Raw genomic sequence first — 138,998 nt, forward strand, 5'->3', positions numbered from 1 at the left:
GTTATATCTACTTAAAAATCACATTCAAAAGATCTTATTCAAGAAGAGGATAGATGGTGGATTTGAAGTGGAAAAGTCATTGTTTAGTCTCTTTTTCATCTGGTACATTGAAAGAGTAATAGGCTGTGTGAGCGGAAATTAAACCAAGTTGTGTCACCAAGAGCTGACCAATCAAAACACATCAGACTGGCTGTGAAGGCAAACACATTTGTTAAACTTCACCTTCTGTCTTATTGTCATAGTATATTATTTTTGCTTCAAACATGATAACAACTTTAAACACACATCCCATTTAAAGGGGCATTAATCCTATTCCAACTGTCAAAAAAATGTGCCTAATCTCACAAGGTATGGCAACATGTGAACTTTACATGTAAACATGTACACCGTCTGTCAAAAGTTCGGAAACACCTAGTCTTTTGTCATTGATGGGCAACACATGCACCTCCTGTTTTTAATTGTTTTTAATGCATGAATTCAATCACTCAACCAGGGACTGTAGGGCAATTAACCTACATGTATTTAGGCCTAATGAGTTAGCATGTTCTCCAGATATTGCCTAAGGTGACAGGTTTATGAAAATTAAGCTTTTGCATCAATATATGTATTTTTTTGTCAAAATAAATCTTCATACCATTAAATAACCTATTTTGTTGCATATAAACAACAGAAACATGCATGTCTTTCTCAAAAACGATAAAAGACTAGGTGTTTCCAAATGCTACATGTAAACATGTACAGTAGACTAAAACACAGTCCCCAGGGTTCGTAATGACTAAGGACTCATTTCTTACAGACACTTAGACTCTCTTGGGGATGCGCTACAGTTCGTGTTTTACATGTGGACCACACATACACAATTATAAATTATTTGAGTTCCACAATCATGAGCCTTTTCTGCTTGGAAAGCAATTGACATACTGCCTTTAGAGACTGTGAATTAACAATATCAGGACATTGTTAGGCAAGCAGCTGTTGTGAACGCCATAATGCTCAAAAGTCTTCAGACACAAGGTGGTGGTGCGGTTGATGGTGTCTCGAAAGAAGCCAATTTGCCAGTGAATAGTTTAGTTTCAGTGAAGGGATATTTGATAGAATCATGCGGGAAGTTAAAAACCTCTTGACACAACATATTGGCTGTTATTTGAAATAGTTGTTGAGAAACACGTGGTCGATTTACATCTCGCAACAAACAGAATTACAACTCTGTAAAGAATGCTTTTAAAACGCGTTTTTAAAAGTCAGAACATAGTGACAATTCTTACTGGTGGATGAAACCTACGTCCGAAAGCACAAATGCTAACTTCATTTTATGTGTTTTTTATCATGTTAAACTGATAGGCCCTTGAGGTCTGACTGTCAACTGACTTTAACACTACAATTATTGCAAATGTTCGGGGAAATACTTGGGGTTTTGCTGAAACATCACAGGGCTTCTAGATTATTTTGTCAAAGTAGGTGCTTTGGTCTTTAGTTTATTAGGCCTACTTTGTCCTCAATATCATCAGTTGTACATTTTATTAATGTAGAACTCACTTGTACAGAATGAAAACATAGTTTGAGTGTACCAGTGCCTCCTGGGGGAGGAGCAGAGAATGAACTGTAACTCGAGAAACAGTGTTACATGTTTCACATTGGGTACTGTACTGTGAGGAGTCATGGCTGGAATATCCTTATTTAGTCAGCAAGGAGGGAATGACCCAACCCTGTAAGAGATGGGATTTGGGAGGAGGGCAGGAAAAGATTGCCTGAACCTCACAGTGGCTCTCTCCGAGGGACTTTGAGACAGACTCATCATTCTGTCACATCAAGTAGTTCTGAGGCAATCTTCTTTTTAGAAACTTTAATGTATCAGCAATAGACTTCTTTTTCATCTTTGGTGGATTAGATAGGTATCTTAGATCAGCAGAACATAACACAGCATGTGAATTAGTTGGACTTTTTCTGAGCTAAAGATGACCCCTCAACAAAGTGTTGGCCCCCATTCCAAAGCAAACAGCAATGAGTCAAGTATTCAAGACAAAGAGAAGGCAAGTTGCAATTTATTACAATTTTTTATTGGTTTGATAAAATCTCTGTCAAACCATGATTTAATTTCCATTAGACATTATTTTGTATGTTGTCATGACTGTGATAGGACCAGGTACTATATATTACATCCACATTGTTACCAGTGCCAGCCAGTGCCAGGTAAAAGTACATTTTACAGTGCTTTACAGAGATTTTCACATTAGCTGACACTTTTATCATCCAAATCAACAGCGACGACATATCTCATAAGAAGGTCAATGTTATTACCACAAGAAATAGTAAACAATGCAGTTCTGCACATGGTGGCTTTAGGGTAGGTGATTGTCTGCAGGGCACCTGTCAGCAAGATGGCAGACTGAGAGGTCTAGAGAAATCATTTTCCTCTGTGTGAGACACTGAGGATGCTACAGCAATGCATAGTTTCCCACAATGCTTTAAAGTGCCAGTCATTTGCTTTGACAGGCGTCTCCCCATACCTTGCATTCAGGAAATGAAACATGCGTTGCTCATGACAGTCGTGTCAAATAGATGGGTTTGTAATGTCTGCAATTGCAAGGTTTTTTCCCATCTTGTTTATGGCATCTGCTTGTTTATTCAGTTTTCTCTATTGAATCTCTAAGCTTATTCAATGTTGTGAAAATGTCCCCAAAACACTGGCTTTGTTTGGCTTAATCACTATAATTCTTACAAGAAAAACATTTTAAATAAAATCAGCAGTTGTCGGTGTGTTCTGTCTTTTGTTAGAAAACAGGTGTAATATAGAAAAGACATACAGACACAATGTTAAAAGAGCTTAAAGCTTAATGTGACTTAAACTCCCGAACTATTGTGTCAGACATCCAGATTGTATTCAAAATGTGTGTAGTCCTAATCAACAACTACTGTGTGATGGAAACGTGTGAGAGAAACCAGCACTATTGTCAAATATATCTCAATATATTTAGTTGTGAGAGAATAAACACGTCAAACGATATTTACAACTTCATCTGTTCTGAAGGATTCCAGTGATCCAAGAGCTTGTGTTTCCAGGAAAGTTCTTGTTCATCTGTTCTCTCACAGAAAATGAAAACGACGCTCCAGAGAAGACAGACTGGCCAGTCAGCCATCGCTAAGGCGTTTGGGAAACCACGGGGCCACAACAGGTCAGACATGAACCTCTCTGCTTCCTCATCTATCCGTCTTCACACGCCGCTTCCAGCTTGTTCTGTTTGTGTTAGCAGCTTCATCGCTCTCATCTCAGAGATCAAGTGTTTTTCCTGCATTTCGCCATGACTACCTCATCTGACAAGAAAAACAATCAAGTCAACCATGTCAGCTAACTGTTATTGAAAAACAAGTGATACTGTTTGTTTTAAAGTCAACTTTGTGCAGGCCACTGAACATTACTGCATCTGTCATCAATTAGGCCGTCATCTCTCTGCAGAGCAAGATTGGTACTGGACATATTTGTTCACAGCGTAGTTTCATAAGCCTATGGATACACCTCAGCCTGAGGAGACTGTCTGTGCTCACAGATAATCATAGTGTGACAATTCTACTGTCTTTGGGCTACAGTGTTGACTAACATTTGAATGTTTTTCCATCAAATCACATATCTGTTACTTTTTACTTTTATATTCAACTGTCCTTGGGCTGGAGTGGGCTGACATTTTTGACTGCTTGACCCTCCTCCCCTTTCTGTCAAGTCCTGCTCATGCTCTCTGTCTCAGTGACGCATTATACTGCACACAGCCGTGGTAAGGATTGCTGTGCTGCCATGTCTGATGAATTCCTGCCTTTATTTGGCCTCAGTGCTGCTCTATCATGGTAACAGCAGATAAATAGTGAGGGGTAAAATAAACAACTCTGGTAACATACCGTCTGTGGGGCTTTTGCCATCTGGGTTAAGTCCAAGTAAAAAAAAAAAAAAAGGATAATTTAGACTCTCTTCACCTTAATGTGTGTGTAGTTTGTTGATCTACGTTTTAGGCTACATGTCTGGATTGCTCTTTGGCCTTACTCTCCTCCAAACGGTGGACAGACTGTAAAACCCTGAAGTGTGTTTTATGCAAGGTGGTGATTGGCTGTCTGTTCGTCACAGCGTGGTTGCAGCCAATTGAAAGGAAAAGCCTTCACAGCAGGACCAGTATGAATCATCGTCTAATTCATTTTTTCTTTCAGCTTTTGAGCTGAAAATCACTGACAACTAATCGGAGACTTCAATTGAAAATTACCCATAGTTGGACACGTGTAGTATGAAATAAAACAGTCTGTCAATCCCCATTTATATATAATTGGTTGTTCTGCCATGCAGTGTACTTGACATTGTGAGGACTTGACACTTCTTGATAAACGAAAATCCAGCTTTAAGTACTGCAACCTCTACGGAGACATGCCCATGTGTGTGTGACTACAGACCCTTCTGCTGAATCAGCACACTCATATTATATTCGTCCCAGCAACGCAACATGTGTGAGGTCCTGACAATGGGTGTTGGTCCTCGACAGGGAGGCTGCCCAGGCCTCGACACCCAGAGCAGGGCAGGTCAAAAGCCTGAGGTCCCAGATGTCAGAGCTTGTCATGGAGGAGCGCGTGCAGCTAAGCACAGGCCTGCAGACTCAGGAGAGACACCTGTTCCTCTTCAACGACACCCTCATCATCGCTAAATCAAAGTGGGTTCCCGTCTTATTTAAAACCTTTGTACTTTATCACAGCTATACTTAAATCCCAAACACAATCGTGTTTGTCGGTTAAGTATTGTGGATGTGTGTTTCCCTTGGGACCCAGGTTGTCATCAAGCTTGAAGCTGAAAGTGAGAGTGAGTCTGTGTGAAATGTGGCTGTCGTCGTGCACGGAGGAGGTTGCGGAGAGGAAACTGAGCAACAAGCAGTCCTTTGTCATTGGCTGGCCCGTCACTAATTACGTGGTGACCTTCAGGTACGAGACACCTTCTCTTTGTCATCTTTTGTGCTGAAATCAGTTTTCCTTTCCGGGCTCTTACTTGCTCCTGTGTTCAGAATACAACAGGCTTCAGTCAGAGAACTGAACACACTTCAGCTGCACCTACTCTTCCTCCTGGACTCTCGTGCCCTTTTGAGGAGGATGATGTGTTCTCTCCTACTATACTGTACATGAATAGAAGCACCAGAAAGAACCACAAAGAGCTTTTATATCTTCTCTCTTTCAGCTCATCTGAGATAAAGGAGAAGTGGCTGTTAGCTTTACAATGGTGAGAAAATCCTACAATATAGATGAAGCGTTGGACAATGAACATGTATGAAGCATTTGTGTATAAATGTCAGCGATTAGAGACATGCGATAGTTGGGACCTTTTTCACACCCTATGTGTGTCTAACTGTGCTGTGTGCTGTAGGCAAATCAACAAATCCAAAGAAGGGGAATATCCGAATAATGTCAACATGAAAATTGTTCTCATGGACACTGGAAAGAGTGCAATGGTATGAAGCTTATCTTGGTGTCAGGGGGGTGTTTTATCTAGTGTCGGTGACTTCCTGTCGTGCTCTGGGAAATCTGGCAGACATAATCAATTTCAAATTATATCTTTCTCACTCTAAACCAGGTGGCCGTGAATGTGGACAACAAAGATGATGTAAATAAAATCATTAAGATTGTCACCCAACAGTTGGGTCTCTCAGTAAGTGACTTTCACAGTATTTTCAATCCCAAAGTGGTTTTTATTGAAGGAAAAGAAGGATAAATATTTTGAAAAGACATGTTGAGCTAAAAATAAAGAACAAATATAAAGGTAATTTGATCTACAAAATTATGTTTATCTTTGATTCACACTAGTGGAGCCATAGATCCTTTTGGATGTGTTCTGTTTTGGTTGTGGTCTCCCCAGGTGTTTTCAGTGTCTAATGCCTGGAGTCTTAAGTGTTCTCTCTCCCCGTCTCACTCAGGGCCAGCCGGCTGACTACCGTCTCTGGGTCATCCTGGGGAAAGATGAAGCTCCACACCAACTCATCGGTGAGCACTCAGGGTCAAGTCGTCCTAGAAAACACATCTCAAAAAATGAACAGGACAGAGGCACAAACTGATTTAGTTTTGATGTCTTGCTCTCTCCATCTCTCTCTCTCGCTCTCTGAATCTAATTTCACATGTCTTTAGATCACATTATTCCAGAGTGCTTTAGATTTGTATCTATAATCAGGTGATATGGCCAGGGAATACTACACAAGCCCTGGGAGGATTCCAAGGATTCATGTGTGACCTTGGTTGTCTTTTAATAAATGCTGAAGACTGCAAGTTGTTTTGTCATGGCCATGATCCTCAGGTCAACATGGAAATGTTTTTATAAATGCATATAAAGGAGAATTTACATATAAATTCGGACGAATAATAATTTGTATTGATGTGAATCCACCCAAGTGGAAATTTCCGTCTAAACGTATTCACGCAAATCATGATTTGCATTTAAATTAATGTATAAAAATCCCAATTTGCGAACAAATCTAGATATCACAAAATTGGACACATAGGCCATGATAAACAGAACCGTTATAAAACCAAGCAGTCAGAAACAGTCTTTCCTGACACATGCTCCTACTACCTGGGTTCCAAACAGAGAAGACATTTCGGAATCTCCATGTGGCTGAACGTGATTGGTCTGTTGGCAGGTCATGAGCTTCCCTACAGCATCATCCTTCACTGCCTGAAGGAAACTGTCGGGCTGCGATCAACCATCTCTACCAACCTGCCAACTGTGGATGGCCGACTCTTCCTTGATCAGCTGCTGAAAGAAGCATCTGGTCAACGCTTCATCCTGAGGGCCAAGTCTGTCAGTGGAGGTCAGGGAGGAACAGGTGAATCTACGATATCATGTATATTCCTTATCTACTAACCATTATATTCCTGCAGACCAACATGACAGATTACGCTGAGCTATGCAGGGCTACAATCTTGCAGGTTTAGAAAATGTAATTTCCTTGTCCTCCCAAATCGAGCTTTGGATATGACGTACCGTACCCTCTTTATGGGAGCGGTTTATTTAGAGTGCAGATAGTAAATAGCTTCCTGTCACGCCAGCACATGTAGTTTAACAGACGTTATCACAGTCTCCTTCCTGTAATTTAGTAAATTATGGCATTTACAATGTTCCATGACAGTATAGGCAACATAAGCTGTATATAAATTTGTGAAATCTCCTTTACATTACTGGATTGATAAATTCACCACAATGCATACAAAGTTAACCTACAAGATTCCTCATTAATAATACATTTCTCAATTTAACGGCAATCTGAAAATGGTGTGTTCAATCTATCTTCCACTTAAAGGACTTCAGAATTTCGTACAACATTTATCTGGTGATGCTGTGCATTACATTTTTTTGGTGCTGATAATAATAATATTTTGCTTTCAGCACATTCCTCTCAAAGACACGTGAAGAGGAGGAAGTCTCTGATAGACTGGGCTCTGAGACGCGGGACTCCCAGCCCCTCACAAGCACTTCCTCATTCCTCAGCTTCTTCTCAGAAGCTCTTCGGACAGTCGCTGTCCTCCATCTGTCACCATGGAAACCTCCCCAGACCAATCATGGTGAGAGGAAGTGAATGGCATTACTAACTCTCGTTACGGATGCATAACCAGAGCCAATCATAAAGACATTTCTTGCAATGAGGACGATCCTGGTCAAATTTAGAGTCAGGGGAGGTTCAACCAAATGTAATTTTTTTCGTAAATCCAACTATGCATAATGGCAGCTGAGATGAATTATTTATGAAATCAGAAGATCATTACAATGAACAAAATGAAATAAACATCAGAAAACTAAATACTGTCGTTTAGGTTCACATTTCACATACAGTATAATGCTATACAGTGTAGAGCAGTCCATAAACGTAGCTGTATCTTGTGCACAAATAAACGTTATAGAAATTTAAATCTACATTTCTGTCTGACTTGACTCTGTTTTGCTTTCCTGGTAAAGGACATGCTGTATCTGCTGTACCACGAGGGAGCAAACACGACAGGGATCTTCCGTCGCTCAGCCAACGCTAAAACATGCCGTGAGCTGAAGGAGAAACTGAACTCGGGAGGCACAGTTCAGTTGGAGGGGGAGTCTGTGTTTGTGGCTGCAGCCGTCCTAACTGTGAGTGCCCCATAATGCCGATTTTGGTTTGGTACGGTGGATGAGTACAGTCAGGGTTACAGCAATCGAATCAAATCAGACTTTATATAAATACCGCCATTTGCGCAAAACTGCAACACCTATGGTGCTTCACAACACAATAAAAATTGAATAATACAATTAAAATACAGAGACGCAGGTAAATAAAACAAAAGTACCGACTCTAATCAGCTGGTTGCTTGTCTTAGATCAGCAGGTAGGACTGATCAGGGAACAGTGTGGAGTTGATTAGTGCAGACAAGCGCAGAAGTTCTTATCCTCATGTTCCTCATGCTGCTCTTTAGACACTAACCGAGACGGATTTTCAACAGGACTTTCTTCGTAACCTCCCTGGCAGTGTGCTTAGTTCTGGTCTCTACGGACAGTGGATGGAGGCCTTGGAGGGTGTGGATAAGATTGAGATGATACAAAGGTAAAGGCTTCTTGATAAACTATCTAGCTGGAAATCTCTACAGAGTCTGAAGAATTTCAGTTCTTGAAAGTTGGAATAGTTTCTACTCTGTGGAGATTTCTGCATCCCATAGTTAGGACAAGCAACCGCAATACTGTCTTAAAGCTCGAAATCCAAATCATATTGGTGTATGTTTAGAGTTCATGTCATAATTGGAACTTAATTAATGCCTTCAACACACCTGTGGACTCAGCCATTATGTGAGTTGTTCAGTTGGAGATACAATCCAGGTGCATGAAAACAAAGGGGTTTACAGATGTTCCCACACACGCGTGTTCCTTCGTAAGGTCTGAATGTCAGCTGCAGGCTCAGATTGAAGCAGTTCTTGTGGGAATATTAGGACTTGTCTTGTGACTCATCTCAGGAAATGAGTTGGCCCCCGGCCCACACAGATTTGTTGTGAACTGACATTTGACACATCGCATCTGAGCTCCCTCGAATTCGACACCTTCCTAATTAAGATTCAGTTTGGCAATAATTTGTGTTTTCTCATTTGGCCCGGAGCACAATACGTATGATGGGGTACGAAAGGTTTGAATGAAAACCAAGCTCGTCTTCTTCCTCACAGAGGCACATCTCACCAACCTATTCACATATTCTGTTGTTTTTTCCCACTGCCAGTGTCTTGACATCTCCTTCACCTCCCCACAGTCTGCTGAGGAAGCTGCCGGCTGATAACATCACCCTGCTGCGCTACCTGTTTGGCCTTCTCTACCACATTCAGGAACACTCACAAAACAACCAGATGAACGCCTTCAACCTAGCCCTGTGCATTGCCCCCAACATGCTGTGGCCCCCAGGACCCACTGAGCCAGAAGAAGAGAGCCAGTCCACCAAGAAGGTAGAGACACTTCATCATGATACCACACCCTCCAATCAGAGTAAACTGACTTCAAACACACAGTTATTCTGCTCCTCTGAAAACGTGACACCTCCTCAACTTCCACCAGAGTAAAAGATTAGGTTGAAAGTCTCTTGCTCTTGTGTCCATAGGAAATATACTTAATGCAACCAGCTGTTCATTGTGGTATCTGTCAGTCTCAGTTATGTTATGATTATGGCAAACCCAGTGTCCTCCGTACATAACAATTTTGGACGTAATTATGTATTATAGTTAATTATGTTTTATAGTTAATTATGTATCATAGTTAATTATGTATTATAGTTCATTATGTATTGCAATACATAATGAATTGCAATACATATACAAATGTATGTATTGCAATTGCAATACATATACAAATGTATGTATTGCAATACATTATGTATTGCAATACATACATTTAATGCAGTGTTGTAATACTTCTCGCCATCAATTGTAAGTTCTAAGTGCGTCAACACCACAGACTTTTTTGGCAACGTTCCTGTATGAGCTGTGTCACTCCCCACGTGGGCATGTTCTGGTGAGAACATGTTATATCTCGACTGTTTAGGAACACTCGTCTTCTGTTTTGAATTCTCTCAAGGTTGCAGCTCTCATCCAACTCCTCATAGAAAATACTCCAACTATATTTGGAGATGATGTTCAGAGAATTTTTACTGAACCAAAGATTGAATCTGAAACATCGAAAGGTGAGGCCTTAGACAGAAAATAAGTTTATCCTTCAATTTAAGAAATACTGTTAAAACGGTATATATATAAATATAGATGTATAGATGCCCTTTCTAAATACTGTATACATATGTGTGTGTGTGTGTGTGTGAACATTTACTCCTGGTCTTATCATCTCTCTTTACCCTTTTCATATTAAAGTGGAGTCTTGCCAGCAGCTCTATAGTCTAGATGACTGGGACACAGAGAGGCCAGACATTTCTCCCTCCTCAGAGAGAAAAGCAGATCTCGTGCCTGTAAGAAAACTGGTCTTGAAGAAGGATAAAGAGCTCTTCGACTTCCTGGACGGAACTGACTTTTTGAAAAGGCAACACATCAACGAGGACGGCGCGTGTAGCTGGGAGAATATAAAGGAGATGTCTGCCTGTTCCAGCAGCTCCTCCCTGGTGACCCCCTGGGGCCTCACCTCAGCCAGAGACCGTTGTGCCTCTGAGCCCAGCGTGTGTCTTGGCTCCCCCCAGCTCCCCGCAAGGATCCACATCCCCGTGGCCCGCCAGTCCAGCTGTGATGCTGCTATGATGTGTGGTCAGCACCCTCCCGTCTCCCCTGGCGAGGAGCTGAGGAGGGCCAACGGTTCGAGGCTTGTCAGTGGCCGGTCTACCTTCCTGCGGTCTCCACAGGCTGCCTCCAGGGGCTGGCACCACGCCCAGCGGTTACTGACCTCCAGTAGGTCGAGTGTCTCCAGCCTCTCGTCCACAGCCACCTCCCCCTCTGGCTCGTCTCTGAGCTCCATAGACAGTGCTTTCTGCTCCGACTCGCTGTCCTTTCCCAGCGAAGGCAGCTCCCTCCCCTTCCTTTTTGGCTCCTCAGCACGCCTACGCCCCCTGACACCTGACACTCCCAAGAAGTTCCCGAAAGACTGGAGCGTTGCGTTCCCCATGCCGGAGGATTTGGAGTGGTGCAACGAGGATGATGAAGAGGAGGAAGAAGGTGTAGGTGAGACAGAGTTTTACCAGTCCACATGCACTCAGAATAGTAAGGAGCCTAATCTTCTATCGCCTAGTCTCTTCAAACTAAAAGGGAGACAAAAGCCTGACTTTCATCTGATGAGTAGAGAGAGAGAGGACTCTCTCAGGAGGGGAGAAGAGCAGGTGCACTGGAAGGAGAAGAACGAAGCCCCTGTGACCTCAGAGAAAACATCAATCGCTCACATTCAACTGAAAAAAACTGCCAATGTGGAGGTTGATGGAAAAAACAACAGAGAGGAAGTGAATAGGACCAAAATAACATTCCTCTCAGCTTCAAATGCAGCACTGGTGAGAAGCCAGTCCGACCACTTTGAAGGTGTCTGTGGAGTGTCTCTGGTGACCGACACAAGGGGAGAACGGCAAGAGGATGTTGAGCTGCTGAGCAAAACAGTCAAGCTCCACATTCCCCAAACTGTGTTCTACAGCCAGAACAGTTCCCTGGTTCTACAATCTGTTTCAACCAGACAGCCTCCCAATGCCAGAGATGACAAAGTAGCATTGTTACAAACCAGTTTGACCCACGGACATGTAATGTTAGGACAGCTGGGTAGAGGCAATCCCCCTCCACAGTTGTCCTCCAAAACTGTCACCAAGGCTACAAGCTCCATCAGTCACACAATTAGAATTAAACTGCCGGCAACAGTCAGAAACACAGTCAGGGAGTACTTCAGTTATAGCGATAGCAAGAGCTGTAACACTGACGCAAAAGCGATTGAAAAAGAACTGCTGCTGAGCAAACAGCAGCGGCAAAGTAAAATGTTTGATCAAAAAGAGAAACCTTCGAAGCTGTCGCAGGGAGAGGACTCATTTGTGTAGAGGGTGAAATGAGTGTTGTTAGGTGTGGCATGGTTACGAGAAGGTAAATAGAAAAAAGGGGAGAAGAAAAAATTAACATTCCAGGTATGAACATAGAACTAGAGGAGTCCAGAAGGTTCTTCTATGTAAAATAAACCATTTAAGTTTATGACACTACAAATCCAAGATGATTTGGCTCCCTGTGGTTCCAATTCACGTTCCAAACATATATTTTGTGATGACAGGTCATGTAAATGGCATGTGAAGTCAGTCAGATTTAGCATATTTCAACAACACATCTTTACAGATGAAGATGAGAAAATGACAACCATTCTCTAGCATTCACTACTGACACTGAAAGTCTTTCTGCAAGGGGAAGACGGAACGCACAATCAAACACTATTATGAACACAGACCCAAATTAATCACATTCACTGGAAATAGTAGGGGACTGAATAGGCAGATAATACATGACTTGTGTACAGGAAATGTTCATACTAATAGTTCTCTGTAAAGGAAATTTTCAAATAAAACAAGGTTTTTATTACCTTATTTATAAACTCTGTGAATACATGTATGTGACTTCCAAAATTTCAATGTTATTTAATTGTAAATGATGAATCAATCTATTTACTATAAGTAGGCTAAGATGTTTGTTAACCCCAGCAGTAAAGTGTTGTCCTCCTGTATACAAGCAAACTGTTATAGCACTGCTTGAAGAGTAAATCATTCTGAACTTATTTGTCTTTCCAATCTTTTCATTTTTAGTCAACATATTATTTGTATGTTCAGTCTTCATCATCAAAAAACTGATTGATTTATACAATGTAATTAGGCCTAAAACTATTTGCATAATTTCTATATAATGAACATGAGGAAGCCATATCGTTGAGTCATACATGAGAATCACAATAAAAAAGATATATGCCAATGTTTTGATTAGTGAGGCAATACTGGCTGCAATCCATATTTCCCAAAGTTAGCATTTGTTAAACCACCAATATTGCAAGATGAGCATGACAAATTCACATTGAAAGCATTACAGGCCCTGTGCAGCCTTTGTTGATGGTGTCATAAACGGGTGATTTAATTGCGGTGTTCAAGTCTCCAGCTTTCATGGATTTAAATATGACTTGCTATATAATACATGTCAAGCACACTGCAATTTGAAGAGAAAATACTCTCCAATATCTGTCTAGATTTTTATAACGCTTGCCACAAAGCCCAACTACGACACATGCACAGAGGACTTTGCAAACGTCAGAGCTGCTCTGTTGCCTTGGTGATCATCAGCTGTGTCTTTAACATTTCCTGTATGATGAAAATTAAGATCTCAGCTGACCACTTAACTTCGAATTTGCCACACTTGACAGCTTTGAAGTCTGTGCAGTAAAATCGCTTCTATCGTCAAAAAAAACGGACATCAGGCACAGTGACAAGAACGGTTTATTAAAATTAGATCAAGAAAAAAGAAGAAAAACTACATCAAAAGAAAACAGTTCACGGTACTTCACGAGCTGTCCTTGGATCCCAGAGCGTTCCTCATCTCTCGAGGCACATACACCGTCATCCCGTCCATCCACCGCTGAACCGTCACCTGACACCCGAGACGAGACCTGCCAATCACAGGCTCGTGCGTGAAACTCAAGCGCGTAGATTCTACAACATACCATCTTACGTTAGAGGCCCAACTAAACCGTTTCCTCATGACTATTTGTGGAAGTTCAAGCAATAACACACATACAAAACGTTTCCTGTTTCTGTAGGGGATGTTTCATGGACAAAAACAAAGCACCAGTCATAGAAATATCGATTTTGTGCTTTTCTAAAAAAGATAACAGATATTTTTTGTTTTTCACAACTCAGGCACAATGTGTGCACACCATGACAATAATTCACCAAGAGCCAGGAGTGTTAAGAACTCTGAAGCACGTACCCAGCCTGAGGAAAACTGTATTTAATAAAATCAAACTGTCAGTAAACATACGTTTTGGTGAGACCATAGGCTAAATCTAGCATGTCCATCTCCTCATCCACCATCGGCTCCATCTTCTCGTGAATCTTCTTTTCAAAAACGAGGTGGCAGGTGGAGCACGCGAGCGTGCCCTCACACGCGCCTACGATCACAAGATCACATGATCTCATTCAGAGGATTCTGCTTCAGAAAATCACAAATCTACCACATCTACAGGTACTGTCTCCTAATCTAAACACAGAATAGACCCCAGATCTGCAGCAAAATATAATATTAGTGCACAGCGGTACAATCTAGTATTAAGTTATGTGCATATCATCCAGTCCATTCCTTCCTGTCATCCCCCAGCCACACCGACACACATAGGCTACATGCAGCCATATGGAAATTCCACTGGACAACACCATTGCTTCTGCACTGAAACACATCCATTCATTTTCTATCAGGCCACACCTGTTTATCTAAAAGGGCATTAAAGGTAGAACATGCTTGAATTTACCTACCAAACCCACTAATATCCACGTTTTTGTTGACAACGACATCCAACAGAGATTGCCCTTCGTTTACCGCTGTGGTTGTTTTGATGCCATCTTGGTTAACAAAGTGAATCGTGACTTTGTCTACTGGCAAACTGTAAAAACAGATCATATTTAGCTGACGCTCTTATCCAGAGCTAGAAATAAAGTGAAAATGTCAGCATGAAGTTTAAACGACCTGGCTAGCCCACATAAATCACCTCAAATATGTTGTATTTTATCACCAAATGGTTTTAATGCCATTGTTTTTAAATAGAAATATAATACTGATGCAGATTCCTACAGGGCGTTGCATTTCATACAGTTCATCCACCAACCTGTTGATTTTAGAGTCAGAGCATGAAACTGATTGAGAGTGGAGGATTCTGGCCTGACTGTTCCAGATGCGGGCATGGATGCAGCCGCCCTGAATCCCAGAGATCCACAGCAAACCAGGCATTCTTCTGAGGAGGGCCGAGCGAAGGTGGAAGCACTTTGCCATGGCGACGAGCAGTGTGTCTGAGGACTGCGCCTGATAACTGGCCTTCTGCTGCAGACGGGTATCCTTGGGTTACTCAGCCTCCATACGGGGTCAAGGCACCACAGTCAACCCCAGCAGATGGCTGGGAAATGTTCACCTACAAACACATCATTTGACCAGTACAGATGGTTGGGCCAACTCCAGTGTCAACATCTTTGCGCTGTTGCGTGTCAGCCAGATAGAAATAAATGGTCACCTTGTTACACTAGTGAGGAACAATCTGGGAATAGATTGATTGGTGTGTAAGGGGGAGCGAGGGAGGAATGGGGGGATGGATGGAGAGGCAGGGGTGGGTAGAGAGGGAGACAGGGAGGGGTGGGTATAGAGGGAGAGAGGGAGGGGTGGGTAGAGAGGGAGAGAGGGAGGGGTGGGTAGAGAGGGAGACAGGGAGGGGTGGGTAGAGAGGGAGAGAGGGAGGGGTGGGGAGAGAGGGAGAGAGGGAGGGGTGGAGAGAGAGGGAGAGAGGGAGGGGTGGGTAGAGAGGGAGAGAGGGAGGGGTGGGTAGAGAGGGAGACAGGGAGGGGTGGGGAGAGAGGGAGAGAGGGAGGGGTGGGGAGAGAGGGAGAGAGGGAGGGGTGGAGAGAGAGGGAGGGTAGAAGCGTTCCTGTCTGGAAGGCCTTAATCTGGAGCTTCTCAGGGCTCTTAGGAAGGACTTAGATGTGAGATGAGATTCTGCCCTCCCCCTTACAAACTGCTTATTCTGTAGCTGCTATTTAATAGCAAAATACATTCTACCTGGTATTGTCAACAGTTTTAAAGTAAATTATGTTTAAGAAGGTAAGTGCCTTCGAGTGAATGAATAACATTTTCACAGCTGTTCTTTGGATGTCTTTTGTTCTTTTGATGAAACAGGATGACGATTCACTTGCCATCCTATGTAACATTTACGTTTGTTCATACTGTATGCTAAAACAAAGGACAGATATATCGAGACATGTCAGCTATCAAAAACATGATGAAAAAAATCTCACTTTGTTAGCCAAACAGTTTTTTCATTGGTGCACTGGTTGCTATGCAACAGTCTGTCCTTCCAAATCAAGGCCAGAGGAGGGTTCTGTGACACAACATCCACTCGACTAGGGGGCTTTTCACAGCCCCTAATAAAGATTGTTTTGTCTAGAACTTAAATGTTCTGTCAATAAAAATGTGCCGCCTCTGTGTAATTAAAGTGTTTTGTGCTATCGGTTGAAATGAGAAAGGATTCAAAGGAATCACTATTTACAAAGTAAATGTCATTGAAAAAGAGAACAGCCTGCATTAATAAAGGTTAATGAAAGACAATTAGATTTGCCTCCATTGGTATGTCTGTATGTGGTTGTCAATATGAATATAGGACAATCAAGACATATTTAGAAAGATTAGGTGTGGATTGTGCTAAATTGTGCTGCGGAAAATAATAGTATTGGACCCTCTAGTGTCCCTGAAAGGTATTGCGGCCGTGTGGTATTAAATTGTCAACGACATTTCGAGTGCCAATACATAATATAATTTCTTAAAACAGTACAGTGACAAACAAAAAACAACACAAAAGTGTAAGAAAAGACAACTGAAGTTTCTTCTATTTTATTGACAGATGAAGACTTCAAGCAGCAAAGACCTTCTGAAAAACTGCAAAGGAAATGGAGCGTCCTGACTATATTTATCTTTTTCATTTTTGGCTGCTGACTTAACAGTCATTCATAATTTAAAATAGAAAGATAAAACACTATCTTTTACACGTGATCACAACTTGAAAAATCCAAATTACAAAACAGCCCTTAAGAGGCAGGCTTTTTAATCATAGTGCTTCAAATGCCACATACTGTGTTGTAAAAAGTTTAGCAAAAGATTTGTATAAAAAAAGAATTCCTAATTATTTGAGCTACTACTGTGCATGGCTATGCGCCATAGCAGATACACCTTCGTCTATAACCAGTCAGTGTGTGTGTTTCTGAAACGTGGGATTCCAGCGCTCGTTTAATGTGGTCTTACATAGTAAAATCATGTGTGATAATAATACTGCAAAGGTTTTCCAAAAAGATGTCCTTCTAAATACAGTTTGATGGTTTCTTTGCCCAAAAAGATTACAGTAAATGATCCAACCAAAAACAATGCTCTTCAACAATGATACCTAAATTGACAACAACATAGTACAATTTGCCTGTCCTTTCAGTTATTTGAAGAAATGATGATGAGTGCGGAATTAATTTTAAAATTGCGCCATTACAATCTATCAAACACCCTCTCTCAACTGTGGTCCCAAATTCTAAAGCATAAAAAGGGTATGATCCAATTTGTGTTCTCAACACCGTTCTTGTATTGCTAAAACATCTCCCTTAAGAACAGGTGCATCCACCAAATTCCCGCCTATGGTGACAATACTTGATTTGTGTATCAATATTACTGTACAATGTGCTGTATTGTTCTTTTTCCTCACATAATATTTACTTGTCTTGTGTAGGTGTAAGGCACTGTAGCTCGTGAAAGGCAGGTCTACAGTCTAAGATGATGGGACCCAGTCCAGGGCCGTAGCCGTGGGGAGTCATGAACAGGTTACATACACTCAAACTCATCAATACGCTGCTTGGTGTTCCCTGAGCGGATCTGCCTCAGGGTCTTGTACTTGTCTCTCCCCGCCCGCACGTTGTCGGCGTGGATGAGGTCGTTCTGGGTCTTCTTGGTCTCGTCCCGAGCGTTAGCCAGCTCTGAGCTCAGTGCCTGTGGGCAGAGACGCGACATCAGCACTGCCGTCGTCACACAGCGCAACACACCTGACCCCTGACCCCCTGACCCCCCCCAGGGAGGGACGGACACTCACCAGCAGGTGTTTCTGCACGCGCTCGTTCTTGTCTGCCTCAGTCATGCGCTCCTCTTCGCTGCGGTCCTTGTAGGTGCCGGCAGAGGCGAAGTCAGCGCTGGCCTCGGCGCTGCTCTCGTCGTTCTCGTCGTGCTCGTCCTCCGCCTGCACGGCCTCCTGGACGTGGGACGCCATCACCCTGCTCTTCAGCTCCTCCTTGGTCTTCTCCAGGTCTTCCTGCACCATGGTGGCCTGGAAGACAACACGCCGTGACGAGGTTAGAGAAGACAGGGAGCGACCAGAGGCGCCCTTACACCGTCTGCCTCCACACACATGCCGAATGTGGAACAGTAAGCCGAATCGTACTCAAGCCTATGAATAGTACAGCCGCTGAAAGGTTTGTTCTCTCGTTTGAAACAACACAATCACAGGACATTTGGGAGCTGTTGACGCTGGATTTTGATTCTTTCGAGTGCTGAAGGAGGGAGAATGTGGTGGTGGGGGATGGTGCTCTGTAGCGGCCAGCCCAGCAGGGGCTCCCTGGGGAAACAACAGAACCAGGAGAGAGAGGGGCACTTACAGCCCCCCTGAGGGAGGCAGAGCTGGAGGGAGGGAGGGATTTGCACATCAAATATGTGCTAAGGTGTTTGTGTCAGAGGGCACAGAAGCAGCAGAACAGCAAAAGAACACACCTTCTGTTGCCACTGCGTAGCCTCATCCTCCTTCTTCTGCTTGGCGTCCTCCAGCAGGGAGATCTTGGAGGTGAGCTCAGCCAGCTCTGTTGCCTGAGGGAACAAACTGGAGTCAGGGTCACTTCCTCCACGCCAAGGTGACAACCAGGGTGACAACCAGGGAGAAGAATGCAAACATAGAGAGATAGGGCCCAGATAATCTGTTTTGTTTGAGGTTGAGTAGGTGGGTTGAGGCCGAGTTAATGGAGCTAACATGTTTGTGGGACATGGTTGTGGGACTCAGGAGGGTGAGGGTGAGAGGACCCACCAGATGCTCCTGGTTCTTCATCTGGTTCTCAGACTGTTGCAGCAGGGCGCTCTTGGCCTCCTCCGCCGTCCTTCGCTCCTTCTCCAGCCGCTCAGCCTCCTCCTGAGCCCGCTTCCTCTCCAGGTCCAGCTCCAGAGCCCTGCGAGTCTGCTCCTCCAGCTCTGCTCACACACACACACACACGAGCACACACACACACACACGAGCACACACACACACAAGCACACACACACGAGCACGCAGACAGACACCCACACAGTCGTAATTACATCCAGTTTTGTCAGGTCTCCAATCACTCTGCATTGAATGGGTACACAGTACTGTGCATTAAGCAATCACTGGCAATGATTTCTCAAAATCACAAGATTATTCTGACTTGAGTTTCTACTGCTTATACGGCTAGTATTAGTTATAATACCTTGTTGGGCTTTTTTAGTTTGCTCTTCAATTTGTTTTAATCTCTCCATCAACTCCTCCTTTTCCTTCTCAATCTTTTCCTTTTCCTTCTCGGCCGCCTCTCTCTTCTTCTTCTCGTTCTCCAGCAGAGCCCTGATGGAGAACAGGGAACCATGAGGGAGGAACCACTCACCACTTCCTGACATTGTCAGCCTGTCTTTAGCACACAATACAGAGCCTGGAGCAGAGCGCTCTGACTCCTCTACTCCCCAGTCCTAACAGAACAGAAACACTCCTCTACTCCCCAGTCCTGACAGAGCAGAAACACTCCTCTACTCCCCAGTCCTAACAGAGCAGAAACACTCCTCTACTCCCCAGTCCTGACAGAGCAGAAAGTGTTTGTTAGTTGCAGATTGTGGATCTGTGAGAGTATCCTTTGTGTCTAGCTGAGAGGACACACTGAGACATTCCTGGGAGAGGCCAAAGATGTCGGTCAAGTCACAATCTTGCTGGAAATGGTGTGGATCATGGTGTTTCTGTCATGCTGTAGATCATGGTGTTTCTGTCATGCTGTGGCTCATGGTGTTTCTGTCATGCTGTGGATCATGGTGTTTCTGTCATGCTGTGGATCATGGTGTTTCTGTCATGCTGTGGATCATGGTGTTTCTGTCATGCTGTGGATCATGGTGTTTCTGTCATGCTGTGGATCATGGTGTTTCTGTCATGCTGGGGATCATGGTGTTTCTGTCATGCTGTGAATCATGGTGTTTCTGTCATGCTGTGGATCATGGTGTTTCTGTCATGCTGTGGATCATGGTGTTTCTGTCATGCTGTGGATCATGGTGTTTCTGTCCTGCTGTGGATCATGGTGTTTCTGTCATGCTGTGGATCATGGTGTTTCTGTCATGCTGTGGATCATGGTGTTTGTGGGTGTTTCTACCTCTCCATCTTCTTGTGGTTCTTCTCCTCTCGCGCCTGGGCTTTCATCTGCTGCACCTCGATGGTGTCGGGTTTGCGGCGGCGCATGTACAGCTCATGGTTACCCATGCACAGAGCCAGGATTCTCTTGTTAATGCGCAGTCTTGGAGCGTAGAACACAAAATCCTGAGAGAAAACACACAAATTACACACATCTCATTGCCAAGCTTTCGTGAAAAGCGATCGCACGTAAAATAATGATTCTGCAGAAGAAGTGCATTGAAGGCCACATACTGGTGCTTTCTTGTCGATGGGTTTAATGACGAACTTCTTGTCGTTAAAGGAAATATTTCTGATTTCGCTCCAAGGGAAGCCGATTTTAGGGGTCATTCTGAAAAAGACAAAGAAAACAACCAGAAACAACATCAGCTTGACCGCCGAGAAAATCAGTACCTGCATGAAACAGCACGTCCACTTTCATATTTCGACCTTTAGATTCTTTCCATCGTTTATTGAGCAGGCAGCTTTTAGATCCCACAGCTTTTAGCTCCCTGCTGAAGCTCATCACTCTCATGGTGAACAGAGTTAGCTCCCTGCTGAAGATCATCACTCTCATGGTGAACAGAGTTAGCTCCCTGCTGAAGATCATCACTCTCATGGTGAACAGAGTTAGCTCCCTGCTGAAGATCATCACTCTCATGGTGAACAGAGCCCACTTGCTGAGTCACTCACTTGTCGTTCTGCTCGTAGATGTTGAGGCCCAGAGCGTCCACTCCCAGCCACAGCTCAGAGCCCTTCTTGTTCTTGATGCTGAAGTAGTTGACCCCATACATCTCCAGGTCCTGGGCGATCTTCAGGTACTCCATCATGGAGTCCTCCCTGGAGACAGAGAAGGACACCGCTGGGACTCAGCTCACCTCTCGAGCACGTGCTCTCTGTGGACTCTCTCTCTGTTCAGGAGGCATGTCCTTGGCTCGACAAGTGATATTGTGTGTAATGTTTATCTCTTTAAGAAGGGTTTAAAGGTGTGTGTGTTTAACTGTGTGTGTGTGTGTTTACCTGTGTGTGTGTGTGTTTACCTGTGTGTGTGTTTACCTGTGTGTGTGTGTGTGTGTTTACCTGTGTGTGTGTGTGTTTACCTGTGTGTGTGTGTGTGTGTGTGTGTGTTTACCTGTGTTTGTGTTTACCTGTGTGTGTGTGTGTTTACCTGTGTGTGTGTGTGTGTGTGTTTTCCTGTGTGAGTGTGTGTGTTTGTGTGTGTGTGTGTGTGTGTGTTTACCTGTGTGTTTACTTGTGTGTGTGTGTGTTTACCTGTGTGTGTGTGTGTGTGTGTGTGTGTGTTTACCTGTGTGTGTGTGTATGTTTACCTGTGTGTGTGTGTTTACCTGTGTGAGTGTGTGTGTTTACCTGTGTGAGTGTGTGTGTGTTTACCTGTGTGTGTGTGTGTTTACCTGTGTGTGTGTGTGTGTGTGTGTGTGTGTGTGTTTACCTGAGCATGCCCTTGTGCTCCTCGTGCCACACCTGGATCCGTTCCTCCCACTGCTCCTTGTTCAGCTTGTGCTGGTCCAGGACTCTGCACACACACACACACACACACACACACACACACACACACACAGTGTCTCCAACAGCTAGTCTTGACAACGTGATCCTAACAGAACACAGCACCGCTACAGGGACTTCTCAACTCACTGTTGCAAAATCAATGACACAATTATGAAAAACAACAGAAGAAAATGTGGAACTGGAAAAGTTATCGATCTCACACTGACACCCTCAAAACTGTTAAAACTCCTCTGATCCGTCCTGACACCTCCGGTTCCAGCTGGTTCCAGCCAGGAGGGGGAGCAGGAGGAGGCTGGAGGTGGAGCCCTGGTTCCTCACCTCTGGGGGAGCAGCTTGTCTCCAGACAGGTACCCGGGGTTGTGGGAGTCTGGGCTGTAGTCGGCGTACTTGGCCTGCACGGCGTAGGAGGCTAGCAGCACAGCCGTCTCCGGGGGGCAGTAGATGTCGTCATTCAGGATGCCCTCCTTCACCTGGCACAGCGGGGGGGAAGTCAGACACTGTGTGTGTGTGTGTGTGTGTGAGTGTGTGTGTGAGAGTGAATGTGTGTGTGTGTGTCTGACCTGCAAAAAGAACAGTCTCTGTGTGGCCTCCTGGATGAGCTCCTCTGAAACGTCCTCGGGGAAGAACTTGGCCCGGAACTTGAAGAGCAGTGGGCTCTCCTTCCTCACGTCCTGAGCCGTCACCTGAGGTCAGGGGTCAGAGGTCAGGACTGGGTACAGGGTCACGGGTCAGGACCCGGGTCATACTGCTCTGTCACACAGAGGGGGGCGCAGTCCTTCGACACACCTGGACGTTTTTACTAGACAAAGCAGAGGTCTCACCTTCTTATTGAGCTTAAGCCACGTGGAAAAGCCCTTGGTGTCCTGGTACTGCAGCCCGAAGAACCACACCTCGCGCAGTCCAATGGTCTTCACCACCTGAGGAACACAAGAACACAACTTTGGAATCAACTTCGCTCAACTCTCCATGATAACGTTAACAATACAGTTCATATTGTATGTCCAGCAACCTATGAGAATGGAGGAGATGGAATTCTCATCTCAGCAGGGGGTAAACAACCACTCTCTGTTGGGGTAAAACGTTTAGACCCTCTGGTCTCTGAGTTTCTAAGATGTTTTACTGATCTGTCACTGCACAGCTCTTCTGTGTCAGGAGATACATACAGCATGTCATGAATAGAGCAGGCACACAGAGCATGCCCTGAAACGCTTTGTCTGACTGACCAACACTATAAATAGACCAGATAACGGTATCTGGCTCCAGGTTAGGAGATGGAGTCCTCTGACACTTCAGACTGTCCTTCACTACATGAGACAACACTGACAAGTGTTTGTGATTAGAAACCTCACATTTGAATGAGTTCTCGGCACTGAATACGACCGTTTTGTCTCATAACGTAGCTTGGTAACCAGTAATATGGCAGATAGCCATCCACCTGTACATCTCTCTTCTCCTCACTGAGAATGACTTTCTTCTGCTCTGCTGCCATGTTTACCATATGTATAACTATACTATTCTACTACATAGTGTTTTTCTATGTGTACATACTGTGTTTTTATGCCTGTCCCTACATTTGAAGTGAAGCTGCAGTCCTCATATTGTTGTTGTGTTGTGACAATGACACTGAATTGAGAAGCAGAACAGAATAGTTCCTGTTAAGATGGTGACAGATATTCAGTCATGCACTCCCTTGAATACAGGAGAGATGGGATGGCTGGTTTGGCTCTGTGAGCTGTTTAAGGTAGGTGGGGGTGTTCCCATGGTGACGGCAGCGCTGCTCTGGTTCATCATCTCTTGGACCAGCTAGCGACAGCAGAGCTGTCAGAGACTGATCCTGTTCATCCTAGCGGCACGCCTGACACTATCTGAAGAGTGCCAACTGTTGCAGGAGAGAACTTACTCTTTCCACTTGGAAGGAGAGAGCAAATGACAAGTTAGATGAACAAAGCCCGCCTTCATTGTCCTGGTAATTGAGCTCTTTGTGTGCTGCCAGTAGACTCTGTGACTAATAGTCTGTCTGCAGGACAGAGAGTGAGAGGGGAGGACATGTAGCAGTGGACCTGGGCTGGATTTAAACGGTCGTTGCGGTAGGGCTTCAGCCCTCAAGGTCAGCACACTCGTCCAGCAAGCCACAGGGGCGCACGAGACCAAATCATCCAGCACAGCTTGACTGGATCGAAAGAACCAAACTGAACAGCGAGAGTTCTCTAAAAATAAACTCACCTCCCTCTGGATCTAGATTTTCAATTCTCACTGATTGGCTTTAAAAAAGCCTTTGTGAAAAATGCCAGCGAATCAGAGAGTCCGTACCTGGTCAAACAGCTGTTTCCCCGTGGTGTTGGGCTGGATGGCAAACTCCAACTCAGCGTCCATCGTGGTGACTCTCACACTGATCTGATCAGGACAGAAACATGACAGTTAGTCTGACGTCGTGTACACAATATAAGCAGTTCATCGGTAAACTCTAAAGTAAAAAATAATGTATTTATGTTCAGCAGTATCCTTCACATCATCATTACGGAGCCACAATCCCAAGCTGAGGATCTCACGGCAGGATTCAACATCACATCATCTTCCTGACGTTCTGTTTGATTCAACGTCTTTCAGAACTGTAACTGCCATTCCTGAGAGGCTGGGAGTGGGCAGATTGCTGTTCTCATTCAAAAGGTCATCGTGGTTTGAAAACTGAGAAGAAGACAAGCGCGGGTAGAGCCCAGAAATGTGTGACGGAGCGGAAAGTCAATGAACACTTTTTTTTTTGAAGCGAGACAGAGGATGTTAGTTGTGTTTGGGTGTTTCTGGGGGCTAGGACCAGCCCTGCTCAGGAACGAGAGCAGGGGGAGAACGGGATCCCGGTCGGACAGGCGTGGAGGAGAGCAGTCTGCTGGGCCGTGCCTGGTACTGACACTAGCTCAGGGGAGTTGCACTACAGAAATGAATGATCATCCTAAAGAGTTGACCAAACACAATGGCAGGAAACGCAGAGTTTCACAACTCCTGTCCTGGGAGGTTTTTAATAACTGATCGAAAAAGGAGTAATTCTGACTTGTCAGATAATAAAGGTTTTTTAAGATCCCCCTAAGTATTTCTTTTCAAAAGATTTACTTTCCTTTGATTCTTAGGTAGAATCTTAGTTTGTTGGTAGAAAAGAGTTTTGTTCATTTCTATAATGTTACCGTGAAAACGGTAGCTTCCGCTGGTTACCATTGGAGAGAAGCCTCTGAGCTGAGGATTGCAGATCTCTAAGTGAAATTCACAGGTTTTGTATTTCGCGTTAGCTTCTGTGCTAAAGACACACGTTGTCACCCAGTGCTCTCTCTGCTAAGCTTCTCTACAGGAAGTAACCACATCCTCTGGTGACTGGGCCAAGCGAGGCAGGCAGAGGCAGGCAGGGCCTAGCGATGCAGGCAGAGGCAGGCAGGGCATAGCCAGGCAGGCAGGGCCTAGCGAGGCAGGGCCTAGCGAGGCAGGCAGGGCCTAGCAAGGCAGGCAGCCCTGCAGAGCTTGAGCTAACATCCGGCCATGCCTCACCCCAGCACTCTCCGCCCCCTCTCCCCCTCTCCCCTCTGCTGCCAGCTGCCAGCTGCAGCAGCACAGCTCTGCTTCTCTTACTGCACACACACAGGAACACGGCAGCTGCATTACAATCCCATTAGTGACTTGTTCCACAGGCTACAGTACAAGAACGAGTTAAAGACAGATACATTTTTATGTCTGGGTTTAAAACACTTCCTCTGGTCGTCCACCGGTATTTGATCACATGTTCTGAACCGTTTATAAGCGTGCCCTCTCAGAGATGACACAAACAACCAGAGGGTCTGTCTGGGGAGAAATAACAGGGCAGGGCCCACGCCCGCACCCAGCCACAAAGGCACGCATTATTTCCCAGCTGTGTGGCTGATTAGGGCTGCGTTCTTTCTCTTTTGTGTCAGCAGACCCTGTTTGCCGCTCAGGGCCCTCGTCACCCCGCCACTTCCTGTCATCGCCAGCTCCACAGGGGCTGAGGAGGCCCAGCGAGGGCCCAGCGAGGGCCCAGGGAGAAGGGCCCAGCGAGGGCCCAGGGAGGGCCCAGGGAGAAGGGCCCAGCGAGGGCCCAGGGAGGGCCCAGGGAGGACCCAGGGAGAAGGGCCCAGCGAGGGCCCAGGGAGGACCCAGGGAGAAGGGCCCAGCGAGGGCCCAGGGAGGGCCCAGGGAGGACCCAGGGAGAAGGGCCCAGCGAGGGCCCAGCGAGGGCCCAGCGAGGGCCCAGGGAGAAGGGCCCAGTGAGGGCCCAGCGAGGGCCCAGGGAGGGCCCAGGGAGAAGGGCCCAGCGAGGGCCCAGGGAGGGCCCAGGGAGAAGGGCCCAGCGAGGGCCCAGCGAGGGCCCAGGAAGGACCCAGGGAGAAGGGCCCAGCGATGGCCCAGGGAGGGCCCAGGGAGGACCCAGGGAGGGCCCAGGGAGGACCCAGGGAGAAGGGCCCAGCGAGGGCCCAGCGAGGACCCAGGGAGAAGGGCCCAGCGAGGGCCCAGGGAGGACCCAGGGAGGACCCAGGGAGGGCCCAGGGAGAAGGGCCCAGCGAGGGCCCAGGGAGGGCCCAGGGAGAAGGGCCCAGGGAGGGCCCAGGGAGGGCCCAGGGAGGACCCAGGGAGAAGGGCCCAGGGAGGGCCCAGGGAGAAGGGCCCAGGGAGAAGGGCCCAGGGAGGGCCCAGCGAGGGCCCAGCGAGGGCCCAGCGAGGGCCCAGGGAGAAGGGCCCAGCGAGGGCCCAGCGAGGGCCCAGCGAGGGCCCAGGGAGGGCCCAGGGAGAAGGGCCCAGCGAGGGCCCAGGGAGGGCCCAGGGAGAAGGGCCCAGCGAGGGCCCAGCGAGGGCCCAGGGAGGGCCCAGGGAGAAGGGCCCAGCGAGGGCCCAGCGAGGGCCCAGGAAGGACCCAGGGAGAAGGGCCCAGCGAGGGCCCAGGGAGGGCCCAGGGAGGACCCAGGGAGAAGGGCCCAGCGTGGGCCCAGCGAGGACCCAGGGAGAAGGGCCCAGCGAGGGCCCAGGGAGGGCCCAGGGAGGACCCAGGGAGAAGGGCCCAGCGAGGGCCCAGGGAGGGCCCAGGGAGAAGGGCCCAGCGAGGGCCCAGCGAGGGCCCAGGGAGAAGGGCCCAGCGAGGGCCCAGCGAGGGCCTAGCGAGGGCCCAGGGAGGGCCCAGGGAGGGCCCAGGGAGGACCCAGGGAGGGCCCAGGGAGGGCCCAGGGAGGGCCCAGGGAGGCCCTGTAGGATGTTCCACCAGCCGGGTGGAGCCAGCTCTCTCCTGGCCTCAACACCCAGCATGTCGGAGCTAGGTCGACCCACAAGGGACAAGCACTTCCAGGCAGATCACTAACAGTTTCATCATTTAGTATTTGTATGTGTTTAGTACTTCATGGTGTTCCTGTATATGACGGAGATCATGTCTGGACCAGCAGTACTACTGAGCTGAGGTACAAACAGCAGCTTTCTTTGAGTGTTAGGGAGTGGTTCCTGGACCTGTTTCATCATTTCCTCTATCCACAATGCTGTGTTCTTACAGTTTACTGCTCACTAAACCTACCAGGCAGTGTACTGGCAGACTGAAAAACCAGCCTAAGTAAGGCACGGGTTAAGGTTGTAACCAGACTGGTTGCGTAACATTACAGATTAGACAAAGTTTCAATAGCCGAATCCATCAAGCCCTTTGCCATCAGTCCAGTGCAGTTAAGAAGCTGTTTTCCAGGATAAAAATAGTTCCTCACGCATGAAGAAGGAACTAAGAATGTGAATGTTCTGACTGGTATGGGTGGGTCTCGCTTCGACAGAACTCGGAACACTTCTCTCACACTATTATTAGCCCACGCTGTGAACGCCCTCTCTGAAGGACCATGTAGATTTCCATATTTCCACTCTTCCTGTCAGGACAATCGTTAGTCTCCATTAGTAGACTCCACAAAGATGAACACTACAACACAATACATTAAATTGATCTACGAATGAATTGGATTTTATGGCAGCTAAATAAAATCAATTAAACATTTATCAGGATTCCATTTCTCTTCCTGTAAAGCTAGGCCTAAAGAATCACATTTTCAGACACATTTTCCATAGGGTTTTTATTTGTAGATGATTTACCTATACATTTATCCACGTGTGGACCAGCACCTAAACATGATAATGAGACGTTCTTAAGTAAAACTATCAGCCAATGGATATAGTTGGGGAAAAGGTGCAGCAAGCATCTACGTAATGTTTTCTGTGGCTGACATTCCTTGTGAGAAATTCTGAGAACTATGTAAGACTTTACTATCAACCAAGGTCTGATTTTGCTAAAAGACAGAATATTATATATTTTACAAGGGGAATAAACAGTGTGTGTCATATCAACCTGGATTAAATTAATAACTCACTTTTACTCGCACTCACTGCCATTGTCAAAACAAGCTTCATAATCTCACATTGCGCAAGCCACTAAAAACAAAGTTTAAATACTTCCTACCACTGTAATGTAGGCACAACCTTCATCATAAACACCACTGTAATGTAGGCACAACCTTCATCATAAACACCACTGTAATGTAGGCACAACCTTCATCATAAACACCACTGTAATGTAGGCACAACCTTCATCATAAACACTTTTACCATTCAAACCTTTGTGTTTCATACCAAATACTAATCAACGTCAATTTCCCTTAAAACCCACCAAAAAACATCAGAACTTACTGTTGGGAGCTGAGCAGAATGAGCCTTCCACAGACGAACCCCATTTACGGGCCACAACCCCCAAACGTTTGCATTATTCCTTCCTTCCACACGCTACCTACCGCCTGTAGCTCAGTTTATTACAAATTGTTAATCTGAGCTGTGCTATGTGCACTTCTGAAGCCTCTAATCCCCTGCTTACATACCACTGGCCTTTCCACCTCGCCTGCCTTCATTTGAGGTTTATTAAGAACTTGACTTCTACTGAAAGGCTTTCACTTACCGTCCCTTTCCCATATGTAAAACAATAATGACTCCTTCATATGGTCAATTGTATTTCTACAACGCAATATATAAAAGCATTATAAAGGCATTTTATATCCTTTCAGTCAATTCAGAATACTGAGTGCTGAGGTAAATAAACAACGTGTACAATATTGTTTTGCCGCCAAAGTGAATTAAGGACCAGAGCAACTACATACACATCCAGATGTTTCTACATCTTAAGATTTCATCCAAAAGATAGAAGTAAGATTTCTGATACGACCTTGTGGATATATTGTATGCTTGCACTGAGTTCACTGACCATCACCAACTGTTAAATATAAACATATATCATATTATTACAAAAATAATCACAGCCTGTCTGTGTCAAAGTCGGTATCTTTGTCATTCTGGCCCTATTAGGCAAAAATGACTTAATGGAATCAAGTTTGTTATGATAAAGTGACAACTAGAAGGGCTCCCAATCTCTATTGCGATAGCGATAGCTGAAAGCCATGCTGCAGTTATGCAGACAGAAGAAGGGGGAGTCTGTACTGCGAAACACCAAATAAGGCTTTCAGAGGCTGCGTCAAGACACTGCAGGGCAGGAAACGGCCAAAAGGAACTGACGTAATCTCAGAAACCTTGAGTCACTAGATTACTGTTCCTTGGGAAGCTGAAACAATGCCAAAACTAGCTCATTTAAGGCCTAATATAATTTTTGGGTTATTTAGGGGTACATAATAATGAAGGCTGAAAAATACACATTTTTAGATCTAATTCAAATAATTAACTCAGCAGAAAGTGTTATGTTTATTTTCACAATGCTAGTAAATTCAGAAAATCCATGAATTGTATAGTTTTTCTGAGAAATGTTGCTACTTACTTCCCCACATTCCCTCTAAAAACTATGATAATCATTGACAGACTAATTACCCAATTTATACATCTGCTGGCATGTATACATTGATTTATTATGTATATTTTGTGAATGGCAGAGGAAGCCAATTAACAATTTGAAGGCTTCATTCATTTAAATAATTCAAATCTTGACACCTTTTAAGTACAGTAGAGCAAACGTATAGGTCATGTAGACTGACAGGAACACCAACTTTTGAGTATCTCGAATTATACTGAATGAACAAATCACTACTTGACTTAACATTAATTGATATATCCTCCTTTACGTATTTTCAAAAAAGCTACGGAGATCATCAGGCTTACAACTTCGGAGGAAACTACCCATCACTATGGCAGAAAGCGTCGCATCTTCCGGTTCAGCTCTCAGAACCTGGCCCTAACTATGTATCGTTTCCAAATGAATAAAACATCTCAAATAAACATTTGGTTGATAAGAGAGGATTAAGTTCGAGGATTGCTTCTGTTGGACACTAGTAACCTGGCCTGCTCGCCTCTGAGAGTTCATTCGGAAGCCAATCACGTTTCAGCGGGGGAGGAGGGGGCATTGACACAAAATAACGGTTTGGGGGATTGCCTGGAATAGATAGCCCACAGTAAATTAAAAGCATCTAAAACCTTTTCAGAATCCGTGAGGAAGGATATAAAACATTAGGTATTAAATCTTAAAAAGTAAAATGTTCATGTTGCCGCATTGATGCGCGTTTAAAAGTTTTCTCTGCCAAATCCCTGTCCGCAGTCTACGTGTCGTAGGTTAGGCTACATTTGAAAGTGGGCAAATAAAAAAATAAATCATTCAAATAGCCTATGACTCAATAGATAATAGCTACAGTTTTAGTGCATAGAAAAATGTACGTATTAGACGTCTACCAATTTGTATCGTTTAGCCTAGCCTATTGTAAGCTAGATAGCATTTGGAGCTATATCTAGTCCTGATGAAGGGAAGAGGACTGTGAGGAAAAAATTTGATAAAAAAAAAAAAAAAAAACATCTCATAAAGAAAGATACTACTCACCGTTTTCGGCATGTTGTCTTCTGTCTTAATCACAGATTGTTGGAATTGGAAATTAATAGTCTTTCAACAATGCAGTCAGCAAAAACTTTTGTCCATTAGAGAAGGCGCGCAGCAACAAAAAAAAAACGTCTGCGCACAATAAACTTGTTCAGATTTTTACTTTCAGTCTGCGGAAATCGAGTACTTGCTTTTTCTTTGTTTCGCCTGAAACTAGTAGTTCAGCGCTTGATTTCCTGCTAACGGTAGCCTACTGTGACTGAAAACCACACCCAGGCCAATGAAGACTTTAGGGTAAACGCTGAGTTTTGAGCAGACTCCGCCTGTATTTGAGCTGCTGGCTTTGTCAAACGTTTAAACGCGAGTTGAGAATTCCTGTGGATAAACGGGGGTATCCCATAGTCCGCTGCTGACGCAATTTCCCAATGATGGCTTGACTTCATGGGATGACCAACTTTCAAACAATAGGCTAAATCCGTGTGGTAAATCATCTAAAAGAGAAAAATGTTTTGTGCCAGCAGTAGGGATGGGCTATTTAAATGATAAAAACTGGATTCAACAACTCAAAATGAGTAGGCCTAGCTTTTCAAACCATTTATTGTAAATTTCTACGCTATTATAGTATGGTAGTTCTTATTATAATTATTTAAATGTATTTATTATATTTAAAACACCCACTATAATAAAGTATACATTCATAGTTCATTAAATAACTTAACATTTGAGTCAATATCAATATAGAAACACACAAAGCCTCAGACATTAGGCACTATGTGGAAATAGACGGAACCTAAACATTCTCTGACGGAACCTTTGAGCATGGAATCTGTTGCATTGATTTCCTACCATCGATGGAACCGGATGTAGTATGTTGTTGTCTCAATCCGATCGGGACAGAGGACAGTGCACACTACCTTGAAAGGCTATCTACAAAATACAATCTCAGTTAAACCGCGTACTCTGAGAAAACATTTAAACCTGATTCAGTATATGGACTTAAATTTCAACATCATATGATACAATTTAAGAGAATAACAAGGATAAAAAAATAAGATGCGTCCTCTTGATTGAGTGGATCTAAAGTTGCCAGACGCGAAGGCACTCATGTTAACACCTACCAGGTTGATAGCTAGTTAGCTTACTTTAGATAGCTTATTCTTAAAAATAGCTGTCGAACGCTTAACTTTTTTAGTAACTAACTTGTAGTATATTACAGTTGTAGAAAATATGAAGAAAAAAAATACAGATAAGAGACGGCACGTTGTTGCATGGATCAACAAGGCAGAGTGGGACCAAGTTCTTGAGTACCTGTATTCAAAGGATTGTGTTCTGCAAAAATATGCTCTACACAGAATATCTGCATGGAAGGGCAGGTAAAACAAAAAGTTATTTTAAATTATGATATAAAGCCAACAATATTGAGCAGTTATTTCATAAATTATTCGCTCTTTTATTTAATAGCGGGCATGCAAAGCTTGTAGCTCGCCGAACTGTAGCCATTCATATTAAACATGCCTTAAAATATTTTCTGTTTGTATAAGGTATGCCCATACGACTCCAATTGCGGTTGAGAACACAGCAGACCTTGTACGGTGTCAAATACTTGACAACTCTGGGAAGCTGGAAGCGGACGATCTTGTTCTGTTGTATGGCACTGCGCTCGTAAGGTGGGGATAATCAATCACAGGTCACTTGTGCCAGAATCTTTGATACATTTAACGAAAGCATATTCAGTTTTGTGTTATTTTTCAACTCTTAGTTTTTTTGTCTACCAATAGGTTTGTCAATACAATGACAGAACGGCTGCAGAAGAAGGTTGCCCAACCTTTGAGAAGGTTAGCGAGCCAGGTATGTGAAACCTACATTTTATAGTTGTAACCATAACCCCAGGATAACCTGATACATGGTGTCGCCCGTTAGAAAGTCAGTCTAATCATGTAACAAATATCCCTGTTTGTTTTCTAGTTAAAGATTCCGGAGTGGATCGTTAACCTCAGGCATGAGATAACCCACCGTAGGCTCCCAACCTTGAAATGGTGTCGTAAGGGTGAGTACAGTGATGTTATCTGTCATGTGGAGTCAGGTGGCTGAGCGGGTAGAGCATCAGGCTAGTAATCTGAAGGTTGCCAGTTCGATTCCCGGCCGGTGCACATGACGTTGTGTCCTTGGGCAAGGCACTTCACCCTACTTGCCTCGGGGAGAATGTTCCTGTACTTACTGTAAGTCGCTCTGGATAAGAGCGTCTGCTAAATGACTAAAGGTAATGGTCAAATACACGTCTAAATATCAATCTTCTATCAGTGCCACCTCACTGGACCTGCAGGGAGAAACATCCCCCAATAAACTCTTAAAAACGAATCAAAACAAGCTCAGAAGTTCTGAACCTGCTGTGGGTTTTGCAGGTTGTCAGGTTGTGCTGGAGTGGCTTCAGCAAGAGTACTGGTCCAGGCAGCTGGGCGGCGGCCTTAACAACGACTGGGACTCAGCCTCCGACGGCGAAGAGGGGGAGGAGCTACAGAAGCAGGAAAATGAGCTCATCGGCAGACAGAAAGAAATGGAAACTTACAGTGAGTCAGGCGTAGTGGGAGGCTTCAGCTTAGTGGTTAGAGCGTGAGGCTCCTTGAGGTAGGGGCTACTCTGGTATAGTCACTGAGGTGCTTTTGTGTCTTTACAGGGACGACACGGGAACTTTTGATATCGTATGAAAAAGAGCAGTTTCAGGTAACTGTTTTTCTCATTTATGCTTTCACTCATTCAGTTTTTTCTCCTGTCTATACATTTCAGTTTATCCGTTTCTATCAATCTTATCTTCCTTAATAACTTGGAATAGTATATTGTCACAATAATTCACTTTATAGATATAGTTTACAGCAACTGTAGGTGTATTTATAAATATGCTTTCATTTTCTTTAAATTATGATTTCTACAGAAAACACAGCCATGATTTGTGTATCGTTCTGTTCTTGTTGTGTAGACATTTGAAGAGTTGACAGGGGGAGACAAACAGAAGATGGTGTGGCCAGCCCCCTCTGCAGACATGAGCTGGATCCTCGCTCAAATCAAGCACTTCACCCTCGAGTCTAGGTGAACATCAAACATGCACTGCACCATATCAATTGTGTCTCACTATTATCGAATGTTAATGAATGAAATGGCTCTTGTCGTGTGTTTTTGTTTAGTGAAACACTTATAGACGTGCTGTTGGAAGATGGGTTTCTGGTTCCAACTGTTGAACAGCTGGAGTCCCTAGGTGTTGATGTGTCAGGTAAGCCCGGAGTTAAGACCATTTGTTTCAGCACACTGTCACATGAGAAGCCGGGAATACATCTCCTGAAAGATTTACCAATCAGTGCTGTTTTCATCCGGTTGACAGTAAAAACCAGTGGACAGAATCAACGTAAGCTTTGAGTTGAACTTCACCAATAATTACGGTGTCTTTTCTTGTCTCTACAAGATAATGCCGACGCCACTGCCCCTTGCCTTCCTCGGGTGTTCCTGCGCTTCTGGCTGCCCCTGCTGAGGTTGCTGACCTCCCCGCTCCTCGTCCACCTGCTCCTAGAGAAGCTGTTCCTGGAGCTGAAGCAGCAGTCTGGAGAGAGCAACTCGCACAGCTGCTACTACCTAGCTGCCTGGATCTCAGAGCTCCTCCTCTGCAACATCACAAGTACGACAAGTCGTCTTTCTGTTTGAAGAACTTTTATTACACTAAGGCCCAGTTTCCCAGGCATGGATTAAGCAATCTAAGAGTTCATGTAAATGAAGATCTCAATTGAAAAAAGTTTTAGTCCAGGAATACACTTTATAATCGGTAAATAATCTGATGTTTAAAAGTCCTCAGTAAAAGATACGTTTATGGATTGTAAACAAGTGTGCGTTCTGTTCTTATTGTTATCCAAGAATAGTGCTGGGGTTCCTTGACCTTATGTTTTGCTGTTCTTTCCACAGGAAGTGAATACCATTACGAAACTAAGATTGAGAAAAAGGCCAGAATAAGGGACAGGATTTTCACGAACAGAATCCATCTGAAATGTCAGCAGCTTCTGTCAGCATGCCTGGACACTCCCTGCCTGGCCTCACCTCACCTCCTCAAACAGTGAGTAACACCAGAGATAGTCACTGCTTCTGGGATGAAATAGTTATTTGTATTCATTTAGCTTCTATCCAAAGGGACAGATAATAAACGACAGCAGTTTGCGAATGGAAGGGGCGAAGAGAACACCAAACTCTGGATGTGTAAAACCACCCTTCAGACGTTGCGTGTGTGTTCTCTGCTCGCTTCTCCAGGATCCTAGAGGACATGGATCATCCGTTGCCTGTGGACACGCAGCAGAAGCTGCTTAGACTGTGCTCCATCTACACACAGGAGCCCCCCTCTGAGAGCCCGCCCTCCCAGGAGCTCTCAGGACAGACCGTCTACACCCTGGAGAGCCTTCACGAGAGGCTGAGCTGCTCCAAGCGCCCGGCCTCCGGCCAGCGTCCCAAGGCAGGGTGTGCCACCCCGGGGGCCCTACCGGGGAGGACGGAGGCCGGGCAGGAGCAGCTGGGCGCTGACGTCCTGGCTGAGAGAGCCAGGGAGCTACGAGGCTCGCCCTGGCAGGTGTGCACAGGTGAGGAGGAGGAGGAAGAGGGTACTGCAGCGGCAGTCAGAGAGGCTTTACACCCTCAGCAAGTTTGGTATATCGTGTCTATCAGTCAGTTTATCAGCTGAAGTCCTTCACTAGAGAACAGACATCCTGTCCTCCTTCCTTTGGGTTTGTTTGTTAAGAATCAGATTCCCTCCTAACATACCATAGACATAGTTTGTTATGATGTGGTTGCTTGATGTACCTAACCCTTCCGTACTGAGCATGATTGTGGTGTTTCCCTCTCAGACAAGGTCCAGTGGAGGAGCTTCCCTCTGGGGAAAGTTCCAGGCCAATCAGAGGATCCCTCCTTCCTCATGGTAGAGAACTACTCCACCATGACCGTGTTCGACCAGCAGGGGGAGAAAGAGAGTGCCTCACATCACAACGTGCATATGGGGTAAGATACAAAACAGTAATCACTGAATCAAACACATCCAAACATAGTCTGGCATTTCATTTTGGTATAGTTATTGCTTGAAATTTCTCCTGGCAGTGTTTGAATATAGTCTGAATGATACATTAGTGAAATGTGTTGATGCTTGTTAAAAACCATGTGTCTCATGTAAACAAGACATTTGTGTGATCTGTAATCTATTCTGCTGTGTTTCCCTCCACGTCTTCTCCTGTAGGCTCCCTCCGCCTCTCAGAGCCAACGACGGATCTCTCTGGACACACGGTGACGTCAGCAAGTTAAAAGCTGGACTGCAACTGTTTTAAACCCACCTGCCATGTTTGGTCAGATCAGAGCCTTCGGCGTTGGGTCGTCTTTGCCATTGTAAAGCCGTTTGACCAAGAATTCCTTTTTGTTAAGGCTCTGTGACATACATCATTCTTCTTAATAAATGTAGAATATCACTTACACAGTCCTGCATTTCCTCTTATTTACACACCGATTCCATCTAGTAATCACATCACTTTTACATTACCCGTCGCAGATTTAAATCGGCTTGCTTGACCATAGGCAGTTAAATAAACACTGCTCTTGAATTAACCAGCCTAAAGTACAATGATTGTGACATTGTGTTGTCGTCATTTTGTAGGGATTTCCCAGAGAGAATTCAGTCGGAAAGACCAGGAACCTTCCTTGTAGGACACAGATGGACACAGAAAGAATGTTCAATAAAACACAACAATTACCTTTAAGAATACTAAACTGGTATTTGTGCCGTTGTCACTATGACAATACAAGTAAGCACCTAATAGATCTTTATATCTTAAAGAAAATGGAAAAAGACTAACATAGTATATAGCTTTATTAGAAGGAACAAACACATTTTGTCATTAAGACTTACATTTTGTTTGAGCCAACTGACCCAAATAGATCATAGGTTGTTTTTTGTCTTTTGGTTCTTGTTTTGTCACTTAAAACAATTTAAAAGCAATGCTTTGCATTCAACACAGATTACAATTAACTATTGCAGCTCATAACATACAACCTAAATGGTCACCTCACTCTTAACGCTTTTACATTGCAAAAAATCACAATACAAGACAGTTCAACTTATCGTTTTGAACATGAGATCTGCACTAATTCAACAGGTTGACTTGGTGTGTTCATTTATATTAGAAAACATTAATAGTATTGTCTGCAAAGTTGTAATCTGGAATACATCTCATAGTACCTGAGAGAAGCTAGTGGGGATGATTGGGTGTGGAAGAGATTCTCAAACATGTATGTGAGCTGGCATTTACACAACACTGATTCAACTACATAATGAAAATAGTTTGCGTAAACAATGTACCTGTTTGTCAGTAGTGTACCCCAACAATAACTCCTGCTGGTCAGGCTTCACCATTAACAAGGTCATGACGACTTTAAAGTATCACTGAAATCATCCACCACAAAACTGCTCCAGAAAATACATTATAAATTCTCAAACCAACAGAGTGAGTAATATTGTTTCCAGTTTAAACACAATGGAAAACACTCACTTCAAAATGATGCAGTCCCAATCAGGGAGCTACTCAAAATAAATGTTCATAGATACAAAATGTGCAATCAGAAATATAACTGCAGAGCAAACTCTGTGCTGAATAAATACTTACAAACTTACATTTGATTTTATTTTCTGTTGTTAGAATAGCATCATATCACCGCATGATTAACCCCTTGTTATAACAATTGTCCTAGCAACCTCAATTTAGGCATATGTGCTTTCAAGCAAAATACGATGACTAACATATAGTACTGTTGTAATGCAGAGATCACAGGGGACAGAGGCCTGGGTTAGGCAGTAGGATCTGCACTGATACTTATTCACCAAGCTGCATGGTTTACAACACAGCATCATGTACAATGCAACAACTTGAATAAACGCACTGTGACTTTTCATTTAAACATCACCTCTCCCTCGCACATGCACAGAGGAGACACCAGGCCTACAGCTGCACACAGACTATCTGTGTACTTGAGTGTAGCACGTAAATGCCCCTGTCAGTAAACTACTGTGCCCCGTAAGAAACAGTAAATAACGACGGGCTACTCCCAGCGACACACAGTGTCACCAACATTATGGCATTGTATTTTTTTTTCTTTGAATATAACCTTATGATGATACTATACATTTCATAAATATATTTTACAATCAAGAAATAGATACAATTTGTATCAACAAACAAAGGTCGTTTCTAGACATTTGTGGCTTAGTCGTTTGCGGCGCTTAAAAGGGGGGGGGGGGGGGGGGGAAGGAAAGGGGTGTCCAGAACATGGGTTCTGTTTAGCTTCGTTCTTGCGGCTTCATATTGTTCATCTGCATTACTAAAATATATCATGATTCAACATTATGAAGCCTTTCAAACTCAAGGGAAGGAAGGGAGATGTTGGCACACAAACTGTAAGCCAAAAGCCAGAAACAACCCTAACGGCAGCTTGGCATTCTGAGTGTTTCACAGGAAGAAACATTTAGGTTAGTCTCACCTTCTCATGAAGACTTAAGAGGCCCAACATGGCCGCCTCTTTATTTCATGAAAAAACAAAATCAACAAAGCCCGAAATTTCTTGGGGCAAAATCACATTCAAATGTTATATATTCTTTACACGTGTTCATTTACATTGGATTTCTCTCAGCATTAATAAGGAAACTTATGCTTTCTTAAAGCATTTTGCCGATGAGACCTCAACTCTTAAGTAATAATAAATAAGTCACATTTCACGCACTGCCACAGTCCTGTGCTCCATTAAGTAATGTGCCAGGTCTCAAGGTGCAAGTCAACACAAGGATATATATATATATATTATATATATTATATATATTTTCTGTGTATATATGTGTATGTATATTTAAATATACATGCACACATACACAAAGTTTATTAACATCACATCAAAGTAACACAGTTGCATTAGATAGCTAATCAGCACAGTCAGTAAGCTATACAATACAACAAATTCCCAAAGCACTGACATTCCATTTCAATCTCTATGCAATACACTGTCTGACAAAAAGTCAATCCTCTTTTTTTGGCATTATTCAGCAGCTTTGACGTCTTTGAAATGGCTGTTTTATGTTATATATACAATAGATGTGTGCACACGTGTTAAGTCAAATGTTTTTAGATTTGGCTCACAATGTGCACTTACAAATCCTACCAAAATAGTAGCTTTGCAAAGTGAGATTGAGGAAAAAAATATATATAATTCTAAATACTTACAATGCTTTACATTTTTTAAAGTAAATTATACCTCAACCACATCAAGATTCATTGAAACCCGTTATGATTGACTGAAGCAGTGAGGTCGTTAGATATAAGGCCATTAAAGCTCCTGCTGAGGTATTCTTCGCTCCCCTCCTTCTTTCTCTTCTTTCTCACCCCACCAACCATCACACAAAACACCCAACTAAGCCATGGGATACTTACAAAAGTGTCGACATACAGAAAATGAACTACTTACACATAGTGAAATGGTCCCTTTCTGTACTTTAACACACCATGCTCTACACGAAATATCAGCAGAATATTTGCCAGTTTTCGCTTGGAATTTGTGATAACCGCCTAACCTTGAAATTGGGTCTATTGATAAAAAAAAGAAAACACAATCTATTCCCTTACTTGTCGAGTTCTACTACAGACGATCCAACACAACCGAAACGAGGATCGAACGCAAGCGAGAACAAAGCACCTCAGTGGCACGACCTCAGTGGCACGACCTCAGTGGCACGACCTCAGTGGCACGACCTCAGTGGCACGACCTCAGTGGCACGACCTCAGTGGCACGACCTCAGTGGCACGACCTCAGTGGCACGACCTCAGTGGCACGACCTCAGCTTGGTGACGATGACGGCCGCCAGCTGCTGGGGGTCAGTCAGGTGAGGGTTCTTCTCCATGACGGAGTGAACCACGTAAGCGGGAAAGATGTTGCAGAGGTTGCGGTACGTTTGGTACTGATGCTCCGGGATGATGTGGCGCTCCTGGTGATCGTGCGGCAACGGGTTCTCCCACGGCGACCGCCAGATCTGCTCCATCTTGTCAGGCATGCTGCGGACCATGACTTTCTCGCAGCAGGGCTGCATCAGGCTGTTGCTGAGGGGGAACGAGTGGTACCCGTAAGACTCTCCGCATGGCAGAGGGTCCCAGCTGGCGTGCTGCTCGCGGCACAGGGGGGGCCTCCTCTGCCTCATGGGGTTGCTCTCATACAGCCTGGAGTCGGAGATGCTGTCCATGCGAGTCATGCCCAGAGAGCGTCCTGGCTGCGAGGACGAGGAGGGGAGCGTGTTCTGAGGTAGGGGGTAGTCCCCAGGACAGCTCGACCTGGCTCCAACCACAGGGTGCTGGATGTGGGGAGCCAGGTGGGATATGGACTGCTTGCGGGGGCCCTGCTTGGGCTCCTCGGGGCCGTAGCTCTGCACCCTGGTCAGGGCGTCGTGATGGAAGCCGTGGGAGAAGGCCTGGAGGCGGCTCTGAGCGGGACACTGCTGCTGGCCCTTCACGCTGTCGTCCAGGCTGCTGTCCACGGAGCTCATGTACAGGTCTCCGTAGGAGGAGAAGGAGTCGCTGGTGGAGTGGCTGAGGCAGGACTCTGCGCGGTGGCCCGGGGGCCTCTGGTACACCCCGTGCTCGTGCTCCATGCTACAGAAGCTGTCCACGTTGTGCATGCTGCTCATGCTCATGTTTGAAAAATCACTCAGCATCGAATAGTAGCCGTGGTCGCTCACTGAGTCGTACTTGGGGAACTGTTCGCTGTAAGTGACGGAGGCGCCGTGGCTGTTGGTGACGAGGATGGGAGGGTACTGCACGCTGGACATGTGCTCCAGGGAGCTGTGGGTGAACTGGAGCGATCCCGGCACGGGGCTGCTGGCAGATCTCGTGTTCAAGGCACCGGCCGCGTGGCTCTTGGTGGGCTGCATGGTGGGCACGCTGAGTGCCGACACAAGAGAAGGCACAGAATTGGCCTCCGGCTTCCGAGCGGCAGAAAGTCTGTCATCTGGTTCACAGGCCACTGATCGGATGCTGGGGTCAGACTGGCGCTTGGGGGCCACGCGTTTGGCCTCAGAGCCACAGTCCCCTTTGCTGGTCGCTGGGCCGGTGCCACACTTGGCCAGCGCCCCTTCGCTCATTGTCTTAACGGCAGACAGCTTGGCAAACGCTCGCAGTTCATCTGCCACCGATCTCTGTGGTTGGCTGGCTCGCTCTGGGTGGTAGTACTTACATTTGTGGCCATAGGTGCACTTTTTCCCTGTGTAAAGACACGGTGGGGACATTAGCACACAGACGCTAGGAGAGTTGGTTGTTAATAAGATAACGGTCCATCTGTTTTCAAGGTGACCTACCGTATGGACAAGGTTGCTTTTTGTGCTCCGGGACAACAGGCCGTTTGCGGAGGAAATTCTCTAAACTGGGGCCGTGTCTTCCCAACGGATCATCAGGAGGCATGAATCTAAACAAGGAAAGAAAGTGAAAAGAAAGAAAGATTTATTGAGATAATTAAGTGGGTCATTTCACCAGTAACGCAAGTCGCTGTGACTGCTACCACGGACTTACTTGTCGTTGACAAACGAGTACATTAACAACCGCTCCTCTATAAATTTCTTCCACTCTGGCTTCTCGTTCTGCAAGTCCCTGTAGTTATCATTTGACACAATAATGCCATCAGAGTCACAAGCCAGCTTCACTATGAAGCGATCGTCGTAGCACACCACTCTTCTTCCCTGGACACGCCTTGATGGAGTGAAAACCAGAATCTTCTCTTTCTCCAGCTTTCGCAAAATGTCTTGATCTGGAAAAGATTCATTCAAGAGAAGCTGATGTTTTTGGTGCATGAATATATTCACAAAATCTGGTCACAATTTGATGATCCATATTTGTAATGCAGTACAGCACTTTAACTTTACTGCCCAACATTAAATCCCTTTTATTGCTGTTCTAAATGTACTCTCGGGTAACGTAACTGTTGCTGGCGTAAGTGCAATTAAAAGAAGGGCATTACAGCCGAGTTGTTTTGAGCGGGTTAGGAAGCAGTCGTCTGTGTCACTAAGAGAAGGCAGTCTTCATACCTGTTATGGGGGCATCAGGTCTCGACTGCTCTTTCCTCCAAGCAGGGACAAACACTGTGATGTCTTTGTGTCCCTTCTCCAGAAACCATTCCACAGCCAACTGGATGCCAAGGCAGGAGAAAACCTCTTTGTTTCCATGGCTACAAAACAAAACAAACCCAGATTGTGTATATCAAAAAAATAAAATAAAAAAAAGTCTGTTATACAATGGTAACCCATTACAGACGAACGTCTCAGAACATTCTACATGAGACACTGTGATTTTAGGCGTGTGAAGGTGTCGCGCGCGTCAACGCTGCCTACCTCATCGCCACGTTGGAGCCGTCTATGACGATGGGTCGGAGGTTGTCGTAGGTGTCCACCGACTCGTCCTCCAGGGAGGCCTCAGGGCTGACGGCCACCTTGGGGCCCGCGCCCCCCCGAGACATGGAAGAGGCCGTGCCGCCGCCGGCCTGGCTCTCTGGCTCCTCCTTGTTCCCCAGTCTAACCAGCTCAGCCAGGACATCGTTTATGAGGGCGGCCGCACCCAGCTTGTTCAGGACGGTCTCCACCTGATCCCCGGAGTATCCCAGCTTCAAGGCAAACTCCATCTTGGTTTGGTACTCCCGGTCGCTGGCGGGCCTGAAGACCGCCCCCGCCTTGGCCTCCTCCGTTCGGGGGTCCGGCAGGGTGCTGCTTTGGGAGAAGCTGGGTCGGTCCAGGCAGGGGGAGCGACAGAGCTGGCGGTGGGGCTTGTTGGTGACAAACGGTTCCCTCCTCCTGCAGCAGATGCCCCCGCTCACCTGCAACTGCAGTTCTGACTCGCTCTCAGAGCTGCTACCCTCCTCGGACTCGCCGCTAGCATGCTGGGCTTCCCTCAACCCCATGGTCTCCTCCCTGCAAGGGCACGTCTCCATTTTGAGCCTCTCCACCATGGACCATGCTGTCATCACGTTAGCCTCCCCGCCTGAGATCTCCACCACATGCTCCTTCGCCTCCACTACGGCCTGAGACTCATACTCGATGGTTGACTTGAGCAGCTGAAGCTGTTTATGTAAAGTCAGTGTTAAATGTTCCCTCTTCCTGTGAGCTGGTGAGGTCAGCGATACTATGTAATCCTAGAAGAGATTGCAAGGTCACTGTTAATTACATAGTGTTTTCTTTTATATAAATATATATATATATTCTGAAGCTTTAACCTGTCACTTGCTGGTATGACAACAGTTTCTTTCTTTCTTAAAAATATATATATAATTATCTCATCAGCACATTATCAGCAATTACAATCTTCATTCATTTAATTGAAAACGTAATGTCAAATGAATAGGACCCTACACCAGCATTTGGTCACAACATCCCCCATGTTACTGTTAAGATAAATACGGTTGGAAGTATTCTCAAGAAATCCTAAATAGATTGATGTTATATATCTGTAGTAGCATGGAAGCTCATCTGAGAGCTTTGTATCTATAAACCATAGCAAGCTCATGACTTTCCCTCTGGTCTTCCAGATAGTAAAATACTACCATTGTAGCTTGAACAGTCTCAGCCCATGACATACACGTTGCCTAGCAACAGATTCCTGTCATCAGCTAACTGGTTTTCAGCAGTCACGACTAACACAAAACACAACCAGTCTTTCCCTGACCAGCCAAGAAAGCACAACGCAGACTAAACGAACATTCAAATCATACATGACATGTTCAACACGCATACAGTCTGTAATCCAGCGTTTGAAATGTCAACAAAATAACAGTTATATATTTAAGCAGGCCTGTACGGTTTCCACCAGTGTAGAAGAGAGAGGAATGATGATCACGACACATGAGCATGCTCTGACTATGCAAGAATCAGTCGCATTTTCTGCCTGACCTTTTAAACACAAATTTGGTGAGGTCCTATATGGTTGATCTGCCAAATATAAGATAATTGAACATCACTCGTAAAGAATGTTGCCCTTCAGTATCTAAACTCGGACATTGTCTCGTGGCCTAGAACCTAAAGTAATGACGTGTTGAAAATCGCCTGAACAGCTATGTTGAACAGAGGAGCTTGAAGCAGCAGCTGCAGCCGTCGAGAAACCCCGTCCTTCCCCTCACCGCCTCCACATCATACGCCGAAACAGACGCACACACAGCCAGGCCAAGCGACTCGAGCACTGCACATTGCACGCGCTTTACAGCTCTGTTTCATAGCAACAAGTATAACCGTCTCAGTCTTGTTTGAAAGCCTTGTAAGCGTAGATAGACCAAATGGAGGCCCCTCGATGTAACCACACAACATCGGGGCTGGAAAGTGCTCCCCATATACTGCTAGCTGTGGTCTCCCAAGTGCACACAAACGCACACCCTGATTGCTAGGTAACAACTTGAGCTCTGAGCTAGACAACTTGGATTGACACGAACATAGCAACGTTTGTTTTTTTATGTTTTAAGACATCCTTTTGTTCAGCTGGATTCAACTATTACGTGCCAGGAAGTGGAAGCAACACCTGGTTTTGGAAACTTTCAAAGGCTGTGAAATAGCCAAGTAAAACATGATTGAAACATGTTGACCAATTAACATTATAGCAAGCTAGAGCAACAGTAGTAATTAGCCGGCTCGTTTAAGCTCTAGTAGTGCTAGCCTAATAGCAAATATTAAGTGTACCACAAACCAGGATAGCTAGGTAATGGTCACAACAGTATCTAGCAAGCTAAGTCACATGTAATTGCCTAAGTTTATTACAAGTTACAATATTGTGCCAGTATGAGATTGTCAACAACACAGTGGGAAGCTGAGTAAATCAAACAGGTTAGCTGGTTAGCTTAAGCACACTACAGTAGCGTACAAATACTAATAACTAGCCTAGCTGCAGTAGACCAAAATGCTAGGTAGCTATTTAGCTTTATTCAGAATTAGCAGCTACAGTAGACTTTCCATTCGGGTTGTAGCTCGTTACTTAGCTGGGCAACAAAGCTGTCAACGTCGTTAACGTTACCTTTGCCTTGGTGCAGTCATCTTCTTCACCCTCTTCGACAGAGATAACTATGCTGCTGGTGCTAGCAGTTGCGCCGTTGCAGCTTGACACAGCGGATCTGTGGTTAACCCTCACCCGGAAAACTCGCTCAATGTACGAAACGGAGCGGTAAAGCAAGGGGCCTGCACTAGCGGGCACTGTGAGCTCCAAAACCATTTATTTAAGTGAATTAACTACCCACGATTACAGGACACGCGCAAGTTGTTCGTCCCTGATGACTGGTCAAGAAAGCTAAATGCCGAAGAGAAATATGACATTTACGTTGGTACTTGATCTGTTTCGTAAATTACAATAAACAAACAACAGCTAGCTAGCTAGCGATATCCTTCACTATCCCCTCCCTTCATCATCTCTGACTGCCTCCCACAGTCGGTTTCTTAGCAACAAGTAGGACGCCCTCTGTCGCAGACCACTGGCAGTGAACGTGGGAAGAGGGGTGGGGGGAAGCGTATAATGTCTAGATCCTATCTATCCAGCGGACGGCTCAACACTTGAATTTATTGTATCAGTCATGTAGTTTTAGGCATATAATATGTCTCTTGCCCTGCTGTTATATATAGAGAGATTATCGGAACACAATCTGATCTAAATTCATCAGCATTCTTCAGTAAATGATCTGAAGCCATCTGAATCTTTTTAACAACCCCACAAGAGACTCCAGCCCAAACATAGGAATGGCAACGTTTACTATAAGCCTTTGTGTTAGCATTTTCTTCTGTTTAAGGCTTTAAGTGGGTGGTTTGTAAAGGGGTGAGGGGGGTATTTCAAAAAAATACAGTGTAAAAAATATTTTTTACGTTTAGAAAAAAACGTTTCTAAATGTAGATTTTTTTAGTTGAAAGGTTGAAAAATAAAAAATGTTAAAGAAAATATTTTTCAAACTTCCGAAACTTTTTTGGGGAAACGTTTTTCCACACAGTGAAAGGAGAGGAAGGAAAAAGGATCATGTCACCAAATACTGATTAAAACTAAAGTGGTGTAAAAAAATAATGAGTGAAAGTATAAAGTTGTCAGAAAAATTAATAGGAAAGTACTGATACGATACCAAAAAAATCTACTAAGTAGCCTACAGCCATTTTCAGTCTTCTCACAGTTCTCACACAATGTGTTGAGTTCTATAAACCAAATGTCTAGCTGACATATTGCGTGTTGATCTCTTTCCAGTTTTCTGGCCTACAAGGATGGCTAACATGCTTCGACTCTGCAAATAAAATGTGTATGTGCCCCTAATGAAGTAAACAGAAATTAAAGCAGTTTGTTTACCTGAGTCACTTAACTTGCTGATCCCAGCTGTGCATGTATATGTCATTATCCCCCCAACCCCCATCCCAGGATTACCACAATCCTCTTTACCTGTTTTATTAAACACTCCCTTCCATTGTCTTCACCTGCGGTCGGACTCCTTGTCTCACACCAGTAATGCTCCTTTTAGAAAACCTCCCATTACATCACAAAAGTCTTTGAATCCAGATTTCCCAGCCAGGATAGCTTGTTTGCAGCACAATACATTTGAAAGACAATTGGCCTTGAATCGGATTGAATCATTTAATAAGCCTAGATGGACTTTGGATTCTCTAACTACCTTGTGTTGAAGACAACATGTTCAAACTATTTTTCATCTTATATCATAAACATTTTTTTAAAATATGTCAGTACACACAATGTACAGATATGTAGCATTTTAAAATGCTTTCAGAGCAAGCACACCAAACATGTTGTGTTGCTGTTTGTTTCTTCTTGTCCTGGTGAACGTCTCAAGTGTCAGGGTATTTGTTTCATATTGTTACGCCAGTATATAACTTTTCTGTGTGCATATGTGTCTGAGGAATGGGACGGACTAGCGACGGTCCGTACACTGGTCGATTATCAACAAAGTTTTGCGCCATTGGCATCGGATGTTCCGGAGGGATTCCATAGTTCATGTAGGGCTGATAAAAAGGTCCAGGCGGCTGTGCGTGATGTAGGTAATGATTGGACTGGGATCCTGAGACTGGATATCCGTTACTCAAAGGCGCATACATGCTCATGTTGACCTCGGAGCCAAGTGTGAATGTATTTGGTTCTCTTGGTAACGTGGTTGATCTAACAGTTGAGGTGGAACTTGAGCTGGACTCGCGAGATGGAGTCATGCTCTCAGGGGACATTCTGGCAGCGTCCAACAGGCCAGTCTGGACGGGCGCTGAAACATTCTGATGATCCTGTCCTTTGGGCTTCAGACAATGGCAACAACATATGGACACAATGGTGCCAATTAGCACAAAGGATAAGAATGTGCTCACAACTATCAAAAATGGTAGATAAGTGGGCACTGAAAGAGAAAAAGAAAGAAACAAGATTAGTGAGATTAAATATATCAAACTTTCACAAATGAAACCTTAGCCTCACAGTAAACCCTACAGGGTAGTAAGGATTTACCCTGTTTAAAAAACGAAAAAGAAGCAAAACACGATCCATACCTTTAGGCGCAATTTCTTTGTTTTTTTCGTGATTTCCTCGATCCAAAACGGTTTCTTGCACACAAGAGCTCTGGTCCAATCTCGCCTCAGCTGCGGTGCAACAGTAACGAAGCGCACAAGTACCACAGCAGTACTTTGCGTCTGGACCGTCGTATTTCTCCGGGCACTGGAAACCGCTGTGCCAAAAGTTATACGAATCTGCCCATTCGTGACAATACTCCCCAGAACTGTCCGCAAATCCGTGCATGAAAGCAAAAAAGCACAGAGCAACTAAAATACGCATGTTGTCAGCTTTTGTGGACTCACAGTCCAAATTGTGATCCGATAGCTTATCTCCCCGAAGTAATGAGATGAATTGTTTCTCTCTCAAGTAACTCAAGCAAACTGTGACGGTGGCCTTTTATTCCCACAGTGGTCAGGGGTGGGAGGGGTGTGGACAGGGGCCACTGACTAGGCAACGACGCCTTTGTTACATCAATGGTCCACACTGAGGATTTCCATGCATTTAACTTTACTTTACACACTCACTTAAATGTATATAGAAACTTCCAGTCAAACTTAACATCGACCACTTCAATCTACTAGGCTTTTTATGTATTAAAACGTGAAGATGTTATGAGTTGACTAAATGAATTGAGTGGAAACTTAAAATGCACTGATTTGTTCACATTATTTAAGGATAAAGTTACCTGGGTGTGGATATTTTTAAGAACAAATACATGTAGCCTATTTGAAATGGGGAAGTGCTACAGAAAAGAGAGTTAATACGAAAAAAAATTTGAACTATAGCAACCATCCAATTAACATGACAGATGCGGCCCTGTCTGGTATTGTTTGTTGAATGCTAATGTAAGGCTCCTCAGACAATGGCAGTTTACTCTCTTTGTGCTGTGCCTAATCTATGTTAATGACATGATGACATGCCCAGGCTATTCCTTCTGCTGAGGTGGAGGTAATTATGATCAATAGTGACCAACTGAATGCAGGACAAACTGATATTCTGAATCATAGCCTATAGAATATACCAGGAAAATTAGTTTTTAAATACAAATGAAATAAACACTTGCTATCACTGAAATTGGTACTACCTGTAAATAAATTGATATAATCCTTCTCTTATCGTTCGGTCTGTGTTTACAGATGGACATGTCCTACAACAATTTTAAATGGCTCTTTACTGAGCAATTACATTTTCACTGTTATCAGATTCTAAATGGGATGGTAAATAAAAGGGTCTTTCGCATGACAATTAGAGGACCAGTGGGGGTCCTCCCAAGTAATTAGGCAAATCAGGATAGGCTAGCCAAAAACTTCGCACCCAAAGTCAGTTTTTAAGATGTAGGGCCTAGTCTTCTTTAATGAACCAGGCTATATAGTGTCTGTATGTCTTTACGATAGCGTTAACACATTTTCAACACGACGCAGATGTGAGCCAAAAATTTATAGATTTAATTGTCAGCTGGACAGTTGACTATCCGCATTATTTGCAAACTATAGAAATTGTATAGAGAGAGGGGCACAAGCAGGCACATGGATGCCAATCCGCAATGGCAAAAAAGTGCTGGTAGTCATTTAGCCTTTAAAGTTACTGTGTAATGGATTGCTGGTTGACCTTGCAGACAGGATAGTGGTTGCCAGGTTTGAGGAAATACTTCCAAAGACTCTACAAGTACTCTGTACAAGTACAGGAGGAGGGTATTAATTGGTCACGGTACACAATTCAGGTGAATTATTTATAAAGTTTCACAAATTTGAAGTGTAACAATAAGACTGTACGTCATATCTGTGCGTTAAACACCTTTATAGGGGGTTAACCTGATAAAATACCTGGCAACTCGGTAAGTAGGAAGGAAGACAAAATTGCCCAATGTGCATATTCGTTTCCTAGGGAAATGGCAACAGAAAGTGGTGTAAAAAGTTGCCGTTTGAACCGATGATTCTTCTGTCTCAGAAAGTAGACAGTATCTAACGATGGAATATATTTTCACACCAAAAGTAAGTTTTCGAGGAAAAATACCACAGGCAGCTGGGGGGCGCGGCTAATTTCCCTAGCAAGTTACTACAAGCTACTCAGGCGTCTTGTCTAGTCTGTCACGAATGCAAATGTATATACCCGTATGCCACTAAGTTATTGGTGTGGTTATTTGTGTTAATTAAGTATTGTGCATTGCAATCTGTTTGTAAGACACCAACATGTCAAACCAACACCAATACTGTGCACAGTGGATGATGCCTTCATCAAACTACATTGACATATGCTGTTTTGAAGCAGTGTGCAGTTCATATGTTGTGATTTATTGACTTTTTGACTTATTTGTGCCGTCATGTCTTGCCAGGTGGAACAAGTGAAACTGTTGGACAGGCACGCTGCCAAGAAGCCACTTGTGGGAACACTGTACCTGACAGCAACTCATCTTATCTTTGTTGACACATCTTCCAACACTCGCAAAGAAACATGGGTAGGATATTTGGGCCTGCATCTTATTCTCTCCCCTTCCTCTAATCATGGTGTTTACTGAATTTCTGATCAAATGTTAAGTCATTGAATGCAGAATGTTGAAGGCATCTACACAAGGACTTAACTTGAGGCCGAGAACTGGATTGGTATTGACTTAGAAAGATAGCAAGATGTTAGTGCATTAAGAGTTTTTGTGCTTATTTAATCTCTTCCAACAGAACATTCACCATGTCATAGCAACTGTAGAGAAACTCCATCTTACTGCGACAGGGTGTCCCCTTCTCATTCACTGCAAAAACTTCCTCGTTCTTCACTTTCTGATTCCCAGCGAGCAGGATTGCCAGAATGTTTATCAGTCCCTGGTCAGACTTGCCCAACCAGGTACTGTTGCCTCTGCTCCAGTAAAATCTTTTAAAAATACTTTATTTATGTAGACTGTAAACTTATTTATTGAACAGACATTTACCTGAAGTGACGTGTTAGAGCTTGACTTATGCTTGTGAGATGTAAAGTTTGCAAAACTGTGTGGTGATGTAGAGTTACTTGGATACATGATGTGTGTTACTCTTCACAGAGAAATTAGAAGAGCTCTACGCTTTTCTTTACAATCCAAAACAACAGGAAGAGGAAAGAGCCAGTGGCTGGAGTCAAATAAACATGGCCATGGATTACAAGAGAATGGGATTACCCAATGAGTTTTGGGAAGTGACTGATCTCAATAAAAACTATGAGGTCAGTCAGACTTGGTGTCAATCACTTTTTCTATTAGTTAGATGTGTGCTCTTCACCAGTACAATTATGTGCTATTTAACGGTATATTAAAATAAAGCCTACCTATTGGCACAATTACTCAATAATATTTGTGCAAGATATGACATGTGTGTACTTGTTTTACACTGAAGAATGATTTCACTTTGTTCAGATTTGCAGCACGTATCCTTCAGAACTTGGAATTCCTAAATCTGCCAGTAAAGATGTTGTCGTAGGAAGCGCTAAATTCAGAAGCAGAGGACGTATCCCTACTCTGTCCTATTTCCACAAGGACACCAACGTAAGCCCAGCTGTGTTTTGGGTTACAGTGATGATTATTATTGAAATCATGTTGAGATGTTTTGAGACAGTAATTCTTACATTTACATTTAGTCATTTAGCAGACGCTCTTATCCAGAGCGACTTACAGTAAGTACAGGGACATTCCCCCCGAGGCAAGTAAGGTGAAGTGCCTTGCCCAAGGACACAACGTAATTTGGCACGGCGGGGAATCGATCCGGCAACCTTCTGATTACTAGCCCGACTCTCTCACCGCTCAGCCACCTGACTCCCTTCTTCTGTCCTTCTCTGACCAGGCTGCTGTTTGCCGTTGCAGTCAGCCTCTGTCTGGATACAACACACGAAGTTTGGAAGACGAACAGATGCTTCAAGCTATTAGCAGGGCCAATCCCAACTCTACCTTCATGTATGTAGTGGATACCAGGCCCAAGGTAAGAGATATATGCTTATTGGCCCACTTCCTCTGTACTTAGACCAGGCTTAGTGATGCATTTCAGTCTAACCCGAATGGTTTTCTTTTTTTAATACGCAGTTGAATGCCATGGCCAACAGAGCTGCTGGAAAAGGCTATGAAAATGAAGATAATTACTCCAACATCCGTTTCCAGTTTGTGGGTATTGAAAACATCCATGTGATGAGAAATAGTTTGCAGAAGCTTGTGGAAGGTTAGTGCCATATTGTTCTCACTCAGACAAAAATGAATCATGTCCTATAAATATAAATATGTAAGCATGTTGGCAATATTGACAATTTTAATGTTTGTGGTTTGTAACTCCACTCCTTATTTCCAGTGTGCACCATGAAGACTCCTACTATGAGTGACTACTTGACAGGCCTGGAGAACTCTGGATGGCTGCGACACATCAAGGCTGTAATGGATGCTGGAGTGTTTCTGGCGAAGGTGTTTCACATTTTTAAGTTACATCATGAGGGAAATTCAGAATTAGAATAAGAATAGTAAAAAGGTACAACTCCATGTGTAGGGAGTCAGGTGGCTGAGGGGTAAGGGAATCGGGCTAGTAATCAGAAGGTTGCTGGTTCGATTCCTGGCTGTGCCAAATGACGTTTTGTCCTTGGGCAAGGCACTTCACCCTACTTGCCTCGGGGGGAATGTCCCTGTACTTACTGTAAGTCGCTCTAGACAAGAGCGTCTGCTAAATGACTACATGTCTTAATGTATAGCATGTGTGTGCTTAGCTGAAGAGAGAGTTCCCATGTTTTCTGTCAAGGCTGTGTCTGAGGAGAAGGCTAGTGTTCTGGTTCACTGCTCTGACGGCTGGGACCGCACTGCCCAGGTCTGCTCGCTGGCTAGCATCCTCCTAGACCCTTACTACAGGACAATCAAGGGACTCATGGTGAGATAACTGTCATTTCACGCCACACTTGTTTTTATAAGACCGGTTGTGTCCCATCTAAGAATAGGCCACAGTCATTTTTCTGTTGTTTTTATTTAAGGTCCTGATCGAAAAGGAATGGATATCCATGGGTCATAAATTCACACAAAGGTATTTAGACCAACTTCATTCTAGGAGACCCCTAGAATACTAATAATTTGGGAGATGGATGTATAACTTTAAATAATATACATCTGTCTCTAAATATGTGAGCTGCAGGGAACTGATTTGGCAGTGCTGGCTGTCTTTCCCATTATGCATGGTGTTACATTAAAATAGCATTGTGAATAGGGCTATGTTAATATGATTTACATTACATTTAGCAGACGCTCTTATCCAGAGCGACTTACAGTAAGTACAGGGACATTCCCCCCGAGGCAAGTAGGGTGAAGTGCCTTGCCCAAGGACACAACGTCATTTTGCACAGCGGGGAATTGATCCGACAACCTTCCGATTACTAGCCCGACTCCCTCACCGCTCAGCCATCTGACTCCCTATGATATCCATATGATGGTGTTGAAGATGAGGATCATGATGTTTTGTTCTTCATGGCAGGTGTGGACACGTGGAAGGAGATCCCAAGGAGGTGTCTCCTGTATTCACACAGTTTATTGAATGCCTCTGGCACCTGATGGAGCAGTTTCCTTGTTCCTTTGAGTACAACGAGAAATACCTTCTTGAAATCCACAACAACGTGTACACGTGCCAGTTTGGGAACTTCATAGGTAACTGCCAGAGAGAACGAAAGGAGATAAGGTATGTAGGCCTGTTTTTAAACAATGTCTCCTTAAAGCAGCCTGGTAACTTGAACGTCTCTGTCCTGTAATCTGTATTTGTTTACATTTTCAGACTACAGGAGAGGACCTTCTCTGTTTGGCCTTTCCTTCTGGATAACAGTCAGCAGTTCCGGAACCCTCTGCACAAATTCTCCTTAAGCAGAGATGTTCTGAAGCCAAACACTCTGCCGCTGAATTTCAAGTGAGCTTTTTTGTGTCACTGCTCAAACTTTCCCTCAATCCGATATATCACTACAGTCCAGAAGGTTTTTTTCCGTTTTTTTGTGTACTTGTTGCTCAATATTTTGAGTTTGCAGGTTCTGGTGTTCCATGTATAATCATTTTGATAAGGGCATGCAACCAAAGCAATCTATACTGAACCACCTGCTGTACATCACTCAGAAGAAGGTCGAAGAGGAGAAGAAAATGACTGATCTCCAGAGAGTAAGTTGGTACAAGTTGTTGTGAAGTCAAAATGTTTTCTTAAAATGGCAAATGCCTTAGTTATTTGAACAAATCGTAAGGCCCCCAAAAAATCTTGTATTTTTATGTTTAAGTCTGTCCATGTAAAATATTCTTGGCATGCACTAGCACTTGTAAGAGCCTGTATCTGCATACCAAAGTACTTAGTTTGGCTGCAGTTTATTTGGGAGTTAGGATAGATCTCAAGGAAGGCATATTGAATTTTCCACTTTTGTTTTTCATTGAAGCAGTTGGCAGTCATTGATGGGGTTTTGCCAGATCAGAACAGAAAGATCCTGTGCCCAGCGTCACCAGAAGAAGAGAGTCTTCCATCTCCAGAACCCACTAGCAACACAACCACACAGATGGAACCAGCGATGAATGGTGCTGAAGAGGCTGAACTGCAGTTACAGACTGCTAGAGCTGAGGGACACAAAGGGATCGTCCGTGATACGGATGCCAAGGATGGAAGTGATGTGATGGAAAATCCAGATGGAGAATCCAAGGAGATGTCATAGGTTTTTTCTTTTTATTCAATTGAAAATTATTCATACTGACCTCCACTCTGCACTGATTGTATCAAATTATTGCATTTTTTTTATCACCGGGCCACTTTTTTCTGAACAAAGGCTTGGAATCCTGTGAATCAGCAAAAACAAAGGGACGAATATAGGATATGAAAACAAGGGAAGAATGCATAGGGAAATTATACTGCTTTAGTTGACCAACCCCCTTGATCTGAGAGTGCTTGAATACCAGTGTCCAAAACAGGGTGAAACTGTCAACTCAGCAAATGATGACTTAAATGTTGTATTCCTTAAAAAAAAAAAGTTTTATTAACATGAAAAGATTTTTGTACACTTGTTGTATGACATTTCACTGCTCTTGGGCTATATGTTATGAGCCATTATTAGACGCAACTGTACTTTTTGAGCACTTTTCTACAAATTCTACGTATCATAAAATGTACATGCGAAAGGGAACAACATTTTGTTTACTAAGAAAATGTAGCACAGCCAGACACATTGTATTTTTACATATGAGCGCTACCACAAGTGCAGCTAAGATTCTTTTACAAAGTACATTTCTATTCTACGTACATTCTATATAATAACTATCTTTTTATAAATCAGTTGTAGATGCACTGGTTTGATGTTAGTTCTAGTATTCATGTACTTCAGGTTATCCGTTGTCATATTCAATCTTATTGATTTCAATCTATTGTAATGATCCATGACTATAGGTCAAAGATCAGCTGAACAACCACTTTGTATTCAGTTTGTTTGCCGCTGTAGCCTAGTTCATGTATGAACTGCTGCCATTTCGAATGTATTTTTTGATTTTCAAATAAATGAAAAAAAGGGTCTGCCCGATTTACTACAAACTTTCTATGGCTGTTTTTTTTTTTTTTTTTTTACCTAATCATGACAGTTGCGCATGCGTTTACCAGTATACACTGACGTAATCGCACAGTTGATCTTCGCAGGTAGGCTAAAGATTGTTTGCTATATTATTAATTACATTGCAGTTTGTTGTAGATAAATACTTGGTTAGATTTTAGTACGTAATAGTTTAGTAATACTTTCTAGCAATGTAACCTGGTATCTTGACTAGTGCAGGTTCAGGCTGGCGAGGCTGCCGTGTATGTCAACAACACAGCCCAGCTTTTCAGATGACATTAGCTTTAGCTAGCTAGTCTTAGCCGTTAGCTTGCCAAACCACTCAAAATGTATGGCAAAACGTGTCCATTTCCTGTGCACGTTCGCGAGTATACTACACCCAAAGTCCATCTTTCGTTACGAGTTCCCAGTCACAATTTTTGCAAACAGTTGCAGACTATGGACTGTGAAAGCTAGGCTTGCAATAAGCTATCTAGCAGCATCGTATAGTGTTTCAGGAAGTGATTGGATGACGTTGGAAGATTCTAGTTAATGTATCTACTTTAGCTCACATTATTTAATCATGTCAAGTTCTCAGAATAACTTTGTTCGTCAATCTATTCCGTTTCGATTTAGATTCCTATGCACCATTTGGCAGTTGTTGCAGACGAAGGCGCCTGTAGCGGTGAAAGCCAGCTGCTCAATCAAGCAGTGTCAAACAACGATGACAGATACCTTGATGAGCTACTCTCACAAGAACAATACAAGAAGTTCATTAACTGTAGAAGTGGCTGGGGAATTCCAGGCACACCATTACGTATGGCTGCATCCCGGGGTCATCTCGGGTGTCTACAGGTGCTGCTGTCCCACGGCGCCGAAGTGGACTGCCTAGACGTGAAAGCCCAGACTCCTCTCTTCACTGCTGTCTGTGGGAAATACTTGAACTGTGTTTTAGCACTCCTCAGAGCCGGGGCTAACCCAAACGGCAGCTTGTACAACAACTGCTCGCCTGTCCTTACAGCAGCCAGAGAAGGGGATGTTGAGATCCTCAAACAGCTACTTAAACACGGTGCAGAGGTCAACTCCAGATCTAAAGTCTTGCTGTGGACCTCAAGCGCTAGCGTATCTAGTGGGCCTCTCTATCTGTCAGCAGTGTATGGACACCTGGATTGTTTTAAAGTCTTACTTCTCTATGGGGCGGATCCGAATTACAACTGCACGGACACTAAGCTGCTCAGCAAAATCAAGCAGCCTAAAACAGTGCTTGAAATGTGCCTCAGGCATGGTTGTGGGGTTGAATACATCCAGCTGTTGATTGACTTTGGTGCAAACGTGTACCTCCCCACGCTCATAATAGAGAAATCCACAAAGCAGAACGAAGCAGTGGAGCTGCTTCTGCAGGAAAGAGGTGAAGTCATGCTGCAGTTCTTCCTATCAATAAAATCAACCAATATAGATATATAATTTATTTAGTTCCTTAGGCTTTTTCTCCAGACCCTTGTTATGTGTCTTAATTTTCTGTGTTTTTCTCATTTTAAGGATGTCCCAAATCCCTCCTCTCTCAGTGCCGACTTGCAATCCGGGGACACCTCATGAAGATAAACAGAATCCATTCCATTGATAATCTGGAAATGCCACCTAGACTGATTAACTTCTTGCAATACAAATCCACACCAACAACCACGCTACAACTCTGATCACATCAAGAACCAATGGTGATAAAACAAACTATACCAACTGCGTGAAACATTAAAATGGCTTTGGTTGAAGTTGTTTGAGCGTGATGAGTTCATCTTTTTTCTTTGTATAATTATGAAACGTGTTAATTATGACTTTTTACCTATTTTTTTCTCAAATGTGTGCTGCAATGTCACTGTTATTGAAGGCATAAAAGTCAATAAAATGTCATAAATATGTTAACCTAAACTCCAGATTTGTTATATCTTGAGATGACAATGGCAGTTACTGATTGTGAATTATCTCTCTACACACAGTCGGGATTTATCAACTATATGGAATCAAAACTGTACGATTAGATTCTCGTTGTCCAAATGTGAACACGTCAAATGAAAAATATTCCCCGAGTCTGATCGTGACTGACAAAGTCATAGTCGTGACTGTCGTAATGCCGTCTTGACGCCACACAGAGCGTCTGTGAGGTACAATGGTAACAAAACCAATTGACCAATGGTAGGTGGAGTTTCTGCTTCGCTACCGTTCTCAGGATGGATCGGATTTAACTCCATGCCACCGTCTGTACCTCGTCTGGAGCCGGATTGTTTATTATCGTTGGACCAAGCTAGCTAGCTTGCTGAGCTAGTCACCCATAGCTACCTTGCGAGAACTCCGGTCAAATATGTAAGTCATCGAATTCCCTCAATCTCAAGTGCATTGATAGGACAAGAATAATATGGGAATATTTAACTGAGCCAGATTGTCCCATTGCGATGAGTTGACATTGTATAGCAGCGACTAGCTAGCTAAATTAGCTCCGCTAACAAGCATAGCATTTGCCACTGACTTAGCTTGCCAGCGAGCTATTTGTTTTCTAGACGGAGACGACGTTCTAGCTAACAACACGTTAGCTACCTGTAGCTATCTAGCCATTTAACGTTTTTCTCACGTTCAGCAGCTAGACAGCAAGTTAACTTTGTGCCAATATAGGATGATACGAGGTGTTGAACGTTTATCACCAAATATATGTTCACTAGCCTTGCTAGTTCTACATGGATTTAGCCATAGCTTGCTATTTCGCTATACATGTGGCTAACGTTACTCGCTAAACAAAGGCAGACAGTATGAAACTCAATGAGAATATCGATCTAGCCATCATGTAAACGTTATGTTTCAAGATTTGAATGATCATAAATACAACTATTACTTATCTTAAATAGTCTTCTGTATAGATAGGCTAATCCTTTTGTTTGTTTTGATTCTCAGAATATGGCAGCAGATGGCGTTTGGAGGACAGACATGCATCGATAGGTTCTTATCAACTGACAGCATACCCATCATGGTATCTGTTAGTTTCAGCTTTTCTTAAATCATATTGCCATGGAGCCACGCAGGGTGAATGAGACAGAGAGTGAGTCCAAGTGTTTGTCTGTTAGCTGTGAGCAGTCGAGTGGCCACGCCGCTGTTACGCCTCCGCCTGATCTGACAAACGATGCCCCCCACGAGCCACCACCTTCAGGGAAACTTCGGAGAACCGCCCTCAGATTGTTTGGTGGAAGGAAAAACATTTGTGTACTTCCGAGCTTCTTTGGGGGTAGAAACAAAAACCAGAACAAGTGGTCATCTAGAAAGGGAGTTCGAAAGAGCAAAACACATGATGGACTCAGCAAGGCAAACTGGGAGGACGGCGTCGGAAGTGGATTTGCACCGGCAGGAGACTTTGAATACCACATCGAAAAAGACGCTGCTGCAAACAGCAGTTGCAGTGAATTTGGACATCCAGTCGGTGATCAGAAGTCTATGTCTCTTCCACGGCAGAAAAAAGGTTTGAGGGGACTGTTTAACAGCATCAGGCGACATAAAAAGAATAGAAATGGTGAACTTGAGAAACATGAAACGGTCCCAATGTATTTTGTCTGTAGCAAAGAGGTGCCTGTTGCCCAGGTTAACGTTGACCAAAATAACACAGAGTGCCTGGGTAAGTTGACTGAACCGTATGTGCCTGACTTGAATGCAAACACAGGAAAGGGTGAGCCTGCTGTTCCTGAATGTATTGATGTTGGAGTCGTGGTTTCTGAAAGAACAACAAAAGAAGATATCCTGAATGTTGGCTCCGAGAACCAACTGGAGGAAGAAGTGGCTGTAAAGAATAACGACTCACCTGGTTCCGACAGGAAACTAATCTCAAACACGTTCAACTCTCTCCCTAACAACGATCCTGAATCCGCCGCGAACAGCCAACTATCTGTCGGCTCTTCTGACCAGATCAGCCTGATCTTCGGAGACGTGGCCTCCTTGAAGAGTTTTGATTCGCTAACGGGATGTGGCGACATCATCGCCGACCAGGACGATGACAGTATCGCAGAGAGCACGGTTTCAGGGGAAAGGAGTAGGAATGGGGGCAAAAGGAGTTCCTGTTACGTAACTTACCAGGGTGGAGGGGAAGACATGGCCACACCCGACGAAGTGGACCTCCAAGACCTCTGGGAAAACGAGGCTGCCGAGGAAGTTAGCTTTAATCACAACCAAAACGAAAGCTCGATGGAACACTCTGACAGCCTGAGGCTGGCTCCTGAGGAGCCGTCCAGCTGCCTCTGCACAGACCTCAGCAGCAGCGGCACCCTCGGACTCACAGACAACACGGTCACCTCCGGAGATGTTTTGACTCCTCAGAGTGACCATCAGGAGTCCGTTCCCAACAGTGACGAGGGTTACTACGACTCGACGACCCCGGGGCCGGACGAAGAAGGCCACGAAAAGGCTGACCGGATGAGGAGAGACAGACTTCCGAGGGACAGTTACAGCGGCGATGCTCTTTATGAGCTTTTTGGTCCAGATGACAGTCTTATAAGTCCAGCTTTTGACAACCAGTTGAAGCTGACCGGCTCCGTGATCCATGGGTACTTAGACAAGTCTGCTGATGTAAAAGAACACCAGGCGTTTGGTTCTGAAATAGGTTCGTTAGAGTTTGAAAACACAAGTTTAACTAGGATTCTCCAGGATCTTCACTCTGCAAAGCTGCCAAGTGACAACAGTAAACAATCCAAAGAGCTTGCTTTGTTCACCAAAGGCCTCCACAACCAAGGCTTGAAGAAAAGCATGACTTCAAAAGCACACGCCTCTGTGGACCCAGTCACCTCGGAAGCTTTCAATCAAGGGAAAAGTTCTCAACACGGAAACAAATTTAGTAACCTCAAAAGTCAACCCCATGAACAGAGCTCAGAGAAAAACAACATAATGGCCCCACAATTAAAAAACAACAAAAATACTTCAAAGCAAAAAACAGTGGAAATGGAGGATGACCTAGCAGTTAGCTTCTCTCAAGCCCTTGTTGACTTTACAAAAAATGCACGTTTATTCGGCGGCCCTACTGAAGGAATGAGTGGCTCTGAGTCAACCTCTCCCTTCGCCCAAAACCTGCAGGCCCTTCCTGCCATGGTAACCTTTGATGTGGTGGACATGGATAATGAAGGAGAGTACGACCAGCAAGTTGACATGACGATAGAAGAGGAGGACATCACATCGCCTTACGAAGTATTTGAAGAGAGCTACTTGCAGAAAGACGCGTTTGCTGAATGTGACGATCGAATGTTTGACGTCTATGAACAGAGTCTCTTAAGTAACACATGGGCTATCACAAGCCTACCACGTCACCTGAGCCTTACTCCAGCCAATCGGGCGACGCCCAGCCGGTTGGCGTTAAACAGGAGGAGCAGATCTCTGGATACGGACTGCTTGGAGTTGGAGAACATCTACCTGGGAAGTGGGGCTGCGCCGCCGCCCAGTCATGTGACTGAGAGAGCATCCAAGAGAGTGTCTTCTCTCCACCGCAAGAAGAACGGACATACGCCCTCCGCGGAGAGGAAAGACGGAAGCAGCTTCATGTTTCTGTCATGGCAACAAGAGGCAGAGAGATCCTCCGTCTCCACTCTGACAGACGGGAGAAGAGCAGAGACCAGCGGCCGTGTGACCTCAGCCAGGCACGCCCCGCCGTCCGGTCAGCCTGGGGGGCAGACCGCAAGAAAATCACAGCAGCAGTCTGTAAGCATAATAGCGGAAAGAATGTCCTGCAGTTTTAACTCTCTAAACACAGGCCTTGTGAATAGACCCTGTCACCTTCCTTTGCAATCAGAGGCCAGTGGAGCCCAAGCCCCATGCGTTTTCTCTGCAGTGAACCGGGAAAACTTGTACGTGATGTCGGATCTAGCTTCAGATGGCGGGGGCGAGGAACTTTTTTACACCTCTTCACTGAACTGTCAGTCTTCTGGTCAGCTGTGTAAGATGAGAGCAGGAAGCGTCGCTCACGGCAAGCCTGTCTCCGGCTCTCTGGACCTGGGGGACGGAGACAGGAGCTTCTGCAGCAGAGCCAGACCAGCCATGGATACAGGGTTCCCTCCGGCCAGATCAGCCATGGATACAGGGTTCCCTCCGGCTTGTAACAAACACACGGCTGGAGCAAACCTACAATCTGACCTGCAGACACCTTCACACAACACTTAACGTAGGCCTGCCGCCCATACTCTCACACACAATGTGCCACCAAAGACACAATTTAGCGTGTTTACATCACCGAAAATTGAATGATTGTTACATTTTTGACATGTAGTAGATTTATTTTCTTTCTTTTTTTTATTGATAAGCTACTGTATTTCACTGTGATGCACAAGCCTTATAATTGATGTTGCGTTATCCTCTGAACACTACCATCACACCACGGGTACTCCCCCCCCTGTCACATCTGTCACTCTAAGGTGGAGCATCCTGGTATTTGTACAAAGTTTCAGAAATAGTTTGTTACACACTTGGCTGGATTTCAGGATCCAATTTACAGCTGTTAATGTTTGTATATTTTGTAAGTTTGTCTTTCCAGTTTCATTATAGATAGGGCAGCTGAACTTAAGATTTCAGTTCTCTGTTATAGTTTGCTAAATTAGTAAGTGATTTTGAAACGCGTATGTCACATTTGTCTGCAATGTGAAGATCTTAATGGCAGTGCAACCTCATCAGACACTATTTTCAGAGACTGTTGAGGAGCTCTGTTTCTGAGCTGAGCTGTCTACAGTATATAGGCTGTCTACAGTATATAGGCTGTCTACAGTATATAGGGTGGATACAGTATATAGGCTGTCAACAGTATATAGACCGTGGTCAGTTGAGCTTATCCTCCATCATTTCACAATGTTCTAATAGTCTAGTTTATAGACATTTGACCTTTTTTGTTTTAAAGAAGTTATGCTTTGTTTTTCTTCAGATCTGTATATTGTAGTACTGTATTCTTGAAAATAATTTACATTATTTTTATGTGAGAAAATACCTGTACATGTATCCGGTTTTATCATGATTTTTAGGCTCTATTTTGTGTCACTGGCATGTTTGCTGACACTACGGACAGCTAGCTTTAGCTCTCATCTCTTAAAGCATCAGCGTTTTGTTTGTAGAAAATACTGAACTGGGAGAGTTGTTACTGGAGAGTTGTTACTTTTAATATGTGAGGTGAACTATAAGTTACCTTGTCATATCCTCTTTTCCTAAATATCAGTCATTTCCATATAACAATCCCAGTTGATACTTCAATCTATAGCCTAGTCTCTATTTCCCCAGATGCAATCACTGATCATAGGAAAGCTGACTCACATTACAGTTTAGTTGCTATTCTAGTTTATATCAAGAACTAATTAATGTCTGGAATATTATTTCACCTTTGGAGAAAATTCACCATGTTAGGTTTCAACATCGTTCATTTTCTTTCATATAGACAAATAATAATAAAACCTTTCAATGTTACAGCAGTTTCACAAGACAGGGCTGTGTCAAAGTTGATATTCATAGCAACAAATAAAAGAAGTATGAATTCATGTGTTAATCCATAATGTGAATCCATGTTATTACAGCAGAACTCATGTCCCATCAGATGGAACATCTTGGCCCAGTTTCCCAGACATGGATTAAGCCTAGTCCTAGACATAAAACATTTTCAACAGAGATCTTCATAGAATATTTCTCATACTTAAGAACTGGGCTAAATCCATGTCGGGGGGAAACTGGGCCCCAAGGAAGAGTTCTCAGTAAAACAAAAGACAGGACCCTGGTCACAGGAGTTATGACAAATGTGATTCAGTCCAGGATCTTCCCATGATGGACCATTGATGACACTTGTCAAGAGTCTTGACCAAAAGCGATTTGGTTTGAAGCATGCCAAGAGAAACCATCTGAAACAGAGACAGAATGGTGAGGGAGCGAGCCAGTGCCCACCCATCTGCCCTGGAGGCACACAGGCGGTCTTAAACAGCATCTGAATCCTTACAGCGTTGTGAGAGATTAAACATCCCACTGCAGAGTGTCACCGCTGTTATATGGGGATTAAATTAATGTTAGCACATTTGGTGTCAGATGGATGAACTAATGCTAAGAGTGTAATTTGCTGTGATTCATGTTAGTTATGAATTTGTGTTTGTCATTCCATTCCAATGTGCTTTTTGAATATAAATCCAATCAAAGAAGATTTGACCAAATGTAAGAACATTTTTCAATGAAAGAGAATCAAAAATTAGATATCAAAATGTGTAACCGCTCAAGACTAGTTAATAAAAAAGCCTGCAATGTAACGTTGACTGTGACAGATTTGTCACCATTGTCTATCACTCATCTCAACAGTCTGCTAAAGCAAGACTGTGATGTCAGGGCTGTTTTCCTGAGTTATGTAACTCCTTGTGCTCTCTGAACTGTAAACACATTGAGATGAGGGAAAAGGCTGCACCTAAGGTGGCCTGGCCTATATCCAAGTCCTTCTGGTGGACAGCCGCTGTGCTCACTCCAAGTTTTCATCACAGCAGATGGCTTTTATTTCTTTATGGCACCCCTCTTAAAATATGACGTTTTAATATACACACGCCAATACTCATTGTTATTAGTATAATATAATGTAATATAATGATTGTTTATTTCTACATCTTGTTAGGGAAATGAATCGAAACAGTGGAAATGGATTAGACCTCCAGACTGCATGTGAGGTAAGAGGGATCTGGGCCTTGACTGGGTCACTGCACCACACTACATCTACTACAAAGGCTGGAGAAGTATGTAGATTTTCTGCTGCAGTAGTGTAGCCCCACCATGCTGCTACAGCCGTCCCTGCTCTCAGATCTGACTGGATTTACAACCTTTCTATTGTTTAATTAACAGCAGTGAAGGCCTTTCTACACTGTCATTGTCCTGGAAGCTCAGTGAAGACAATTGGAGATTCTTAAATGTGGAAGGTTTAGGCAAACTGTTATCAGTGGGCAGAGGTGTGTTTGCACTATCCTGCAGTCAAACTATTTATTTGATCAATCTGTGAGAGAAAAAAGAATGGAAGTCCAGCAAGAAAAAAACATACTGTTTGTGATGATTTTTCATTTAAAGTGAGATAAAATATGAACTTTACCTGATTATTTTGTTTATGACGGAAGCTCTATGAATACTTTTGTCTTTGCTTTAACCACTGTTTCCTGCTCTTGTCAGGAATGTTGCCGGAAGACAATATTGATTGAAGATATAGAGTTTTCTCCAGGTTCTCGAAATGACAAATGTCAGCTCATTCTTCTCCACAAGCTCACAGTGGATCTTCTTTTAAAGCCTGAGGTGTCCATGCCCCCAGCGTGATGTGAAATGTCAAGTCTGGGCGATGGGTATTGGTCAGTTATTTGATAATTATAACGTGGAGACCTACAATATTGCTAGTGAAGGTGCTTCAAGAGATCGCTCCCTAGCAATTGCTTATTTTTTTACGTTAAATGTTGAGATTTATATATATATATATAATTTAAAAAACATCTGATCTTGCGTGCAAGTTACAAGGCTATTCCCGGCATCCCAAGGTAAAGCATCAGTCATGCATTGCTTGGCTGTGTTTGTTGAATCCCAGGCAAGAAGCCCCGCCCACGATTCCTCCCCAGTAAGCAGAGACTTGCAGCATCATTTCACAGCGGCAACGTTATCATCACATTGGGTGTATGCGCGAACGAGCAAATAGAGAACTGCACAAGGTTCGTCTATTCAGGGAACCACCGTGCGAAGGGAGCAAGAGTGGAAGGGGATCTTACGGTATTGACCCTGATGATGATGAGGATGATGATGGTGAGGATGATGATTGAGGTTGTGTACTGACAGGACTTTGAGCATGGGCTGAAAATTTAGATGTCATTAATTTTAAGCCAATATCACGGTTTTTTTTGTGGGCAAATTATTCTATTGGATCACGTTAAGACCTTCAATTGCACGTAAGAAACCAATGGCAAGTTGATTTGTGGCGCGTCTGCTGTAGCCTACCTCACTGCGCGTAGCATATGGATCACAGCTCGCACTCAGGAAGCCTACGCACTGTGGAGCTGAACGGAGGCAATGGGAGTGGGAGCAATTGCGCGTTCATTGGAGGGACACTGAAGGCCATAACGCTTCATGAATGGCGCTGGTATTATTTTTATTTCATCTTCAGCTATTTTGTCGTATTGTGGAGGACATTCAATCCACAATAGACTATATTTCGACCGCCAATGTCTTTACTGTAGCTTGCTCGAGACTGCAACTGTGGTTTGTAAGGATATATAGGTCTCGCTTCACTTTTCCCAGACCTGCGTTCTATTTTATTGGCGTGATGTGGGCAATAACGTCTTAGCTTGAGCTATTGCTTAGACCAAGACTGTTAGCGGTGTTTAAAATATGTCCTTGTCGCACGTTTCAGGTGTAGGAAGTACTAGGCCGTACGGATGAATCTAGAACGCAATTAAGCAAAAGCCAGTGGATACATAATTTGTTGATAATAGGCTACATAATAGTATGTCGACGAGCCATGTGTTGAGATGTGTGTCTCATATTGTTTAGTGGGCTATAAAACGAATCATCTGAAAGGAAAAAAAGCTCTTGGGGGTTAGGACTATAGGCAATGTGACAGTATTGATTAAGATTAATTTATTATGGAGTTTTTATGCGTATCTTGTCAGGTTGTCTTGTTTATCAGTTGAAGGCCCGGTGCTCCATGGAACAGTTTGTCTGTTTGGCATTTAAATGTTTGTTTGGCTAGGCCCATTTCTGACCGAATACTTTTGCTGTGCCACAGTATATTAATAGCACAGACATGTCTTGTATTTCATTATACTGTTGGCTTCCAAGAGCTGTGCATGTAAAACCATTGTATAGACAGTTGTCGATTCTATAGAATAATTTCCTGGTTCCAGTGACCTAAAACAGAGTCAGAATGCTGTCAGTTACAGCAGAACAGTAAATTGAGATAAAGTATGTATAAATGCATGAAACTCACGGTGGTAATATGATTATCATGAAAAAAATGTAAAATGAATTGTCCAAAAGCTCAAAAGACACGTTTATAAAAAAGGATTTAAACAGGATGTAATATCAGAACAGAGGTGTGCGTGTTTAAGGTAGTCAGAGGTGCGTTCCGATAGAAATGTACTGATGCACATAGAGCAACAAATACTTTCTGTTCTCCAGACTGAGTTAAGTCTCAAGCCAAAAATGTATCAGAGAGAACATATTGACTTTATTGACTATCATTTACATCTCGGTTTTGAAGTTTTTAAATCAGTGACTCACTGTGCCATTGTACCAGTCATTATTTGCCTCTAACTTTAAACATATTTGTATTTCATTCCTTATGGGTTCACATCTGCAGCAGTGTTTGTGAGGGCTGTATACTACATGGAGCTTAAGCTGAACTGTGATGACTTGCCGGTTTTAGAAGATGTGTTTCATTATAGTATCACATGACTGTTTTATTGTTGACTTAATGTTTTCTGGTGTCCGCAACATATCCCTTAGCACACTTCGTATGGGCTACTGAGGCAAATAACGTCCACACAAGTGCACTACCTTGAGAACAATGTAAACCAACATTTTAATATCTTCCATAAAAATCGTCCTTTATGTGTAGAAAGGGTATTTGCACATAGGGAATCCGCATTAGATATGATAAGGTAAATATACTGCCTTTGCTGCCCAACTGAGGACAAGTTAGAAAGATGGAAAAGTAGGACCGAAAGTAGCACAGGTGCTGTGAAATTCTCAGGTCCCTTTAGAGGATGCTGCTGTTGGGGATGCCAAGCTGTGTGCAAAGCTGAAAGGAACAATGGGATCAGGAGAATCTTTCCATCCTAGCTGCCCATGTGACATGGTTATCAATGCTGTCACTCGCACGGCTGCTCTGAGAAATTCTCTGTCCACCCACAGTCATTCAAAACAACCAAAATTTACGGAAAGACACATGAAAATGTATGAAAATCTGATGTCTGAGTGTTGTCTCTCTCTGGATGTCTTCTGTCTCCCCGCCTGTCTCCCCGCCTGTCTCCCCGCCTGTCTCCTGCCTGTCTCCCCGCCTGTCTCCCGCCTGTCTCCCCCCTGTCTCCCCGCCTGTCTCCCCCCTGTCTCCCCGCCTGTCTCCCGCCTGTCTCCCCGCCTGTCTCCCCGCCTGTCTCCCCGCCTGTCTCCCGCCTGTCTCCCGCCTGTCTCCCCGCCTGTCTCCCCGCCTGTCTCCCGCCTGTCTCCCCGCCTGTCTCCCCGCCTGTCTCCCGCCTGTCTCCCCTCCTATCTCTTCCCCAGCTGATCAGTGGAGGATCCATCGTCAGTGCTGAAGCCGTCTGGGATCATGTCACCATGGCCGACAGGGAGCTGGCATTTAAGGCGGGGGATGTCATCAAAGTCTTGGACGCGTCCAATAAGGACTGGTGGTGGGGCCAAATCGATGATGAGGAGGGATGGTTCCCTGCCAGCTTTGTGAGGGTGAGAAGCTGATTCTTCTTGTTGTCGGTTGTATCTCTCGTCTCTGAAGCCGTACGCTGGTTTGGCCAGAGCTCAGTGTGATGATTGATTGTTATTTGTCATGTCATTGTTATTCAGCATGGGTCACGACAGTCTCACTCTAGAGCCTGTGTTGTAGATAGATGTTTACATTGATGACTCATACTGTTGTTTGCTGAAACATATATAGTTAGGGTGTCACTGGCTGGTAGTCTTTGCTTGGTACCCGTGAAATTGAAGTGCTTGACCAGATATGAACCAGGTGTGCCATGTTTTTCTTTTCAAAGGTTGAATCTCACCCATCCCAACCTCAAACAAAACAGGTTTTCTATATCAACCCTATAGCAGCGTCACGGTTCCAAAACACAACGACCAAGGTGCGTCTAACAGAGTTTTTAAATGAAAAGAATAACTGTTCAACTAGCATCTCACACCCCATAACTGACATCCTGTTGCTTTTCTACTGCTGCTTCCATTGATCATATTCGAACCTGTGAGGCATTCAACTGTCTACTTTACCACCAGGGAGAATCTTAAGAGTGTATGATCCAAAATCTACCTATCACCCCTTCCTCCCTTACCAAAATGATGTGAATTTACCTTCAGCAAATAGTGCTATCTCCTGGCATCTGCAAAACAAAGGCCATAATTGTGGGTGTCAGAGTGCAGACAGAACAGAACCACTTTTAACAATGTGCTTGTAAGCAGTAAAATTTGAGGTAGATCTAGAAACGATTGAATAAATAATTCATTCGATGTTTTATTGCCTCTGAATGATTGTGATGTACCATAGATAGGTGTTTTTATTGATTATGCCAGTTGGGAATGCTCAGATTGGGTGTGCAGGTCTGTGCTGCACTAGTTATTTACTCTTGACTCTCCACCTCCTCTCAATCAAGAGGAACTACTAAGACACTGATTTGTATCATCAACAGTAAAACATACTTAATGAACCTTTTAGCAACATATCAAACAGGTTCGGCCAAAAGAACGAGGATTGCTAAGCAACCAATGGGGATGGAAAAGATTTTCAGAAGAAAAGCCATTCTAATGGTTCTTTTATGGAGTAGGATTTGTTAGCATGCTGAAAGTTATTTTAGGTAGCATACATTCTTTTAAAACCCTAAGAGCCTTTCTCGATTCTTGCACCTACTCAATGAATGTTCCATACGGCTTTTGTCCAGTGCTCTGAGGAGAGGGGGGGAGTGCTCTAAATAGACACGCATAGAAGATGTGACTCAAGCAGAGACAGAGAGTACGGGCCGTCCAGAACTGCGGCCAGATGTCTGAAATAGAGTCTGCATTTCACAAGGCCTCCATATGGACACATGCATATTTAACATCACATTCAGAGGAGATCTCGGTTGGGATTATGGGATGTTTGGATCCGTGGCTGGATGAGCTGGAGTTGCTGTTTGATATCCGTTCTTGGTTATGTCCTGTCCTGTCCTGTGGTTGCATTAACAAAGAACAATTCAGGAGGACGATTTGCTTCACCGTCCAACAGTCAATAATTCTAATAATACTGGGTAGTGATGTCGTTTTCCATACATGTCGGCAGAGTATTGCATTCAATACACTAGCCTGTTTGTATGTAACAGTACACTGGCATGCTGGCCACAGCTCAGGTTTGTGGTGACCATTAACCTTCAGTATCTGGAGTAAATACTTAAACTCACACTTGCTATCTCATCTTCTCCTTTATCACTTGCTTAATGACATGCTTTGTTAGAGATCAAACAGGATAAGATAAAACTCCAGGAACAAGGCTTTATCAGACCCTAGAGCAAAACGTATCGATTAACAATGCAGTTGCATCATAACTGGCTTCTAATGTGTATTTTCCTGAACAACATGATTACTTGGATTTGTAGCAGGAGTCAGCTACCTACCCAGTGTCCTCTGGCAAACAGTCTAAAATTAGTTCCCTTTGAGGATTACACAAAGTGACAGTTCATTCCTTGAGATGCCTTCCAGCATGCAATGCGCTAATGTGCTCCCAACTCCTGCAACTCCTCCACCCAGGAGAAGGTGACAGATAATGATAGAACAAAGAACAGGAAGACGTCACATTATTTGTTTATATTTTCTACTCTTTCCTTAGCTTTAAAATTGTGGCAACTATGTACAGATATTTACAGCAGTTGATGTGGCATATTGAAAACTTACAATGTTATCTTCTAATATGAAAATAGCAGTTGATATTGGGTGTTTTTAGAAGTACGTAGATGCATGCATGCTGTCGGAGCCAGCATAACGTGGATGTACGTGTGGATTAACATTCTGCTGTGTGACAAACCAGTCTGTGTTATGGCATTCCAATATCTCTGCTTCACATTCTGTGGCCTTACATGCTTGAAGTTTTATTTTGCAGTGATGTATACTCAAACTAACCTCCAATTACATGCTTGTTACTTTTTGATGCTCAACTACACAAAGTAAGCGTCTCATATTTTGTTGCATAAACTATTTAACTTCAACATAACTGCTATGTGTTTATTAAAATTCATAAGGATGGCAAATCTTTTAACAGTCTGTTCTTTTACAGATGCAGTAGAAGCGCTAAACATTTATGTAGTTTGAGTCTAAGACTAGCCTTCAAAACACTGTTGCCTAAACAGGCTGTCATTGTAACAACATTGTTTGCACATAATGTTACAAAAAAGAAAGTGCTTTGGAGTAATACTAGCAGTAGAGTAATTTTTGCGACAAACTCCATGTTTATATAATCAGGTAAGATTGTCTTAGCTGTCCAGTGTAGACATGTGTTTTGCTGTAGGCCTAGCCTCCATGACATGGAGCAGTCTCGCAGACTCCTAAAGACAATCATGTACGTGTTTTATAACATTACATCCCTGCTGTAACGGCCTTGCTCATTTAGTCCTGTGCTGGCAGCAACAAAATGACTGTTGCATAATGCAGTATTATCACCTCAATAAGGACGGTAATATTACACACACTGTAGAGTTCTGCTGGGCCTGAATTGTTTCTCTCTCCTGAATATTCAATAAAGATACATCTACCCACCCAATCTCGTTTTTTTACTTATTTGCATTCTATATCAATTTAGTTTAACTCTTATTTTGGTTGTTTGTGTCCAATCTGACTGGTTGGGGTTTTTTTTTGCATTTCCTACAAGGATAATTCTACTAATACAATAACCTTTTTGTTTAGTATTTGCGTTCTATTTCCGTTAAGATGAAGTCATATTGTGGTTGCACGTGTCATGGCTGACTGGGTGTGTTTCCTGTCAGCTGTGGGTGAACCAGGAGGAGAGCTCGGTGGTGGAGGCTGTGGAGGGGCCCAGCGAGGTCCAGAACGGCCACGCGGAGGCCAGCCCCAGCAGCGACTGCCTCTGCCTGGGCCAGCCTGCGCAGAACCGCGACCAGATGAGGGCCAACGTCATCAACGAGATCATGAGCACAGAACGCCACTATATCAAACACCTGAAGGACATCTGTGAGGTAGGCGGGGAGTGCGGCCAGTACACTCGCTGGAAAGACGCACTTGTCATCCAGTCGTCGTTCTAAAAGTAACGATCAGTAACGCCTGAAGATCGCAGAGGTAAAACAACAAAACAAAAACGACGTGGTTCTGCTCCCCGTCTCTGCATGTGGGATGACAAGGCGTGCTCTCAGGCCAGGACCAAGGAACAAGTCTCACAGAGGCTAGCTTCAATCAACGGCGTCCTAAACAGAAGTGACACAGCTACAGTGTGTCCCGATGAGAGTTGAAAACCAATGACTGAGAACACTGACCCGTGAGAGCTGGTGCCCCGTGTGGAAATAGCAGTTCCCCCATCTCACTGCACTCTCCACCAACAGATATAGTAACAAGCACTCCTTCCCTTCACGCTCTGACTGTCTCTGTCAAACCACACCCAAGAGGGTACATGAAAAAGTACTCAAAAAGCTTTTATTATTATTTTATTCGTTTTTTGCTCTTTTCACAAAGACGTTATGTCATCACAACTTTTAAGTGGAAAAATAGCAGGAAGTATCTCAGAGGCTCTGATTGTCACACAAATAATGTGGTCCGGGTTGACCTTTTCTGGCTGTGAGGCAAAGAACCAAGCTTTCACACACATCAGGGTTTTCACTGTAATCATTTTTAAAATCTTGTGGATTTCATGGAAACACATTATGAATCACAGGTCCCCTGCAGAATTACACTATTCTTCAGAGAGAACTTTTGAAACATTACGTCGGTATCTCGCTAAGCACAACCATCCCATGGTCCAAATGGGGCACTTCTAGGTGGATGGAGAAGGCGAGTGAAGCATAACCGGGCTCTCTGTGAAAGTGGAGGATTTTTCATGAATGACTGGAAATGTTATTGGAGAAATGAGCTTCCAGAGATGGAGCCAGGGAATGGCCTGTGTTGCATAACGCAGACTCCTGCATACAGAAACAGCTTTGCTGGAGGAATGTAGAAAATCCTCTGGTTTAATGTGCTCTGTCAGTTCTAAACATTTTATTAAGATAATTCAGTTTTGGTAGGTTCAAATAGTTCAAATATTTTCATTGTAATAAATAACAACTTTATAACCTTTATAGATATGGATACCCAACAAAGTATTTATAAGCCACTAAAGTCTGGCTAACCTATTATTGAAATGTGTTGAATATGTATTGTGTATTATATTGACAAATAGGGGTTCATAAACGTATTGTGAGACCACTCTCACTCTTTCCTTGATGTTATTCTGTCTCTGCAGGGTTACTTTCGACAATGCAAAAAAAGAAGGGACATGTTTAACGATGACCAGTTGAAAGTCATATTCGGGAACATTGAGGACATCTACAGATTCCAGTTGGGGTTTGTTCGAGATCTGGAGAAGCAGTACAACACAGAGGAACCTCACCTCAGTGAGATCGGACCCTGCTTCCTGGAGCACGTAAGATACTCTGCACTCACACTAAAAAGAGACGCCTCAATTATCACACTGGAATCAGCATTTGTTAAACTGCATACATAATCATCAACAGTTATACTGTATTAACTTTCATGGCGGGTTGCAGATATGGGAAGTAACAAAGTGCAACTATTTGCAAAAAAGAATTACCCAAAAATACATTCAAAGTTATTTTTTCAATTTAGTTTAGACAGTTTGAATATGAAAAAAAGAATTCAACCTTTTTTGGAAAATATTAATTCAGTTCTTCAACTCATGTCTTTTTAAGCATGAGTATCTTCTATTTGAGTGTGAAGGATGTGTGTACTTTTGCCATCTCTGGTGGGTTGTGATTTGAGGGACAGTTTTTAAAACTGTGATCTCGTGATCCGTGTTTTGTCCCACAGCAAGATGGCTTCTGGATATACTCAGAGTACTGCAACAACCACGTGGACGCCTGCATGGAGCTGTCCAGACTGATGAAGGACGGACGCTACCAGCACTTCTTTGAGGCTTGTCGTCTGGTCCAGCAGATGATCGACATCGCCATTGACGGCTTCCTGCTCACTCCGGTCCAGAAGATCTGCAAATACCCTCTGCAGCTGGCCGAACTGCTGAAGTACACCGTCCAGGATCACAGGTCTGCCGCCAAGTCTTTTTCTTACTGAAAATTGTGTGTTTTCCATCCATCTACTAGTGGTAGTCGTCAGTTGTACTTCCAGGCTTGTCTAACCACCAGACCGGATTTGAATGGTTCCGTTTGTGTTAGGACTACTGATGTATATTTAGTTAGTTGTTGTGTTGAATGCTGCACTTCCTGTTTGTGTTGTTCTCAACTTTTCATTCCTCTTGTAGCGACTACCGTTATGTCGCGGCAGGTCTGGCAGTCATGCGGAACGTCACACAGCAGATTAACGAACGCAAGCGTCGCCTGGAAAATATCGACAAGATGGCCCAGTGGCAGGCGTCTGTTCTGGACTGGGAGGTAGGAGTCAAACAGGAAACAGATAGACTGGGAGGTAGGAGTCAAACAGGAAACAGATAGACTGGGAGGTAGGAGTCAAACAGGAAACAGATAGACTGGGAGGTAGGAGTCAAACAGGAAACAGATAGACTGGGAGGTAGGAGTCAAACAGGAAACAGATAGACTGGGAGGTAGGCATAAAACAGGAAACAGATAGACTGGGAGGTAGGAGTCAAACAGGAAACAGATAGACTGGGAGGTAGGCATAAAACAGGAAACAGATAGACTGGGAGGTAGGAGTCAAACAGGACAGCAAACCAGAGCTGTTGGTGATCACAGACCAAGGACTTTCACTGTGGTCTCATTACATCTTTTCTCAACACAGAAACTTTCTTTTTTAGTTGAAGCTCAAAGGATTTTATTTTCACAAGGAAGATGTTGATATGTTGTCACACAGAACCTTTGATAAGAGTTAGCTGGAGAGGAAGAAATGTTGTTTTTTTTCTCTCCAAGATGGAACAAATATAAATGGCCTCCTTCTCACTTGTCTTCGTTCTAATGAGAAGCAGACTTAGTTGTTGACAGGGTTTTTGAAGCTCCCCTTTTCATCCAGATGAAGCTAATGAAATATGAGTTCTGAATTGATCTCTGCTGAACAGGATGCCTGTTGCAGGAGAGGCAGTGCGTTAGCAGGTCGCTCTGACCCACTTCGGGAGGTTTTTTCTTGAGTTGCATAGTCACAGAGGCACTGTAATTATGTCAAGTAAAAAAAGGTCAAATTATTTTTCTTTACGAGTGTAAGAATTTCCTTACTTTGCTGTGTATTTGGTGTCTGTGTTGGGTCACCCCTTTGGAAAGCTGTGGTCTACGACAGTAGATTAACTTCAGACAAGGTCATCTTGAGCCACAAATACATCAATCACCTGTAGGCCCTCCTTCACTCTTCAACCAAAAACTAAATACATACAGTGAGATTGCTAAAAGCAGATGAGATAGTTAGATAAGATCGTTTTTCTCTTCAAAACAAGACTTTTGTTTCGTTCCCCTGTGCATGCAGGGGGAGGATCTCCTGGACAGGAGTTCGGAGCTTGTCTACACTGGGGAGTTGTCCTGGATCTACCAGCCCTACGGGAGGAGTCAGACCAGGGTTTTCTTCCTGTTCGACCACCAGATGGTGATGTGTAAAAAGGTGAGGACGAGGTCCCTCTTGTGCTGTTTGTGAACCTGCATCTGCATCCACACATTACTCATCTGCCTTCCATTTTGTATAAGTCCGCACTTTTCCAGTTGTTGTGAACGCGCTTCGCATGATCAATCGGTCCTGGTTTGTGAAAACCTTGGCAGAAAAATCAGAAGGTGTGTTTGCACATTTAGTTCCTCTCCCAGGATCTAAAGGAAGGTCAATACTGAGGGAGAAAGTCACTTCTCCAGCTCAGCTTGCCGGAGGGTCTGAGCCGAGGTAATGATTTATTGTGCTAAAAACAAAGTCACAGGGAAACAGCAGAAAGTGCTGAGCCAGTGTCCTGTTCCAGCGGTTCGAGATGAGTGTTGCCTGCATCCCAGAGCTCTGTCTACTGAGGATACAAGCTGGAGTTTGTATTGTGCCTCTAGTTAATCTCTATTCTGCCTCTAGTTATTTGTTTTGTCACAAAACCCCACACTTTTTCACTTCTGAAATGGTTAGTTCAGTTGTATAATGCACACTTCGAAGAATTGATGACACCTCCAGCATTAGTTCAGACCATACCATAAAGACAGCATTTGTAGAGAACAGTCAGTCGAATAGTTGAGTAAAAGTAAAACTTCCAGTCATACTAACCCTCATTGCTGGTTAATTGAATGTGATTGGGCTCGTTTCCCATCATTCTCTCAGTGTCTGTGAGGCCTGGCTCTTCTCTTGACTCTTCACCCTGTCATTGATCGAGCTGCATGACAGCGGCATGTTACGTCACATCTGTCCTGTCTAAACAGATCTGTGAGTACAGTACAGCAGGGCTGTGTCTGAGTTTACCGCTGGCAGATGGGATGCGAGATGCAAGCACGTGGAAGGAATAGGCAGCGCTAACAGGGACGCGCTAACAGGGACGCGCTAACAGGGACGCGCTAACAGGGACGCGCTAACAGGGACGCCCTAACAGGGACGCGCTAACAGGGACGCGCTAACAGGGGCGCGCTAACAGGGACGCGCTAACAGGGACGCCAGGAATCTGGAACATCTGCTGGCAGCAAAGTGCATTATTCATACTGCTGGGCTGATTGCATGGACTCCTGTCAGAATGATATTGATAGGCAGCAATTAGTCAAATGGACTCGTGCTTGATCCTGGCCAGAAACTCGTACCTATTTCATTATCTGCCTGTCGTCCCTGGTGTTTTACTGTGTCTCTCTGCATTAAAGAGCTCGCAAAGCGGACGTTGGCGGCGAGGAGAATCTGTTCCTCTTTGTGTCCCTGACAGCACGCTGCACACTGTAATCTGTCTTTCTCATTCATCACAGGATTTAATACGAAGAGACATTTTGTACTACAAGGGCCGCATCGACATGGACAGGTACCACGTTGTGGACGCCGTGGATGGGCGGGACGACGACTTCAACGTGAGCGTGAAGAACGCGTTCAAGCTGAGTAACAAAGACTCCGACGAGATCCACATCTTCCTGGCCAAGAAGCTGGAGGAGAAAGTTCGCTGGCTCAGAGCGTTTCACGAGGAGAGGAAAATGGTGCAGGAGGATGAAAAAATAGGTGTGCTTTTTTTGTTGTTCATAAAGAAATTAAGTAATAGCCAAACATGGTGTGATAAAAGAATCTAAACAACAACAAAACATGTCTCTCAGCGTGGGTGCCATGTGCTTCGATTAACACGTTCTGTGTCTGTTCCCTCAGGGTTCGAGATATCTCAATATCAGAAGAAGCAGGCTGCCATGACAGTACGAAGAATGACCAAACAGAAAGGTAAAAGTCCAGTTCAAGTCTTTTATTTGTCAGGTACACAGAACAATACAAGGTTAGACTGGGCACTGAAATTCTTAAGACAAGACAACGCAAGCACCCGGCATAACATAACATATAAGTACACGGAACACAATTTACATCAATGCTGAGCTTAAATAAGTGAAACTTCCTAAATATACAGATAGCAATAAATATCGACTATACTAACCCTAATACTGAAACTACCTAAATTACAGATAACAATAAATTAAATAGTCCATCTGTAATGTACCCATGCAGCTCCTTTATCTTTAGGTACATCTGTGTAAACACCCCCACCCCCCCCCTGTTTAACTCTCCTGTCATCTCATGTGCAGGTCAGAGATCGGTGCCCCCTGCATACCCCCCACCTGGTGACCCCATGAACCCAGGACAGTACCTGGTAGCAGATGGCATGGCACAATCAGATGTCTTTGAATTCAATGAACCTAAAAGGAGCCAGTCACCTTTCTGGCAAAACTTCAGCAGGTTAACTCCGTTTAGGAAGTAAGAGACGATCCTGGAAGACCAACTTATTTTTCAAAAAGCACGGTTGTCATGGAAACCGGACGCAAAAAGGATAGACCGGAAGTATTTTGGATTTTTGGAAACATTTAGCTTGTGAACATCGTACTGATGACTGTACTGTTCTAATCACTTTACCCGTATGACTGCAAGTAGCAACTGCTCCACCACAAAGATCGATGACCTTCGGAAACCGACAGAAAACCAAAACACCCTCCCCTCCACCTGTGGGAATGTTGTTCATGACCTCCGTCTGTGGACGTGCTTAGAGAACTGTGGTGAACCACAAAACACAAGTGTCCAAGTGTGAAAATGAGGAAGCACTCGTCATCCACTTATATCTTTATGCCAAAATTGGTTGTGTCCTACAGTTCACTGTGACCTTAATGGGCATTTTATGAGTTCTCGTTTTTCTTTCTCGTAGAGGTTAGCATTGACGATGCCGGCCAAATTAAACACTCTCTTATTGTTTCTGTAAATATTATTTTCCTCCCCATCTAGAATCAGTGTTTTATTTACAATGCATGACAACTCTCCATTGCAGGTATTCTTTGTGCAATTATATTCGTACGGGTCAAAGAAAAGAGAATTAGCATCATCGACTTCAATTATGACATCTTATACTGTTGACAGGGTACTCATGGTGTATATATTTTGCTGACAGACAGCGACGATCCTGTGTTGTCCTGTGAATGGTCTCCTTAACCAGTTACACCACTAAGACAGCAGAGTCAGTTAGTGATGTTATGATTTATTAATCTCTCATCAATTGCATATTGTTTTAATGACTAGGACCGAGAGCTTTTCTGGGCCATGAAAAACTATTTTTGGGCTTGTCACAGTTATGTTGAGATAGTTGCACTTCTCCGAAACGCACCTCTAATTTCATGAGAGGGAATATATGGCTATAATGCACTTCAGCCACCCAAATTAGCCATTCAACAACGATACTTCTGTCTTAATAGTTTGAATGTAAACATGAAAACACACAATACACTCTGGGCCTTGATGGTCCAAGTCAACAAGTTCCTTACCTAGGAACTATATTTTTATGTGAAATTCATCCTTGATCTTGAAAGTGAAAGAATAACAAACTACTACTTTTATTCAAAAAATTACAATACAACATGTCAGTTGTCCTATTCCAGGGATAGTTGAAATGGTGCCAGCACAATGTGATGACATCCTGATTCTATGCCTGTCATGGCAGTTTAAAGCCTTCACTTTGATGCTTGCCAAAAGGCTGAAATGACACGGCAAATTCTAGTCTTTAAGGGTTGTTAGGCATTTGAATAAAATGACTCACGTTTCAAAGTTTTAGCAGAATTTCACATAGAGGATGCAATTTAATTGCTCAAGCTGGTTATCGTTCTCTATATTTATATCCAAGGGGACAAAATAATTTTTAAAAGGATATTTATATGCCTCAAAAATGATATAAGATGTTAGATTGCACTAGATATATTAAAAAGTGCATTATGAAAGTGTGCAGTAATATTGGAAGGACAAAGAGCTTTGATTATTAAGTTAAGTATCTTAAACTGATGTATGAATTGTCATTAATTTATAATAAATGCATTGTAACAATGGAAACAAATGCTTAAGTACTGTATCTGAATTGTTAAGTTGTTATTTTTTTGTTTTTGTTTTATCAATGATCATGGACGATCTATAATTTATTCTGTGACTATGGCTTGGAATAAATTGAAACACATCGACATGCTTGTTGAGGTCTTCTATTGTGAATGTTGCAGTGTCATCCATTAACCCAAACTGAACATAATTATGCCACCCAAAAACTGAAACTGAAGGATTCTGATTTCACAGTAAAGCTGCACTACGGTGTTTACCGCGTGTTCTCATTGATTGTTGTCATCGTAACGCTCAATGTGATGTTATGACAGACATTCTAAAGGACATTTAACTCAGCACATGAACATCAAATCCACATTTAAACAATTTAAGATGATGGGTACATATGTAATTGTTTAATCTAATCAATTTTATAATTTATTTTCAATGGAGCAGTCAAATGACAAATCTTTGTGGTATAATTCACCGTGGTGCACCACAGCGCTCTCAGCAGGCAAATAATGGGAACGACAGATTTCGCATTTAGACATAAAAGATTTTGCAGATTTTTATTAAAGCAAGAAAATATTCGTGGGGTGTGCATTTTTGCACACATTACATTTACCAGTTAAAGTATACATTTGTTGAAATGAACAAGAGAGCATGATGACAACAGTTTGAGCTAAGCTACGTTTTCCACATATTCTCTTTGTTTATCTACGTAATAAGAATGGCTTTTTTGACACAATCAGGCTTTTTCATCTCAGCAGACTATCACGGGCGTGCTGAGTGAATTGTGCTTCTCTATTTAGATGGCGTGAGTTACAGTGGCTTGACTGAAGAACACAGCGTCAGGTCTAAACTTTATGACAGACAGCATTAGCTTTATGGACTGTACCATTCCTTACAACTCCCTGTTCTGATATCACATGGCCACAACCCAGTCTGCTGCAAAGCCATGATTAGATAGCCTCCAAACATGAAAATGTGTGCATGTACGCCTGTTTGAGCAAAGGTCCTATATCTGTGGACATTCTTGCACGAAGGCCTTCCTTTTGAGTTGAGGGTTCAGTTGGTTTATACTCTGACCAGTCTACATCTAAGATCGTGTTGTGACTTTCTGTATTTTTTTTTTTAGAAATCTAGTTTCACTTAAGAATGAACATAGGCATTTAAATGTCTTTTTCACCTTCGCTAAATTAAATCACTTGATACAAAAACCACAGAGACACAAAGCACAGTGGGATGACATTCACACTGTGTCAACCATTACTTTTCTCCCTCTGCTTCTGTTTTGTTTAAACAGAGTGTCCCCCAGACCATAGACAACGAGTTTCGACACCTTCCGACAACACCGCTTTCCATCCTCAAATGTTTATATTTGAACAGGTGTGTTACAAAGTGTGTTTGCTTTCTTCATCCGACCATGCCAACGCGCGTACACGTGTGACATTGTGATGTCATTGTGACATCATCTGTTTCACACCTTGGACTGTCGCACATCCTTCCACTCCATCTGAGTATACTTCAGTGCCTGGGTCTTCTTCTCATCCAACTGGACGTAGTCCACCCTGTACTCATCAGCAAGCAGGGGCTTCTGGAGGAAGGAAGATGGGGGGAGTTGATAAACAATCCTGCTGAAAGATGCCCCCTAAACATATCGTTCCTATTGTTGATAGGTCCAATGACCTATGGGTATTGTGCTCTCTCTCTCTCTCTCTCTCTCTCTCTCTCTCTCTCTCTCTCTCTCTCTCTCTCTCTCTCTCTCTCTCTCTCTCTATTTTTCTCTATCTCTTTCTGTCTTTCTCATTTCATAATCAGACTTCATCATAAAGACTGTAGCAAAAACTGCACACTGCAGCAGGAGTAACTGTTGACTCTCAGTTATTCAGAGGATGCGTCCAAATTCAAATACAAATTCTTGTCATATGTTCTCTCAAATGAGGCAGCCTGTAAGCAAGCATTAGAATTCTTTGCACTTTGCATTTCATCTACCGTCAGAATGAACGTCACAAAAACTGAGTCACCAGCTTATTACTATGGAGATAGACACTTCTGCACTTTTTTCTTCAGTTTTTTGCTTAATGTTGGAGGTGAATCCATCGCTTTAAGAACGTTGTTACAAAAAATATCTGACACAGAGATGAGACCAAACAAGAATACTAACATACAATATTCCTGGCTTTTCGAAATGACGATCTGATAGAAACAACATTAAATAATGCAGAGACTACATCATGCCACTTCAAGAATATGTTGCACTTAAACACAATATGTACACGCACAAGGACTTGTTGCCTGGATACCGCAGAAATTCTCTTTCGGTTCGAGATTGAGTGACATAAAAGATTGAATAATATAAAATCTAATGCCTTTTATGTATTGGCTGTCTGTAGGAATATGATGCCAGTTGGCTTCTACAATGTTTGCTAATACATGTTAAAGAAAACATACTAATTGAGGAGAAAGGCTGTGTGATACTGGATACACAAAAGGAAGACTACAATTTTATGTAGGTGTCCTTAAAACTGTAATTGTGTGATAAACTGGAGGAACAGGCCTTGTTAATGCCGTTAAAAGGTTGAATTGATTTCCTGTCTGGCTGCGTAGACAGTCTATTCCGATCTGTTGACCTCTGCATTCAACATCATTCTTACCTTCTGTACAGGAGAAGGAGATGCTGGGTTGAAGGCCAGAGAAAGGTAGTCGAGGTTGGATCTCCGGCCCCAGAGCTGGGCTGTGGTGTCGGCCGATGGGAGGAACAGCTGTCTGGACTCCTGCAGGGGGTGAGGACAGCCTCAGTCACAGGGACACATGTCATAGGAAGGTATATTGAAAGGATTCGATTCTTACACTATCTAAGGTGAAAAAGTTGTCCAGCTTTTGCTTTGACCTGAACTTTCTTAAGAGTTTGTTTGTGCTCATGGTAACATTACAAGCTTTGTGTAACACTGATACGTGTAACTGTGTAACAATACAACATTACTATTGGACTGCAGCTGACGTCTTGATCTTTAACCCCCGCTGTCAGATGTCTTCTGTCCAGGAGGATATTTCGAGAAATAGAACAAACAAAGCTAAATATACACACGCGATCAAACAAATAAGTTCTGCATGACAAGTCTTAGAATAATTATCTTCCAATACTAAACAATGCTTCATGACGCAGGTCAGGATGTTGTAGGTGTGAGCAGGTATCTCACCCAGGCTCTGTCATGGTCCTGCTCAGAGGAAGGTGAGAGCATTCCCTGATGGTGGACAGCCCTCTCAGATCTAGAGGGGGCGGTCGTGCTGAGGAGCCCAGAGAAACACATGCTTGTTATGACACTTCAGCTGTGCAGCAAACCATGAGTCATGAAACAAAAGAAGAACTGGAGGAAAAAAAACTGTACTTTTTCCAGGAATGCTTCTGTGTCATAGAGAAGACTCATGGGAGTCACAAGATTAAGTGTGTTGTGAAAAAACCTGATCTGTCAGTGCACAACATGCTTGCAGAGGCAAGTTTCAACGCTTCCTACAGCAATTCCCCATAATAAAATAAAAGAAACCCTGTTTAAAAATAGGAATGTGTTCTCTGTCCTCACCCCTCCTGCGAGGTTTAAGATCCCGATTCACGGGCGGCGGGGCCAGCGCTGCCGGAAGCCCCAGAGGGGAGACGGAGTCTGTGCTCATGCTGGAGCTGGTGAAGCTCATGGAGCTGGGGCTCATGGGGAGGTAGCCGTCTGACCCCGCCTCTCCTCCGCAGAGAGCGGGGGAGGCCATGGGGACGTACGAGTCGTCCAGGTAGCTCTGTCGGCCTCCAAAGGGACTCTGGACACAGAGCACAGCACGATCAGCAGACACACACGAGTGGAACGTGAGATTGAAAACTTGACCTGTCAGATGTCGTCTGTGACACGCGAGGCAGAAAAGTTGATGATGATGCAGTTATCAGTTCTCTCACCAAATTAAGACTTAGTCGTTTGTTCCAGTTCCTCACTGCACTGCCTTCAACATCTAGTGAAAATGGAAAAAATGTATCCTCAATAAATGTGTTGCTGTGTGGCTAATAGGTCATAGATGAAAACGTAGTTCACCTCGTAGGGCCAAAGTGCAATAAAAAGCATCTCAGCCAATATGTCAGTGTCTCTTCGTGTGAGTGGAGTGCCATAGGGAGGGGCTGTGCTGGTGGTATACTTCACCTCCTCTGGGATAGTCCAGGCTTGACAGCGATATCCTCCTGGGGAGAGGAGCAGCTAGACCCCCTGCGGCCCCCAGGGACCCCCCCGCACCCTCATCCGCCGTGGCCTCCGACAGGTGAACGGGCTTCGGGGGCAGAGGGGGAGGGGTCTGCCCCTCCACACTCACCTCCGACAGGGGAGAAGAATAGAGCTTGTCGAACTGAAAAACGTCGGGGGTGCGATGAAGGTTTGGTGGAGAGGAGGATGAAGATGAGAAGTTGAACGGCCTGTCAAGAAAGGTGGGGGCGCAGGGAGCGCTAAAGGGGGGTTCGGATGTCCTGGCGTGGGGGAAGGGGGACAGACAGGGTCCTGTGAGGGGGAAGGGGGACAGACAGGGTCCTGAGAGGGGGAAGGAGGACGGACCGGGTCCTGTGAGGGGGAAGGGGGACGGACCGGGTCCTGTGAGGGGGAAGGGGGACGGACCGGGTCCTGTGAGGGGGAAGGGGGATGGACCGGGTCCTGTGAGGGGGAAGGGGGACGGACCGGGTCCTGTGAGGGGGAAGGGGGATGGACAGGGTCCTGTGAGGGGGAAGGGGGACGGACAGGGGTCGGTGCATGGAGGTGACGAGAAGGAGTCTTCGATAGTGTTGTCTGACGAGTTCTGTTCCAGAGATCTCTCCGAGTTCGAAAAACTGTCACTGTCAGAAAAAAAGAAAATAAGTCTGACAAACAGCATACAAAATAATATATCTTTAACAACAAACATTGTCATTATTGGTCTGATATCCCAGGGCATTAGAAGAATGGAGGTAGAAGGGGTCAGCATGTCCCTACCAATATCAAGACACCAGTGACACATCAACATCAGCTATCAGCAGCAGAGCAGGGTAGCGGTGTTAGCACACAGGGTGTCCCCACGGGGGTTCCACCCCACACACTGGGTCAGGAGGCAGCCGTACCTTCTGATACTGACCCTATCCCCAGTCTTGCACTGCGACAGGAAGAGGTAGTCCCGGGGGTAGCTGGATTCTGATTGGTTCAGCGTCGCTCGCCTGTCATGGTTTCCTGTAAAGGACGTCGCGGGCGAGGGCTGCTGAGAGGTCGGGGTCTGAGAGAAGCCTTCCTCTGATTCTGAAACTACAGACAGAGAGAGACAGAGAGAGAGAGACAGAGACAGAGACAGAGACAGAGAGAGAGAGAGAGAGAGAGAGAGAGAGAGAGAGAGAGAGAGAGAGAGAGAGAGAGAGAGAGAGAGCAATGAAGATGGTGACCAGTGTTACGGTGGGAAGCATCATACAAGACTTCATAAAGTATCTGTTTAACGTTTGTCTTAAACGTTGTTACACTAAATGTCCAGCAGAGGGCCCTGTCTTGGAGCCCCCTCAACTGAACTACCTCCACAAAGATAAGCTGCTTAATCAACCATCTAAACTGAAAAACCTATCTGCTAAACACAATGTTCTGTGTGGCTCAACCCCCACAAGACTTGTGTTGTGTAAACACCTTTCATGTTGCATAAACATTTGACATGTGTAGCATAAACACGATCTTGCTACTGAAAATAGGTCAGAAACTGTATGGAGAGTTTGAAATGCTTAGACTGACTGGTGATGATACGTGATGATACGTATGTTTTCATGTCATTTCAAAGGTTATTGTTGAATAACATAATGCTTGAAGATGGAAAATAATCCAGCTTCGGAGAAATAAACGTTTTGCACTTTTCTCTTGGTTGAAGAAGAATTCCTTCCCCAGACTGGAGGTCTGTCTGTGCTGTGCAGGGGAGTCAACCAGGATTGGGTGTTTCATTGACTCACTCTGTGTTATCTTTTCCAGTAATGTGTAAGCCTGATCTGCAGACCAGTTCTACTCCCATATCTCCCCTCTTTGTTACAGCATCAGGCCGTCTCTCTATCTATTCCACACAGATGACAATGTTTTACTCAATGTTCCAACTGCCAGCTCTTACCCAGAGTTCCTATCCTGTCTGAACCAGACGCAGGCTGAAGGACCCTGCATTAACCACGCTTGAGCCTGAGCTTCAGTACGCGCCGAGCGGACACACACAACGCTCTGGAAACACTTTTTTATGACGAATGCAAATGACAGAGCGCGGTATTCAAATAGGTGAATGTGCATAGGAAAATGTATGTTATCCGACACGAGAAGGCTTGGACACTGTTGCTATGACATTAGTCTGAGTCAGTTGGGTCAGTTGGGTTAACTCCAATCTGGGTCAGTTGGGTCAGTAGGGTAAACTCTAATCTGAGTTAGTTGGGTTAGTTGGGTCAGTTGGGTCAGTTTGGTCAGTTGGGTTAGTTGGGTTAGTTGGGTCAGTTGGGTTAGTTGGGTTAGTTTGGTCAGTTGGGTTAGTTTGGTTAGTTTGGTCAGTTTGGTCAGTTGGGTTAGTTTGGTCAGTTGGGTTAGTTGGGTTAGTTGGGTTAGTTTGGTCAGTTGGGTTAGTTTGGTCAGTTGGGTTAGTTGGGTTAGTTTGGTCAGTTGGGTTAGTTTGGTCAGTTGGGTTAGTTTGGTCAGTTGGGTTAGTTGGGTTAGTTGGGTCAGTTGGGTTAGTTGGGTTAGTTGGGTTAGTTGGGTTAGTTGGGTCAGTTGGGTCAGTTTGGTCAGTTGGGTTAGTTGGGTTAGTTGGGTTAGTTGGGTCAGTTGGGTCAGTTTGGTCAGTTTGGTCAGTTGGGTTAGTTGGGTCAGTTGGGTTAGTTGGGTTAGTTGGGTTAGTTGGGTTAGTTGGGTTAACTCTAGTCTGTGTTGATTGGATGTTTCATGGCTCCTACCTGTTCCATCGTCCAGAGGTCCGCAGTGGCAGATCTGGCTGATGCTGTACACCCAGCATTTCATCTCCTCCTCCGTTTTGGCCACCAGGTAAAAGACCCGTGAGGAGGTCTTCACCACGAACAGATGCTGGTTCTGGAACTCCCTCCTGACCAGCCACTGCTCCTGCATCAGCTGGACCTCACACTCCTTCAGGTCGATGGTGCGGATGGGCCTCCTAGACGTCTTGTTCCTGTAGTACTCCAGGACGTCAGGGTTTCCGCTCATGCGCCCGCCGCGAAGCACAAACCATCGCTTCCTCCACGCCTGGGGATGAGGGGGAGTGGTGGGGGATGAGGGGAGAGTGGTGGGGGATGAGGGGAGAGTGGAGAGGGATGAGGGGAGAGTGGAGAGGGATGAGGGGAGAGTGGTGGGGGATGAGAAGAGAGTGGAGGGGGATGAGGGGAGAGTGGTGGGGGATGAGGGGAGAGTGGTGGGGGATGAGGGGGAGTGGTGGGGGATGAGGGGAGAGTGGTGGGGGATGAGGGGGAGTGGAGGGGGATGAGGGGGAGTGGTGGGGGATGAGGGGGAGTGGTGGGGGATGAGGGGAGAGTGGTGGGGGATGAGGGGAGAGTGGTGGGGGATGAGGGGGAGTGGAGGGGGATGAGGGGAGAGTGGTGGGGGATGAGGGGGAGTGGAGGGGGATGAGGGGAGAGTGGTGGGGGATGAGGGGAGAGTGGTGGGGGATGAGGGGGAGTGGTGGGGGATGAGGGGAGAGTGGTGGGGGATGAGGGGAGAGTGGTGGGGGATGAGGGGGAGTGGTGGGGGATGAGGGGAGAGTGGTGGGGGATGAGGGGGAGTGGAGGGGGATGAGGGGAGAGTGGTGGGGGATGAGGGGAGAGTGGAGGGGGATGAGGGGAGAGTGGAGAGGGATGAGGGGGGAGTGGAGGGGGATGAGGGGAGAGTGGTGGGGGATGAGGGGAGAGTGGTGGGGGATGAGGGGAGAGTGGTGGGGGATGAGGGGAGAGTGGTGGGGGATGAGGGGAGAGTGGAGGGGGATGAGGGGAGAGTGGAGAGGGATGAGGGGAGAGTGGTGGGGGATGAGAAGAGAGTGGAGGGGGATGAGGGGAGAGTGGTGGGGGATGAGGGGAGAGTGGAGGGGGATGAGGGGGAGTGGAGGGGGATGAGGGGAGAGTGGTGGGGGATGAGGGGGAGTGGAGGGGGATGAGGGGAGAGTGGTGGGGGATGAGGGGGAGTGGTGGGGGATGAGGGGAGAGTGGTGGGGGATGAGGGGAGAGTGGTGGGGGTTCAAACTAAAGTTACAACTTTGGACTCCAGATCAAGAGGTTTAGGCTCCTTTTCCAAGGCTCCTGTATGTCGCTTTGGAAAAAAGCACCTGCTTATTGCTAAATAGAATTGTTCCATGTATTTATACCTTTATATTACAGTGGAATACATAATCAGATCCTTTGTGCACCTGAATGGTTTATCAGTTATTTAGTTACTTTCCAAACACCTCTGTGAGAGAAAGGACAGTTCTTGTTCTGGCTTTTTTTTGTTATGTTGCTGTGACTTGGGGATAATCAATTATATAGTATGCAGTATTTGAAAAACATCTGCATATTGAAAACAACAAAAGCATCTTACAAAACAAAAAAACCTTCACAAATCCCTTTGTCACCTGTGTAAACACCTGACAGCACCAGATACAATACAAACAAGTGTCATCATGATGGGGCCCCTCTCAGAGTAAAGGCCCATGTCAGCCTGTGTCAAATGCATTCAGCGTGGAACAGACAGACTTAGTCATGGAAAAAGCATTGCTGCTACTCTGACCATGCATATCACCTAATGATCATGTACAGTCCCCCAGAATAGACATCCATGTTTTCATCTGGTGTGTTGGGAGGAACTGACAGCAATGATTCCCAGAAGTGCCACAAAGGGGAAGTTATTTCTGAGTAAAAAGAGAGTCACAAACAGCTATATCACCTTAGTAGGCTACATCCTCTGGTCATTTGGTTTTTAGATGGCCCGGTAAAACGATTTAATGTTGCTGTGAGGCGATTACAGAGCCATGTTAAAGTGTATTTTTGTTTGGTTGTTATATTTTAGCCCAACTGCCTCATGAATTCAGAATTCAGGTTATTCATATATTATTGATCTTGTCAGAAGACTGCCAGCATGACATTTCGTGAGGCATAAAATGATAACCTCCTAAAATTTACGAAAATATTTAAAAATGCATAAATAAATATTTAATGAAGGCAAGAGGACTGCTGCCAGTTATTGAGTCACTAAAGGGTGAATATATCGTCAACAACACTGTGAGGTCAATCCTCCTGTTGTTGTAATACCATCAATATCTGCAACGTAGCTTGGCTTGTTCCCCTCCCAGCTACTTCACTCAGAAACTCGTGTTAGACTTGTAAGACTTGTGTTTTGTTTTGAAAGGTATGAACATGACTACATGTGAACATTTCTCTTTGTTTTAGACCAAAACTTTGCCCCTCTTCAGTCCTACCGTAGAAGCAACAACAAAGGCTGACCCAAAGATTTACATCCATTTACAGACCCACATTTACATCCATTCTTCCCACACTGTAACAGAGATAAGGTCAGTTCGGTTTCTTCACTATTATTTATATCATAACCCTTAGTGTTGACTCACTTCTTGGCGGAATCTATACATATGATTACATCTAAACAGCAATTTGTTTAGATTATGCAAACTTTTGAGGATGAATAAAAAGACATTACATAAAATAATTCAGCTTTAAAATATAGTGTATTAATTTACAGAATTTATGTAATAAGGAAAAGTGTAAATGGAAGTTCACGAAAAGAGTCTTACAATAGTATACATTTATTTTCTTAAGAATTTGTTCTCAACCACTGTGTCTGAAATGATGCGTTGCTGTTCGGACATGTTAGAGGTCATAGGTCATTGGACTGGATCCTTGGTGTTTTTCTCTGTCTCGTCTGTTTCTTCAAGTTACTCTGACGGCCCCCTCACACAGAGCACTGTGCAGGGTCCGTCCTTACAATGGAAACCCTTGTACTTCCTGTTTGTCTGTGTCCTCCACAAAGCCCTTGAACTATATTCTGCCAAAAAACGTCTGTGAAGTTACTCTACCTCCAGAGAAATACCACAGTCCCTCTTTCCCTGTTCTAGTTTGAACCACAGTCCTCTCAGAGCTATGTTCTGTGTAGAGGAAGTGCTGGCAGCCATCATACCGCCTGGTCATTTCTGCCTGTCGGGTCATTTTGAAGTGCTTAGCAGGACTTCCCATGTTTCACAATACACACCCAAATTTCACAGAATATAACACCCTCAACGCGTAACTCCTAATGGGTGTGTTGCCTCTTCTCTCCCACACAACAACACTCTCACATGATCCCAACAAAATAACACTCATGCAGTTAAGTTCCACTTATCTTGATGTGGAAAGACACGATTTCAAAACAAAGTTTAAAGCGAAAGACGATGTTTTGCTCACAGGTGCAGGACATAAACAACACAACCGAAAGGGACCACCAAGCAAGTCTACGTTGTGGACCGTGGGAAAGACATCTATGGGTTGTTTTGAAAGAGCAGCGATGCTGAACATCAGCATTGACTACAGTACCACTACCGTGAAAATGAGGAAGAAAGACTCAGAGATAGAAAAACCAGAAGCCGTACACTAATCCTGATACATGTCCCAGCTAGCAACATGCAAAAGGAGCATCTGAAAATGTTAATGTAAACAGCTGCGCAGCAGAGCTGTTGTGTTGATAGAAAATCATGTCTATTTTCTGTCTGTCTCATTCCTTCTCTCTCTCTGTCTCTGTCTCTCTCTCTCTCTCTCTCTCTCTCTCTCTCTCTCTCTCTCTGTCTGTCTCTCTCTCTCTCTCTCTGTTTCTGTCTTGGTGTCTGTCTCTCTCTCTGTGTATCTCTCTCGTGTGCACACACACTCACACACACACACACACACTTACAAACACATATACACCCACACTTACAAACACACACACATTGCTCTGCAGCAGGAACTGGTGCTACTCCAGCTTGGGTAGAGAAAACATCACAATAGCACATAAAACACCCACCCTGCCTGTTACCATACTCACAAATCTCTTCAGTTTTTTTTCAGGGGGAGATTTGATGAGCCAGCCGGTGCAGACCTCATCCCCTGCACTCATCTTGACTGCAGAGTAAATCCGTTGTGTTTTCAAGGTGTAATTCTCTTCAAGCTAATGTAACCGCTGATGTGAAACTGAACGTATCGCCAAGCAGATCCTGTGTTCTTGTATACAGCCTACAGCCGTACCAAAAGGAGGAAGTCAAGCCATTGATCACACTGACAGACAAGGAGAGCAGAGAGAGAGAGAGAGAGAGAGAGAGAGAGAGAGAGAGAGAGAGAGAGAGAGAGAGAGAGAGAGAGAGAGAGAGAGAGAGAGAGAGCGAGAGCGAGAGCGAGAGTGTGTGTGTGAGAGAGAGAAAGAGAGAGGGTGGGTGGGGAGAAGCGGTGTGAGTAAGCGTGCGTCTCTGACAGAGTAGCGAGTGGCTGAGGAGAGAGAGGGAAAGAGGGAAGGGCGGGGGTTGTAACATTTATTTTCATATATTGGCGAGAGAACGTTTACAGAGAGAGGGAATTACGGTGTGCAGGGTGGAGAAGGACCGTACTCTCATCTACATTTGTTTGTAAAACCAGCCACGACTAAGATCTTGAAAAGGATAAAAGACAAATGGTTGCGCCACAGAAAAATGCTGTGAGGGAACTTTTCTCTGCCATCTGTCACTTAAGCTCTTGGCTTCTTCCATACAGCATAGCTATGAAAGAAATAATAACATTACTGCTCTAGACTGGATATTTTATAGTTGATAATATTTTACATCGTGCCATTGTGTTTGAACGAAATAAATCATATCGACAATTTCAGCAACAATGACAGTGCTTTATATTTGGAATAAATTCAATTAAAGTATACATTGCATAAGAGAACGCTATATCGCTGAATATTGGGTGAACTATTTGGCCTACTGTATAATCTGTGGTAAATACAAAAGCAAACCTTCAAAATACATTTGCTTGTACTCATCAGTAACTAATCACTAGTCGCCCTCTCGTGGCGCTCAATCACAGGTTCATAAAATGAATTGTGTAAACTCACGACATCGATCAAGTATTTTCACAAAGGTCGTTAGTCACCAGTGTAGTAATTTCAGGGTGACACAAGATGTTGGTTGACGGTGTTTAGGATGTTTATTTCTTAATTCACAGTGGGAATGCCCCTGTTACTTGTGGTATCGCGGCATTTCACTGCCACATCCGCGCGAGAGATGTTCTGTGCCAGGGGGCGTGTACAGGGCTCGCTCCTCTCACAGTGACGTAGGAGGTTTTTGGCCATGTCGAACTTACAGTGACTGAAATCAAATAACGTTACCGAGCCAGCTAGCTAACTGATGAAAAATAGATATTCGACACAATGTCAGATGAAGAGGTTCCGTCAACTTCCAGAGAGCCTGATCCTGAAATGGATGAGGTGAGTAGATACACGGACGGAAATCTAATTTTTAGACATTTGAGATACAGTGCAGAAGTTTGCTGTATTGTTCATTTGGGGGAGTGGGGGGCTCGGGGGTGAACATGGCGCGAAGGCTTGCACATCTGCCCAGTCCTAGCGAGCTAGCTAGCTACAGATGTGAGCTAGCTAGCTAGCTTTATGTATTCAGGCAGGCTAACATGCACTGTTATGCTTATTGACATGTACATCGTAGCTGTATGACAATGTGAGTCCTGCAGACTTTTAAAGCTGTCAAAAACAGCATGGCAATACCTCCTTGTTCCACTAAAGCTACCTGCGCTGTCACTGCCAGAGTCGTCAGGTTTCTCGTAGCCAGTCTAGCTTCACACTAGCTGGCGGCCAGTCAGTCACAATGTGCATTAAGCAGCCTGCCTATTAGTATACAACTGTCTCTGCTTGTTGCTCAGCGGTACTGTCAGCAACATGTTAGCTAGTAATATGTAGCACAATATAGGTAGAATCAAGCCCAATACTAATGCATTCACATTAGATATATGTAGCAAAGGCCTATGTTTGTAACAGTAATCCACGTTATAAAAAATTGATATATATATATGTATATATATATAACCATGAGCTAACGCAAGACAGGAGCGAATAATCATAAATACATTTCCAAAACATGCAGTTGGGTGTATTTTGAAGTTCCACTGTTTTGGGCTTGTTTACTGTTATATTTAATATCACCTCCCATTTTCAATATACATGTTGTACGATTTTATGAAAGACAGACCATTTAGTATTTTCCTGGACATAACTTTGCATGTTTGGGGATCTCATGATTTGAAGCAGGCAGCTGATGACCCACCTTTCCAGCTCGAGACCCCCCCCAAGGCCGTGGCTAGAGTCGAGGGCGATGTGGACCCTGAGTATGAGGAAAAGCGGGTGAGGAATCTCTGTCTCCTCGATCCAATATGACCTGCCACTCACTTTTAAGGGATTGATCGCTCCCTGTAGAGTTCAATATCATCAGTAAATAGATTGGTAATTAATTATAGCTTACAGCATAATCTCCCAGTATAAGAAGCAGGTAGATACTCAGAGATACATCACGTCAAGGTGATCTAATTGGAGATCCATGTATGAGTTTACTGAGTGAACATTTCATGAAACGAGAATTACAATGTAACAGTATAGATTGAGACAGAAAAACAACTCCTTGTCTGATTCTGTCTTCTGTTTCCCCCCTGTGGTAAGATAGAGGTAGTGCACATTGGGATTCATAATCAGTAGGGAGAGTAAAGATTCAAAACCAACATCATGTAAATTATGAAACACAACTTGTCTGTTATCTTCTTTTTCATAGTCTCCCCTCTTCTCTTGTCTAGAAAACAGACCGAGCGAATCGTTTTGAGTTCCTGTTGAAGCAGACAGAGCTGTTTGCACATTTTATTCAGCCTGCGTCCCAGAAATCTCCCACTTCCCCTCTGAAAGTGAAGCTCGGACGCCCGCGTGTCAAACAGGACGAAAAACAAAACCTGCTCTCTATCGGAGAGTAAGTCAAACACACAAAACCTGCTCTCTATCGGAGAGTAAGTCAAACACACAAAACTTGCTCTCTATCGGAGAGTAAGTCAAACACACAAACGAGGATTGTAAGAGCAAAGTTGTAAAAACGAGAGCAAAGAACACACCTGTGTTAAAACATCGGCGTAAAACAAATAACATCAAGGAGCTACATCAGAAAAAAAAAATGCAGACAAGGAAGAATATTGATGAAGGAGATGTGTGTAAGAAATAACTCACTGTGCTTCATTTGCGGCTGAGCCAGTACAAGATAACCAAGTGTTGTCGTTGTAATCAGTGACTGTGGATCTGATTTCAGTAATCGTCACAGAAGAACAGAACAGGAAGAGGATGAAGAGCTTCTGTCGGAGAGTAGGAAGGCTGCCAACGTCCTTGTCCGCTTCGAAGAGTCTCCCTCCTGTAGGACGCTCTTGTTTTGTTGGACTGTCACTCCTGCCTCTGTCGCCACACTGCTCAGACAGATTTAGATTTCTGAAGATACTAAAACATATTTAGATCTCTAAAGTTACTAAAACATATTTAGATCTCTGAAGATACTAAAACATATTTAGATCTCTGAAGATACAAACATATTTAGATCTCTGAAGATACTAAAACATATTTCGTTTATTTTTACCGTATGAAACGTCTCGTCAGATGTTAAAAACGGAACGCTGAGGGATTACCAAGTCAGAGGGCTCAACTGGATGATCTCTCTGTACGAGAACGGCATCAACGGGATCCTCGCTGATGAGATGGTAATGACACAACTCGTAACTGGTACCCAATCAAACGTCACTTCCCTGTGGGCCCGTCCCGGTTGAGATTGGGCCCAACTGACCCTGTACTTGTGTTTTGCACCCCAGGGCTTAGGGAAGACCCTGCAGACCATCGCGTTGCTAGGATACCTGAAGCACTACAGGAACATTCCAGGTCCTCACATGGTGTTGGTTCCCAAGTCAACGCTTCACAACTGGATGAATGAGTTCAAGAGATGGGTGCCAACTCTGAAGGCTGTTTGTCTTATCGGAGACAAGGATGCTCGGGTATTGAACTATCAGTCTCCTACAGAAGATGTGTAGGTTTCATATGTTGGTGGCAGTGGCGTGTTCAGGGAGTGGCCTAGGGTGGCACGAGCCACCCCTGAAATCTGATTGGCCTCCCCAATATCTTAAAATATGATTGGCTATATGCCCAGTCAGAGCCTCAGAGGCGGGCCACCACTGGTGCCACCCCTATCAAAAATGTCTGGACACGCCCCTGGTTGGTGGGACATATTTAACTGTCACATTCCTCAGTTTTTAAAATATTTAAAAGCAGTCTTACCACATTTTAAATAAAGCTATGCTCCTGTCCTACTTATCTCTTAACTATATATCGATCACTAGCAAAGACTAGAAAGGTAGGAATGACTGTATTGATTGGGTCTTGCTTGTCTAGGCTGCGTTTGTGCGCGACGTGATGATGCCCGGAGAGTGGGATGTCTGTGTGACGTCATATGAAATGGTCATCCGGGAAAAGTCAGTGTTCAAGAGGTTCAACTGGAGATATTTGGTCATCGATGAAGCTCACAGGATCAAAAATGAGAAATCCAAAGTAATTATCTCCCCTTCATATGTACCCTGTATTTCAACCTCCATCATTCTGTATACGGACGTTTTTTATCGGATTATCAGAAGCTCTAATGGTGTTCAGTGTCGAGACTCATTTCAGATTTGTCATCTGTCCTCAGCTCTCTGAGATTGTGCGGGAGTTTAAAACCACCAACCGCCTCCTTCTGACCGGCACGCCGCTGCAGAACAACCTGCATGAGCTGTGGGCCCTGCTCAACTTCCTCCTACCGGACGTCTTCAACTCTGCCAACGTAAGTCTCCACCCTGCCTGGAAACACTTCTCTAGATCCAGTCCTGTCCTCCAGGGGAAATACAGAGGACACCAGCACGGTCTCTATCTCTGCTCAGACGGTATGTTGCTGCGGAAAAAGACATGTGCGTTGTTCCGTTGCTCCGCGTCGAAACACCCTTCGGGTGTTTATTTAAGTTAAATTGTTAAATGTATTTGTCTCTGATGTCACATTTACACCAGATTCAGTGAGATTCAGTCAGTCGCTGAACTTCTAAGCATCACGGGACCAGACTGTTGTCTTTCTGAGAGAGCAGAAAGCATAGTCATCATCCCTCAGACTCATCCCAGTGTCGAGGCTCGTAGACTGCCCCCTGAGCGCTCTGCTCATCATACGGAGCCTGTCGCAGCTTCTCCAGATTGCATCTCTGAATCAAAAGAAAATCCTCTCGTCTCATTATCTGAAGGCTGAGAGCTGTTACCCAGCGTTCCTCAGCATCGGGAACAGAACAACATTTCTTTTGTACATTTTTTACATTTTCAGGACTTCGATTCTTGGTTCGACACAAACAACTGTCTAGGGGACCAGAAGCTGGTTGAGAGACTGCATGCGGTAAGCTTTGATTTACAAATTCCTGGTCCTTAGAGAATACCTACCCAAACTGCTCACTGTGTTTCTCTGTAGTTACTTTGTACTTGAGACGGGAAACAATCTAACCGAACACAAAACATGCACATAGAAAATGTTTTGCAACACTATCATGCGTTTGATGTATCATCCTGACATGATGTAAGTGGTGTTTCGCTGTGTGTGGTATGTTTGTTCAGGTTCTGAGGCCTTTTCTCCTGCGTCGCATCAAAGCGGAGGTGGAAAAAAACCTACCTCCTAAAAAGGAAGTGAAAATTTACCTGGGACTGAGTAAGATGCAGAGAGAATGGTGGGTATTTCTGACAGACTGGAGCTTTTATTCTACTGTAACCCGTAGCACCTATTTGAGATGCTTCGTCCTTGAATACGTCTGCGTCTGTAACAGGTACACTCGCATCCTGATGAAGGACATCGACATCCTGAACTCTGCGGGGAAGATGGATAAGATGCGTCTGCTGAACATCCTCATGCAGCTGAGGAAGTGCTGTAACCACCCGTACCTGTTTGACGGGGCCGAGCCGGGGCCCCCCTACACCACAGACACACACCTGGTCATCAACAGCGGCAAGATGATGGCTCTGGACAAGCTTCTGCCCAAAGTCCAAGAACAAGGTTTCAACGCAGATTGCTTTTCTTTTATTTCCATAATAGGATGTGAATGAGACAAAAAATAACTCTGATTGATATTAAGTAGATGGGAGGAATTGAGAAATGTAATATTGCAACGGGTACTTTTTTTCTGTGCCAGTCAGAATACCAATTCTTTGAACCTGATGATTATCTCTGCAAAGAGTGAGGACATCCTTATGCCATGCAGACTCCTGTCTCCGCTTCCTGACTGAATTAATGCTAAATTCATCATTAGCTCACGTTGGGGTTTTTGATGAGGAAAAGTTCATTTGACTGTCAAATAGGCTCATTTGACATTACATTAATTAAACCTTACTGCCTTCAAGGGAGACTCATGAATAATTTGTTAGTTTTCTTTGCCCTCTCTCTCTATGAAGACAGGAATTGCTCCTTGCTCCTGTGCCCTGGCAGTCTGTGGAGTTCTGTAACAGACCAACTGTACTCTGTCTTATTGGCTGTAGGGTCTCGAGTGCTCATCTTCAGTCAGATGACCCGCGTCCTTGACATCCTGGAGGACTACTGCATGTGGAGGGGTTACGAGTACTGTCGTCTGGACGGGAACACGTCACACGAAGCCAGACAGGTAGAGAACAGACACATCTGTAGTCCTCACACATCAGAAGAAGACTCCTCCATCCTCTGCTCTGTGTTCCTTTTCCCTCTCTGACACAATGAACATATTTGAAATATTGTACATAATGTTGTTTCTTTTCTTCTTCCTTGTGAACATGTTTTGTAGCAAGCCATAGAGGCCTACAATGCTCCAAACAGTAGCAAGTTCATTTTCATGTTGAGCACCAGAGCTGGGGGTTTGGGCATAAACCTGGCAACCGCCGATGTGGTCATCCTGTACGACTCTGACTGGAACCCTCAAGTAGACCTGCAGGCCATGGTTAGAAACATCTCAGTCCTGTCTGTGTTGGATGTCAAAGAGTCGCTATCGCTAATGTCTCTGAAGTACGACTGAATCCTTCTCGCCAGAGCCTCAACTGCTCGTCTTAAAATACCTTGGATGAAACTACGGGGTTTCCTTAACGGCTGACTGATGAATTAGGGGTGGGGAAAAAAACGATTCACAACATTTCACAAATGAAAAACATCGGGGGGGTTGTGTTTTTTTTGTAATTTATTTATTAAAAACCGTGAATAGATTTTTTATCGATTCGTGACCCCAAGAATCGAATCGTGAGGTACCAAAAGATTCCCACCCCTACTGATGATGTTGTGTTTGTCTGAAATGTAGACTCTGAAAGGCAACCAGTGTGTTTGTGTTTAACCCTCTAGGACAGGGCTCATAGAATTGGTCAGAAGAAACCAGTGCGTGTGTTCCGCCTCATCACTGATAATACAGTCGAGGAGAGGATTGTAGAGAGAGCTGAGAGGAAGTTGAGGCTAGACTCCATTGTTATTCAACAAGGTATTTAGCATGGCTTGTATCACAAATGTATCGCAAAACAATCAAGATAGTTTTTGACACGTTTTAACGATTGTAATTCCACAAACCACAGACTCTCCTTTAGTTTTGTGGAGTAACTTCTCTGGAAAACCTTCTTTGGGACAGGCAAGAAAAGGACTTAACGTTAGGAGATGAACTGGAGCTTGGCATGGTTGTGTTTCCCACCACTGTGTTGCTGTGTGCTTTTTAGGTAGGCTGATCGACCAGCAGTCCACCAAACTGGGGAAGGACGAAATGCTGCAGATGATTCGCCACGGCGCTACGCACGTGTTCGCCTCCAAGGATAGTGAGCTCACGGAGGAAGACATCAACACCATCCTGGAGCGAGGAGCTAAGAAGGTGAGCTACACCTGGCGTTAGTCTGGAGCGTGGAGCTAACAAGGTGAGCTACGCCTGGCGTTAGTCTGGAGCAAGGAGCTAACAAGGTGAGCTACGCCTGGCGTTAGTCTGGAGCGTGGAGCTAACAAGGTGAGCTACGCCTGGCGTTAGTCTGGAGCAAGGAGCTAACAAGGTGAGCTACGCCTGGCGTTAGTCTGGAGCGTGGAGCTAACAAGGTGAGCTACGCCTGGCGTTAGTCTGGAGCAAGGAGCTAACAAGGTGAGCTACGCCTGGCGTTAGTCTGGAGCGTGGAGCTAACAAGGTGAGCTACGCCTGGCGTTAGTCTGGAGCGTGGAGCTAACAAGGTGAGCTACGCCTGGCGTTAGTCTGGAGCGTGGAGCTAACAAGGTGAGCTACGCCTGGCGTTAGTCTGGAGCGTGGAGCTAACAAGGTGAGCTACGCCTGGCGTTAGTCTGGAGCGTGGAGCTAACAAGGTGAGCTACGCCTGGCGTTAGTCTGGAGCGTGGAGCTAACAAGGTGAGCTACGCCTGGCGTTAGTCTGGAGCGTGGAGCTAACAAGGTGAGCTACGCCTGGCGTTAGTCTGGAGCGTGGAGCTAACAAGGTGAGCTACGCCTGGCGTTAGTCTGGAGCGTGGAGCTAACAAGGTGAGCTACGCCTGGCGGTAGTGGGACGCTGGCGTCCAGCCGGGACGCAGTGTAACTGTTGTGATGTTTGTCCCAGACGGCGGAGATGAACGAGCGCATGGAGAAGCTGGGGGAAGACTCTCTCAGGGACTTCACCATGGATATGGGAGCAGCGGAGACCAGCCTCTACAACTTTGAAGGGGAGGATTACAGAGAGAAGCAGAAAGTAAACAACCTTCAGACCCACGTTTTTTACGTGTTGTGTTGTTGTTGTGTTTCCATTCACATTGGACTGCACTGGGGATGGGTGTGGATCTTTGGTAAAACTACTGCAGATCAAGAGGTCTCAGGTTCAGATCCCCCCGTGTAATGTAGCTTTGGAGAAAAGCGTTTGCTGTATAAGAAGCCATCTGACTCCCAGTTATAACGGTCACCATACAGGGCCGAGTCTTGCACTGACGGCTGACCCCACACGGGCCTCTCCTTTCAGCTGAGCATGATGGAGTGGATCGAACCTCCTAAACGAGAGCGCAAAGCCAACTATGCTGTGGACGCCTACTTCAGAGAAGCCCTGCGCGTCAGTGAACCCCGCGCCCCCAAGGTAACGCTCACTCACACATTAATCACCGGGAAATTTCAAGGGCGGCCTTGCCTGCAGTCTGTGCTACCAGAGGATGGCTTTTGCAACTCGACTCCATTTCCAGCCGTGTTGATGCGATGCTGGTCAGTGGAGTCATGAGTGGTGTTCAGTGGAGTGGTAAATGTTGGTCTGGCTCTGGCAGTGGGGACTGAGACGTGTTGACTGGCTTTCAGGCTCCTCGGCCGCCCAAACAGCCCAGCATCCAGGACTTCCAGTTCTTTCCCCCTCGCCTGTTTGAGCTGCTGGAAATGGAGATCCTTCACTACAGGAAGACCATAGGCTACAAGGTGATTTTATTTTTTAATGTATTTTTTGGGGGGAGAGTTTTTAATGCTTTATTAGACGGTTCTTAGGTTGAAGTGTGACAGGAAAGGCAAGAGGAGAGAGAGAGGAAGACATGCAGCTCAGGGATTCACTAGATTTGAACCCGGGTCGCTGCGGTAAGGCCTCAGCCTACATGGTATACGCACTTATCTGGTGAGCTGCCAGGGTGCCCCATTGTCTAGTTTTTAAATTGCCCCTCATGGGCAATAACGATCACCTTGACCTGCGAGTCAGCTGTCGTGCAGTACGGAACAAAATCCTTTCGATTCCACAATACCTCCTGTGGCACTTCCTGCTAACACCATTTTTTAGAGTGGCTCTGTATTTGAGAAGTTCTGTATCGGAAAAACGACAGTTTGAATTCCCCGGCGCTGGCTCTAGACTGAGGCAAATGAGTTGTGAGAGAGTGGACAGAGTCAGTGAAAGTGTGTCCCAGCTGACAGAAGGGCCGGGGTCCTCGCTGGGCCAGGACAGCAGCTGCCAGCGCCTGAACAGCGGTGTCTTGGTGCCAGGCACACAGTCACACACGCCCCCTCTAATGCCACCTGATCCCTGCATACATCTGCCCAGGGCTCTGCTGTCACCCTGGGTCAGCCGGTCTGTGGCCCCTGCTCTTACAGAGAAGGAGAGGGGAGATGGGGGGAGGGAGGGGAGAGAGAGAGATGGGGCCAGAGAGAGACAGAGAGATAGGGCCAGAGAGAGACAGAGAGATGGGGCCAGAGAGAGAGATGGGGCCAGAGAGAGACAGAGAGATGGGGCCAGAGAGAGAGGGAGAGATGGGGCCAGAGAGAGAGATAGGGCCAGAGAGAGAGATGGGGCCAGAGAGAGACAGAGAGATAGGGCCAGAGAGAGACAGAGAGATGGGGCCAGAGAGAGACAGAGAGATGGGGCCAGAGAGAGACAGAGAGATGGGGCCAGAGAGAGACAGAGAGATGGGGCCAGAGAGAGACAGAGAGATGGGGCCAGAGAGAGGTGGAGGGATGTAGAGTCCCTGGAGTCTGAAAGTGTTCTGTCCCTCCGTGCTTCAGGTGCCCAGGAGCCCTGATGTCCCCGGCTCTGCCCAGGTGCAGAAGGAGGAGCAGAAGAAGATCGATGAGGCGGGGCCCCTGACGGCGGAAGAGACGGAGGAAAAGGAGAAGCTGCTGACCCAGGTACAGTGTGACCCCGATGGGCCACCGTACAGGCTGTCTGTCGTTTCAAAATAAACCACACCATCTTTTTTCAGATCATAGATGCAAAATGTTTAATTTTAAAATCTAAAAGACTCCTGTTGATCTGGTAGGGGTGTTTCTGTCTAAAGTAAGTCTATTTAGTATTTACTTGGACCTGCTGCAGTTTGGGGCTTGTTTGTTTTCCACTGCTTGTTATGCAGGGCTTCACCAGCTGGAACAAGCGAGATTTCAATCAGTTCATCAAAGCCAACGAGAAATACGGCCGTGACGACATTGACAACATCGCCCGTGAAGTGGAGGGCAAAAGCCCTGAGGAAGTCATCGAGTATTCCGGTGAGATACACAAGATTACTGCGCTTATCATTCACATCATCTGAATAAACGTTTTATTTGTTCCAGTTTCCAAAATATTATTACTGCGTTAGTGATAAATGCATGTCAATCCAGTGCTCTAAAACATATTTTTTTGCATTCGAGCCATTTTCTGGGAGCGCTGCAATGAGCTCCAGGATGTTGAGAAGATCATGGCCCAGATCGAGCGTGGGGAGGCTAGGATCCAGCGCAGGATCAGCATCAAGAAGGCTTTAGACGCCAAGGTGCCGCCCATGTTTGTAACCTCCCTGTGAGTGTGAAGGTATGTCATTCAGCCAGCTTCTCACGGTCGGGCCCTACCACGTGTTGTGGCATGTGCTGCAGATCGGGAGGTACAAGGCTCCGTTCCACCAGCTGAGGATCCAGTACGGGACCAACAAAGGCAAGAACTACACGGAGGAAGAGGATCGCTTCCTCATCTGCATGCTGCACAAGATGGGCTTCGACAAGGAGTGCGTCTACGAGGAACTGAGGCAGTGTGTCCGGAACGCTCCGCAGTTCAGATTCGACTGGTTCATCAAGTCCCGGACCGCCATGGTACGTACGGAGATGACGGTTGAAAGAAAAACGTGAAGGGCGGTGGGATTAACAAAGGGTTCATCGATGGTTGTTTGTTGTAGGAGCATCTGTTTCAATACTGTTGCGTGTTTCTCAGGAACTGCAACGCCGTTGTAACACACTCATCTCTCTCATCGAGAAAGAGAACCTGGAGATCGAGGAGAAAGAGAGAGCTGAGAAGAAGAAAAGAGCTCCCAAAAGCCAAACAGTAATGGATGTTTACAGCTTTTGGAAACAATGATGTGTATTGACTCAACTGACTCAATCCTCATGTCCAGGGGATGGGTAATGAGTAAAGATTTAATAAAGGGGATTTAAGAACCAGACTGTGTAAAACATATTCTGCTTCTCATTTCTTTTTCAGGCTCACAAAAGAAAAGCGGATGGATCCTGCGAAGCTGGAAGAAAAGACAAGAAGTCCAGAGCCTGACCTGAAGCCTGGGTCAGAGCCTGAAGCCTGGGTCAGAGCCTGAGGCCTGGGTCAGAGCCTGAAGCCTGGGTCAGAGCCTGAGGCCTGGGTCAGAGCCTGAGGCCGGGTCAGAGCTGAGGAACACTTTGCGTAATCAATCATTCATCTGAATCATCATATTGAGGTCACAGGTTTGGTCGATCATAAAAAAGAAAAAGAAATGTTAGTCAACAAAACACAGCTGTTGTTACTTGTCAAAGTGAGTGGCTTCTCTAATTTTGTAAGACATTTTGTAAAACTCTTTTTGCAGTTGTTTGATGCACTTTGAAACCTAACATGCTGTCGTGTCAGTCTAAATCTGTTCTGTTGTTTTATCCAGCTCCGGGCATGAGAGGTCATAAGCTAGTGCCGCTAAGGAGAATGCCACAGAGCGTTAGATGGCATTTTGGTGGATATTGAAACCTGGCATGGTTTCATATGTAACATTTGCATCCCCCGAGCTGGTGTTGTTTGGCAGCGTGATGAAGAAAAACAGCTTTGTATGTTTTCTGTTTTGTTTTTTGCATTTGGCTCTTGCAGGTCTGTGTTCGACATATTCTCTTACGAAAAGTCATTTGTATGCACCTTGTAGCCCATCGCTTAGTTTGCACAATTACTGCTCTTACGTTAAATTACATTTTATCTCACCTTTTAAGCTTAACTTGAGTAGTAGTATTTTAACAAAACAATGATGTACCCTGCTTTTGCTATATAATTTTTTTTATGTTTGAGTTCCGTGTTATTAAAACAAAACCAGACAAATCTGGTTCTACGTTATTGGCATTTTTCGATTAATTGAAACGAGTTGTTCCAGAAATTGGAATCACATGCAGAACACAATATCTTGCCTGTTTGTGGCTCAGATTCTTGCAGTTGAAGTGCATTGCATGCACACATGGGGGCAACATAACGCTGTCTCACGATAGCTGTAGCAGAAGAATAAACTGACATTAGATATAATCTGTATTTAGCCAATCTACACATAGCTGCTGGTGTAGGAATCCAAAACATGACAATTTTACTTTCTTTCTGACGTTGTATGGAACTACATTTGTCACGTTGCCATAAACCAAGAATACATATTGTAACAAGGAGTTCAGTGATTAAAACTTTGATGGCTTTAAAAAAATAATTTAGCTGAAGTAGTGGGAGGATTCGCAAAACATTTAGATTAGCAGAGGGTGTTGTACGTGCTGTCAGTAAGCTTGTGAGAACCAGTCAAATTACATAAGAGCATTGAAGCTCCATGAGGTTGCAAAGACGCCCTTGAGTGCATGTCTAGTTGGCCACTAAACACTGTCTGAACAGCCAGCGATAATGGCTTCTATTTCCACTGTCAGGCCCAGTAATAGGAGGATGGGCAAACCTTGGCTCGTCCCCAAGTCCGTTTTTACACCCTGACGTCTGCCTGTCAGACTGTGAGAGAACCTCTCCTTTGAGAGTTCGCTGTACATCTGTTTAGATGGATTCATTCTACCTTGTGTGAGACAACAAAAGCCATGTTAGCTTAATGTTAATTCTGAGTCTCTCCCTCTCTGTCTCTCTTGCTCTCTCTCTATACTGGACATGTCCAAGACTCTTTCCAAATCACCTCATCAGTCACTAAGTAAACACCAGAATGAAAATGGACACCATCTTTAGTCTCTATTTTGTCATGAATAATCTTCATTTATTTTTTATTATTCACATTATTACACCATGCAATGCTGTTTCTTTCCGTCTCTTCTAAAAACATGCTTCCTGTTATCCAGTTCTAAAGCACAGGGTTGTGAGCCCCTAAATGTCACTTGAGTGTCCGGCCACATCTGGAATCTGACTTGATTGGAAATCAATGCGACTTCGTGGGACCTCAAGTCGTGTTCTCCCACAGGTTGTAGCGTGCAGTGTGAGTGGTCACCTGGGTGTTCAGAATGGGCACCGCAACAGCACTAATCAAGACCAGCTGTCACGCTGCCAAAGGTAAAGGGCCTGCATCCAATCTCCGCGCAGATATGTGTGTGATGGAAAGTAAGTATTATATTACTGAGGCAGCAGAGAGATGATTTTGACCAACACCTGTAGAGGTGCTCGAATTAACCTCCCTACTCAGTCACAGAAATTCCACTTCCTGGGGCCCCGGATTAGTCATTACAATCCAAATGACTCCCAGTCTGAATAACATTCTCATGTTTTCTGTCGGTTAAATGAGCTGGAAATCCAATCTCCACAATTTATTTGGAGGACTGTCATATTTTGCTATTCATTTTCTCTCTCTTTGTCTACAGAGACAGTATCAGAGAAACGAATAGGCCTAAATAAAATTAATAAAACATTGCTACATTATTCCCTAGTCTTTTTCCCAAGTTATGAGTAACACCATTACTATAAACCGTGTGACTAGAATTGACATTTATTTTGCTTTTTTATTTTGTAACCATGTACATAAAGAAGTTAAGCTTGATCAAATATCAACTGCATAAAATCATTGAATGGAAAAAAATGTTTACACCCGTGATGTGACCAGATAATATTCATGCAGGTTTGGTTTTGTATTTAATTAGATTTTTTTTATGTAACTTTTCCTTTGCCTTTGATATTTTATTGCCAGATCAAACCTACCATTAACTGTTTGCCTCATTTCTAACACAAACAACTAAAAAATTGCTTCATTCAGAAATGCCATACAGCGCCATGATTCAGTGTCATATGTGACATGAACAATTACTGTCATATTTATCTAGTTTTGTATTAATGTGCCGCCTCTATGTCTCTCTATCATGTGAGAGCTGTCTCATTGGATCTGACAGCAGAGAGTATTACAGCAGTCTGTTGAGAAATGTTGTTTCTTAGCAACAGGTCTTTAAATTGTACCAGAGTTATTTGTAATACATTAGTGCTAGCCAATTGAAATGCAAAATGATTACTTTTGGATGGAATAAACTGATAAGAAAATCCAAGTAGATATTCAGTTATTTCAAAAAATCCAGTGGATGTGAACACCACATGGCCCCGTCTGTTTCTTAGTTTGGAAAACTACATCTGAGACCAAGAAAGGCCATATTTTGACTCCTGACAATCGCTCTCTACCCCAGCTCTATCAGTCACCCTGGACAACCGTTGATGTTGTTATATCCTTTCTTTTAAGCAAAGCCATCACTCTGTCTGTGGGAGCCAGAACAAAACTGACTGTGAAACATGTCTACTGCTAATCTGTCTTCTGAACGATTCTCTCTCTGTGGGCTCTGGAGTGATGGTGGAATGTTATTTAGAAATGCTGTTTATAGCTTGATGACTAATATCCACTAATGACTACTGCACATTCATATACATAGCCTGCATAAACATCTACTTCTTTTCTTGCAGCGATGCCACAAGACATGTCAAACTAGACTAACATTTTAACAGGGTGGAAACTGAACTTTGTTCAGAAATACTCACACTACTGGAGAAGATGTTCTCATTTTCCACACACACTCAGCACAACTAGTGCATCAAAGATGTTCCTGTCAACAACCATGAAATGTTTTCAGTTTGAGGGGTCAGACTGGTTGCTAAAAATACTAATTGGCTGTAAACTGGTTTCAGTAGCTGCTGAAGCCGTTTGATAAGTTCCCTATTGTAAGAGTAAAGGACTTTGAATTTGTCTTTATTAGGATTCTGCCCAGATGATGAATGACTGTGTCAGATCTCTACCTACTAGTCGAAAATGTATCTCTTTAAAATTGATTTGCTTAACTTTATTTTTTTCCCCGAGATGTGGACTTGACAGAGGGCCATTGAAGACTCTGGCTTCAGGGAGAATAATCATTCTGTACAAGATGCAATTGGAGATAACAGTTGAGTAAATCTTTAAAGGGTCACTGGGTTCTTGGATTTGTCTCCACTCCTGCGATTCATTATTTAGATGTTTATACACAATACCTTTGTCTTGACTGTACTCAGTTGATACGTCTATCTCCATACATATGAACAGAACATTTCAGGATTATTTTAAATAAGTATTAATAGTTTTCCAGTTGAACTTACCTTCTATTTTAACTTGTCATGCTCATATTTAATTAATTGATGCTGACAATTAAACGTGTTCATTGGGAATAGTACGGTTTACCGTTCATCATTCCATCTCAGATTAGCCGGCAGTATAGGGTCCACTAAGGACACACATTTGTTTAAACTCAAACAGCCATTAGTGTTTCTCTCCGAGAACATTCCTCGATCAGGTAAAGCAGCGTGAAATCAAAGGTTGGTGATGTCATCATGTTTGAAGGGTACAATCTATAGCCGTTTTCTGCACTCTCTACGAGTTTTCTTTGCAACACCTCTGAAACCAGTAGTGAATTTCTGATTAAATATGGAATAATTTCAACTGTCGAACAGCTCAACAGGAACATCTGACGTATCTGAAGTGAGCTTCAGACTTCTCAAGGTTTGCTTTGAAAGAATTGGTTCATCAAGGCCACCTTTATGCATGGTTTACAAGGCATCAGGAAAAGTAAATCTCTTTCATCCCTTGTGAACACAGGTTCGAAATCAAACTACAAAGACTTGCACACTATGAAATTTTAAACTCATGAAAGGGACAGTATAGGGCTGCAGTTGAAAAGAAATCCAACTTATTTCCATCTATTTTTTTTTTGTAAAACATTTTTTAAGACTAACTAAATCTTATTAAATGGCTGCATATTGTTTAAACGTATTTAAACTTTCTGCGTTTGGTCGTATGTGGTAAAAGAAAAACAATTTCAAGTACTAGATTTGAATAGGCTACTGGTGTCTGAGGGTGTAGTACGTGAGGTCACATTGGGGGAAGCGCGTGTTCCCGTTTGGGGAATGGCTGCATGGTGCTTTATGCAGCTCCAGAAATGAAGAGGGAGCGAAACTAAAAACAAAAAAAATGTTTTACAAAAAATGCGCCCACCCACGCCACCTAGCAAGAGCTTTCTTCGGTTACAGCCACGATACACCTGCTAGCTGAAGCGGTAGTCCTGAACATTAAAGAAGCTAATGTTACTAGCTAGCTGCGGAAGACAACCCATAGGTAACCTGGGCACTGACTAGCCCAACCAATCCGTTTTACTTAAGTATCCTGCCCACATTTTGAGTGGTAGAGGGCGTAAAATGTATCTCCACTTGGTATCACAACCTAGACTTTAATAATATTGCCGAACTATAGACGAGCAATGCTCCACAAAAAAGGCCCATGGTTCAGCCAGAGCCAGCGCTTGAGAAGGAGTTTACGCGATAATGCACGACTCAAGTTCGGCAGCGCTAGCCAACTGCAACTCTTCTAAAAGGTAAGCCACGTGGTTAATTTACTTTAATGCCAGCCCTGGCTTTCTTGATTAATGCAAAAAATTAAATAAAATGAATTAGCTTGGGTTAGGTAAGAGTACATTATATAGCCTGTGTCATATTAAAATATCGATAGCCTACGTGTGAGAGACTGTATGTTTTGAGATTGGAGCTGCTTTTGTGCTTGTGTGTTGGTGACGGCAAACTCATTAGCATAGATTTGAAAAGTTATTTTTAGTTATGTTGTAGGCAATCCAAGAGAGAACATTGGGATTAATATCTAGCAGTATTGTGTTCACTATAAACATACTCTATAAATGGGATAAATGGTGTGTAGGCTATAACAATGGGACGTACTTCTTAAGGCAGTAAAAAATATGTTCTTTAGAATTAGCAATGAGATATCTACTATTTAAAACAGTATATTTAAGAGCACTGCCTGTACTTAATTCTGACTTTAAAGCTTTTAAGTTTCCTAACTGGATGCGCTATTGGTTTTCTTAATCTATTTAGGCATTCGATGTGGTTCAAGAATAATCTTTCTAAGCCTGGACGTGACATGGCAGAATAGCAGCCTCATTTATATGGAGGGATTAGGGAATGAATTTTTTTACACCATGACAGTGAATATGCTGGCTCTGCCAATAGGTCTCGAGGGTTTTAACACATTCACCCACTTAATACACCTACCAAATGTCAAATAATCCCCTTTAATTTGTTGTATCTACTGTAAGCAATTATCCTGAGTAGAAACAATTGTGAGGTCAAGTCATTTCAAGTGAATTAGTCAGATTGAGCAACGTTTTAGTGCACACTGCATGTGATACACCTAGTTTGGTTTTGAATGTCCCTTTAACATTGTCACAATAAGGGTTTTAGGAATGCAGGCCCATGATTCACTTAGAGACAGATGTCTGTCAGTTAGACGACCGTCCATGAGAATGTTTATATTGGCGTTAAGTGATGTAGGAATGTCGGTATAATTATTTTTTGGCTGTAATCCTGAAGGGCTTCAAGCAGATCCTTTGTTTGTCTTAGTCAGGGCAGCAAGTTCTTTAGAGACAAACTGTGTAAATCATGGATTACGGGGAGGGAACGCACTGCATACAGATTCACGTCAAGGACGTCCCAGCAGACTGCTGTCAGAAAACAAGTACACCTACGAACCTTATAGAGAACATCAAGAACTGTTGGCTGAGGCCGCATAATATCAAAACCAGTATGGTTTTTAACCATAATTCTTTTTCAGTTGCAAGATCTTGTTGAGTATTTAAACATGACACGGGTCACATCCAACAGTTTCTGCTTCATGTCTAACCTTCAAGTGTGCTGTGATGGTGACTCCTGGTGTTAGTTTTATCAGACTAAATCTGCCCTGTTCTGCCCGACAGCGTACAGTCACCATGTCACAAAATATCGCTTCATCTCTATAGGTGGAAGCACATTTGACACTCCTAATTAGAAGTTTCCAGAGTGAATTTACCTCCAGCTGGGGTGACATGGCTTAGTAAGAGTTTTACAACCACCTTCATTGATTTGCAGATTATCTCGCACCCGAGCCTGGAGCCCTAATTCTCCCTACGGGACAATTAGGGCGGTGAAACAAATGTGGGAAAGAGTCTGGAAATATCCCGGGCCTCTCTGGGGTGTCAGAGATCAAGACAGGAAAGTAAGTAGACTCCAGTTGGAGGCTGCCTCTTAACTTTGTTCCTCTCTTAACCCTCTGCTGCTCTGCCTTCTGGACGGCTTCATGTCTTCGTTCAGAAGCTCACGAGGAGCCAAGGGAGTCCGCCGCCATGATGAAAACACCTCGTAAAGTCTCGACCTCGGAAACAGTTCTTCAGAACAACCTTCACTAGCTTTCCCTCACGAAACTCACAACCAAATAATACAATTTGAACACACGAGAACTCACCTCATCGTACCTCTGCAATAAAGGATTGACACAAGTATTTCGATGGCTTTATTCGCTTCGAGACGTTTTTGACGAGAGGAATCAAGAATCTGGGAACAATGTGAGACAGAGCTAAAAAAAAATCTATTTGCCGATAGCTGATCTTTATCATTCACATGCCTCACCACTTTCTGCCTGGTCTTCAGGGCCTGATCCATCCCCAGCCTGCTACTGAGCTGGTCAGAAAATCCAATAAACCTGGGATTCGTTCTTCAAGCTCAACCCCTTCCTGGCCTCCCCTCCCTCCTCCACACATTCTCTCCGTACGGCTGCATTGCTAATGCCTCCCCCCTTCAGGATATCCGTAAAGCTCAGTTCTTACTCTTGCTTCAAATCCTACATAAACTTTGCCCATTGGGCTATCAGTCTTAAAGCATCTCTACGGTTCAGAATCGTGTCCTCACAGCAGGTCTGCTGGTAAGTGCCAAGCAGAGAGACCCACAGCCCAAACAGTAGTTGATTATTTCATTGTCTATGCAGATCTAAGGGCTAGCTTCAAGTTAGCACTTAAAAACGGTTTTAATTGAATTAATTGATTTAAGAAATATTCTCACTTCTGCCAAGGTTACCTGCCAATAAAAGGAACAAAGATTTGACTGAGCAGCGGGAGTTACCCCGGCGGGGTTGTTCACGTCTAACATGCTTGACTGTGTGGCCCTTGATTAGCTCTACTTTAGACAAGCCAGCTTTGATTGTGTCAAGATAGTCTTTCGGGAGGATTACCTTGAGTACACCCCTGAACTGCATTGACACACGGAGGATTTCAAGTACGTCAGGAAGAAATGCATTAATTGGCGTAAAAGTACATAAAGTGGCTCGCTGCTAAAAACTTTTTGGGGATGACGCAAACTGGAGCATAACCCAATTAGTGTCCAAAGACAAGAGACTTGCTAGAATTTACATTTATATTCCTAAAAATCGTGTTTACCAAATGTCTTTTGTTATCCAGTCATACGTGTCAGTCTGTTGCCTTAGAACGTGTTTATTTGTATTCTGTTCAGATACGCAGCGAGGAGGCTGGGAGAACGAGGTGCAGATGTTCTTTTTTTTTTTTGCCGGAGCATAAAAGATGAGGAACAGGCCTACTAGATTCAAACTGTCAACATTGTTGTCTGGATAATACAGTTTAGATTTGGGAGGCGTATATATGAAGACTGTAAAAAAAGATTGACTAATGGGCATCACCTGTATTTTAATTGGTTCAATTAATACAAATCTCTTGTTTTTCAAGCGCAAACACTCGTGAATATTCATCAGTAACATGTTGATTTACCTGCGGGCGTCATCTGGTCTTGTTTTATTTGTCTGCAGCTTTTGACCGGTGTGGTAAACATACCAGTGATCATCGTTGTGAATATTCTGGGACTGGGGACACTGACAATGTGATAACATTTTAGATGCAAGGAAACTGCAAACATACTCAGTCTGCCGTCGCTGAGTAGACAGCACAGAGGCCTCCACATATCTGCTCCCAGTTTTTAAATATAGATTTCACCCTTGAGGGTGTAACTGATAAATGTGACCTTGAATGAGTCATTAATTAGATTAATTTCACTCCAATCATGTCCTTTTGCAGACAGGGCAGGCAGAAAGAGAGGGCAGGAGAGAGACTTCCTCTCTCTGTCTTCCTGTTGAGACACACGCAGAAGGAAACACTACACAGCTCATTTCAGAGAGCAGACTTCAGTCTTGGAGGGAAGCCAAATTGTTTTGATGATGGAAAAAAGCCTAACAGTAATAGTAATAAAGTCTGATTTACCAAGGCAGAGGAAATTAACATAAATTAGATGACATCAGACACTAAATCAACATTCATATGACGATCATTATTGCTTAGTTAGCCTAGTGAAATCTGATAACTGTCAATGTTCTTACACTTTCGTCCGATTGCTATAAATGCCTGTAGACCCATATCTAAAACGCTGTGGTCTTAGAATTCCTCAAATCATTCTATGAATAATTACTTTTCCTCTGTTTAAACTGCAGTAAATGGGATCCTAAATGGTAGTTTCGGCCTCTTCTCAGTTTTCACCATATGGAAGTTGGTAGAGGTAGCAGTGTTGGGGCAATTGTTAGGCACACTCCAACAAAATCTCAGTCACAACAACGGATATTGGAACCGTTTGGTGACATTGGATGACGTTGCCCGGATGACAAGCTGGGTATAGCAGCAGGATAAAACTATTTTCAGATGTGGAGCTCAAACTTGACTGAAATATGTCATGTTAGGCTGCATACTCCAAAATAATCTGTCTCTTGAAGTTTTTATATCTTATGCCTCCTTTTGAGACAGTGAAAAGCTATCGTCTTCCTTGAAGGCAATTAAACAGTTGTGCTCGATTTCCCATGTCACTCTACAATCTGGGAATCCAGATGTTTCAGCAGTCTCGCTTGCAAAGTCAGAAACAAAATAAATATTTACCATCTTGAAGCCATTGAAGAGGGTTATGCCACATGTTAAAATAGCTCCAGGCAAATGCTGAAGACAGGAAAGTGTCATAACTTCCTGTAGAACCCACCCAGATCTCATGTCATTTTATTACGAATTACAGTTAGTGTCATCATGTTTGTTATCCGTTTTTGCTTGAAACCAAATGACAATGCCTCATTCAGTACACATTTGTGGAAAGAAAAAACCCCAGTTAACAGCTGTCCAATCTTGGTTCAGTCTTCTATACTGCGAGCTCAGTGCCTTTTATCTTCAGCCTTCGGACTTGCGAGCAAAAGTAAATCGAGCATCATACTGCATGTGCAGGTATAGGTTAATCCATTCATCAAAATGTCACTGCTGATGGTATGTTAAATTAGCCATCCATTTCCCCCTCTAACAACGCCTTCTCCGGAGGGGGGGGGGGGGGGGGGGGGGGGGGGGGGGTTCCGAGGTTTCCTCTGTGAAACCACCCTTGGGATCTCACCTTGATCTCAACATAATCACATGCTGTAATACCTGCATGTAATGGAGGCTTTGCGTGTTTTTTTGTGAGTACCTGAACTGCAGCAATGCAACACATCAAAATACAATTTATTACATTGATGCATTTAGTTGCAAAGATACACTTTGGTGTGCAGTTGTAAATATATGATTGTGGAATAGTGTTTATTAAATAAAAATAAGTCTTTATACTTTGCAGAAAAAGTCAGAAATAACTATTGTTCTTGTACCATTCATGATTGGTTGACAGGCAACCTAAAGCTAGATAACTTCAGACAAAACTGACTAGACTGACATGTATAGAAAGCTTTATGAGTATGTGTCAGACGAAATGAGTGACTATGGCAGACTATAATTAGCTAATGACTGCCCACCTAAGATCTGGTAGACACACAATGGTGTTTTGTCATGTTAAAATGTTGCTGTATTATAGATATGGTTATAGATTGCAAGGGCTGCTTCCAGCAGAGCTGCGATTGAGTGCTGAAGGAATGAGGGGACAGCAGGCATGGCCCTGAAGCTGCTGTGTGATCTCCACTGCTTAGACAACAGATGAGACACGTCGATAACGTCCTGGGAACCTTGCCACACTTTGGCCTTGTTGATTGCATCTCAGCAAGATCTCAAACTTCTTCTAGAAGCTTTTTCATCAAAAGAAGGCCTTTCCTTTTTGTTTACGTGTTGCTGTGGTAGCGTGAAGCTCTGAAGGGTAAAGGAGACTGGAGAGTGCTCTTCTCAAAGGCACAGTGTGAGCAAAGAAGCCTGGAGGAGATTGTAGACACCTGCCACAGTAGGACAGCCAATTATATACAGTGACACATCTGTAGCTAAGATACAGTGTTCGATAAAAAAAAAAACTAAATATTTCTGCTTTCACCTGATGCCCTCTCACTGACTGAGATATGTTCTACCAATGCACCATCCCCATAATTACATCAACAACGGTCTTTAATTTAATCTATGTACATAAATGTTACAGAATCGCAACACACTGTGGTCCACCCACTTTGTATCCCACAGAGTGCACAAATCTGTGTCTCAGACATTTGAACACCCTGATAGTGGGTGGAGGAAGAAAAGTAACTGGCTCTAAGTTTTGTGAAACAGCATACTGCTTCATCCATCTGCCACTTTTGTTGAAAGCTCAAAAATACCCTAATTGCCATGTTAGAAAATGAAAATCTGTTCATCTTTTGACCGCCTCCAATCTGGCAGGGCCATCACCCTGATCGTGTATTTGAAAGATCGCACCCCACCCTCTGCAGTTGGAAGAACGAGCATCATATAATTCTGTAGATGTAATACTACAGACCATAATTTAGCAGTCAGGAGGATAAGTGCAGTACAGAAATCTTGTTTCCATGTTTCAGACATTACAGAAACCATAGGCTATGCTTTGTTTCACTCCTTCCCCAACAGTAGGAGGGTTTCTTTGAGGGGCATAACTAAAGGGGCTGCACACTAAACAGCTCTGGTTACCACAGACAGTGTTTCTGCAAGCAGTAATCACTTGCACTACTGGCATTGCTTCGTTTGAGCTGTGTTGACCGTGAAATGTCTCACCACAAGCCAAGAACACTCAAATAGTTATCAGTAAGTACATGTTCTTTTAAATCAAATGAAATCGTATTCTTAAAGCTCACTTCATCTGCAATGTCACAGAGGTTTTCACAGACATCTGCAGCACCTATAACCAACAAAAACCCTCAAAAGAAGATAAGGAAAAACTCCCAACTTCTCAGAGTGGGGAAAAAAAAGAAAAACATTGTCTTGTACAGTTTGTCGTTTGGTTGAATCAGATCTTACTGGACACTGTCTTCTCTTTCTTGGCTCTCTCCCTTCAAATGGTACAGCTGGCACAAGGGGTACAGCTGGCACCAGCGGAACAGTTGGACCGGGGGATTGTAGAATGGTGCCATGGCTAGTCTCTGAACAATACTACTTTTCTCACAGTTCTCTCTCTGTGAGAAGAGGGTTTGAGTAATCATCATCAAGGGATTGCTTTGCAGGAATGTCCCGTTTTATTCCAGTAACTAAAGAATGAAACCCACTCTCTGAGAGGACCATTACCATTAAACTATCATTGTTCAACCGTAATTAAGATATCTGCTTTGATTGCACTACTAATATAATGAAGATTTGATGCAGCCAAGTATACTAATAAAAAACGGAACAGTCAAAATCAACATTCTTTTCACTCCTGTGCTGTGTATTTCATGGGATCTACTCATTGATTTGGAGCACAATTACTCTTAATGCCTTAATCAATTCAGTTAGAGTTCTCTCACAATCTTGTACATCTACATCTCCATTATAAATCTGTACAGAAGACTAAAAGTGGTTTTGCTGCATTGTGAAATTGTATGGTGACAGTGAGAAAATAATCACATAGTGTTACCTGATAACAGACTACCACTGCTATATGAATGCGTACTATGTCTGCAAAATTGCATGTCCTTGGTCCTCGTGGAGCATGAACATGGGAAATTAAAGAGTGATTTGACAACACGGTTACCACCACTGACATTTCACTTGTGATATTCTTAATTTACCTCAGAAAACACTTGGGTCTATCCAACGTGTGACAAAATGTGGTGTCAAACTAATTAATTCTGACATCTATCATAGATATATCGTGGTAGAAGTAGTTTTTGTATTCACAGCAAGCATATGTTTTCCTAGGCTGCACGTATACTGGGTGGAGTTTGGGAGCGGTTGGTGCTTAGGGATCTGGGAAGCCTTATGGCCGCGTGGTGAAAGTTTCAGGAATACCAATTTATACAAATGAAATTATCACCTCAAGAGGTGAAGGCCTCTTTGAAATGTTTTTATATTTGTGTGAGCTAAGATTTGGCTTTGAAGAACTGTAGAGCTACATCTTGTGAAGAAGTGTGGGTGTTTTTTCTCTCTCATGGAAATATTCATTTATTTTGTATTCAGATCCAAGAAAATCGGACTATTGTTGCTTTGTGATCGTGATGGTAACTCATTGTTTTGTCTCACTCTTGAGTATTGAACTTGAAAAGCTCCAAATGTGCTCCTCAATGGGGATAGCATATCTTATAATCTCGTGTTGAAGATTGTGGTGAAAGACAACAAAAGTTATAATACTGCCAAACAAAAACATTTTCAACATTTGTCTCAAACCTCACTGGAAACAAACTACCGCCAGGGGAGATGTAATTAGCCTCCAAAAAAAGGACTTTAGTGACAGGTGTCGGGGTATCTTTGAAGACAAACAAAGAACTCTTCCCTTGACATTTGCTTGAAACAAAACTCCCATGGTGTCAGGAAACATGACGGTATTCTCTCTGACGTCTCTGGCGTTTTTTGGGGGGAAGGTAGGGAGTGGGTGGTGAAAGAAAAAAAAGAAAACACCTTGACATTCTTTGGAACAACAATCTGAGATCAGACTTACTCATACACACATGCAAAAGAACATTGATCATCCGATTAATTTCCAAAGGGCATGTTTACAGGAAAGCAACCTCCAAAAGAATGTTTTCTGTGTCTTCACTGTGAACCATCAGTCAACTGCAAAGCGATGGTTCCGATCTATACTCACTGGACTGGACTCATGTCCCTCGATAGATGTGATTGGAAAACACATTAGACGTCAACACACGACAGTCCACTATAGTGTCTCTTTATTTACACTGGGTCAATACACGGCACACAGTCAATCTCTGCACTGTAATAACGTGTAATTTAAACTTGGCAATAAGTGAAAAAGTGAAGCTCTCTTTTCATACCCTGAGTCTATTCGACAAAGTACACCTTTAATCAGATTACTCACACACACACAATCCTAGACTGGCTACATATCAATTATGTATGACTGCAGGTCAGAGCACTTGTGACCCAAACAAAGCAATGCGGCTCCTCACAAACTAACTGCCAAGATGAGATGGAAGTTTAATATTCAGTGTTTATTGCCTGTCCTATGATATTGCATATAGCTTGATGTTTTGTACATATTTTCTCTATGTAGATATGTTATCTCTATGTTCTTAGATCAGAAGGGTATTCACCTGTGTTGATGTATACAGTTAATAGTCACTGAAGTACTGTATGACAGAGGGGAAACTAAACCATGTAGAATCACCAACATACTACATGGAAGATTTTGGTTTAAAGGGCCCTATTACATTAGAATTTTATTTTTTCATGTTGAACTATCTGATTGTTTCAGGTTCACAGCTACCCACTGGTTACATTCACTGGACAATTTTTCCAGCAGAAAATTGTTGCCTTTACACAGTTTAAAGACCCCCAGACTATGGCAATTTGCCTTGTTTTTAGCAGAGTAATTATCTTTGTAGAGGTGCCACGCTGGCACAGTAATGAACAAGCCTGCCGCTTCATCGGATTTAGGGGGTCTGCCAATTAGCCAATCACGGTGACAGGTTGGAACAGTACTCACACTTCCTGGCACATCCACTTCGCTGTGTCCACACACATCTGCATCTGCCCCCCTCCCTCCTGCACAGACCCCCAGCCAGCGTCCGACCCACCAGATCAACACCCACCAACTGCCGTTTTCCCCAAAAAAGCCATGAGTAGAAAAACAAACCGAACAGACTGAGTGAGTCGTGGTCATCTTGGATTTGTTTTCCGTCACATCAGGGGAAGAAGAAGTGTCAACAGTCGTGTCAACACTTCCAACTCCTACCCCTGTCAGGTTAACTCTGTTGGGTTAGGAGTTGAGTTCTCCTACCCCTGTCAGGTTAACTCTGTTGGGTTAGGAGTTGAGTCCCCTACCCCTGTCAGGTTAACTCTGTTGGGTTAGGAGTTGAGTTCTCCTACCCCTGTCAGGTTAACTCTGTTGGGTTAGGAGTTGAGTTCTCCTACCCCTGTCAGGTTAACCCTGTTGGGTTAGGAGTTGAGCTCTCCTACCCCTGTCAGGTTAACTCTGTTGGGTTAGGAGTTGAGTTCTCCTACCCCTGTCAGGTTAACTCTGTTGGGTTAGGAGTTGAGCTCTCCTACCCCTGTCAGGTTAACTCTGTTGGGTTAGGAGTTGAGTTCTCCTACCCCTGTCAGGTTAACCCTGTTGGGTTAGGAGTTGAGCTCTCCTACCCCTGTCAGGTTAACTCTGTTGGGTTAGGAGTTGAGTTCTCCTACCCCTGTCAGGTTAACTCTGTTGGGTTAGGAGTTGAGTTCTCCTACCCCTGTCAGGTTAACCCTGTTGGGTTAGGAGTTGAGCTCTCCTACCCCTGTCAGGTTAACTCTGTTGGGTTAGGAGTTGAGTTCTCCTACCCCTGTCAGGTTAACTCTGTTGGGTTAGGAGTTGAGTTCTCCTACCCCTGTCAGGTTAACTCTGTTGGGTTAGGAGTTGAGCTCTCCTACCTGTGTAATGATGACATTTTACATGACAGCAATTTAATTTCAAATGGCAACATCAGCCCTTAACATCCAGTCCAGGTTTTGTCCTTTTAAACAGTTAAATAAATAAATAATAAAATGAGCTGCCAGGGTATCCAACGTAATTGGCCTCTGCTCTTTTCAGTCGAATCAGCAAGTAATAAAGAACAGTGAAGGAATATGGAAAGGGCCATGCTTACAGGGTCACTCAAGATTATGGAAATAATCACTTATAATGACCCATTTTATATTCCCTGCGACATTAGTCATGCATTTAATTGAGAGACATTTGAGAAAGTTACTAGAGCAAAAAACACAATTATTCAGGTGAAATAATCTCCCCATAATCAAGGTTGATTAATGAGATTGGCATGCTGAGACAATGGGGACGTTTGGCAAATAACACAAATCAAGATGCAGTTCCACCTACAGGAAAGTCACAAAATCACTTTCTGAGATCTGAGAGGAGGTAGTGAATGAGGAAGGTCACATGAGAGAGCATCTGTTTGTACAATGATGTCACAGGTTGGGACAAGGAGGGGGTGACCCTTCCCCCCCTCCCTCCCCCCCTCTAAAAGACTCCTTAACTGCAAAGGTTTGGCAGTGTGCTGATAAATGGCTGGTTTCCATATCCGTCCTCCTGCCTAATGTGCAAACATAATAGATCACACTGGCCATAATGTGTCTGCTGCAACACAACTGATTGCAATACTTGCTACACTTTCACAAAGATGAATCTAGACGTGTGACACATACTAAAGTGCTGAGCTGCATTACACAAAATACTGAGTTGATTAAACGTCCTTGAGACCAGAAAGAAGAGAAACGTGGAGCGAGCAAGAGTCAAAGAGAGAAGGGGGATTTAGAGAGAGAGAGACCTTTAGAAAAAGTGAGAATGAGAGAGAGATTACCAAAGAGAGGGAGAGAGAGAGGAGATTGTACCCTCAGCAGACAGAGTGACAGGAGACAGTCCTCGCAGCGACCAGCAGTGTGTCTCTCAATACCCTGAGAGGCAGAGAGCTAGTCACCATGGAAACAGCGCCAGGAGTTTCAACACTGATGGCTGGACCGGCAAGACTGGAACATCACTACTGCAGCAAAAGGCCAAGTGTAACCGTCTCCAGAGCAGGAAGGCGATCATCACGGGTGATAACACAAGTCAGGCTGGGTAAGAGTCGACAAAGAAAAAAACAGCCACAGGTGTTTTCTAAACTGTCCCTGGGTGAAGATGCCTCTCTTGATAGTATTTCAGTTTCCAGCTGGGACGTGTGGTGTTAGGCTGGGGGTCTAGTGCTAACATGATTCACGATCCTCTGCACCCTTGGAGAGCTATCGGGTCTTCTAAGGAAAAGAGTTCACATTTGCAAAATAAACCTCTTGCTGGAAATGTTACACTGAGGGCATTAACGGCAAAGCACAGATATTATCAGGTGACTGAAAGCTACTTTCAGGCGACACGGCCCCCTTCAACCGCCTGCCCATCCACCCGACCCCCGTGCTGCAGAGGGAGAAAAGTTTGTTTTTATGAACATTCATACAACATGCTGTATAGTGTCTGTGTCACGCTTCAGTTTCTAACTAAATTGATTATTATTGTGCCACATATATTTTACTTGTTTGTTTAACATCGGATCTTGGACTTTGAGTAGGCCTACGTGTAAAAAACTAAGTCCGACTGTTTTATTTACCGTGAAAACAAACGAAACCTTTTGTAAGATTCAAAAGAGAATTCCTTCCCTCCTGGATGTTGTTAAGCTACAGTCTTTTCTACTCTCTTTGGCACACGCTGAGCGCTTTGAGCTGCAAAGCCAATATGATTACACCCACTGCGCTCGGTGCAAAAAGCAATTGTGCAGTAGTAAAGTATTTGTTCAATGAAAGAGAAGGCATGCATACCAAGTCGTCCAGCAGCGTGACATACGCGAGGCTGTGTCTCGTCCTTCAGACGGAGACCAAGAGGGTTTCAGTATGCGTTTGGGGAGCGGGGCTGATTCTTCACACATCTTCTTTGATCGTGTGTGTCCCACACATGACATGTCACCTTGTGTTAAAGACGGAAGCGTCTCAGACACGTGTGAGCCGTCTCTCCCGCCTCACGTCACCACGACAAACATCTCCTGGCTCACTGACTGACATCAGATCTACTCCACAGTGACATGATTCTGATTCTTCAGTAAAACATCTTTTTTTATCTGCGATGCAGTTGTCTGTCAAGTCGATGAGATGGCTTGTCATGGCTCGTCATGGCTTGTTCCTGGTTTTGCATTGACGCTAAAACAACCGAAACGTTTTCGGTGTAGCCTCTCGATCTCAGAATGGTCTGGTCAATGTTGGATCGAGCCGGTGAATATCGGCTCTCAGCACTTCCATTTACTGTAGGTCATCTTGACATTGCTGCAAGATAAATGTGCCGAAAACCCCTTCAGATTGTTCTATTTATTTAGCATTTGCACGTTATTTATCAAGAGGGGGCAGTTGATTTAAATTCATCATCCAGCCGTGAGACCACAGTAGGAGATCCTCTCTCTGCAGCACAGAGATCCTGTTAAACGAGTTCGGCCCTCCAGGCATGAAGGCCATGTTTCTGACTAGTTGCCAAGGATCTGTCCACATATCGTCCCTCTGTCAATAAGCCTGGCCCCCCCTCGATGGGCCCCCATCGATGGGCCCCTCTCGATGGGCCCCCCTCAATGGGCCCCCCTCCATAGCACCCTGATTGAATTGTCATTGGGGCTTGGCGTGTCAGACAGTTGCTCTGTCGAGAACACTCAGGTCTTGGCACTGACACTGACACTGCTGGTCAAACGGTACAACGTTATCGTTGGAGAGCTATGAGAAAAAGAACAGACTGATGTTTGCCTGGATCCCTGGGTCAAAAACACATAGCTAACAGAGTTGGTTTAGTGGTTCGAGCTGCCAGTGTTAACATCTGTGTTGGTGTTGCAAGTGCTTATACGCCTACGACTGGACCACACGCAACATGTCGCAACATGTTCCCAGAACCTAATAGAAATAAAATACAGTATAGTGTTATGACACAGTATGATTGATTGCTCAAATGCTGTGGTCACTAATTTTCCAGTCAAGCACCTCACTTATGGATGCAGTTCAATCGGACCAATCAGCTTACAGTTGTGAGAAACATGTGGGGAGGAATAAATAGTAGCCATGTTGAAGCAGAATGTTTGGTTCATGTTTGGATCAGTAGCATAAAGAAATCCCACATCTAATACATAAACTCAGGGCAGATCAGCATGTTTTGATCCTAATTCACAATCACACAGCAAGAAGACAACAAACAAAAAGAAAACCAATTAGCGTCCTTGCTGAATGCAAGAATGCTATTGTAATCATACACTTTTTATTACAGCAATAAATTACTAACAAATGTGCTGCCATAAATCTACTTTAAAAGAGACCTTATTGGGAAAATGTGCTTGTGAGTCTGATTATGAAGGATGAAAAGATCTTAAAGTGAAAACTGGTGAAAAGCGCGGCCCCTAACCCCTCCGGCCCGGCTCCAGGACTGGTGAGGACTCACCTCACGTAGATACAGGACTGACTGGTGAGGACTCACCTCACGGAGACACAGGACTGACTGGTGAGGACTCACCTCACGGAGACACAGGACAGACTGGTGAGACATCACCTTACAGAGATACAGGACTGACTGGTGAGGACTCACCTCACAGAGATACAGGACTGACTGGAGAGGACTCACCTCACCAGAGACACAGGACCTCTTACTAGGGGCCTAGGTTGGTCTTCAAATGTGGGTGGGACTAATTTGAACTGAGGATACAGATGATAAATATGATTTTCTTGATTAAAAGTGTGTGGGACTGATTTGCCATTTTCTAAAATGAAACCTGCTCCCCGGCCTGTTACACTGACCTGATTACACAAGTACAGAACACTCAGGCATTGCCCCCACTCTGCCCAACACTGCCCAACCAACACAGAATCTAACAGCATGGGTCCTGCACTTGGTAGTGACAGTGGGCATCGTTCAAAACCTCGGCTTCCTTGCAAAAGAGAAGCTAGTGAAGATTGAGAGACTGGATAGCATCATTTAAGAGCTTCTCCTGGTTCACGCTTTTGGACATGTGTACAATTAGACTCTTTCTTCATCCCTTCAATACACTTAGAGCATGAAATAAGTTCAATTTCGAACACAATATAGGACTATTAGGACTGCTTTCAGGAAGCACATAATGTTCTAGAAAAATCTATATTCTAATGACCATATATTATCCATTCCTGGCCAATGCCACGCCATCTTTAAAATGCACGTCTCAATCATACATCTTCATATGACACTCTTATCATTGATTTCTCCATTGTGTCTTATGCAGCAATAAATTAAAAACTTTGTGTCTAAATATTTTTTATTCAGTATTCTCATATGGCTGAGTTTTTCCTAATCCCTTCTAATCTATATAGACACTTTGATCCCTGCCTCTCACTGCCAGCCTCCTCTGGAGCCGCTAGCAGGATATGACAGAATGAAAGACAGGGGAATAGAAGGCAGTAATGAAGTTTTCCAAGCTGCACAACAAGGATGATACATTTTCGTAGCTCACATCTTTAATTAGTTTTTAGAGTAGAAAGCGCTGGGAATTGTTACCCCAGCAGAAAATCACGTTTTCCCCTTCACTGCTTAGTCTTGTAGCAGTGGAAAACAAACCTGTGCAGTCAGCAGAATTTCAACACGAACAAGAGGAAGACATGTTGGGATGAGTTCAGGAAGATTTCCTTCCTGTATACTATGTGTGTGTGTGTGTTGTGTAGGTGTGTTGTGTGGGGGGGTGTCTGTAGGGGAGCCCACACGATGAGACCCGGAGATAGAAGACAGTTGTTCTCTGAGGTGGTAAACCAAGCCAGCCTCCTAAACAACCACATTCGGTTCTGCTGCTGTCTCGAACTCTGAGACCGCACATTCAGCTCCAACAGGGATGGAATCTTGGTCTAGTGAAGCTGGAACCCCTTGCACACTCTGAACGTCTCGCAGGTTAGTCAACATCGGGCAGATTTGTGTAAACAGCAGGACCAGAATGCAGTAATTAGAAATAATCCTTGGAGAATCTCAGATCTTCAGCAACCAAAGTTTAGAAGATGAGAAAATAAAAATTCTGTTCAGAAGTCGAGAATGAAGGTACAACAGGGACTCTGTTGGATCCTAGATTTATTTTACAGAAAGCACTCTTTTAAATGATCTTTTAGCTTTCAAAAAACAATATTGAGCTTCATAGAAGTCATCAATTATGTATTGAGAAGTGATTTTCAGCTATCAACAAGGGGCGCCTGATAAGTAGGATTTGTTATCATCCTCAGACATCACAGCTTGTACCACTAAACCCTGAATGAAGTCTAACTACAAGGCAGTTCCTGACTGTGTAACTAAAGGGTAGGTTTTGCTGTGAAGTTACATGGTAGTTAATGTAACGTTAGTGTAGAACGTAGAAAGGATGTGCGCTTTCTTTATTTTCTTTGTTTACTGTTCTAAATAGAGACACCATGTTTTAATGTAATTCAACTTTTTGCCAAAGAACAATTCCTTAGTTGTGGTTTCTTTAAATCCACAACACAATATCTGCATTGTTCTGACACAAATACCTGTTTGCTTGTCAGATTTTTCTTGGCTAAGACAAGACACTACAATTCATTCCATTAAATTATTTATGTTTGCACAATAAAAATGATCAAATGATGAACCTTATCTTGTAGTATTCCAACGGGGTACCTTCAGTATACGTGGTAGAGGTACCATACAGAGATACACAAATATCTTAATCAACCTGCTGAGAGAAGGTATGTATTTTTTGTGCGTTAATTAAATATCGCAAATGTGAGGTTCTCAAAGTCACCGCGCTCCAACCTGGGTGTGCAGTGAGGGGAGGAGGGATTCTGTTCCACGCAGCATGACTAATGAAGGGTGCACTTAGCTGTCACTCTGCTCCCACGCTCCATTTTCCCATGTTAAAAGCAGAAGAAATCGCTGAGAACAGGAACAGCAGGCCGGAGTCGGTCAACCTTCTCAGCCTGACTCCCAGCATCTCCTCTCAGCTCTGCCCACTGGATCCCCGCTACACTTTCCACCATCCTAGTGATGATGCATACCTACAAAGCACAGTATACTTAGAGTACAGTATGCGAAAAACCTGAATATTTACCATACTACAGGGTTTGAACATCAACATGTAGTAGAGAATAACATTTGCTTATAATGGTTGGGGCGGTTTAATTGTTACTTTGTTCCCCAAATGCCATGTGCTCAGACCTGTTTTCCTAGTACAATGCCTGTAAACATGGCATTTGGATAACAAAGCAACAACATTGCAACCCACCAAACTATTGCAAGCAAACATTATTATTTCAAAGTGATGAATCTGTCTCCAGCAGAATCAAAGAACACGCTGTTCTGAATTTGATGAAATTATTTAATATCTGTTGATAATTACTTGGCAATATGCACAGCAAGGGACCCCAGAGATGCAAATCCATCCTGGAAGGTTGAACAGAATGTGTGTATATTTTATGAACTCAAATGCATTTCCTATGTCTTGTGCCGGATCCTAACCATGTAAACATGGTTGCATTGTATGAAATGCTACTCAGCTAATTCCACACTGTAAACAGTCTGTGTTTGTGAAGATCCAGGAAAGCTAAACTGTGGATAATTTCAGAAGACATAGTATGAGGTAAGTTTCATGCACCATCACAACACCACGTGAAACCTGAAGTGGTCAACTCAATCTGAGGGGCCTGAGCTACTGTAGCAGAGACTCTTTAAACTGTCAGTTACCTTTCATTAAATGTGACACTTGGATCCAGAAACAGTTGACAAGCCATCACTTTCCCTGATGTTGTCAGATCTGTCAGCTCTGATCTAGAGTGAGATGATTTGACAGTTTTGACCCTGTTAGAGACCCCTGCTGTTGGTCATTTCCTCTTAGCAGATAATGACAGGACCTCCTGGGAGGAACAGAGTTCCACTCAGCCCAGACCTGGATGGTGTTGTGTTTATTTTTACACACACAACACTGTTGGCTGATTTTGTGTGAACTGTCGGTCATATTCAGAATCCAGAATTCCCTAACCTTAACCCTAGCCCTAACCCTAACCCTAACCCTAACCCTAGCCCTAGCCCTAGCCCTAACCTTAGCCCTAACCCTAACCTTAACCCTAACCCTAACCTTAACCCTAACCCTAGCCCTAACCTTAACCCTAACCCTAACCTTAACCCTAGCCCTGATCCTAAAACTATACATGACTCCTAACCCCATCTTAATATAATTCTAACCCTAACCCCCTGTAGAAATAGAACTTGAAAGGACAGAGAGGTTGTCTCCACAAGCTCAATGATTCCTTTCTTACTGTTCTTGAGGGGACTTCTGGTCCTTACAGCATATGATAGCCAGTTCACAAACACACACACATCTGCTGCATGTACACACACAGACACACACACTCAAAATGATAAATGGGCGTCAATGTGTTGGGCTGAATACTGATACGTCCCTCTTGGTCCGCCGGTTCTGAGGAACGGAGGGTTTCACTTTGAGATCCTGGAGCCGTGGCGGTCTGGCCTCGGTCTCCAGCCCCGCCAGGCTCTCAGAGAGGGGAGGGTCGGTCGGTGGCCAGCCCCCACGGACATCCTCAGCTCTGTCTGCGAGGGAGGCACCACCAAGATGGATGCCCCTGGATACAGGCGTAGCGATCTACTCGGGGGGGGGGGGGATCAGGAGTCGTTGTCGACTGGAAGGACCCGGGTCACCGAGGCCAGGGTGGCAGGGCCACACTGTGATGAATTAGCTCCCCAGGGGCGCACAAGCAGAGTTTCTGAGAAAATAGCTGTCCTGGAGAGGTGCAGGAGAGGGTTCAGGCCTGCTGTCTCCACCGTGGTCTGGAGCAGGCTTGGTGGCGCGGCGTGATAAGAGGTCCGTGCTGGGTGCTGTCTCTCTCCAGCCAAACACGACTCATGTCTGTGGAGTGTTTTACATGATTTGTGATGGTGGTAGTTTTTTTTTTAATATATCTGTATATCTGTGGTTTACAGCAAGTATATATATTACGAGCTGCCTAATATAGGCAGACACATATTCTTACAGACTGATAATGTTGCTTTGCCTGTATGATTATATTTGTTTGTGACAAAATAGATCTAATACTGTGATACTGTTTACATGAATAATCCATGTTGTAAGAGTAAGAGTGTATTGTTTATGCATTTTGTGTTGGTCCCAAACCTAATACTACACTGATAATGTATGAAAAACACATGTGTTCCAACTACCCTGTTGAATAAATAACACATTCCTGTTGGTGAATTATAAATATACATTTGTACCTCTGCAATCTTTTGCTTAAAACATTCAAAGCATGTTTTTGATGTTGGACTTGAAATGTCCAGATCAATAAACATACTGTAAAAGATTGGTAAAAAATACTTTTCTGTGAGCTGGTACCAAGCTTCCTGTGCAAAGGGATCTCACCAGGGAGAGAGCCAGAAAAGAAGACATTGTTCTGAATAAATAGTTGATGAATCTTCCTGAATAAATGGATGTGGCTGAGTAAGAGAAGCCAACATTTTCTTGTTAGCAGTGGAGTCCAAGAAACTGTGGATCTGCTCTAGGGAACCCTAATGGGAGGACTTTGAGAACAATGAGAGCAAAAGTGGGGAGAGAGAGCGAGAGGAATGGGAGAGAGAGCGAGAGAGAAGGGAGAGAGACATTCGGGGAGAAGGCAGAGAGACAGTTGGGGAGAAGGCAGAGCCGATCTGTATTTTGCCTTAAGTTTCTTATTCTCTCCAAGGACTTGCATATATTGAAGTCCCAGCGAAACATCCTAAAAACGTCTCATAACATCAAAATGCAAATGAGTGGCAAGAGAGCACTGCTGCCTTGTTCCAAACAAGAACAACGTGAGAAGATTGATCATGATAGATTATTGCAGAAATTCCGTCAATGTTCATTTAGAGAATTGCTTTTGGTACAATTGCATAGCATTAGTAAACAAAAAACATGAAATAGATCTCTCCTCCTTCACACCCTGGCCATAACAAAACCGAATTTCAAACATCAAAATCATTTAAAACAACATTTTAAGATGGCTGCTGTGGGTATTTTCAAACTCAAATATGCAAAGAGATTTTTTGTTTCTCCACAAGATTTAGTTCAAGCAATTTTCCATCATACTGCATTTTCATCATCTGAATGAAAACAGTCAAAACGCAAAGCTTTGAAGCCTCATTCTTTCTGTCTGTCAGTCAACAAGGATCAAACACTGCAGCCTCATATTTCTTGTTTGCATCAAGTCCCACAGGCCTGTTGCCAGGGCATCCATGCAGAATATCGTACAAAGTTAAATCAATACATCATTTTTCCACCACTAAAGTCTCAATTTACAACTCTGTCTCGACCAACGAAAGACTTGTTTTTTCATCCAGAATGAGAGCTGGTGTTGAACACCTGCCACACGTTACAAGCCAAGGTGCGTGACCTTTCACCTGCTCTGGTAGCAACATGCACCTCTGCAAGTCAACTGTTATTACTCACACTCAAAAACTCATTACCATCGCGTGTGTCAGTGAGTGCAAATCCTGGGTTAGACATCTGCATCTGAAGCTGTGAAGACGGAATAACGGTCTCATTTGGATTCAGCTCCTGTGGCTCGCTGACCTCTTCAAGTGACCTTTCCTTGGCTGGAAGTTCCGGGTGTATTTGGAAAGCAAATTATCTATACTCGCGGTTCAGATGGTGATGTTTCAGGATTATACCGTTTGGATTAATTTTGGGAGCAGATGCAACTCTAACATGTATTGTTTGTTAAAGGGCAGCGTTTGAATGGATTGAGGTTTTATAGCGGATCTGCTTTACTGTGTGATTTTGATACCAGAGTAGATTACATTTGTGTAGGTGTACAGTAACTCGTCATCCAATTAAACAATTAAGGTATGAGCAAGCAATCTGTTCTTACATTTACACATTTACATTTAGCAGACGCTCTTATCCAGAGCGACTTACAGTAAGTACAGGGACATTCCCCCCGAGGCAAGTAGGGTGAAGTGCCTTGCCCAAGGACACAACGTCATTTAGCACGGCGGGGAATCGATCCGGCAACCTTCTGATTACTAGCCCGACTCCCTCACCGCTCAGCCATCTGATTCATCTGAACCTTCCCTGTTCTACAATTAAATATGGTAAGACATTTCCTCAAATTAATTGGACATGTATTTAATGTAATAACATTTTCATTTAGCAGACACCTATACAAACCGATGATTTGCCATAAAATATTCTCATTATTCCACTGAGCAATACCCTTCCCACTTACTGTATAATACTACTAATACATTTTTTTGAAATCCTTATGCACACAGTGTCACGACGTGAGGTGGGGTTGGACCCAAATGCAGGGGAGTACCGAGGCAGGGGCCCAGGGCAGGACCGAGGCTGGAGTCGGGGTTCCGGCTGGGGCTGGAACCAGGACTTGGGGTGGGCCTTGAGCTGCAGGCTTCGGGGTCCACCAAGGGCCAGGCGGGTCCCTAGGAAAGGGTTGGGTGAACTCTCTGCTGGGTCCCATCTTGGTCTTAGCATTCTGTCACGACGTGAGGTGGGGTTGGACCCAAATGCAGGGGAGTACCGAGGCATAGCGAGGAACACAGGTTTAATTCTCAAAACGGGAAACAGACAGGGTACACGCAGGGACAAAGGGTAATGCTAAGACCAAGACTGGACACAAAGCAGGAACCTAAATACACAGAAACAAACAAGACACAGGTGAACACAATGAAACTAACGACAACTGAACGAGACAGGTGACGACAATGACAGGGAAACACTAGGGCAGGGCAAAACCAAAAACAATAGGGGGGCACGGCTGTGGCCGTGACACACAGGGCCAAAAAAGTAATCATAAATATTACTTTCCCCCCTGGAGAAGAAGTTGACCCCCCCCCAATTGTCAGTGTATAATTTTCACTCTGAGCAAGGGTGAATCACACAAAATACCATAGCAAAGTTGGTACGTTTAAAGCAAAGTGTGTCCTCACTAAAGCATCTACTGTAGCCAGCAAACAGAGTATGGTTGCTCTCCAAGGTCCTGAAAAAGAGAGAGCGTTTCACAAAGAAAATCTGTTCTGTGTTGTTTTTTTCATGTTTCATCTCAGCTCTTTCCTTCTTTGTCCAGATGTCCTCGACATCTTTCAGACTGTTCTGAATTAGCAGGAAGTCCTCAGGAGTCTGGATGGATGAACAGCTGAAGGACAACAGGAAGTTACATCAGCTCTACGGAAGGAACACGGGAACACAGGAGGAAGTCTAAAGGTACAAACTGGAGTAAAGTTCTGACAGGAGGAACTCAGAGGTAGGTTATGGGGATGTTACTCAGACAGGTACAGGTCAGTATGCATGTTGTTTGGGGGGGGGGGGGGACAGTGCCCCTGTGACATCATGTTAGGGCCCCTTTGTGGCTCCCCTAGATGTAGAGTCTGAGTAATAATAAACTTGATATTTTGCCTGTTAATACTTGCAATGCAGTGAAAAAAAACGATATGACAACAATAATGTTTAAAGTAATTGGCCCCTCTAACAGTACAACTGGTCCCAGCTTGGCCCCCCCAGCTTGCCCCCCCCAGATTGCCCCCCCCAGCTTGGCCCCCCCACTTGAAATGGTCTAGAACCTCCACTGATGTATGGATGGGCTCTCAAGAGTCATGACTGACCAAAGCTGGAAACATGCACTTTTCAGACACAAAAAAAATATAATTATCTAAGAGAACAAATGCAGTTAACAAAAGGTTGGTGCCGGAAAGTGGATTTTGTGATTTGTGGATTGCTGTATTTGCATTCTCAGCGTGCTTTTTCATTTGAACTCAACCACATGAAACTGATGAATTGAGGCAATTAAAAATAGGTACAACCACAATCAACTGAGTCAACATGGTGCACTAATCAGTGAATCAGGTACTGTTACTTGTCTGCTAGACACCAAGTCTGGCTGTAACTGGGAGGATGTGACACCAAGTCTGGCTGTAACTGGGAGGATGTAGCTGCGATGGACCCGTGCACATGCTCTGGTATGTGAGACTCTTATGAAGCTCTTATCTAAGGAGGCTTTTCAGCTCTAATTGAATCTCAGCTCTTCTACCACAGTACTAAACCATAATCTCTGTATTCTCCTTCTTTGGCTCTCTCGGTGGCCAGATCCCGCTACTGTACGCCGGAAAAGGGGCTTTGTTTTCCCATAAAGCTTGTAGAATAATTGTATTGTTCTTCTGCAGTTTGTTACATGCAATCTGTCAATGTTGTTGTAAGTTGTAAGGAAGCCAGCTTCTTTTTCCATCGACAAAATACGATCACGTCTCAGGGACAAACTGCTTTTCTGATTGTAAACCAATCTTTTTTTATCCTATTTACAGTTCATTTGATCAAAATCTACTGTAGGAAGTCTCAGATATATAAAAACAGAAGGAAGTATTGAATAGCTTTGATCATCCATGGACGAACAACAGACCTTATTTTCCTGTCCCATTCACTGAAAATCCATAAAAGATCACAGTTCCACATTTTATTGTAACTGAATGTGAGTTGTCTGGTGAGCTGAACATAAATAACTATGTAAAAATAGTTACATTGTGCCCAGTCTCACAGCTCAGGCCTTGGTGGAGGCAACCTCAGAAGGATTTAGTGCACATGGGAGATTACATGTTTTGTTGGAGACGTCTTGGGTTCCCTGGAGGCGGTGTTCCTGAAGAGGGGTAGCATTGGAGGACAGCCCAGGATCGTTTATCTGCTTCATTTGCGCTGCATCTCTGGCGGAGAGACTCTCTCTCTGAACCACCGCAGGTGGAGGGGCAACCCTGGAGTGGCCTGGGAAAGGAACCAAGTGCACCCCCTGCACCCACACTACTGAAGAACACTGAATGAACACTGTGTGTATAAATGAAAGATCTTCTCTGTGGCAGACCAGAGACAGCTGTACACACAGCCTTGTGCCTTTAGCTAGGTGACATTGCTTAGGTCCCACAGTGTGAACTCTCATTATTGTGCTAAAGTCAGACTGAGGTGTACAAATGAACTTCTAGAACTTTCTGATGTAAAACTTGGAGAAGCATTCATCTCAATTCAATAGAGCCACAGGCTAGAATTTCATTACTGTTGAAAGAGCATTTTGACCATTATAGACGACATGGATACAGTAGCATGTGCAGCCTGTGCTGTGGTTCTGGGTTATTGGACATGCCTAGGAGGATGGTGGGTGTTTGACGTGTTCAATGTTCTCTTGTTTATCTGCACAGACAGTTCACTGTCTGAACCCTGAAGAGTTAGAGGTTGAGTACATCCTTTCCTCAACTACGGTCCTGTTTTCACCTTCATCCTCATGTTGCCGGGGCTGTGTTAGGAATGCCTTTGAAAACGTCAAGAGAAGACATACTGAGAACCTGTTCTGCTTGGCGTTTTTAAGAGAAAAGACTGTTAAAGTACTCTCTGACGATACCTTTTGACTGTACAACATTTTAATGTAATTTTTTCAGCTTCAGTCAAATGATCACATGATTACCCTGACAACAACATCACTTCCTCCATGACATTTATTCTGTTTAGTGTCATGCTAATTGTTAGCTTGTTATCTTTCAGTGCTGGACGTGGACTAGGTCATATGAAGATATGACTTGAGCGTGACTGAATCCCACTGGTTTGACCTGAGTTAATACAGTCACAGCATGGCCAAAACAGTGAGAGTGGTGTGTTCCCCTTAATGCCCAGCCACCCACTTAATGGCCTCTCGGTTTAACACAATTAATAGCCATTAGTGTTTTTCCAGTTTTGTTTTCACTTGAGAAACTTTGTACAAATAAAACTACCCAGGGGGAACTAACAACCAAGAGTGGATTCGGTTTGATGTTATGAGTCAAGGGAATAGAACTCCAGCACCCAATTACACATCAGGCCATAGCACCCAAATTAATGACCTGTTTCACGATCTGGCACAATGTTATTTTCTGCAGAGACCAGAAGGACCCCAGATATGGAGATATGGTCACACAGCCACAGCTATTAGCATATTCATTTGTTGATGAGATATAGTGCTAATGGTCTTACTGAGGGTGTACTAAATAATGATCCAGCTATAAAGTATGATAGCTACAAATGGTTGTGTGAAAACAGACACATTTAAATGTAATACTTTAAATAAGAAATAAATTAAGAGTGTAATGTAGAGTCCTTGTAGTGTGCAAGCTAACAATATCTCTGGCAAAATGTATACTGTAAATGTACTGCAGCTGGATATTATTACAGCTGGATATTATTAAAAGGCCAACACATGATCAAAAGATACACGGCAAAAATAATAATTTCACTTGTTTGATGGACAGTCTTAGGAGAACTGTACACTGTCCAACGCCTTACCCTAACTTAGCTGCAATGTAAGAATGTTATGTCACATGTGTGTTACATATTCCATCTCCATGGTGCCATTGCTGTATCAACCAGCCTTGAGGCTAAGAAAGCTTGAATACAAGTCACCCAGTAGTTGGAGATGACAATGTTTCCAGTGTTTGACACTACACTTTATGTGCTGCCCCGTTGCTGAGGAAAAGAAAATGAAACCAGAAGGCAGTTTGTCCCCTGGCATGAACAGACTGCTCCTCTCGCTCTGCCTCTGTTTACTCTGAAAGCACAGATGTATTGTTCTCATCAGGAACTGCTGTGTGTGGTCCTGACACTGTGCTAAAATCCATCATGTCTCTTCCCCCATCTGCAGGAAAGACAGAGGTCCCGGTATGGAAGGATGCTGGACACGTGACTCAGCTGCCAGGCGAGGAAGGACAATCTGGGAAAAGCTCCAGTTTTCCATTCCATTAAGTGAGATCTCCATACCCCCAGGGAGGGAGGGTGTGTATAAGCTGGGCCTGACCTCATCTCAGGAAGCAGATCTTGGGGGGGACGGGCGGGGACGGGGGGAGACGATGGTGGGGACGTCACACGGACCAAATGTGCCACGAGCTGGGAAGGTACTCATTTAACATTAGACACAGCCTACTGAATTTAGTATTAAAAGCTTGTGTGCTAGGCTAGATGAAATGATAGCTACTGTACAGTACAGCATTGAACTGTCAGTATTAATCTGGGCCACCATATTTAGTCATATAACAGGTACAGTTAATCTCAGTTTTTCATGTTAAAGCCTACATATCAAAATAAAGGCCCGTATCCCTAGAACAGATAGTTTGGTATTATTGTGTGTAAGCAGATTGTAAGCAAATGTAAGAATGTCTAAGAATCATTCTTGTGTTCAAAAAAGAAACATTGAGTTGGATTTTCCCAATTTGTTTACCTTCAACTCAGCTGCCAATTTTTTGATATTATGGGCACTACTTCCTCCCCAGTTGTCAGGTATTCACAATTACACTAATTTTCTGGAGGCTGAAAGCCATGCTTTTAGCTTTATTGCCTCTCATTAGAACACATAAGTACAAGATGTCCAGACATGACTAGCTAATTGCTTTGGAGCATATTCATTATTCACTTATGCATTCAAATGAGTGCTTCTCCAGGGCACAATGAGATCCTCTTTGACAGGACTACAATGCCATAAAAGAGATCTGGAAGAAAGCAGACTTAGAGGCAGAAGAAAAAGCAGAGTGACGTTTGATCAATTCAAAGGCTATAGCTACGTAGCGATAGCTTAAATTTTACTGTACTTTAAGTCGATTTTTCTGTACTTTAAGTCGATTAATTAATAACTATCTATTTGTTATTTGTAAACTTTTTTTGTAAACAAATTATTTTTGTATTTGTTTTTTACCTTTGGATACATTAGTTTAAAAATAATTCAACACAAAGGGTACTCATATAAAACTTTTTGTACACAACTTTCCTTTTATTCTGATTGGATAATTTTCAAGCCAACCAAGCCTTGTGTAGACTGTTTTTAGGTAGCTAAAAATATATTTATAAAATTATACAATTCTCTGATCAGGGAGGGCCCCTCTATGCCCAAGGACACCTGGGCACGTGCCCAGATTGCCCATATGGTAGATCCGGCCTTGGATGTGTGTACTTTTGCCATCTCTGTCGAGACCATTTGATAGAAACTCACCCTCCAAACCCTCAACGATTAAGTAATACAGAAGCCTGGCCTTACCTGTGTGACGCGCTACACGAGGTGTTGCCATTCACGTGCTTCTTGACGACAAGGTTGGGGAGACCTCGGAGACAAGACTCGTCTCCCCCCCCCCCCCCCCCTCCCCCCGTGTAGTCAGTGGCAGGTAAGGAAGGATTTAAACCTCACTGCAGAACCGCCTGTCTGTGGCAAACATTTGCTGACTGTCCTTGGACCAGACACAACACTTGCATCACTCCAATCTTTTGAAATTCAACGAGATGTCAAGAAAGGAGCGGTGAAAATCTAATGTGACAGGGGATGGAGAGGGTCAGAAAAAAAAGGCTTCCAAATTTGATGAAGGCAGTTTTCTTTTCTTAGTGAGAGAACCACGAGGTTCAGAGCACAGGGATTCAATCTTGAGGTGAATTTTCAGTCCGTACACTCATCTAACGCTAGTTCTTAATAGCTGACAAATACCTACGATAAGGAAGTAGATGATTCACTTGAGAACAAGGAATAGTATTTTGCATCTTAAGCATTTTCAAGGCTTTTTGTAACCTAGTTGAGCTGACAAAAAAAAGCAACCGCACATTCTGTAACCTTGCCAGAACCTTATAAGACTACATACCAAATACTTTTACTCTCTGGCATTGGAATAAAATCACATCGTTTTTGTTGTGGGTTTTGTACATTCCTACATTGCTTTGGATCGTAGGCCTACAATATCATGAACATATCCGGTTTTACCGCCCTAACCTTCTTTTGAATTAATCACACATGGTGTAAAGCCTCATCATGCAACCAGCAGGTTAGAGATCCAGATAAAGGCAGAGGTCAAATTCCAAGGACACTAACAATAACGTGCTAATAGAAGCTTGCTGTGCAGTCACTGGGATCGTTGCATAACTGGAACAATGTGTTGCCAACTGTCAACTTGTACGTTAAAGAGATGTTTCACGTTTTGACTTTCTGTGTTGGTGAAGGCTGTCCTGTAGCTCATACCCAGTAAGACCTCCACGCTTGTTAAATAACTGAGACTCTTCTTGTCATAAACTTTAATTTCAATCACAGGCTTCAATGATTTAGAAAATGTTCCCCCTCGCTTACCTTTTGCAATAGAGCAAGCTATCATTTGTGCCTTAACAAGGTAGGGAGTAATGATCTCTGCTAGAATTTACTCCCATTTTAACCCCTATATCTCCTATCAGTAAAACCCATGCATTCTGTTACTTTACCCAGCCTTGTTCTTGTGGTTCAGGCAGTAAGGACACACAGCCAAAAAGGCAAATACAGCTATCATGGGCAGACAAACATAATCAAAGTGCTGTTGGGTTTCAAGTCAGACTTTGCCTTGAAGGTTCAGTCATTGTAGTATAATCTGCTTTTACTGTGATCAAGTGTGCAGCATATGATAGATAATCTCTGATCCAGTCCCCTGATCTGTTCCACTGTGAGATTAATGCAGCGGCAGTTGGAGTGTGCGTCAGGATTACCTGTCTTTGCTCAGACTCAGATCAAAGCATCCGGGGAAGCTCTGTCTCTTGGCTGTGACTTCAACAAAGTTGAGAGAGACAGGGAGAGAGAGAGAAAGACAGGGAGAGAGAGACAGGGAGAGAGGGAAAGGGAGGGAGAGAGACAGGGAGAGAGAGAGACAGGGAGAGAGAGACAGGGAGAGAGAGAGACAGGGAGGGAGAGAGAGACAGGGAGAGAGACAGGGAGAGAAAGAGACAGGGAGAAAGTCAGTTTGTCAAACAAAAGGTTCATCTCATACTGTCACAACAGTACACAGAAGCAGTTTCTTTCCAACACAGAACCAGCCTACTGAAAATGTGATTACCCATCAAAACTGTTTTTAAAAATCACCAACAGAGGCTATGGTATTTTTCATGCTTACAGTAAGTGACTGCTGTGTGAAAGATAGGATTAATTTCCCCTCAGGTGTATCCCTGCAAACTTACAATAAGACAAGATCAAAAAAGAAATAAAAACAGACAGAAAAAATGAAACAATACACTTTTATGCATGACCTTTACACAGTATTTTCTTTAAATAACAATAAACAATTTAAGTATCTTTAAGGGTTTTATAGATACAGTAGACATACCTTTAGTCTGAAAACCCTTCTCTTTACCCTGCTTTTTGTAGACCTATTAAATATTCCTTGATAATGCTCAATGATGCAGCGAGCCTGTATGTATTTAAACCTGCTGTATTGATTAATCACGTTGCCTTGACGCACAAGAGTGTGGCCTCCCAGAGTTTATAAGACTCAGTCCTTGGTCCCCCCTGGCAGGACCCTAGCGCAAACAGATTGCAATTCAAATTAGCCATGATAAGGTAGCAGCCTTGAATACTAACTGGAAAAAGCATCCAGTTCTCTAACCGGGTTGTTTCCCTTGCCGGTCTGGATCTGTCTGCATCCATCATTGTTCATGCTGCATATTGTCTACTTTAAATGTATGACTGGGACGAAAATGCCTGGGTTGGGTTTGCCAAGAGTGAGAGTATACTGTAGCCTACACACGTTTTCAGTCATTTATGTTAACATCAACTGCAGTTATGGGAATCTGTTATTTAGCTGAATATGTTGTGGGATACTGATAGGCTAACCAGTGATCTAGAATTTTACACTGACTGTCTTTTTAAACAGTGAACATATGGAATATACATGTGGCTATCTAATTAAATGAAGTGGCTAAAACACATTATATTTAACATGGAGTTAAGTTTCTGGGTACCGTTTATCAACGTGGCACCAGTTAATGCACCTTTCGCCTCGTCATAGATGGGTTGTTGGAGTGGTGATTATTGGCACGCCACACCCCCTCCCAAGCTGAAGCATATGGTATATTCCACTAACGCTGAATATGAGATTGTAGACTTGACACATTCTGAAGACTAGGAGTTGAATCATAACCCCTTGATAATAGGAAACCACTCTGAATATACACCGGTTCTTCTCCACAAACCAACTGCATTTCTTTGCGACGTCCACAAAGCTTCCAATCTAGCAGACGAGTTTAGCTCAACCGAGTCAGCATCATTGCGTTGTTTGCCAAGGATACACCGGGATAAAGCCGAACGGGAGTCTTCTTATTTCAACAAATTGAAGCTATTGGACTAAATCTCCGGTATGATCACATCTTGCAAAGGTAAGCACATGATGTTTTCAAATCGTTCATTGCAGATTTATTGCTCAGTTCAGCATGTCTACTTAATAATACGCTGCTAATTCAAATTGTACCCCAGTTTAACGGTTGTGCTGAACAGTAAGATGCTGCATTTTATGTTGTGCTGTTTCTATTGTAAAATGTGCTGGAGTATTATCCTTGTACGGGCCCATGATGATTTGATAGTTGCCCATACAGTGAAGAAAATATTCTGACGAACCGGCCATAAACTTCATCCATCCGAAGCCTTAGCAGTGCAAAAATATTGCATTGGAAGTGTTATTAGTTAGTTCGCTCAACATTCCCGACAAACTTCCCTATAGCAGCCGATTTGATTATTACACTCAGCCATGTTAGTCTTAAAAACAACGAATGTGTGCCAATTAGCAAATAGTACAATTCTACAATTACATTACTGAATCCCACATGAAGTGGGAGTGTGTTTCTGGGTCCTTCCAAGCACCTGTCAAACATGTAACCATGTAAACATGTAAACATGTAAGATCGTATCCGTGTACGGGATGCCCGGGAACAGTTGAGACCAATAACACGTGTTAGGAATTTAATTTTATAGGCCTACATTCAGCTCGTGCACAGCTGTAAGTGAAAGATGATGCCTTGTTGATGCATCACACTGAAACATGAAGACAGGTCAGGGCATCACCCATTTAACGGAATTTCAAAAAGTAGGCTATATTAGCTTATTTCCCAAAATTACCTGACATTCATGTATGCAAATATCAAAACGGTGTTGAATTAAGATGGCAGGTAATTGGCTCTGAAATTATATACTATCGTTTGCCACAAGCTTGCATTCATCAAAAGCAACCATCCGTGTTGCCTCCGTTTTACATGCGTTCAGTTGAAGTTTCATCAACAACTGAATCTTGGGTAGTCTGAATCCTCTTGTACCCTCTTGTTCCTGTCTGGATTCTGATCAGACCAATGGGTTGTTAAATCGTGGAAGAGATCATGCAAACCAGAGAGAATGTATGCAGAATTCAGTTGCCATCTAGAAATTAACACAAACTAAGCCATATGCTTGTGTGGAAACGCTGTCTTTTGATTTCATATAACCTGATTTTTATAGCAATCTATTTAATCTATGTAAGCTTTATTCCATAATGCTTATCAAATCCCATTGGTGAAGCCTGTTTTTGTAAACAGTTTCTCATTGCTGCACATACTGTTTGTGTTACGTAGTATTATTCATTCTGATAGTTGACTCCATGTTTGCTTCGACCAGTTCCTTTTATACACACTTCCATCTCATCTTGATGCAGGAACAGTTTCTATCAATACAAGTTCTGGGAACGAAAAGAATGAGGTCTAAACAACAATATCCCAAGATGATGGAGTATGATGCAGGAGTTTCTAGTAGACAATATTGTTGAGTAGGGCTCAGTGTGTAAACGGTATACTGAAGCTCTCGATTAGCTGTAAACTGACTGTGCTCTGTTAAAATGGGCTTATAATTGTTTGTATAGGTCATGTATTCTAGACTATGGTGAAGATTGATTCCTAACATGCATCCAGATTGTTCTATTCAACATTGATGGCTTTCCCAATCACAATTAAGCTTCATATTTCTTGATACAAAACTGTGTACTAGGTATATCCCATTGTTGGTTGCTGTGTTAATCAGTATATCTTAATGGGATGTGTTAGTGATGGTTTGAAAAACATTTCACCTTGTGATTGGTAACAAGTCACATGCTTAGCAGTGTTCATACTGTCACATAAGTAATACTACTGTATGTGTCTAACATGGTTAGCAGACAGATTTCTACAATAAAGTACTGTAGTATTTCAGACCCCTACTTTCTATGAAAGATACAACACAGATATTAATAAATGTAGTCTTTGCTTGGGAATGTTCAGTATTAATTTTATCCTCTGGATAAGAGCGTCTGCTAAATGACTAAATGTAATCCTTGACCACCAATATTGTGATGAAAATGAGAATGGCTATTATACTGATTGAATTTGAGTCCCACTTGATTCAACTCACTCATCCAGAAGTAAATGTATTGTACAAAATTTAGCACCAAACATTGTGGGTGAGCAATTAAAGTGTGTAGTTGACACAAACACTACAAATCAGTTTTTCACAGGCAGTTATTTACTACATTCATGTCTTCAGCCCATGCTCTTTTGTGACATACTGAAACTTTTTCCCCCCACAAATTATGGCTTTGGCATACCTTGCAGTCAAATTGATTGTAGTCTTTACAACAAAAGCAATCATTTTCCATGACCCTCCTATCCTCCTGACTGCCTTTCGTCTCCCCAGAGGCCTGTTTCCTGTTCTTGCAGTCTGCTACCATATATATCTTTCCATATAAATCCCCCTTTTCTATGCATCTTCACCCTAATGATTACAGCGAAACTGCTATATTATTTTAGCACATGAGGTAATGGTGAAGTGGAATAATTCATATATGTTTTTAATGTTTTGCCCAGGGATTAATCATATTTAAATATTTAATGCTATGTGTGACCATCATTCTGTTTGGGAAGCACCTTTACCTTTTAGCAATCCAATCGTTATCAGTCATTTCTTAGAATGCAGAAATATAAGATCTTTAATATTAGTAAAAGGCAGCAGTTTATGAACTAAAAATAAATTGGTCTGACAGTCCAGACTCTACTTGTTATTAAATGAACACAGAGTAAATATTACAGAAGGCCAATACTTCACTAACTGGCATAAATTAACATTTCATAGTAGCAGCACATCTTGTTTTTGCTTGTCAGTCTCATTAGTCTTATACGTGTTTATACACGTTTTCCCAAATTCGTTTGGACTGATGTGTGATTTAGTGTGTTCAGTAGTACATGGAACACACTTTCCATGTCCAGCATGGTTGATTGGTTTGAGAGACGGGTTCAGGGAGCGGACAAGCCGGGTGGACGTGGGCGCAGCCAGCAGCGATGTGAAGAGGCACCTGACAGACGCACTGGTAGGATGGTGAATAATGTGTTGCATCTGAGGACTTGTCCATGCAGGAAGGTGGAGCCAAAGTTGAATGTCAAAGCGCATCGTGTTGAGGGATGACAATAGCGTGAGCGTCATGCAGACGTTTGACATTGGTAGATTCTGATTGACACCTTCTTTGCGGAA

At 43.8% G+C, this 138,998-nt stretch overlaps 13 protein-coding genes across 20 annotated transcripts in view; 8 read left to right on the forward strand and 5 right to left on the reverse strand.

Moving 5' to 3' along the window:
* Positions 1-1,632: 1,632 nt before the first annotated feature.
* Positions 1,633-12,727, forward strand: arhgap20b (Rho GTPase activating protein 20b). 2 transcript variants are annotated; one of them, XM_047020156.1, is made up of 15 exons: positions 1,633-2,030; positions 3,091-3,173; positions 4,518-4,682; positions 4,798-4,947; positions 5,198-5,239; positions 5,384-5,468; positions 5,591-5,665; positions 5,931-5,997; positions 6,648-6,833; positions 7,394-7,569; positions 7,961-8,122; positions 8,473-8,573; positions 9,264-9,453; positions 10,079-10,184; positions 10,366-12,727. In XM_047020156.1, the coding sequence occupies exons 1-15, from the start codon at positions 1,956-1,958 to the stop codon at positions 12,006-12,008; spliced, it is 3,306 nt and encodes a 1,101-aa protein (XP_046876112.1). In that variant the 5' UTR covers positions 1,633-1,955; the 3' UTR covers positions 12,009-12,727. The 2 variants fall into 2 exon arrangements, with proteins under 2 accessions (XP_046876112.1, XP_046876113.1); XM_047020157.1 differs by having other exon boundaries at positions 1,769-2,030; positions 3,029-3,173.
* Positions 12,099-15,281, reverse strand: fdx1b (ferredoxin 1b). The gene is made up of 4 exons (XM_047020158.1): positions 14,816-15,281; positions 14,466-14,593; positions 13,975-14,104; positions 12,099-13,603 (listed from the first exon to the last, which is right to left on the reverse strand). The coding sequence occupies exons 1-4, from the start codon at positions 14,977-14,979 to the stop codon at positions 13,498-13,500; spliced, it is 528 nt and encodes a 175-aa protein (XP_046876114.1). The 5' UTR covers positions 14,980-15,281; the 3' UTR covers positions 12,099-13,497.
* A 1,284-nt stretch (positions 15,282-16,565) lies between these two features.
* Positions 16,566-30,902, reverse strand: msna (moesin a). The gene is made up of 14 exons (XM_047020003.1): positions 30,546-30,902; positions 23,984-24,067; positions 22,495-22,590; positions 22,234-22,356; positions 21,992-22,143; positions 21,597-21,680; positions 20,840-20,986; positions 20,402-20,498; positions 20,130-20,293; positions 19,212-19,342; positions 18,794-18,954; positions 18,487-18,579; positions 17,816-18,046; positions 16,566-17,715 (listed from the first exon to the last, which is right to left on the reverse strand). The coding sequence occupies exons 1-14, from the start codon at positions 30,555-30,557 to the stop codon at positions 17,551-17,553; spliced, it is 1,740 nt and encodes a 579-aa protein (XP_046875959.1). The 5' UTR covers positions 30,558-30,902; the 3' UTR covers positions 16,566-17,550.
* Positions 30,903-31,411: 509 nt separating this feature from the next.
* On the forward strand, positions 31,412-36,026 carry las1l (LAS1 like ribosome biogenesis factor). Its single transcript, XM_047020002.1, has 13 exons — positions 31,412-31,915; positions 32,084-32,209; positions 32,321-32,390; positions 32,508-32,589; positions 32,945-33,109; positions 33,217-33,263; positions 33,517-33,626; positions 33,722-33,807; positions 33,997-34,206; positions 34,488-34,635; positions 34,827-35,149; positions 35,414-35,564; positions 35,797-36,026. Exons 1-13 carry the CDS (start codon positions 31,770-31,772, stop codon positions 35,882-35,884), a joined length of 1,752 nt encoding a protein of 583 aa, XP_046875958.1. The 5' UTR covers positions 31,412-31,769; the 3' UTR covers positions 35,885-36,026.
* A 1,816-nt stretch (positions 36,027-37,842) lies between these two features.
* Positions 37,843-45,017, reverse strand: zc3h12b (zinc finger CCCH-type containing 12B). Of its 2 annotated transcripts, XM_047020001.1 has the most exons (7): positions 44,618-45,017; positions 41,962-42,755; positions 41,659-41,798; positions 41,147-41,381; positions 40,936-41,042; positions 39,428-40,841; positions 37,843-39,301 (listed from the first exon to the last, which is right to left on the reverse strand). In XM_047020001.1, exons 1-7 carry the CDS (start codon positions 44,810-44,812, stop codon positions 39,289-39,291), a joined length of 2,898 nt encoding a protein of 965 aa, XP_046875957.1. In that variant the 5' UTR covers positions 44,813-45,017; the 3' UTR covers positions 37,843-39,288. The 2 variants fall into 2 exon arrangements, with proteins under 2 accessions (XP_046875957.1, XP_046875956.1); XM_047020000.1 differs by having other exon boundaries at positions 37,843-40,841.
* A 1,212-nt stretch (positions 45,018-46,229) lies between these two features.
* shisa2a (shisa family member 2a) lies at positions 46,230-47,525 on the reverse strand. Its single transcript, XM_047020759.1, has 2 exons — positions 47,113-47,525; positions 46,230-46,964 (listed from the first exon to the last, which is right to left on the reverse strand). The coding sequence occupies exons 1-2, from the start codon at positions 47,393-47,395 to the stop codon at positions 46,432-46,434; spliced, it is 816 nt and encodes a 271-aa protein (XP_046876715.1). The 5' UTR covers positions 47,396-47,525; the 3' UTR covers positions 46,230-46,431.
* A 1,419-nt stretch (positions 47,526-48,944) lies between these two features.
* Positions 48,945-54,091, forward strand: mtmr8 (myotubularin related protein 8). Its single transcript, XM_047020755.1, has 14 exons — positions 48,945-49,107; positions 49,449-49,571; positions 49,789-49,951; positions 50,145-50,302; positions 50,493-50,621; positions 50,917-51,051; positions 51,153-51,285; positions 51,412-51,521; positions 51,850-51,975; positions 52,076-52,125; positions 52,570-52,770; positions 52,864-52,992; positions 53,108-53,234; positions 53,501-54,091. Exons 1-14 carry the CDS (start codon positions 49,084-49,086, stop codon positions 53,768-53,770), a joined length of 1,878 nt encoding a protein of 625 aa, XP_046876711.1. The 5' UTR covers positions 48,945-49,083; the 3' UTR covers positions 53,771-54,091.
* Positions 54,092-54,633: 542 nt separating this feature from the next.
* asb12a (ankyrin repeat and SOCS box-containing 12a) lies at positions 54,634-56,557 on the forward strand. The gene is made up of 3 exons (XM_047020758.1): positions 54,634-54,738; positions 55,268-56,039; positions 56,171-56,557. The coding sequence occupies exons 2-3, from the start codon at positions 55,274-55,276 to the stop codon at positions 56,326-56,328; spliced, it is 924 nt and encodes a 307-aa protein (XP_046876714.1). The 5' UTR covers positions 54,634-54,738; positions 55,268-55,273; the 3' UTR covers positions 56,329-56,557.
* A 182-nt stretch (positions 56,558-56,739) lies between these two features.
* On the forward strand, positions 56,740-62,160 carry amer1 (APC membrane recruitment protein 1). Its single transcript, XM_047020753.1, has 2 exons — positions 56,740-56,989; positions 57,572-62,160. The coding sequence occupies exon 2, from the start codon at positions 57,686-57,688 to the stop codon at positions 60,803-60,805; it is 3,120 nt and encodes a 1,039-aa protein (XP_046876709.1). The 5' UTR covers positions 56,740-56,989; positions 57,572-57,685; the 3' UTR covers positions 60,806-62,160.
* Positions 62,161-64,209: 2,049 nt separating this feature from the next.
* Positions 64,210-79,176, forward strand: arhgef9a (Cdc42 guanine nucleotide exchange factor (GEF) 9a). 2 transcript variants are annotated; one of them, XM_047020757.1, is made up of 11 exons: positions 64,210-64,420; positions 66,896-67,075; positions 67,381-67,470; positions 70,348-70,557; positions 71,811-71,990; positions 72,395-72,627; positions 72,843-72,972; positions 74,009-74,140; positions 75,448-75,691; positions 75,833-75,901; positions 76,258-79,176. In XM_047020757.1, the coding sequence occupies exons 1-11, from the start codon at positions 64,400-64,402 to the stop codon at positions 76,428-76,430; spliced, it is 1,662 nt and encodes a 553-aa protein (XP_046876713.1). In that variant the 5' UTR covers positions 64,210-64,399; the 3' UTR covers positions 76,431-79,176. The 2 variants fall into 2 exon arrangements, with proteins under 2 accessions (XP_046876713.1, XP_046876712.1); XM_047020756.1 differs by lacking the exon at positions 64,210-64,420 and adding an exon at positions 64,579-64,754.
* A 152-nt stretch (positions 79,177-79,328) lies between these two features.
* Positions 79,329-89,359, reverse strand: gab3 (GRB2 associated binding protein 3). The gene is made up of 10 exons (XM_047020906.1): positions 89,056-89,359; positions 84,966-85,269; positions 83,136-83,313; positions 82,198-82,874; positions 81,960-82,012; positions 81,601-81,826; positions 81,220-81,307; positions 81,003-81,054; positions 80,674-80,793; positions 79,329-79,613 (listed from the first exon to the last, which is right to left on the reverse strand). Exons 1-10 carry the CDS (start codon positions 89,125-89,127, stop codon positions 79,497-79,499), a joined length of 1,887 nt encoding a protein of 628 aa, XP_046876862.1. The 5' UTR covers positions 89,128-89,359; the 3' UTR covers positions 79,329-79,496.
* A 168-nt stretch (positions 89,360-89,527) lies between these two features.
* Positions 89,528-101,850, forward strand: smarca1 (SWI/SNF related, matrix associated, actin dependent regulator of chromatin, subfamily a, member 1). 5 transcript variants are annotated; one of them, XR_006956132.1, is made up of 24 exons: positions 89,528-90,471; positions 91,303-91,398; positions 91,842-92,008; positions 92,339-92,439; positions 92,677-92,777; positions 92,886-93,065; positions 93,460-93,615; positions 93,752-93,883; positions 94,406-94,474; positions 94,690-94,799; positions 94,896-95,122; positions 95,602-95,723; positions 95,880-96,032; positions 96,425-96,557; positions 96,787-96,935; positions 97,657-97,785; positions 98,050-98,160; positions 98,373-98,486; positions 99,552-99,674; positions 99,907-100,028; positions 100,173-100,291; positions 100,392-100,604; positions 100,723-100,833; positions 100,990-101,850. XR_006956132.1 is itself a non-coding variant. In XM_047020532.1 (24 exons), the coding sequence occupies exons 1-24, from the start codon at positions 90,415-90,417 to the stop codon at positions 101,053-101,055; spliced, it is 3,069 nt and encodes a 1,022-aa protein (XP_046876488.1). In that variant the 5' UTR covers positions 90,060-90,414; the 3' UTR covers positions 101,056-101,850. The 5 variants fall into 5 exon arrangements, 4 of the variants coding, with proteins under 4 accessions (XP_046876488.1, XP_046876486.1, XP_046876490.1 ...); XM_047020532.1 differs by having other exon boundaries at positions 90,060-90,471; positions 91,306-91,398; positions 99,896-100,028; XM_047020530.1 differs by having other exon boundaries at positions 90,061-90,471; positions 99,896-100,028.
* Positions 101,851-135,595: 33,745 nt separating this feature from the next.
* tenm1 (teneurin transmembrane protein 1) overlaps positions 135,596-138,998 on the forward strand; it is a 105,256-nt gene continuing 101,853 nt past the window's right edge. The window contains exon 1 of the mRNA XM_047020726.1: positions 135,596-135,856. The gene's annotated coding sequence lies outside the window, so the exon portion shown is untranslated. The remainder of the gene's footprint in view (positions 135,857-138,998) is intronic.

This window comes from Hypomesus transpacificus, chromosome 5 (assembly GCF_021917145.1).
Source record: "Hypomesus transpacificus isolate Combined female chromosome 5, fHypTra1, whole genome shotgun sequence".
NCBI classification, from domain to species: domain Eukaryota; kingdom Metazoa; phylum Chordata; class Actinopteri; order Osmeriformes; family Osmeridae; genus Hypomesus; species Hypomesus transpacificus.

Bases quoted from the DNA above. Each gene is read 5' to 3' on its own strand.
- shisa2a (XM_047020759.1), bottom strand. From the start codon at position 47,395: ATGCGTATTTTAGTTGCTCTGTGCTTTTTTGCTTTCATGCACGGATTT. The intron at 46,965-47,112 runs GTATGGATCGTG...TTTCTCTTTCAG, and splicing joins CAAAGAAATTGCGCCTAAAG to TGCCCACTTATCTACCATTT.
- asb12a (XM_047020758.1), top strand. From the start codon at position 55,274: ATGCACCATTTGGCAGTTGTTGCAGACGAAGGCGCCTGTAGCGGTGAA. The intron at 56,040-56,170 runs GTGAAGTCATGC...TCTCATTTTAAG, and splicing joins GCTGCTTCTGCAGGAAAGAG to GATGTCCCAAATCCCTCCTC.
- las1l (XM_047020002.1), top strand. From the start codon at position 31,770: ATGAAGAAAAAAAATACAGATAAGAGACGGCACGTTGTTGCATGGATC. The intron at 31,916-32,083 runs GTAAAACAAAAA...TGTTTGTATAAG, and splicing joins ATATCTGCATGGAAGGGCAG to GTATGCCCATACGACTCCAA. The intron at 35,150-35,413 runs GTGAGGAGGAGG...TTTCCCTCTCAG, and splicing joins GCCCTGGCAGGTGTGCACAG to ACAAGGTCCAGTGGAGGAGC.
- fdx1b (XM_047020158.1), bottom strand. From the start codon at position 14,979: ATGGCAAAGTGCTTCCACCTTCGCTCGGCCCTCCTCAGAAGAATGCCT. The intron at 14,594-14,815 runs GTTGGTGGATGA...CTGTTTTTACAG, and splicing joins TCTGACTCTAAAATCAACAG to TTTGCCAGTAGACAAAGTCA. The intron at 13,604-13,974 runs GTATGTTTACTG...TGTGATTGGCAG, and splicing joins GCCTATGGTCTCACCAAAAC to GTCTCGTCTCGGGTGTCAGG.
- gab3 (XM_047020906.1), bottom strand. From the start codon at position 89,127: ATGAGTGCAGGGGATGAGGTCTGCACCGGCTGGCTCATCAAATCTCCC. The intron at 81,308-81,600 runs GTGAGGACAGAG...TGGGCTCCTCAG, and splicing joins TCTTAAACCTCGCAGGAGGG to CACGACCGCCCCCTCTAGAT. The intron at 79,614-80,673 runs GTAAGAATGATG...TCCTTCCTCCAG, and splicing joins CTCCTTCTCCTGTACAGAAG to AAGCCCCTGCTTGCTGATGA.
- smarca1 (XM_047020530.1), top strand. From the start codon at position 90,415: ATGTCAGATGAAGAGGTTCCGTCAACTTCCAGAGAGCCTGATCCTGAA. The intron at 90,472-91,302 runs GTGAGTAGATAC...CATGATTTGAAG, and splicing joins CTGATCCTGAAATGGATGAG to CAGGCAGCTGATGACCCACC. The intron at 96,936-97,656 runs GTGAGCTACACC...TGTTTGTCCCAG, and splicing joins TGGAGCGAGGAGCTAAGAAG to ACGGCGGAGATGAACGAGCG.
- arhgap20b (XM_047020156.1), top strand. From the start codon at position 1,956: ATGACCCCTCAACAAAGTGTTGGCCCCCATTCCAAAGCAAACAGCAAT. The intron at 3,174-4,517 runs GTCAGACATGAA...GGTCCTCGACAG, and splicing joins AAACCACGGGGCCACAACAG to GGAGGCTGCCCAGGCCTCGA. The intron at 4,683-4,797 runs GTGGGTTCCCGT...CTTGGGACCCAG, and splicing joins CTCATCATCGCTAAATCAAA to GTTGTCATCAAGCTTGAAGC.
- zc3h12b (XM_047020001.1), bottom strand. From the start codon at position 44,812: ATGGTTTTGGAGCTCACAGTGCCCGCTAGTGCAGGCCCCTTGCTTTAC. The intron at 42,756-44,617 runs GTAACGTTAACG...AATCTCTTCTAG, and splicing joins ATGACTGCACCAAGGCAAAG to GATTACATAGTATCGCTGAC. The intron at 41,799-41,961 runs GTAGGCAGCGTT...TTTGTTTTGTAG, and splicing joins GGCTCCAACGTGGCGATGAG to CCATGGAAACAAAGAGGTTT.
- msna (XM_047020003.1), bottom strand. The intron at 21,681-21,991 runs GTGAGGAACCAG...GTGTGTGTGCAG, and splicing joins GACAAGCTGCTCCCCCAGAG to AGTCCTGGACCAGCACAAGC. The intron at 18,047-18,486 runs GTGTGTTCTTTT...GTTGTCTTCCAG, and splicing joins CTACGCAGTGGCAACAGAAG to GCCACCATGGTGCAGGAAGA.
- mtmr8 (XM_047020755.1), top strand. From the start codon at position 49,084: ATGGAATATATTTTCACACCAAAA. The intron at 51,976-52,075 runs GTGAGATAACTG...TTTTTATTTAAG, and splicing joins GGACAATCAAGGGACTCATG to GTCCTGATCGAAAAGGAATG. The intron at 52,993-53,107 runs GTGAGCTTTTTT...TTGAGTTTGCAG, and splicing joins ACTCTGCCGCTGAATTTCAA to GTTCTGGTGTTCCATGTATA.
- arhgef9a (XM_047020757.1), top strand. From the start codon at position 64,400: ATGATGATGAGGATGATGATG. The intron at 67,471-70,347 runs GTGCGTCTAACA...GTTTCCTGTCAG, and splicing joins TCCAAAACACAACGACCAAG to CTGTGGGTGAACCAGGAGGA. The intron at 75,902-76,257 runs GTAAAAGTCCAG...TCTCATGTGCAG, and splicing joins AAGAATGACCAAACAGAAAG to GTCAGAGATCGGTGCCCCCT.
- amer1 (XM_047020753.1), top strand. From the start codon at position 57,686: ATGGAGCCACGCAGGGTGAATGAGACAGAGAGTGAGTCCAAGTGTTTG.